This window comes from Onychostoma macrolepis, chromosome 02 (genome assembly GCF_012432095.1).
Source record: "Onychostoma macrolepis isolate SWU-2019 chromosome 02, ASM1243209v1, whole genome shotgun sequence".
Lineage (NCBI taxonomy): Eukaryota > Metazoa > Chordata > Actinopteri > Cypriniformes > Cyprinidae > Onychostoma > Onychostoma macrolepis.
This window is the reverse complement of record NC_081156.1, coordinates 2410965-2555143: the sequence shown is the minus strand read 5'-3', so window position 1 is coordinate 2555143 and position 144179 is coordinate 2410965. Positions and strand designations below refer to the sequence as shown.

Genomic DNA, 144179 nt, shown 5'->3' with positions numbered 1-144179 from the left:
GCTTAATATAACAATAAAAAGACAGTAGGTTTTTCATTGTAATCTGTTTTCTTATTTGGTAGACATATTTTACACAGAACAACTCACTGGAGGGTGTGAAATAAAATCTCAAGTAAATCGCACATAATTAGTTATAAATAAGCTCTCATGCCACATTAAAGAGTGGAATTTGATTGCTTGCAGAGCTCCTTTGTCAGTGCATTGTACAGTTTCCTGGCAAGTAAACTTTGGACAGATCTCCTAAATTACTGTCAAAGTTACATTTCTGATAATGCCTTCAGTACAGCCAAATTACACCACAATCTGTAAGCTTTTCAAATATTGACAAACCTCAGTTTTACTAAGAAATAGCCTTAAATCATTTTGTATACTTACAGAAAGTCACTTCTAATTGTGATTTTGATTTTATGTGTGTGATAAGATCTGTCCAAAGTTCACTTTCCAGGCAACTGTACAATACACTGGCAAAGGAGCTCTGCAAGCAATCAGATTCCACTCTTTAATGTGGCATAAACTTTTTTTAAATATAAATATGACTGTGGCCCTCATGATGCCTGGAACTGAAACTAAATCAAAATCAACAGATTTCCACCAATGTTTCACTTTTCCTGCTAGTTCTCCATTTCATTTCGAGGTGTTTTACTATTTGTATTGGGCTTTTTGTGTTGATACAGCGGGTGCAGTTGACCACTGAATCATTGTAGATGAGGGCAAGGCCAGAAGAATGGTGAATATTATGTTTTAGTCTTACTTGAAGCATGGGTGGGGAGAAAGAAGACTTGAGAGCAAAACATAGAGCATGTGGTCAGGACTGTAAGGAGATATACTGTAGGGTAGACCGTCTCATATGGCTGAACCATTTTAAAGCATCCAGCAAGACCGAAACATATCGGACTGTTCAAACAGCTTTATCTAGAAGGCCTATCAGGTACATAACTGAAATGCAAATGCTTATCCAATATGGCCTAGTACAAGCAGCTGAGCTCAGTGCAGATGTCAAGGGTAATTGTTTTGACATGGGTAGTGCTATTTCTTTATCAGATTGAAGTTTTAGTTGCCTTTACCAAAATGTGGCTTCAACTCTTTATATTCAACACTTAGAAAAAAATTATTGAGGTCCGTTTCTGCCTTGGGGGGAGGGGGGGGATAAATAAATAAATGGTGATTGTCACGTATTTCTGTTAATGACGACGTCATCTCAGTGTTGTTATTTTTAACTAAAACTAAAAAATTTAAATAAAAATGTTAATTGAAATAAAGATGAAATTAAAGAAAATATAAATATTGCCTTGAAATGTTGCCTTGGCCACTAACTGAATAAAATTGCTTTCGGGTTGAAGTACTAAAATTACTAAACCTCGATCTGAAATAAAAAATGAATTAAAGCTAAACAGAAATATTTTAAAAATTATAAAATTGAAATGACAAAAACTAAACATTTAAAATTAAAATCAAAACTGAAGAACTAAGAATAAGTTATCTCAAAATATTAATAGAAACCATAACAGTATGGAAATAATACTAATATAGCCCTTCATATCTCTCAAGAGTGACTTTATATCTTGCGATTGTGATTTTGTTTCTAGCATTATATCTTACAACTACATCTGTGTTTCTCTGCCTTTCTGTGCCTTTATATGCACAATTGTGACTTTACAGTATATCTTGCAAGTGCAACTTTATTACTTGTAGTTGCAAATTCATATCATGCAATCACAAGTTTATTTCTGATAATTGTAACTTTATATAATTATATATTTATATATATTTAATATATATTAAATATTATATAATTATAATTTATATTTCTCCACTCTCTGAGACAGAAGTCTCTAAACTCATCCTTTCCAGTCATCCTACTACTTGTTTGCTTGATCCTATTCCATCTCATCTCTTTCAAGCCATTTCTCCTGCAGTTGTACCTGCACTCACTCACATCGTTAACACATCCCTTCACACTGGAATTTTTCCCTCAGCATTTAAACAGGCTCATATAACCCCATTTCTTAAGAAACCCACTCTTAACCCAGCTCTTTCAGGGAACTATAGACCGGTTTCTCCTCTACCTTTCATTGCAAATACACTTGAACGAGTTGTGTTCAACCAAGTCTCTGCCTTTCTCACACAGAACAACCTCCTGGACAGTAACCAATCTGGCTTCAGAAGTGGACATTCGACCAAAACTGCCTTGCTCTCAGTTGTTGAAGCCTTAAGACTTGCAAGAGCGGCTTCCAAGTCTTCATTACTCATCTTGCTGGATCTGTCTGCTGCTTTTGATACGGTCAACCACCAGATCCTCCTGTCAACCCTATTGAGAAAGGGCATCTCAGGAACCGCACTCCAGTGGTTTGAGTCTTACCTCTCAGATAGGTCCTTCAAGGTATCTTGGAAAGGCGATGTTTCCAAGTTGCAACATCTAGCTACTGGGGTGCCTCAGGGCTCAGTTCTTGGACCACTTCTCTTTTCTGTCTACATGGCATCACTAGCTTCTGTCATTCAGAAACATGGATTTTCATATCACTGCTATACTAATGACACTCAACTCTACCTCTCATACCATCCTGATGATCTGAAGATAGCTGCTCGCATCTCAGCATGTCTAACAGACATTTCATGCTGGATGAAGGACCATCACCTTCAACTCAACCTAGCTAAGACAGAACTGCTTGTAGTTTCAGAAAACCCATCACTTCATCACAATTTCACCTTCCAGTTAGGCTCATCAACCATAACTCCTTCAAAAACAGCCAGAAACCTTGGAGTTGTGATTGATGATAAGCTGAATTTCTCAGATCACATTGCTAAAACTGCCCGGTCCTGCAGATTTGCATTATATAATATTAGGAAGATCAGGCCCTTTCTCTCTGAACATGCAACACAACTCCTTGTTCAAGCTCTTGTTCTGTCCAGACTTGACTATTGCAATGCTCTCTTAGCAGGTATTCCAGCCAATTCCATCAAACCTCTACAATTAATCCAAAATGCCGCTGCAAGATTAATCTTTAATGAGCCGAAAAGAACGCACGTCACACCTCTGTTCATCAATTTGCACTTGTTACCAATAGCTGCTCGCATTAAATTCAAAGCATCAATGTTTGCCTACAGAACCACCACTGGCTCTGCACCCCTTTGCCTAAATTCATTAATTCAGACTTATGTGCCCTCTAGACGCTTGCATTCTGCAAGTGAACAACGCATTATTGTAGGTTTCTTTTTTCTATATTCTATGTACTTGTTTTCTTAAAAAAAAAAAAAAACCTTTCTACATGTACTGCATTAGACTAACCAAGACTTGTCATAGCACTTTCATGTTGTTGCTCTTTTGTTGGTTTTGATTGCTTCTAATGTCCTCATTTGTAAGTCGCTTTGGATAAAAGCGTCTGCTAAATGACTAAATGTAAATGTAAATATAACACAGTGTGCTTATATATCCCATAATGTAACTGTATTTCTTATTTAAATTTCTTATCTCACTGTTACCCTATTTTCATTTTTATTTTTTACTTTGAGGGAACGAGAGGAGCAAATTTCATCAAAGCACAACTGTATTCTATTTAAAAAACTTTATTTAGCTCTCATCTGACTGAATTTTGCATGATAATCTTCACAGGCAATGGCCAAAATGAACTTAAAAGCTATCCAATAACAAACCAAAAGGTTTGTTCCAAAAAAGGGTTGCTTGCTTCACTCAGAGATAGAATATTAAAAAAAAAAAAAAGAAAAAGAAACTTCCTCTATATGCCATACTTAAACACAAAAATCCACATGTATATGCCATTGCCATAGGATGACAATAATCCTGTGTCAATTAAAAATAAAATTAATATAACTTAGAAAAACTGAATATATATATGAATATATTACATTTTAGCTACTGACAAAAATTGTATTTCAGAAATCATGACAGTCTAAATCAGAATGAGAATTTTTGTGCTTCTGTGTTTAGTTGTAGTGATCGTCCACACATGAAACTTTCTTTACTATGTCATTTTTCATCAGACAGTGGCAAAAAAATAAAAATAAAAATAAAATAGGCACGTTGGTCAGTCAACATGTATTTTCCTCCTAGAAAAGGCTGTTGTGGATCATTTTCAACAACATTATTGCATGTAGTACATACTCAAGTGTTCAGGTAGTCTTGGTCAATTATGACCTAGTACAGAACGCTGTCCAGTCTGTTAGCCACTAATGTCGGGGTTGTATGGGCACTTTGACAGTCTTAATCTCTGCTATATGGGAAGACTTCTGGATGATACAGCTGGTGGTGCCTGGCATTGAGCTCTCCTTCCCTTGGGCCAGGTTGGTCAGGGCCATGGCGGCATGGAGCTCTTTCCAGTAGGTCTCGTTATTTCCTCCTCCGCCACCTTTGCGAGCACCGCTGTTGCCAAAATGGAGAGGAAATGGTTAATGAGGAGTTTTTAGCAGTATTTAAAAACCTTATGATTCATTAGGCATTCTTACCTCTCGCTTTGGCGTGTGCCACAGTCCAACGTCACTGAAAATACAGTTTGGTGAAATGAGTTATAAACTGGATATTCAAACTGGATTTTAGAACAGCCACAAAAGCTACTTGGCCAAAAGCTGGCACATCATTTATGCTGCTAATGAAATATCCCTGAGCTACTCTCTCCTCATATCGATGGAACCGATGAGTAAACATGTTTTCACATGTGCATGTGTGTACATGGGTGAGTAAGTGGGTGTTTGTCGAGCTCAGGGAGATTTAAGAGGCTGTGCCTACAGCTACATTCATGTGCTCCAGCCAAAACAAATGCAATTATGCTTCCCCTGCGCTCTCGAGATGGAAAAAGCATATCTGCTCTGTGTCAGAAACAGACACGTTGTTCCACCACTCTGCAACTGATTTGCATTTTTAAAAATATTACACCTTTTCCTTTGGCTAATGACTGCTTAAATGGTCGTGATGTTGCGTTAAAGGAACAGTCCACCCAACATGACAACTTTATCATCATTTACTAACACTCATGTCGTTCCAATCCCATGTGACTTTCTTTCTTCTGTGGAATACAAAAGGAGACATTTTGTCCAATCTGTCACAGTAGATTTAAATTTTTAAGCTCCAAAAAGAATGTAAAAGCAGCATAAAAGTAGTTCATACAACTTGTGCAGTCACACTTTAGTTTGGGAACCAATTCTCACCAATGATTAACTATCAACTACTTATTTTCAGCTTATTAATAGTTAGTAAGGTAGTTGTTAAGTTAGGTACTGGGTAGGATTACGGGATCTAAAATATGGTCATGCAGAGTAAGGCATTATTATGTGCTTTATATGTAATAAGCATGCTAATAAACAAGTTAATAGTGAGAATTAGTCCTTATTCTATGTCTTCTGAAGGCATGTGATGTCTGATTTGTGAATGAATCAGTTTTGTGAACCAGATTAATTGGTTAATTAGAAAGATCTGTTTATGACTCATTATTCAGAAAGTGCTATTTCTCTCATGGGCTCTCAAAGCACCAAGGATGTCGAAATAAAGTTTGATTTGTTCCTCAGATAAAGACTTGGTTTAGAATACTTTTATCACAAAAACATTCTGAAGCTTGAAAGCTCCATTCCCTTTCTTTGCAATTGAAACAGGTACATTCTTAAAAATTTCTCCTTTTGTGAAACATGAAAAAAAAAAAAAAAGAGTGAGTAAATGAAGACAGAATATTGACTAAGCAACTAACCAGCATTAAACGTTTGTGAGGTTTTCTTTGCAGTTAAACTATATCATATAAGTCAATATGCTGTCTTCACAACCATTTGGAAGATGAACACGTTCACACTATTTGATATTGAAATGAATGACAGGAAACATCATGTTTGGTTAGATGAGGGAGGACAGCTCAAACAAACTGAGATCCATCCATTTGCATTAAACATTCATTGACATTATAAATTTATTTTCAAAGTCATCTTTTGGAATGGGTTTAAATAACGTGCTTTGTTCGGTATCTACATAAATCGGTTTATAATAGTAAAGCTGCCTCTCTTTTCTGCTGAAAGCATTGAGATCAGTAAAGAAAAATCTCTCTTATGGGAGCTATGAGGGGGAAAATTGGACGACAGGCATGAGCACACAAAATGCTATTTTCAATATTCTTTGCCTAAAACATCTCCAACTCAGATTTCTTAAACAGTATTTGTGCCAAGAACTACTATAAACCATTAATAAATCATTTGGCTCTGGTTCCTTTGTGCTACTGAATGTCTCTCATCTTTTTAACTTCACTTCTATTGTCCACAGATGCTTTGGATCAACTTAACCTCTAAAATACACCAGACCATACCAAAAAGAAAATACACCAGTTCCTCTGGCAGTACAGGACAGGAGGGCTCTATTAAGCAAAATCAAATTAGCTATAAACTGAGATCATATAAAACAAATCTAGAAAAAAGAGAGATAAAACTGGGCTGTTTTTTTTTTTTTTTTTTTAACAAATGGGTTTTAATTTAATTTTAACTGGAAAAAAACAATCTTCTCAAATTGCAAAATATTTAGGTTATGCGGCAAGGTAATCTACAACTATGTGCCACATGATGGTTTTATTCTGGAAAATTCAGCAAACTAACATTTAAAGTCACCACAAATAGCTGTTCGCAACTCATTTTACTTCTGTAATGTGATATATTTTCAAGTAAAACAGGATCTTCAATGAAAAGTCGATTGGATTAAATGCAAAAGCCTGAATGAATGCAGAATGAATGCCTGCCAGAGTCACTGTTTTGCTCTTAGGGTACGCTTACAAGACAACAATGTGCTGAAAATGGAAAAACTTTGTCCTTTGCGTATTTCGTGTTTCATTACATTTTAATGAAAGATTACAGAGTAAATACACCACAAACCATTCATAATAAGACCACGAACATGCATTAAGAAAGTAATGACAGTCAGTACGTGTTTCAATTTGACTTTAACATTTGAAACAAACTGCAACTCCAACTAAAATCTCTCACTGCAACTCTAGCTAAAAAGACAAAAACAAGCCCGATATTGCAAATTTTCACATGATAAAAAATGCAACATATTATACTGTTTTTTTTTTTTTGTCAAACCTCAATTCACTGCCTTGTGAGGATGCCCCTGTGTGACTCATAGTGGCCAAAAGACTTGAAAATGTTCCCTCGTCTCCTTTAAAATTCTATCACAAGCTTTTGAGCACCATTCTTACAGCTATCAGTAGCTGAGCATACGACCCATTCTGAACTGCAGAATGGAATTATTATGTGAAAATATGGACCTTTTTGTTTTATGATATTTTTGTAGAAAACAAGCGGTTTTTCATCTAAGGAAACTGCAAGGTGTGTCTCGAGGTCACAGGCACGCTTCAGTGAAACAATGACATTTCAGCATTGGCTGATTCGTTGTAACCACAACATGCAAAATCAATGAAGAAAGTATTTACAGCTAATCATCTTTTTGATGGCAATGACGACATCACAATGGAACAAGTCTACAAGCAACAAAAATTTAACAGCTGCCAGCTGTTTTCTTCATATCTTGACTGTCTCTCTTTTTACAATGGGTTTGAGTGAACAGTTTTGTTGTTACTTTATACATTTACTATGACAAGTTAGGAGCAAGCTAAGTTAAAATGAATAACTACCAAGACTCATTATTGATAACTACCAAATTACACAATTGTATTTTTCTTTTTAAAATACAAAAGGAAATGTCAGGCAGGACTGTCACACAGCATGTGAAAAAGGCTAAACATTTTTTTTTTTGTGAATAATAATGAATCATACATTTCAATTTTATAAATAATCAATCATCAATTTCCTCACGCAAAGCTTTCATATGGTAGAAGACTTATAAGAGTTGGAAGGGTTGTATGAATACTATTATGGTTCTTTATTCTTATATTTTAATTAATTTATTTTATTATTATTATAATTGTATTTATTTATTTCATATATTATTTATTTAAACCAGTGGTGGCCGCTGGTCAATGTATGGAAAAGCACAGCTTGTTCATTCTCCTTAATATCTCTTTTTAAGTTTCATGAAACATTCTTTAAATGTCTTTAAATGTGATGTTGCTCTTTGTATTTTACTGTCAATATTAATGTCCTTTTGCAAAAATCACAAATGGACAGAGAGGCAAAAAGAGCTAGTTCTTCTGAACAGGCCAAACTGAGTAAATTACAGGCCACATAAAACGTAAATTTAACATCTCAAATGTTGTAAAAATATGTGTTCCCTGTAGTAGCACATAACTGTGGATAAAATTGTTATAGATTGCATTGTTAGATTGCTTACTTTCATCACAAACACCTGCATGTTTTTATGGACTCATACTTCATAATAAATGAAAAAATAAAAAAAGCAGAGCGTTTCTTAATTTTCCCAAAACGAGACCATTCCAAAAGGGCACAGGAGCAAAATAAACAGAGAAGTAGAACATTTTGAAATGTTGAGGTGGAATTATGTTAATGATGAATTAGACTCAACTCCTTTGGCAACACTAAAGCATTTTCTTTCATTAGGCATCAGCAGGTGTTCGTATAACCTACGAGTCCAGGAACGTTCCACTCACTAATCAAACCATATGAAACCAAAGCTTTACATTCAATTTAATTATTAATTCTAATTTGATTCACAAAATCTTTCATTGTGTTTGTCTCCATTTTTTTTGTCCACTAGTTTGACAAGCTAGTCAGAACAAACTACGCTGTTCAAAACCTGTGTGATTTTGTTGTTTTCGCAGAACACAAAAAAGAAGTTTATCTGAATGATGATCACGGATTGTTATGCTCGAAAAAACACCATGTAAGTAAGTCATAAAATAGGAAACAGCCCTAAATATAGAGCATGAGATGTATCGCATAATTTTACGGTGCATAAAAAGAACAGAGTGAAAATGCTGCCAAAAATCTTCTTTTGAAAGTCATACAGGTCTGCAAAGATTAATTTAAAAATGACAATTCATTGGGTTTCATTTAATCTGATATTTTCTAAAAAAGCAACAATACTGTTTTGAAGACCTCTGATGAAATGCATCAAAATGTTTTAAGTTTTCCTGACAATATCCTCTTTAATTAATTACATTTTTGAATCTTGAAAGTTTGGGACAGCTCTTACCTGTACGGTAGGTGAAGTTTGCCTCAGCGTCTGATGACGGTGAGAGAAAATCATCCTCATACTCATTGGAGCTAAACGATCCAGAGTGGTTCCTCTTCCGAGAGTCCAGAACTTTTTCGGAGGCCATTACATGCCGAAGGGAATCATTTAGATAGCGGTTTAGCAAGCTGTTCTTGTATTTTGGTGGAGATACATAATCATCACAAACCAAGGGGTCTGTGCTTCGCCCCACCCCTTTGCCTCTGCTGTCCTGAATAACGCTCTTGTGCGTGGGTCTGTTATAGTCTGATTCGCTGGCCTGAATCTGTAAAGGATTCTCCCCATCTGTGGAACACAAAGAGATACAAAACGAGGGGTGAGAACCAGAAGAGCGTAAGTGACATTTTTGGTGAAATGGAGATATATATATATATATATATATATATATATATAAAATGAAAGCTCTTAAAGAGCTCTTTCTACTGGCAAAAGTACTGTCATCCATGAGTGTGCAATTTTTTATTATAAACAGCTGAAATCAGTACACAAAGTCAGATCAAACTATGGCAACATTTTTGTTTTGGCTCTCCTGTAAAGTTGGTGAAATGTCACTTACGCCTTTCTGGTTCTCACCCCTCGAAAATCATTTTCACATTTTTAGTGTTGGCACAATTAATGCATTTTGTCTTTGAAGGCCAGAATACATTAGAATGTCTATAGAGCAGGTAAATGCCCTAAATCCGTACCGTCTGATGTTGTGTCATCACTGCTAATGCTGAGTCTCTCAGCATTGCCTTGTACGTATTTGTTGTACAGCTTTATGCGAAGGGCCCAGCTCAAGTCAGGCTGTCGAACTGTGTTCTTGAGCCTACGCCTCGCATTCGCAAACCAGTTGGAGACCTAAAAAATACAAACACATAATTGTTAAATCAGGAACACGTTTTGGCTTATCTTGCTTGCACGGACATGTGTAATGTTTTAATGAACAGTTAAAAAAATGAGGCAGTACATAATCTATTTGTTTTCAGTCAAGCTAGCTGTCCCTGGAACTCCTCAGATTGATTGATTTTTGTCTGCAGTTTGAAGATTTGACATATTTAGATTTTTATTTTTTATTTATATAATATAATATTCACATACAAATACATACAATTTATATTCGATTACATATTCTGTCTGTGTTTTACGATGGAATATTTCTACCCTACCAATATGACTTCTGACATTAGATAGAAGGGGTCACAGACTTGTTACCCGTTACATCAATGATGCATTCACAGTAAATTAACAGATGTGTCTGCAGCAGAAATTACATGTAATACATAAATCAGCAAGGTGAGTTATATGCATTTTTTTGCACTTTTATATTATTCAAGCAACCCACCTGTCCTGCTTCCGTTGCAGAAATGTATTGCATCTAGTTACCCTGTAAATAGAATGTGTTTGGCAATGGTGACATTGACTTTTTTGTCAGGATTTAGCAGATTTTTCAGATGGTAAAAAGTAATCTTGCTATTAAATAATAATTAAATAAATGAAAGGAAATATAAACGTTTAAATCCTGAAATCTGTGTATCTGTCTTGATGTTGGTAAAAGGCTGATTTGGGGGTAGTTTTTTTATGTTTTGATATCGCTTGGTTATTGTAATGTTTTGTCACATAAACCTGTCTTCCCTGACCTGCTTCACAGTGCAATTCCTAAAAAAAAAAAAAGAGCAAGGATCATGTCAAAATGACCTGAACTTCTGCTTAAGTGGATTCTAAATGATATCAGATTTTCCATCTATGTCATGATATTAAATACAGACTTATTTAACAAATAACACATGCACCAGTTTGCAGCGCCATAAATTTATTGGACCAAAAATTTAAACATTTAAAATCATCAATGGAAAAAGTATGTGACCCTGAAGGATACTACAGTCAGATATTTCAATGCATTTAGATTGACCTGCTCTGCAGTATCAAAAACACATTAGTGCCCCACTCTTCATGAGAAGATTCTGTTTATGTGCAATATAACTCAATCATAAGAGATTTCAGTAGACCTCAGAAAGAGACCTGTTGAAGTTCATAAGACTGGAAGGGTTGCATAAGAATTTCCAGACTTTGCCCTCTGTCCATCTATAATCAGGACGATAGTTTACAAATTGAAGAAATTCAACATGATTGAGCTTGCTTCAGCAGACTACCAGTGTACTTGGTAGTTTACCATTAGAAAAACACTAAAGATGAGAGGAAACCACAAACCATCTCCAAAAAAAAAGTACGGTGCCTGATAAGATAAAGGTTTAATTTTTTATCTAGTTCTACACAGTTATATGACTAAACATTCCAACACCCAAAACTCATCCCAGTTGTGAAAAATGATGCTGGGAATATATTGTGGCGGCTGTTTTGATGCCTCTGGGCCTGGACAGTTTACAATCAGAAGGACTAATGAATTCCAAGTTGTACCAATAAATTATACAGCAGAGCTTCAGCACATCTGTCTGTTATCTAAAACTTGAAAGAGGATGGTTCATGCAACACAACGATGACCCAAAACACAGAAGCGAACAACAATAGGGAAGAATTTGGTATTTTTATATTAGCCAAGTCAGAGTCCTTGAAATCCAGTTAATATTCTGCGGAGCGATCTAAACAAATCCTTCAAGTAAATGAAACACCAGTATGGCCATGCCTGCTATAGATAATGCAAAGATATATTTTCCATCAGTGGCAATGTTGAAACCAGCTGGATTTGCATCAGAACCCAGATTTGCCTTTAAATATCTTAATGACCCATAACACCAGAATTGTAAAAAAAAATGAAGCACAGACATCCTTAAAATATATGAACTGGTTAGACCTACCGAAGTACACAATTATCAGAATGACATAGGTTTGAAACGAAAATGTTTTGCAAATGCAGTAATAACAACAGCAGAGCAATTCCAACCTGGCAAATGAGACAAACTAGTTAAGTATTTTATTAGTATTAGCAAGTGACATATGAATTTGAACAATTATACTTTTGTAGACGTTGACTGGGCATGTGGCTTTTATTGTCAAATATAAAATTATGGGAAATGTTTTATGATCTTTTTGAAAATTCTTTTACTATGATTATTATTATATTATACGTTTAGTTGCAATTAATTTTTTGCATTAGCATTGTTTTAAACCAGAACAGACTTGCTACCCATTTTTCGGTTGTGACCCACCAGTGGCTTAAATGCCATTTTACATTGCTGTGTAAGTTGTTTGTAAAACATGTAATTATAGGACTAATAAACTTTTTTTTCTCACTTCTGCATTCTGTAAATCCCTGTTTTTATGTCATAATATGTGCCAAATCCATCCCAGTACTCCCTCACAACCACCCCAGTTTGATCTGATCAAATATCAGTCTCATCCAGTGTCAGTGTTTGTTTTGACCTCACCTGAACCAGGGTCATGTGGGAGCCCAGAGCCAGCAGTATCTTCTCAGTCTTGGTGGGGTAAGGGTTGTCCCTGTGCTTATAGAGCCACTGCTTCAGTGGCCGAGCCATATCCTGCAGGGCCTGACGTTTGTGTCGCACCTTCCCTCCACTGATCAAGTAAAACAACACAGAGAGGCAAAGTTGTAATTTTATACTCCAGATTTACAGATGTCAATGTCTGTGTTGCATATAATTAATTATAAACTAAAACACAATTGTTAATTTCTTCAAAAAAACAACATTGTTATCTGTAGCCATCTGTCTGGATGATTTAATGGAATATATACGTCATCAGTCAGCTTTACTGCAAGATGTTGTCGCTTAACAAATCTGTTTTTCCCCTCAGTTACTTTGCTGATTTTATAATAATTCTTTGTAATCCTTCGTACAAAACTAGCTGACAAAAATGACTTTTAATGGCAGATACAGTTGCTTTTTCAAAGCTTTGACAAACCGTCAACAAAGCATCCTTACCACTCACCACACTATATTAACACAAATGATTACATTGTCAGTGTATAAACAAAACATTTTACATGAGTGGTAATAGAGATCAATGATGCTGTAAAGAAAGTGCAGACAAACAAAGTGCAAATTAATGAACCATTTAAAAGAAAAGAGTCGATGTCCAAGACGTGGATATCCAGTACCAAGACAATCAGCAGATGTCACTGTGGACCAAGTATGTGTAACATCCCTACTGTATCTTTACCTTACACATATGATGTATCTACTGGTCAACACAATTACTTTACTTATACTGTGTATGGGTTTGAGTTTCACATCTCTGTCTTTAGGCCCATAGTATCCAAATAAGAGTAAAAAATATCTCACATCCAGTGTTGATGTATTAGGCTACACTGTACTGCTTTCCTATAAATTAAAGGAGAAACAACCATGTACATCAAACCACCACTTGCTGCCAATATTCAATAATCTTCATCATTCTACTTCTCATTATCAGCCAGTTGAACAAAACTGGTTTGTTACCTTACACGTACAACAGAGATAACAGTGACATTTTTTAATACTTGCGATATAAAAAGTAGCCTATAAATCAACACTGTTCGCGAATATTTACTAATGTGGGGTGGTAGAATATGAAAAAAGCTGCGTTCTTTTTGGCTACATTAATAGTGAATCACATTCAGTCACAATTACAATATTTCACGCACCGTCATTTTGTCTGTCACATAGCCTACATACCCATTTCTCCTGTGTTTGAGAGCTTCAGTGCCACCCATCACTTTGTGGTTGGTCAGTAAATCTGAATGTTGTCCATCAATCACCTCTAAATAGCTTCTGCTGGTTCTCTCCACGTTCTGTCCGCTCTCTTCAAAGCGCAGCTGATCAAACTTACTGAAGACTGCCGTGTTCATCGCTGCTCGCGCTGCATTCATTAACTGCCATGTGCCAAATGACAATGTAGCTCCAAAGACTGTCCAGGAAACGTCCTTATACTGTTATAATGCCCCTGTGAACGAATGGGTTGTTATTTGAAATTATTCTCCTGATTTAAAAATTCATATAGCCTAGGCTATGTAGGCTACAGGATAATTACCATTTAATTCAACATAATTCACCGATAATGCGTTATACAGTGTATTCAGTAAATAATATATATATATATATATGTGTGTGTGTGTGTGTGTGTGCGTGTGTGTGTGTGACCAGTGGGCAAAGTATTTAAATATTATTTAAATACCGAGTTTAAAAAAGTAAACTTAAATAGCTATAGCAAAATTCACTAAAAATGTAAAAGTACTTACAAAGTTATCCTGTTAGTTGCTAAACTACAGGGACACTCTAATTTCAGTGTCTTCCATCCCATCTGCTCATATTCAACAGCACTGCGCTCAGCAACTGCGGCTCTCCGCTATATCAACCCAACACTAGAGGGTTTGACACCCCGGAACATGAATACGGCGCGAATCTCGTCTTTCCCAATGAGTCTGGCGGGCTCGTGTCCATTCAGCTACTGTGCGTCTGGCTGCAAGCGGGACTGGATCATCTCCAGTGGACTTCTCATATGTAACCTGCTTATTTCACGGATAACATTTTATAGGTGCGTTGGTCAGGCTCAGCTCAGCACCGGTAATTAACTAGGACTGTCTGATTTAAAGCAGAGAAGCACAAACAGGCGCTTTTTTTAATGCTTGTTAGAAAATACAGTGAAAAGTAGCTAGGCTATATAAAAATACTTTATGTAGCCTAGTGTCTTTACTAAAAATAACAACTTCAAGAAAACATAAATTCATGAAACTCACCTTAACTATTCCCCCTCTTGTAAAAACTGTGAAAAAAATAAAATAAATAATGGCATAATGTCAGCCTTATTTAGGTCAGGTCATAAATAAATCTGGAGATTTTCCGCTCATTTCGAGGTTACCAAATAAACAAATAAGCTCGGCTTGAGATATTGATTTGAGTTTAAATGTATTTATTTATTTACTCACTCACTCACTCACTCACAGGAAAGACAGGACAGGAACATTATAAGTTAGGAAATATTAATATGTTAATCATAAACAATTATTCCAGGGATCTAAATCTTACAAAATGTTTTTTTTTTTTTTTTGTAGATTAACAAACAAATAAATAAATAAAATAAAAATTTTTTATTGTTCTATATAAAATACTTGCTGAAAACTGAAGTAGCCCCAGGTTTTACTCCACTAGTTTAATTATGATGATTTGCACCGATTTGATACATTTAACACATTAGCCTTTAGTGGCACCTCAAATTGAGCTCAGAATAAAAATATTTTTTTATGACCAAATATATATTTTTAAATTACATATAATTATGGTTATTGAGAAATCTTTATTTCCCACTCAGACCCGAGCTCACGTAGGGGTGTTTTAGTTCAAGCTTTTGTAATCACAAAGAGCATCCCCATATGACACCTTAAAACAGACAGCACATTCCTCTCCAGTAGCCCAGGCATATAACACAACAACACACACCATAAATTCCTTTCCCTCAGAGATAGCCTCGCTACCACATTTGTTGATACTAGCTACACGCAGCCCCTTTCTTTCACCTAGGAAAACACAAAAAAGAAGGGACACGTTAAGGTCAAGTTGTTCGCTTAAGTTGCACAATACTGCAAATGTACAAAACTTTCCACATAAAAGACACAGGTTAATTCCCACTTGTTTTTCCACTCTTTTTTGGATAAAGGATGTTTCAGGAATTCTCTGACCTGATTTTCCAGGAAAATGTACTTTTATATGTGCACTTCCTGTTTCTTTGCTCTAATAAGTGTATTTGTTGACTTAATACTGAGTAATGTAATGAGAATATATGGTTATGAAGCTGTAAAATACATTACAAAAACAGCTGCAGTTTCTTCACAGGCCCCAATGAAAAAGCATTGGGCAACTTGAGATTACTGCAATATAGCACCAATTAGAGCAAAACCGAAACCACGAACACCACAGCCACAAATGCTCTGCAGCACACAATAAAACAAGCACAGCCCAGAGAGATGTACTGTAAATGACAAAATCGGTTTTATATTCCCATGGAATGATCTGAATAGAAACAGTGTCAGCGAATGTATCACATGTACCACACGCCTTTTGAGTCATTCAGTTAACAGTCGCAGCGCCCTCTTGATCTGTTGTTTTGAATCCTAGACTTTGGTCACAGATATAGGATTGCATGTAACTGGAAAAAAAATATGACGACTGCGGTACATGGCACTGTCCCATGAAATGTGTGCATAGTTGCTGTTAAAGGCCTGAGTTTATAATCCTAGAAGGAAAAAGCTTTGAAAGTGACAAGAAGAACAGCTATTATGTTTCCAGTTTGGTCTGGTACATCTAGCAGTTCTCGTATTAATTGCAACTAATGCTGTTTGATGGGCTTTGCTATTATAATGCACTGGTTTTTCTCATTGGTGCAACTGAAGCAATGGGACATTCCGTTCCTATGTGATTTGTGTTTGGCTCTTTTATAGCTTCTCGATATAATTGGCCATACGTTGCTTTAGCAATCACATCTATTTCTTTGATTGGGCAGCTGTTGTTCTAAGGCGGCAACGGTGGATCTGAAAGGTCACGGTATCCATGTGCAGTGGTTCTCGGCCAGAGCCGGCTATCACTGACAGTCTGTAGAGAAGAGCATTATTGCAGCGTTACTCTGTCTCAGACTCTATAACCAACTCCACATGTCTTATCTAAATAAGCACTATGCCAAGACAGATCACATTTCCGTCTGGAGCTAGCCAGACGTACGGATTACCTTGTCACTGGCTTCGCCATAAAAATCGGAATTAAATTGGTACTGGCACATGAAGCTGTGGTACCAGTCATGTTAAAGAAATACTGTACTTTGGTGTATTAAGTGATTCTTCACCCCTTTTTACCATTATTTATTGTACATTACTTTTTGCCGTACAGGAAGTCTCATCTGGGTACATTTACCGCACAAGAAATTGTGAAGTAATTGATATCCCTACAATATTAGACCTTTGCCATTCCACTAATATAAATCTTTTGAAGAATTCCCCCCACGACTTGGGCCAATTGAAATGTTAATTCATACCACAATCACAGGGTGAGCACAGTTAGTCAGACAAAAAGCAGCCCGAATGCCAAGGTACAGTCATGGCAATGGCTGGAAAAATTGAACAGAAGGCAGAATGTGGAACGTACTGTAAGATCATATTAGTAACAGGATCATTTTTGGTGGGTGAAGAGACTGGACGCTATTAAGAATGAAGCACTGGGTTTGCAGTCAATACGAAATCATAATTGACCCTTGACCCTGCACGTTATTCCAAAAGAAAACATTTACTATCTTCATAATCTTTCTGCAAAATGCACTAAAATAACTTGCTCTGCCTCTAAAATAACTTTCAGCTGATGTCTATAGGCCACATGGTCTACTTGTTAATGTTAACTGTAAAACCTCTGTAAAAATTACAGTTGCAAGTTATACAGCCTTGAAATATAGTCCTGTTGAGGCAGGTTTCCCAAATACAAAAATTCTGGGGGTTCATCTGTTGATGAAATGCTAATAATTAAATATATTGAATAGACAAATAATAAAAAAAAAAAAAAATGGGACTGTGTGATGATTGCAATGTAACTTGCAATGTAAGGCTGTGAATATTGTTTGATGCAATGTGTATTTCAGTGAAACGCAGTACTATGTTCGGTGCACATACAAGCTGCTTATGATCCAGTATTTTCAGTATCTCAGAGTGCATTTGGGAATGCAGAGTAAGCTAGGTTTGCTTTCGTTTCACATTCACATAATTTCCAACATTTTTTTCAGCACTTCTCCAGTATTTTTCCAAAATAAAATCTCAAGAGTTTGAATGTTTGAAAGTGAAGACATGAATATTAGTATTGGAACTCACATAAAATACTAATGTAAAATACTATTTTTATTATTATATATATATATATATATATATATATATATATATATATATATATATATATATATATATACAGGTGCTGGTCATATAATTAGAATAACATCAAAAAGTTGATTTATTTCACTACTTCCATTCAAAAAGTGAAACTTGTATATTATATTCATTCATTACACACAGACTGATATATTTCAAATGTTTATTTCTTTTAATTTTGAGGATTATAACTGACAACTAAGGAAAATCCCAAATTCAGTATCTCAGAAAATTAGAATATTACTTAAGACCAATACAAAGAAAGGATTTTTAGAAATCTTGGCCAACTGAAAAGTATGAAAATGAAAAGTATGAGCATGTACAGCACTCAATACTTAGTTGGGGCTCCTTTTGCCTGACCAGCACCTGTATATATGTCATTAAATTATTGAAATATTAACTTAGTAAGTATTTTACATCTAAGGAGTTCGGCTGACAAAACAAGTTTGGGAACCCCTGTGCTAAGGTAATAAATAGAAAATAATTATTTAACATGCTCTTTAGGATGAACTTCAGGTTTGACATCATTCTGGTTTGGAATGTTCACTTTTAAGATTTGAACAATAAAATTATTCCCACTCTTACAGAAGCAAAATGGGTTGCAAATGCCATTTCATCATGACTTTAAGACAAATAGAAACACTAGAACAAGAAGTCAGATTAGCTCCTTGAGGTGTATACACGTTTTGTTGGCAGGTAAAACATGTATTAATAGTGTGCTGCCTGAATAAAAGCTGTAATACCACTTTATTTAAACCAGACTGTAAAAAATGCATTGCTTTTTGCAGGCCGCCTGATGTAATTGCATTTCCATATGCGTCCAGCCACCTTAACATTGTCTGCTCATAATTCCTTAAACATTCTCTAATCAACATATCTCCGTGTCTAACAAAATGTTAAATCCCAGTAGAGTCTATTTGCGTCATGTGTTTTTCTTTGCTAATAAATCAACCAAGGTGGAATTATATCCACAGAGTACAGTAAATTGAGTATGATGACATACCAATGTTAGCGTCTTCTCATACTTGCTGTTTTGCCCATTAGCTAGCTGGGGAATGGCCCAATAGAAAGATGCACCAGGCAGTTTAATATTCTACAAGTCGATGAAAACTCTCTTTTGGTAATCCAATTTATTTGCATGTAGGAGGAGAGTATCGTTTTTCAGAAATCTATTGGTGTTTTTTTACAATGTTACACAGCCTTCACTTAATGCACCCAAGGTGATGCTAAATAGTGTATAACTCTGGATCTTCAAGATTCAAAAGGCTCAGAAGTGATAAATTTAGGGAATTCAGTTGCATGCAAAACTCCACGGGGTGCATCCTCTTGCAAAGAAGTTATGTCGAAAATTGTTCTTTTAACTCATTTGAGAGCACCTAAAATGTATTGAGGGCAAGGGCAATAACTGGGACAGGTATAATTGTGTCTGCTCTTCTGCAGGTGGCTCTCTTTAAGGGCTCACCCTATTTTAGCACCTTACATGACCACTAAGGTTTTGGACACTGCGCATAGAAAAAAAGGCTCTAACTTACAACCAAATGACAGCACACAAGATCTACAGAGCAATAGTTCTTATTAAAACACAATTAAACATGCTCTTATTAAAACATACAGTATAAACACTATGATCACTCCTCCTATGATCACAACTTTTTGTAACCTGAGCTTTTTAGTAACCTGAGATGTTTCTCCATTTTATTGTCTGAATTAAAATTTATTCTGATGTTTTTTAGGTGTATAAAGTCAGCAGTTGTTTAAGTACTACGTATATATTTGAAGAGTTTATTTGCAAAAACAGATAGCTCAGTTTTTTAAAATTTTCAAAAATCATGTTTTTTATTGTTGTTTTTTTTTATTTATTGTGTATTGTGTAAATTAGCTGTATTTATTTATTTTTTTAATCAAATAATCGAATCAAAATAACCCAACTGCAGTTTGAATGAGATTAATTGGAATGCACAATGAAAAAACATGATTTTTGAAAATTGTTTAAAAAGGAGTTATCCGTTTTTGCAAATGAACTCTTCATATATATAAACATTTGTCATGTGGTGCACATGCAAAAGAGAGAGAAACAATTATGTCATAGAGATTACATTCACAGATGCTCATGACTGTTTCTTAAATTATCAGACCTTTTTATAAAAAGTCAAAGTTTGTTCAGGTTGTAAAAATTCCATACAGTGCAACTCCTCAAACAATGTAATTGTCACAGTGCACACAGCAGGGAGGAACGAGGAGCACGGCGATGAGGATGAACTCAAAATACAGTCTAGTCTTTAATGAACTCAAACAGGGCAAGACAAGGCAGGGAAGACACATAGGAACACCTGGAATAACGAGTAGACCATACGAAAAGGAACTCAACAGGCCGGAACTAAATACACAACTGAACGAAAACATACAATCACACTTAACAAGGACAGGAACAGGAAAAACCATATAAGCATACAAGAGGGCGGGAAACACATGACAGAGGACTGACATAACTTCCCCCGTCCCGGAAGTAATAACAGTACCACCGGGGATGGGGGTTGGGCGCTCGGAACAGACAGATCGAGGACCATGGCGGAGCTGGGAGATCTGGCGGCCATGGCGGTGCTGGGAGCTCCGGAGGCCATGCCGGGTCGTCTTCGGGGCCGTGGCCTCGGCCCCCTCGGCCCGGCCCCTACAACCGAAACCCTTCTTTCAAACTTTCAAAATGAAAAACAAAACGGTGAAAAAGGGGGCGCCGCTTACTGTTTAGATCTGGTCTTCTGTCACGGTGCACACAGCAGGGAGGAACGAGGAACACAGAGACTAGGATGAACTCAAAATACAGTCTTTAATGAACTCAAACAGGGCAAGACAAGGCAAGGCAGGGCAGACACACAGGAACACCGGGAATAACGAGTAGACCAGACGAAAAGGAACTAAATACACTAAAAAGAAACTAAATACACATGATAACTAGACACACACAGCTGAAGGACAGGAACAGGAAAAACCAAACAAGGACACAAGAGGGCGGGAAACACACGACAGATGACTGACAGTAATGATATTTATGAATATAATAATTCGTGATATTTGTAAAATGCTCTTAAAATTAATATATATATATTTATCTAAGGGTAAGTTACTTGAGGGATACTCCACATGACATAAATGTAAACTTTTCTACATTTTTATGCTGGACACTCCTGTTTGCCATTGTACCCACTGTATTTTCAGTGCTACAGGAGTTAGTTTATTTTACTATTATTTTTTTATTTTTTATTTTTAGATAATTGTTGGTTTCTTCAGAAGATATTGAGCTCAACTTTCCAACTGTCATTTACTGACTGATTTCTGAAACAAGAGGGAGGAGTTGAGAATACAGGCTTTGATTGCATTTATTGTAGTACAAACATTGCACATCAAGTTTTGCAAAGCAGTGGAAGCTGCACTCCTGTTCGGTCTATCAAGTAATTACACATCCAGTTCCTCAGCCTTCTTTAGTAAAAATAAGCCCGACTGAAGAGGCAATGCCCAGCATGCCTTTCCCTTGATGAATTGCTTTGTGGATGTGTTGGTCTGTGCCACGCACACTCCCAGAAGTCCCTGGGTGTTTGAACACTGTAGTTACTATATCATATAATTATGACTTTGCCATCAATCACATTTTCATACTAATGCATCATTAACCCAACAAATAGCTCCCATATGTTCATCCGAACCCACTCCTCTGGTCCAAATACTGTGTGCCTGCCACATGATTTTCCACAGAGTTGTGAGTGTACCATGCGCCACATGGTTCTTTAACCTCATAGGCTACATCTTGTTTCACATCCCTAATGAGTCGGGTCATGTTTGCTAGTTAAGCAGTCATTGATAATTCGGTATGAATGTGCTCTTCTGAGAGCCATACAGATATGTCAAGACTTCCCTCCGTTCCTGGGCTTTTCAAACGTACCGCATTGCTTTTACAAACAAAGCTTCATACGTCTCTGTTACCAGGGTCTGCAATCTACTCTGACAGCCGCCGGCTCCCTACCCCTGTTCCAGGTTTTTTCTTGGACGCTGACAATTTTATGTTTTTCTGCTCGCTTGTAATTCCAGGTCTCAGCTTCAAGATGAAATCCCCTTGTAGCACATTAACCTCTTCTTACTTAGCATCATGCTGGTTTCCGTCGACAAGCAATGGGCAATTTTATGCCTTTCACAGCCAATTGACTATACGATCCAGTGGAGAGGTGAGCCTCTAAAAACTTTTGTTATTTCACGTTTCTCATTAGACTCATCATGGGTCAGTGTTGAACGTGGAGCTTTGCTAATGACACGGAGGAAACTGCACCTGCAATTACGGCTCTCATTATTGTAATCATCTTTATTTATGACTCCCTGTTTAGAGTATGGTTGAGCCCAAATGGAGCATAATGAGGTGTTGGGATGATAATGAGTTCATTGTGAAGATGATGAGGATGATGACGGCATAATTCTCCAATGCTATAGTGACTTACAGTGTCAGACTGCTTTTGGCCCATGTGTGAGGCAGCTGGCACCTCATTGCATGGTAGAGGGCCATGTGGTAAACATCATACTACAGGGGTGTATTAACAGTCTTTTTTTTTTTCTGTCGGTTAAATTATTGACATATTAGAAAGAAATTAGAGCTTGTTCAGTTATATTAATAGACCTACAGAAAATTTAACCCATTAATGCCCATATTTTCCCACAAAAATATTTTTTAGAATGCAAAACAACATTAGACTTTATATAGGAACTCCCATAGAAAGCTTTTTACAAACCGTAAAAAGTCTGGTAGAGCCTTTAGCAACTTCAATTGCCCATGGGCTTAAATGGGTTAAATATCATCTTCATTTTTCAGGTTTAGAAAGACTTAAGAACACTCCCGATATTCTAAAATGAACCAAGACAAACAACCCAATGCATAATCCTCCAAAAAGGCCATCCAAAAAGAAAGACCAGACACACAAATTAGGATATTTTGCAATGGAAAATGAATCTCCCATCACTGTAGAATAACATAAAATTTGGCTGCATGCGTAGGAATCTTGTAAGTTATTTTTCTAGTTGAAAGCACCAGCAATCCAACATATTCTTCCAAAATGCCACTCTTCCGGCTTTAGGTATATAATGGTCAAGTCTGATCAACTTTCCAAGTTTATATATATAACAGACTTTTAACTCAGAGTCTATAAATGGCTGAGCCAATAACATGATTAAATGCAGAATTTATGTTTGACTTTTTGCTTAGGCTGATATTCCCTAATATAACCAATTCTATTAACCATAGCTGCACCTATAAATAGTTTGAGACAGATGGTGTGAAATCTTCGATATGTTGTGCCACTTCCCTTGAGACACTTTCTGAAAGCATTCATAAAGAAGACGTACAAGGTGTAAAAAAGAAAGACGCAGATACATTCACCTCCACGTAAGTCTTCATTGGACAGATGACTTTGCCTCTCAGCCAGAACACTGGAACATGCATGGCTGAGCCTCTGATGCATGAGTTAAAGCCATAACATTTCGTTAACAGGGCAGATTGAATTAATACCCATCCGAGGACCACTCCAGATGGCTTCTGCTTCTCTCACAGCCTCTCATTGTGTAGGAAAATAAACATCCGTAAATCACCTCGATGGGAGTTCCTACAATCTACGGCGCTGAAGTCATGGTCCGAATCATACCTTCTCAGAGGACCTGCTGATTTTGTGTGGAATACTGTGCACTGTAAAAAGTAATCGCCTGACACAACATAACGTAGCTGTTTGTGACGGATGTGGTCTCATGTTCTTTTCTGAGCTGATGTTTTTGGCTACAAATGTTTGATTCTGCCAAGTCCACAAAGTAGCAACACCTCTGCTCGCAATACCTGCTTACAATGTCTATTTGTATCTTCAGGAACTATTACAGGCATGTTCTAACACTCCAGAGAGGAAGCGTCCTGCTTTTGGAGTCTTGTCTCCATTGGCCATCGTATAACAACAGCCACATAAAGGAGTGTTTTTATTGGAAAATAGGTGCTGCCCAATACCCTTTTATGCCAAACTAAATTCATATGAATAGATGACCTTAAGTAGGGGCTGGTTACAATTGCAGTAAATAGAGTTTTTTGTGGATATTTTACAAAAACATTCATTACATTCATGTTTCTGCCATGTCAAATACGGAGAAGTGACTCATGGGAGTATTTTGGTTGCACACATAATGGGAAAAAGATTAAAGGGGTCTTTTTGACTGATTTCTTTTAAAACATTAAACTTGTTAACAGAGAATTTTGCCCCAGAAATTCATATTCTCATTTATTTGGTCTTTTTCTTTTTCATTCTTTTTTCTTTCTTTCAAAATCTAGCTTAAATGTGTCAATTTCTTTGTACTCTTTACGTTCATGCTGGTTTCAAATTTTTCAAGAACTTTAAATTTAAATATTTTTATTCATGTGGTATAACCATCAAGTGAAATTAATAACATTCTTATACCTTGATATTTACAAATATCAGTATCAGTTTTTGGGAAGTCATACCACATGACATTTTACAACCTGATCGGACAAAGACTTATTGACCTTGACACACAGCCAGCGTCTGCAGGGATACTTGATATAATTTCCTGTTTTATGTTTTGTATTTGTTTTTTTGCATGTTGTAAGGTAATATCATTTTTGTAATCCCAGATCCAACCTGAATGGCCAAGTGAATGATTTGGTTAGAGGTAAACAGGAGGTTACTTTGGCTCTTCATGTGCTCTCTGGTCATAGTCCATTAAACCCACAGGCCCTCAGCTCTGTTCACATGCTACCCCAACGTTCTACACTAACAAGAAGTGATCGGACATCTCTGTAAATCACATCTTATGGAGCTTTGGTTTTCATATATTGCAGTAAAAGGAGTTTCAGTATTGTATTATGAAATAACAAGGAGGGTCAAGAGGTAAGTCCAGCCCTTCGTCTGAATATGTGTACATATGCATTCTCTGCTACACAGTGTGCAAGAAGCATTATGTATAATGAGAACAATGTCTGTACAGTAGGAGAACAATATCCAGATGGCCTACTGCATCTGATGGAAAGTGTAAACCCAGTGGACACTTTGCTATTCCTTGAGGGTAGTGAAGCTGAAAAGATGTAAAATTCAAAAAGATGAGAAAAACAAACTGAGGTATGAAGTTGCTCTTTGTAACAATACCTACATATTATACTTTGCGTTGTGACCTTTTGGTCAGTGCAAGTGCTACAGCGCCCAAATCATGCAAGTATTTGGACACAGCCTATAGGTGTTTTAAAGCCGCTCCAGCCTCCATTGTCTTCTCAACTGTCTGGAAAGGTGAGTAATTACATAAAGTGAAGATCCAAGGAGCATTCAATGTTTTCGAGTTCTGTTAAAGGCAAAGCTTTGTCTCTGGAAGATTTTGCATTGAATATGAGAGCTGTCAGTGAAACAGACAACCTTCCCAGTGGGAACATGTACTCTTGCTGGTTTCAGGGTCGCGTGCTCATGAAGGTGGAGTCCAACAATACAACCACAAGCTCTTTCATTTACTAGCAGGGGGCAAAATACGAAAATTAGCATTTGTGTTTTTAAATGAATGGACACAATGAATCACACATGATGGTGGTTTGACGGTTATGGTTGTGACCCAAGCACAGTTTGTCAGAGTTTGGTGATTCAAGTTTAAGTGAAGTTCTCATAAAATTGAAGCATGTGTGGCATATTTCCATCCCAAGGATATTTCGTTCTAAGAGGTGGTCTGTTTTATCCATATTGTCATAGAATTGCTTACCATGATGGTGAGGTCAGATTCACCCACTGTATGGTGGTTCATTAACTAATCAATCTCATGTGCTCCAGTCAGCTGTAAGAATGGCCCGTTCTGTCTAGATCTGTTGTGATTGGCTTTCAATATGTTTAGAATCCCTCTGCTTCTCCTGTGTGTGACTTGTATTCCTCAAGTCTCCATAAATAACGCTTAATTGAAACTGTCCAGCTGTCAGAATGATTACACGCTTTAGTTCGCCATTTGGCGGCAAGAGACAGAAGTCTATGCGTGCTAGGTTAAACAGTACAAGTTTGTGGGGAATTCTTCACTTTCCAAGCCAACATAATCATGCCACTGGAAAAAAGGGTGAGCAGCTTACTGAAAACCTAGACGTACACCTGTGTAGTGCACTAGAGCGATGTAAGCGGGTGTGCAGATGCTCTTATCAGCCTTGATAAACAAATATTGAAACATTTCTAAGGACAGGGAGGAGTGGTGGTTTTTAACTAATCCATACCTGGAAAGAGAGAATGGGCTGCTAAAAGACTGCTAGCTCTAGCATGCAAAATCGCAAAGCCTTTTTGCATTGAGCCAACACAGATGCCGGACAGTGGGACAACTTTATGAAAGACTAAATAAAACATTTTGCTAGTACAAAAGCAGCCTGTTTCTGGAGCCTTTCTTTGGAATTGGATCTGTGGACTGTTGAACTAAACAATTCCGCTTTCTATTATTTTATTGATTTATTGGTCCTATAAAAACATTCAAATTGTGTGCGTTTTGTCACAGAGCACAAGAACTTGCTGAACTTAAAATATTCAGCTTTTCATTTTTTCCCAAACCTAAAGAAGTTTCAATTTTGATTAATACTATTTAGATTTAGATGAAGCATCTTAGTCCTTTTTTGAAAAAAATAAAAGAAATGCAAGTATATTCCTAGAGTTAGAGTTTGGAAAAACATAAATAAATAAATACATTTGAAAAAAGCCAGAGATTTACCAGATTTACCAAAATTTGGGCTAACTAGCTGCAAGGATGTTGATTTTGCAGGGTGTTGGTGTTCCCAGCATGCACTTGGGTACTGATAAATAACATGGTTGCAGTGTTGGCCCATTTGCCAGTATTACTTTGACTGTTGTGTTTCATGTAAGTGTTGAGATCTGTGTAGTGCTGTGGTTTTCTCAACAAGGGAGCTGGGGTCAAGGCCCACTAGGGGGCAACACACTTCCAAGGGGGCCTTGAGAACAATTTAAAATAAGACTAAACAAGCAGGCTAAAAACCCCTAAAAATAAAGATTCACAAATAATAATAATAATAATAATAATAACAATAATAGTAATTTTTTTTTTAAAAAGTGTGTTTTTTAGACCTGGAAAAGTCATACAAATAAAAACAAAAACAAATCCATGCATTTTCATAATGATTTGTTACCCTGGACGACAAAACCAGTCTTAAGTGTCAATTTTTTTAAATTGAAAGCTGAATAAATAAGCTTTCCATTGATGTATGGTTTGTTAGGATCAGACAATATTTGGCCGAGATACAACTATTTGAAAATCTGGAATCTGAGGGTGCAAAAAAATAGAAATATTGAGAAAATCGCCTTTAAAGTTGTCCAAATGAAGTTCTTAGCAATGTATATTACTAATCAAAAATTATGTTTTGATACATTTATGGTAAGAAATTTACAAAATATCTTCATGGAACATGATTTTTACTTAATATCCTAATGATTTTTGGCATAAAATAAAAATCTACAATTTTGACCCATACAATGTATTTCTGGCTATTGCTACAAATATACCCCAGTGACTTAAGCCTGGTTTTGTGGTCCAGGGTCACTTTTTTTTTTGTTATGCCAACTTCCAAAATATTTTATGGTGGGTGGTGGTGGGGATTCTTAGGGTCATTAGTTCATTCAAAAAATGTAAATTCTGTCTTCATTTATTCATCCTCATGTCATAAGCCAGTAGTGGAACACAAAAGGTATTTTGAAAACGTCTATAAAGCTAAATGAATAGTTTACCCAAAAATTAGAAATGTATCTTTATTTACTCACAATGGTCCTTGGTGATTCACAGTTCACGGCTACCATAATTTGAGAATCAAAAAAATCATATACAGGCAACACACAATTAATGCCATGACTCTTGAAGATATACTGTTGTCTTATGAAGTGAATCGATTAGTCTGTGCAAGAAACTGAATATTAATTACAACATTATTATCTGCAATCCTCAGAATTGAACCAGCTCACCAAATTGAATTGAACCAAGCCAAAACAGACTGAAAGGGTACCGCCCCAGTGACAGCTTTTGTACCTTTTTTTCTCAAGATTTACATGAAACAGTCCTCATGAAACAGAGTTCTGGTAACTATGGCTCTAAGTATCTGAGGTTTGGCAGTAAGGTGTACAACCTCTGTGCCGCAGAGAAAGGTGTGGCCCTCTGGAGACTGTGTAGAGTGCACTTCTTTAGCCTTCTGTATTTTAGCTCCATCTTGAGTTAGTGTGCTAAAAATATGTTTGAAACAACCCCCATCAAATAAATTCATCCCTGCATGATTAGATTTTGTAAACATGGAGTAGTTGACTTGATTTCACTGCTGACCACAAATGGTCGTTCTGTTGCCGAGAGACAGGCCTGAATTTAATGATGGCCAATGCCTGGCTATCATTTTGGGAGAGTTTTGACATTGGGGATAAAGTGTGCTTTGTTTGATGCCGTTTCATTAACATTGTTCTTACATTGCTTTTGCTGCTGTATTTTGTGATAATCAGGAAAGCACAAAACTCTTGTTCACCATGAATTATGGTAGCATATTTAACTCAATCAGTTATTTTAAACCCTTGTCCGCAGCTCTATTGGGCTTGCCATATTTTTGTTGGCATTTTCATTGTGTGCATGTGCGCGCATGAAGTATCCTGGTCTTTTTAACACACTCGGGCCTCACTGTTCAGATAGCCCTTTAATAGCAATGACGTGAGCCCATGAAGGAACCTGACCTCTCGTAAAGCCACAAAGACTGGGCTGTCTACCCATCCAGCTCCTCCACACAAAACCAGACAAATACAGTATCCATCTCTTCATCCAGATTTCTCTTTCTATACTGGCCTCTTTCTAGTCATTATAAATCAGTTACATAAAAAAAGACTAAATTGATTGACATTTGGATGAGCCATGACTGACTAATAAACTAATTTCACATCCACCACAGATACATGGAAATTTTGAGTGGAAAATTACAGTACTCTCAGCTTTAAAGGCTGGATGTAATTTCATTATTACAAAAGAGGTCCTTGAATTTGATAGGTCAGCAGGTGGATTATTAAAAAAACAAAAGAAATAAAGATAGATAGATAGATATAGATTCTTTCTGTGTCCATCAGATGATCCAAATCAGCTATCACAGTACTAAGTCTTTCTTTCTTTCTTTTTATTCATTCATTCATTAATCACTAATGTTATGTTGTGCACTTGTGCTAACCAGTCCCATAGTACTGAAAGATATAGGCAACAAACAGAAAAAAATCAACAACAAAAAAGCAAACAAACCAATGTTGCCTAACACGTTGCCCGACAATAATGACAATATTTAGGATTAATATAATTTATCAAATTATGACAACCATCTCCAAGATCTTCTAAAAAAATATGTATATATAAAGCTACTGAAACAACAACATTATATATACCAAAACAGGTACTTCCCCTTCAATATACAGGAAACCTGCATATATATTCACCATATTACCCCCCCCAAAAAAAATAAATAAATAAAACAACAATTTAAAACCATTTTAAAAGACTGATGAGATTAAGAATAATAATGTATCATAAAAATGATCCTAATCATATATTAAAGACCGCTTGGTCAAATCCATATCCAAGTAAGCTTTACAGATGAAAAGGGTTTAAGTTTGTTCAATGAAGCATAAACAAATATCACATATATGCATGTGGAACAGTCCTTTATAGACACTGAAAGTTTAAGGCCAATTAAGGTCACAGTTACTTTATGACATTAAAGAGACCCTTGTTCTAATTCTGAAAGATGCCCAGGGACTCTGCTCACCTGCGTGAACATGCCAGTCCTGCTGCAGGGAGGCATGAGGACTGCAGATGCGGCCAGAGCAACAAACTGCAATGCATGCAATGCAAGAAACCTAACACATGTTCTACAGGGAGACAGGAAGGACAGCTGATCATCCTTCCAGTAGCAAACTACATGTAACCATGTGTCATTATTCCATTTCAGTTTGTCAAATGTCTGTGGGACTTTGCTGGGGGAAAAAAAATGGTTGGAGGATGCTTCTTTCCTGGCTTTTCTTTACACAACGTATGCATATGTTCATGCAGAGTTATGAAAGAGAGTGACTCTGCATTCTATAAGTGACTTGCCTGATATTTACAGGAATCAGAACCAAATTGTGAGAGCAAGTTTGGTTGATGTGTTCCATATGAACAGAACCACAATTGGTGGAAAGCAGCAGAGAAAGGCTAAAAGCAGCTAAAATCCATGAAATCCATAAAATGCTGAATAGTTTAGAATAAAGACACAACACAACATCCTGATATTTTTGATCACAATCTGTCACAAAACCCTGACATACTGCATCTAAATCTTCCTTTCATTCTGGCTTCAAAGACAGGTATGTGTGGAGTTCTGTCCCTCATGCTGACCAGGCAACCATCCAATGTAACCCCAGGAACTCTCCCGTTACTCTTTAATTCCACTTTAATATACCAAGTGCTGGTGAAAATAAACTCCACTTCCTCTTCTGGCTTCCGCAGTAACAACTAAGGTCACCTTGAGCAAGAATCTTCCTCTTAACTTCCACGTTAGCTCACCTTTCTAAATGTTTGGGAGGAATTGCCATGGGAATTGCTCTTTGTTAGTTTTAAACCTTAAAAAAACAGCTGAGGTGCTTTGGATTGATCCTTTTGAGATGTTGACTCATGGATCACCTTGCATACCTGCAAATGTTAATGTTATTCAAGAACGCTAAGGCATTTAAATCACTGTAAAGCCAGGAGTTCAATGTCAGGAACAAATCTAAACTTGGATTGGAACTGTTCAGTACATGGAGCTACCTGGATGTGTTTCAGAGGTCTAATCCAGAGTTCAATCTTGTAGTCACAATTTATGGAAAAAAAAACACAAAAAAAACTGTAGTGCTCCACCTCACTTAAACCAAATTGAGAACACATCTTTTCAATGGAAAATCCACGTCTGTAAGTAATTAATGTGAAAACATGAGCCACAACAGTGCACAAAGCAATATGTGTATAGAAATAATCTAGTAATACAGCATAATGCATATCATTATGTAGGAATTATGGGCAGATAAAAATTCTTTACAATTACTTGTTTCTCTACATAAACAAAACTATTTAAACTTCAGTGCAGTGTCATGAGTTTGGCGGTTATGAATGGAGTTGATTCATGACTGGCCAGTACACACTACTTATAAGCGTATAATTACAGTAATATGGTGTGCCTTTTTTATATGTAGAAAATCTCCAAAACATAGTCAAAAGTTATCATGTGTCTAAGTGGTTCAATGAACATGAATTGCTTTTTCAGACATGAGCCCATGTATTTGGGATCCAGTGAGTGTCTGTTTCTATCTTTGTGAGCTCGTTTCTCAGCTCAGTGAATGCCATGGCCAGGTCGTCATTGATGATCACTTTCTCAAACAAGTGGCCATATTTATTCTCCATGGCTTGGGCGCTGGTAATCATATCCTGAAAGTCCTCCTCCTGTAAAAATGAATAAAAGGGCAATGCATGAGAATAATATTACAGCAATGTTCAATATACAACAGTTAGTTCCATTCCCAAATTTGACTGGCTGAGCAACAAAAGTGCTGATATTTATGGTGCATTCACATCTTATTGGAATTACTGTAATTATGAGTTGAGAAATCAGAGCTTTTCAAACATTCCGACTTTACAAATTGTAAATTATGAGTTTTACGAGGTTGTGAATGTGTTTACAAGTTGGAATCTCATAGTGATTAGTGTACCATTAGTATAACAGCGCTGGAATGTTTTACTGTTTGTATCACTCCTCTTGTCTGAGTTGTAGAACAGAGTATTTGAGTGTTTCCCATGCACAGAAATGAATCAGATGGGATGGGAATCAAATGAATGAGATTTTAAAAATCATAATTTTAATGGTAAAATCGTAAAAATGCTATGCAAAAAAAAAAACTGTTCAACGGTTAATGGTAGTTTCCTTACTTTATGGTGAAAAACTGCAATGGATCTAATAGGACAGTTTTGTCCCAGTTTAGTAATCTTAAATTGACATTCCCAGAATTTTCTATGACACTTTGCATTTGATGGTTTTTCATTGAAATAACGGTTTCTTTGAATGTCAAGTTATTTACATTAGGGTTTTACGTACTTAATCTAATGTTTATTGCACCTGAGTTTTGGAGGTGGTTGTCTGTATATTATGAAGGTAAAAAAGTATTTTAGTACATTAATAATTTTTTTGTATAAAATTGTTAATGTAGTAAAATATTTGTAATTAAATGTTACTACAGTATTTTTTAGAGCAAAGATCTGGCAACCACAGCTGTCTTTCTTGTACTGTAAATGTAACTTTTATACTAACAGTGTATAACCCAATATACAATCAATGCGCTCTTGGCTGAATCAGAGGTTGTTTCCTGTTAGCATAGCCTACTGTACGGCATGTACACTGTGAAGGGATAAACAAGGCAAAATAATAATACAAAAATTATGCTTTTGGCTTTTTTCACCATGACTGATACTCACAGTCTGCATGCCAGAAGAAATAAGGTCCACTGCCTACAGTTGATTCATTTAGGTCATTTAGGGATACCATGCTTTGGAGTGTTTTCCTTGTTTTGGTCAGCTTAATAAAATAAATTGCTAAAGTTTAAGCTTTCATTTACATTCTTTACATATATACTCATCTTGAAATTTTTAGAAAAATATCCATATGCATGAATACAGTTAAGTGTATTTAAGAGTTCATATTAAATTCATTCAGGTCAACAGTCAAATGTTCTTCCTCCGCTATGATATTGTCCACTATTTTTAACAGTGAAAAGACATTTTACCCAAAGCTGCAGATGGTTTGAAATAATACATCTTGCCTATAAATGTCTTGCCTTACGTCAAAAGGTATTTCACTTTGCGGTTTATGAATTATAAAAAAATGATGTGACATTATACGTCAGACTGAACTGACTTGGATTGGAGGAAGAAAAGTAAAGAAGACCATAAAGATGAGTCAGTCCTCTAAATCATGAAAACAAGAGATGTCCAAGTGTGTCGTGTTAAGGTCAGTGCTCAGTGCAGTCATATAGGACTTGTCTTGGGTTAATATGGAAAGATGAGCAACACATTTGCACCCAAGAGCTTGGTAGTTTGTAAAACAACCTCCAGGTGTGAGAGAGATGACCTAAGTCTTTTATAAGACCCCAGGGCAGACTTAGGTGCTCAAGCTCACAGCATGACACAGATGTGTCTCAGTGGGGTTACCAGAAAACCTTCTACCCCAAGCCTGAACAACCCTCAGACATTTGGAAGTGTAAGAAGATGAACCTGTGTGTGCTCATGGGGCACACCTGCAGCCCACCCTGGAGGGATTTTTAAAAGGGACCCTCGGTGCATTAAAGGTGCACCAAATGCCAAAGAAGCTGAGAGTTGGGTCAAGATGACAGGTCAGGTCAGGCCTTTTCCACCTATGTACTGAACTGGTGAAACATCAGCATGGTCGTGAATTAAGAATGAGGGATTCTCCAATATATTTTTTTGGTCCCACATTATATAAAGCATTCTTAACCACTATGTACTTACAAAATAAGATTTTGATACACTGCACTTATTGTGTGCTTTTTGTGTTTTGCAAAAAAAAAAAAAAAAAAATTAATAATAAAAAAATAAATAAAATACGCAGTTGCTGGTTTTGTTGTAAGGTTAGGATAAGGGGTAGGTTTAGACTCAGGGGTTGGTCCACAGTGATTACCTTACACATTCACGCAAATTACACGCACTTAAAATGTAAGTACAATGTAACAACACGTTTTACACAATAAGTACATTGTTTCAAATGTATATTTTATCCCTGTAAAGCCTGACTTAAGAAAAATCTAATTCGAAATGGAACAGTTTATTGAAGCTTTATACAATCAAACAATAAATCAATATTATATTTGACACATCATGCTTTTATGGCTCATATATTATGATTTAGGAGAGGCCAAAACAGAGCAGAAAAAAGTCTCGAAATCCTGAAGGGTCATATTTGATACACACATTTTATCACATTTTATCCAAGTATATCCAAGCATCAGTATAATCAGTCCTTAGATGTAAAACTTTTTAATGAGTATCAACACCAGCCAATCAGACAGTAGAAAACGACAACAACCATAATGCACAAACAAACAGAGTTGGCAGGAAACTACAATCATTATATCTCTTACCGTAAATAATTTTGTAGGTGTTTGCTCATTCTGACTTGACAAAACTTTTGCTTTTCTTCGGCTCAGTCTCAAGCTCTCTATTGACGGAGGCTTCACAAATACAACATAGGGTTTAAACTCAGAGGTGTATAAGGCTGTTATGGCCTGTTAGAGAATGGAGAAAAAAATTGTGAAAGAATGACATACAGTGAGCAAAATGGCAATAATTTGTTCAGTCATTGCCTAGTATGAATCTCTCCATATTGTAACTGTTTCATTTCAAACCATTTTCTATGACATGAACACTAGACCATTTCCAAAATTTGCACCATTTGCACACGAGGCCTGCAGCATCAGCCATGCGTAAATTCAAATGTGGGGCCATAGTATGTTCGTTAATACAGTGAGAATGTGTCTATAAATGTTACAAGCTGATGAAAAAATAATCAGACCACAGGAAATGTACCAACTGGAGTGGAGCTGACAGAATCTCCCCGTCCAGAATGACATAATTCCTGCCCTTGAGTCTGTGTTCCAAAGTCAACAAATATGACATGTAATATAGGTCTCCCTGGCTCTCGCTCACTCTGTTTATCCCTGTTTCTCTCTTTCCTCTTTCACTCATGCTTCTGGAAAGAGGCACAAATTGTGGCATTTGTATCATATACTGCATGTGTGGTTCTTTGATAATATGAAAATAAATCCACTAAACAATATGTCCTGAAAGTGGAGGTTGTTGTTGAAGAGCCTCGTGCATGGATACCTGATCCAGTGCTTCTTGGCACTCATGAATGAAAGAAAGAATTCGTGAATGATCTTTTACTCACGTGTGGCTTCACATCCAGTAAGCACACCTTGCTCTCCGCTACAACCCTGCGAACTGAATCCAGACTCATACCATAGTAGTTCCCTTTATATTCACCAAACTCCAAAAATCTAGATGAAACATTTGAGAGAGCATGAAATATGGGTAATTATTTATCATTTTTATCATATTTTTTATGTATGTTACATGTTTGATCAAACATTTGAGAAATGGTCTGTAAAGAACAATCCAACATGAAAATGCAACGCATTGTGTCACATTTGCATATAACATAAGATAGCAAATCTTGGGCCTTATCTATCATAAGTCAAGTGCACAACTTATCCTAAATGGAAAGGAGAATTAATACTAAGAATGTGTTTTGTACATTTTTTATTTATTTATTTTAAATGCTGCTAGCTGGTTAACGCCTGAATCTAGTTATAATACAAATTCCCCATCTCGCAGGCCAGAGTGCTTGGTTGTAGAGAACACAGCAGACTACTACAATCTAGCATACTATCATTATAATAACATTTAATTTACCACCTGCTTTTCATGGGCGGTAATAGTGTAATGTTAATTGCAACAAGAACATACAGTAGTTTTCTGAATAATGTATAATGAAACTAATTTACATGAAGGCATGTTTATGCTGAATTCATTTAAATCTAATATTTAGTTAACCTGGGTTTTGGGTTATAGGGTTTTGTACTAAAATGCAACATGCAGAAGTAGAACTACTGTTTAGTGATTTCAAACCAGAACCTTTTATAATTTTTAAATCATTTGCCTAGTTGATGTTTTTTTTTTTTTTTCCTTACTAAAGTAGAGATAGGCTCCTGCTCAGTTCTGGTAGCAACTTCTTTAGCCTTTGGCTTCAAGGCTTTTGTATGGTAATCAAAGATGATGGTAAATCGGTGGAGTGATGCAAAAAGCAGTCCGCTTTTCCTTTCTAGTGCGTCTCTCTGGAAAGTTGGGCTGTCTGCTCTCCGTCATTCCTGTCTCACTTGCTTTTGACTTCTTTCCCTATGTCCAACTAACAAGACAAAAAGTCATTTCAAACCACAGAGGGCTCTTAAAATATCCCCCTAGTTTAATATAATGTGACACTGTTCACGGACACATGCTTTTGAGATTTCCTTTCGCTTTTGAGTGAAAATTGGAGAAAGAGAGTATTTCCTGTCAATGGATGTGATCTGCGTTTTCAGCATTAACAAGGATTAAATGTGTGATTTAAATTCCATGAGCATTTTTAAAGGAAGGAATAAAGCAGTTGGCTTCTTGTAAATCCACTATTTAAAGTCAAGATTTTGAATATTTTTTTTAGATAAAAACAAGGTTATCATTAAGTGGTAGATTATTAAATGTGTTGTTTGATTTTAAAATATGCATTTTTTAAATTTTTTATTTTAAATCTGTATTAACAAAGTTTTATCCATGAAACTTTCATAATTGCTCACTAAAGAGGTTTAGCAATGCAAAACAACTCAACTCAAAACTAGCCTCTAGAATAAGCTACAATATGGGCTGGGTATCATTTAGGGATGCTTAGCTTACTTGTGGTCAAGGATATCTTTTTCAAAAGTGTGTTTGGAGACAAAGTGGTACTCCACCCCTTCTCTCTCATGCTTTTTCCGCTCCCGAGTGGTATCTGTTGAAATTAAAGAAAAAAAAAAAAATTAAATTACAAATCAAATCCTTATTTTCTATTGAGGTTGACTTGCAGATCCCAGAGACCCCGATACGCTAAAAAATAATAGTAATTGTGAAGTTAATGTGATTTGTTTTTACAAAATCTTTTAATAGGTTTCTTTGACCTTAAAAGCTACTTGTCAGCTATTATTATTGATTTATCTGTTTACCAAAACATAAACAAATATGACTGGTATTACAGTGTATAGTAACAATTCTCTCTTTTTTTTTCATGTGATCCCAGAAAAATAATTTAATTATATTTCTCTGAGACCCCAAATAGAAAATGATGATCTTACTAATACTACAGTTCTGAATTTAAGAATTACAGTGCCTTTTAATAGCTTTTAATTAGGGCCACTACAAAAGAGAATTGAATTGTTCTAATAAACTCTAATTAAAGTAAAATATTAATTCAATAAAAGGCTAGGCTACTATGAAAGGGACCCTTGTGTTTGCTGTTGCCCCAGGGTCCTATGTATTCTTATCAAATGTACACTACAATAAATACAAGTGCACATTTGATACAACTAAGAACACTTCTTTTTCACAAGTGGAAGCAGAGCTGTCTCTGCAACATGTGTCCAAAACTGAGCAAGGGTTAGGTAGTAAGACCCTTATTTAACTAGACTGAGTCACACAGAAAGTATGCTCAGAGGTGAGCTTAACAAGGCCTGAGGAGCTCGCCACACACCCTAACTCTAATTGTCCACACGTTCTCTGCATATTCCAAAATAAACTATAAACTTTTACTGCCAATGTGATTTGTGTATGTGTGTGTGTGTGTGTGTCCTCTTCATCTAACCATTTGAATCACATGAAAATCTTCTGATTATGGAGCATGTATACTAAGTGAGATGGCTAATATTGCAAAAAATGATCTAAACCCATCAACAAAACACTGTTACCAGACATTAAACAGCAGATACAAGCCCATTTCAGTGTCGGCTTTGAAGTACAAGCTTTATATGGACATTTAAAGGCAGCAGGAGTCTGTTGCAAACACTTTATTCCACTGAACTGGAAACAGTGTGATCACAGCTGTTTATTAGTTGTGGTTGTCATTAGTTGTGGCGCTCATGTACGGCTACATGTCGATGCTAAATCACGGCCACCATCTTACTGATCGAGTTCAGCACTCACTACTCAAATGTCATAAATCAAATAAACGTATATGTCAGACAGAGTTAGACCCTAACCCTGTTTCGCTACAGTTCGGAAGCTTGGAACACAGTCAGAAATATGGAAAGCTGTTAGTTTGAGCTTCCAAAGGGGAGAAACAGGCAAGACAAACGCCAACCTAAAGCAGAAACATGGCCTTTTTCCAGAATAAAGAGAAAAAGTCACACCGCTCACTCCATCTCTGCATCGTCTGTCTAGCTGTTAGTGGCTGTGATTATCCTGTTCTTTCATCACTCTATCGCCCCCTGTCCACATCACTCTTGGACACTCAGAGTGGCAGTGAAAAGCTGGTTCTGTTCTCTTCTCCACTCTGGCAGTCCAACACAGCTTTAGGCCTCAATGTGGAAAGATTTGATGGTCTGCCTACAGATTATTCATGAACATTTACAAGAGTTTGGAGTCAAGGCAATAGTTTTACTTTTAAGAAATATGGCTGTTCTTGATTCTTGTTAGTCAGTTTGCTTGCTTGGAACAGAGTTAGAGAGCAAGTACCTAAAACTGTCGTTAGTACCATTCAGTGGTTCATAATGTACTGTTAGGAAGTCAAATTAATTTTTATGTAAATAAATGATTCACCCATCAAATAAACAATTTACAAATTCAAAGGATTACCTGTACTGGAAAAAAAAATTAAGATGTTTTCTAGTTGTACTGGTTTTTAGTGGTTAATTGGATTTTAGTGTACATTTATTTGTTTTATTTATTTATTTTTAATACAATAAAATTATGTATCATCTAGATTGTGTATCTGACATATAAAATACATTAAATACATTAAAAAAAACATTCTCTCTTAAATAGCTTCAAAGTAGTTCATTTTTTAAGTAGCTAGTAGGGATTGGGCATGAGTACACGAGTACTCGAGTGACAGTGATGATAGCAAAGACTGTCACATGACTTTGAGAAATATATTGTTTCTTGTTTTATGATTGGTTATGGTGACATTTTACTCTTTACTCAGCTTCAGATCACTCAGCTCAAATAGCAATGAAACATTTGCAATTGACTATGACTGGATTATTTGCAAGAAATGTTTTAAATGTTTTAAAAATGGATGTATTATTGCTAATAATAAGTTTTAATAAGCTATCTAGTATTCAAAAGAAACAAAAATGCCCATCCCTAGTAGCTTGTAGTCTATCTAGCTACTTTATTTAGCGGCCATCTTTGTAATACCAACAGAGCAGACAGCTATGTAGACATCTGACACTGACATCTCCAAAATTAATATATTTCCAATCAGCAATAAAATCAAGACAAGAATGATATCATAAATGTGCTTCTTTAGAACAAAAAAAGGAACAAGCTTGTCCAGCCAATGCACAAGCATGTTTAAAGGGGAAATCAGATTAAATTTTCACTTTTTTTACCTTTTTTTGCATTCAGTTCAGAAAACATGCAGCGAGTTTGTTATGGACTGTCTGAGTCTGAAAAATGTAATCCAGTGAGCTGTTTCTACAAAGACAGCTATATTTGAATAAGACCACCTTAGAGCCAAATATGGAGTCTAAAAGGCAGCAATTCAGGAGTGAGCAGTAGCTCATTATCATTTAAAGAGACATGTACCAAAACAGGTCGCTGTGAACAGAGCTGTTTTTGACAAGGTAAAAAGGGTGTTGTTTTACACAACCACTGGGGAATTTTAACCACGGTATGGTACAGACATTTCATGAAGACCCTAAACAGTGGCTATCCAATGTCCCAATAGAGGTGATGCTTGTCTGATCAAAAAGCAGACAGGTTTTCTTAGACCTTATGTAGCTCTACCCATTTTCATCATCCGATTTGTATTTCCACAGCATGAAGGTAAAATCTTATAGATTTATGAATGAACCGCTCATTTTAAAATCTTCCCGATCTACTGACATTTGTTTTGACATTTGCTTCAAACATTACAATGCTTATGATAACTTTTGTTAACTCTACAATAACTAAATCTACTTCACCAGCTAATTACTCTTCAACAGCGATGTCATAGACATATACAGAGCTGCTACTAAAATGGAAGTTCAAAGGCAAAATTCTAAAGATGGCTGCATACTTGTTTCTCTGGCGCATGAGGTCTATAGCCATTATTTTGTTTTTATTCCCACCATATTATTCCCATTCATTTAGCTATTGTGGTCTGTCTGATCCCTCTCATGATGTCCCTGTTGTCATTTAGTTTGGATGGTAACAGTTTTGAGGTAACAAGGTGTGAACTGAACTTTAAGCAGCTCTAAAGAGGTTTACTATTAGGTTGATTTATTGCACAAGTGTTGTATGAACTCACATGGCACAGATACACTGAAGTGTTCTGGGTCAGAGAGTAGAAGTCTTCTCTTTAACTCGGTCACACCAACCCCACTAGTCCCTGTACAAAACACAAACACAAACACACACACACATACACACACACACACACACACACACACACACACCAGCAGTTTATCACTCCTTAATCAACACTGACAAAGCAATAAAGCAGCAGTCAACATTCACTGAATAATTCATTCAATATAAATACAAGCTTATCTAAATCACCAGTACCAATATACATTTTCATCACACTTCAGTCAGTACACTCATGATCCCTGTCCAAACATTTTCTCTTTATCTTGCGCCCAATATAAAAGACTGCAGACTTGGCTGGTTAGTTGGTACATGAACAGATTCAGTCCTTGTTTGTAGGCGGACATGTACTGTATTTAAAGTCTTCATGGACTGTCTAGGCCATGAAGTGGCCCATTATTCCGGCAGGCATCTGCTGTTTCCATCACTGGGATTTAAGTATGAGGATGATGGGGTAATGCTGTATTGATTTCAGGCTGTGGCTCCCGCCACTCGCACCCCTTCCAAAACACAGATCCAGTCTCTGCTCTGGCCCAAGCACCCCCAGAAGGAAAAGCCATACTACTGTAGTGAAAATGAAGAATCTGTCTGGTGCCCATTCATGAGAGACTAAAAGCCTGTGTCTGCCAGCCACAAACAGATGGTATGGTCACTGTGGGTGCATCTCTTGAAATCAAAGTAAGTATGTTATCACTACACTGGCTGCAACTGGCCTCCTTGATGTGGAATGTGATTCTGGAGTGAAATTCCTGCCATTCTGATAATGCATGAAATGCTTTTGGCATCTCAGTTCACGTTTGGCACAGTATTGCTTTTCACAGCAAATGAGTTTTACAGAGTGAGAGGAAAGAACAAAATCGCATTGAGGTTGAATATAAAATATTAAATCATCTTGTTTGACCTCACGTGGGCTTTCTGCCTGCCCTCAATGTCATCATCCACCAGTGCTCATCTTGCAAACAAACCTGTGGGTTGATGGTCTTCGAAATATTTGCAAGCTGTGTCTGTGGTCAGTTGAACAAACACATTAAGGAAGATACAGTATATTTTCATTCCGGGATGCCTTTTAAGTTATAGTTCTATATGGCATACCTAGGCAAGCAGCGATCATAGAGTTAGTCAAATTAGACGTTAACGTTCTACACCCATGGCCAACAAAAACTCATGAGAATGACACACATTAGAAGTGAAACTAGTAATTTGTACAACAACCTGCTCATTAGGGATGAGCAGACTGCTTTGGTGGGCTTGAACTTTTGTGGACATTTTGTTTGTCTCGTATGCAAAATAACAAATGACATGTTAATGTGTTAATGAACAGGAAAATTCTTACAAGAACATATATAAATATCCCCCTTTTTTATTTATTTTTTTTTTTTTGTAGATTTGAAAAAATGTTTGTTTTGTTTTTTTGGGATATTTTAAGAGACTACTCACACTGACACAATGTCAGTGTCTGTATGTGTCCTCTCAATTATATAATTCTTTCCTTTACGTTTCTGCATGTTAGTTGCAGCATATGATTAGTTGGACCAAAGTTTTTATTTTTATTTGGGGGCAGCACAGTCTAGTGCCACATTTTTGTTCATTTTTCTCATATATCAACGGTAGACGACCCAGGTTCTGACCTTGCTGAGATGATTTAACGTTTTTGAAATAAATCCATGCAGTCCTTGAACATATTGGCTCTTTGTCCAGACTTGTCAAGGCTCACTTGAAGTCCTTCAGTACTGGGAGAGACTTCACTGTGCTCCTGTACATTTTTTGTTGTTTGTTTAGGAAAGAAGTCTTGCATTCACCTACACCTTGCCAACAGCTGTTCTCACCCCTGATATACCTAAGAATTAATGCTCTAAATTTACCACAGGGGCATATTTTTGATTCAGCAGTGGATAAAAAAAAGTGAAAAAGTTTATATGATCTCACACGCCTCATCAAATTTCTAAGTAGAATATCATGCATTCGTAATTATGCAAACACTAAAGCAATGATGGCATTTTAGGCAGACAGTTACTACTTTTACAACAACAGAAAATCTATCCGCCAAGATACCTGTTACGGGTTGTGGTAGTGGCGTGATGCAAAATGAATATAAATAAAAGACGGGAGAACGAAACGGCTCCAACGCACTTTTTCCCATTTATTAACTTAAGAACGGACAAACACAAAGGGAGAACTGAGGACTTTTAAAGGAAAGGGAACAAAAGAGAAAACAACTTAATTCAACTCAGGTGGGGACAATGACAGATGATTAACTAATCGGGACCGGAACGAAACCTAATAAGGACAACGGGGACTTCAGACAGGGCAGACACGTTACAATACCATTCAATTTTGAATATTTGTAGTTATACCCTCAGCAACAGAAAAGCTGAACTTCCATTTCATTAAACCTCTGAACAGATAGCTCTGGATTTCATACTTAATGGAATGTCAACTTTTGATTATGGTCATTTTCTAAACTCTTGCTACTGATGGACTGTGGCAACAGGGAATGTAAATGACATTAAAAAAAAATAGCAAGTGGCTCCAGCTGTATGGAGGGCTGCCTGGCATATTCAAGCACTACTTTCATGTTTAGATAATAAGCACGTATTCTTTTGGCTCCTTTGGAGTCTGACTTTAGAAATGACGTTGAGGCGAACATTTTGCAGACCCAGGTCTACGTCCAGGCAGTACAATGAAAACAGATACACAGTCTGCAGATGCATGTGTTAATTTAACTTTCTAGACTCTTTCTTTCTCTACAGTATCAATATTATTTCCCCTATACCAATAAATAATCACCTCATCATTCCAAACTTGCAAGCATTTTGTTCCCTTTGCCAAACACACACAAAAAGAGAATATATGAAGACTTTTTCATGCTCTTTTCCATGCAGTTACAATGAGAAGCAACTGAAGCTGTCAAGCTTCAAAAAGATACAAAAGAACCCCCCAAAAAAGTATTATAAAAGTGGAACGTGACTTTAATGCTTTATTCAAAGTCAGGGCCAAATGGTTAACAGCTCACTGGTAGGGAAGCTTACCAGTGATGAACAATGCAAAATTTGCTCTGTAATAGACCTGGGATATAGAACATGCGTTCTGACTTTTTCCCTCACAATTCTGAATTGTTTTCATGTGATTCAGAATTGCATGATATAAAATCATAATTGGTAGTTACAAAGTCAGAAATGCCACATATAATCTCAGAATTGTGACTCTATATTTTGCAATTTTGACTTTATAACATGCCATTGCGTGTTCTTTTATCAGAATTTTGAGATATAAACTCACAATTGTAAAAAGAAGGCATCCCAGAATCGGACTTTATAACTCTATAACAATTGTGAGTTTATATTTCAAAATTCTGAAAAAAGAAGTCAGAATTGTGAGATATAAACTTGCAGTTGTGAGAAAAAAAGTCATAATTGCAAGTTTATATCCTGCAATTCTGACTTTATAACAATTGTGAGCTTGCATTTTGCAGTTCTGACTTTTTTAACTTGCAATTGCAAGTTTATTTCTCACAATTCTGAGAAAAAGTCCAAATTAAAAGTTGCAATTATTTATTTATTTATGTTTTTTTTTTTTTTTTCAAGGGCAGAAATAGGCTTCCATAGCTTTTGCATTATTGTGCACTTTTCAACCCTAAAAGTTGAATAATGACAGAATTGTAAGTTCTTAGATGAGCAATTTTTTTTAAAACAAGAATCATTCTCACCAGTTAGAAGCACAAGGCGGTAAGGCTCATCAGGCTTTCTCTTGTAAGGCAGGACCTCCTGATATATTGGTAAATGGATACCAGCATGTCCTTTGCCCATCTTCTGTCTCACCTGTTGACTTGTGCTGTCCTTCCGGCTGAACCGGAAACTTTTCCTCAAACCAGCTGATGTGGGAAAGGAGAAAACTAAATCAATTAACTTAACATCACATGTAGTTAGTTTAAGAAGAATACTTGGACTCTTTTTATCGTTTTTTATTGATTTAAATTTACATAGGTATGTCATAATATATCAAGCTTGATTTCATCCCCCCCCCTTACACTGAGTAATGTGTTTAGAAATTATAACATAATTTGCTCAGTGTTCCTACCAAGTAGAGATGCCAAAAATATTTGGGCAGTTGTACTTACATCTGTTTTTCATTAGACAAGTGTGTTTGTCTGGATCATTAGTGTATGTTTTAGATAGCTGTCAATGTCTAGTTTTGCTTTGGAATTGGTTCTTGGAACCTGAAATAAGACATGAGGACCAAAGAAGGGTCAACAAAACTGAGAAATCAGTAGACTTGAATCAAGAGGTAGTCAAAACTATCCCTTACGGAAAGAAAATATATTTTATTATATATAAACGGTCAATGTATTAAAGAATTTTCAGCATATTGGTAATTATATAGAATAATACATTGTGGTAATATATTACAATATACTGAATAATAAATAAGGGATTGCCGCTTTCCATATATTGGGGAATATATGTCAACATATATGGTGCTCATATAGTCACATTTATATGGGAATATATTTTAGCAATATATAAACATAATTCAAGGTAAATATTTATTTTAATATATTTTCATATATGGAATTATATATTTGTAAATATATAAATATTGGCTACACATATAATTGAACATATATGCAGTATAATGTCACTTAATGTATTTTCACATGTAGCTACTAGGGGTGTGCCATACCGTCCACGATAATGCCGGTATAAATTTTTACATTATAAAAAACGTGTCATATCGCGATATCAATGATATAACGTTAGCGACTTGATGACGTGTTTACTAGGGATGCACCGATTGTTCGGCCGAAATAAGCAAAAAGACCGAATAAATTGTACTGAACAATGACATTTCACGATCAAATTGAGGCGCGCACTAAAGCAGCAAACATGAAGACAGTGTGGAAGCATTTAAAACTGTCCGAGAAAGACGCAAAAATCATTACAAGCACCGACAGCGAGAGACTGTTTAGCACTGCATCGCATGTCTTCCATTAAAAGAGGAAGGGGTGGTTGTTGCTGGTTACTGCATGATGATTAAAAGCCTGAAATGGCCTTAAAGAATTAAACACACTGCAGAATGTTATGCTTTCTAATACACGGATGAATAGCATTCAAACAGCGCTGCAGGAGCTAGCCAGGGTTCAAAGTCCAGACCGCGAGGGAAATCTGCGCTGAAACTGTGTTACTCGTCAGTAGCTCAGTAACACTTTAATGAATTTTTACAAGGCATGTGACAATGTGATACGTGCATCTTCCCAAATTAGTAACTTGCCCAACACTGGTCACTACTATTGCACTATAATGCTGCTTCTGCCACCTTATGACAATAGATTTACAAATCGAATTAGGTAGTCTGTCAGTGTCATCAATGACAGTAGTTCATTGGAAAAGGATGGAAAATGCCCTTCATCGTGTTTGCACTAATAAATGCTGCTGCCTGCAGCTGCAATCACCAGTAAAACGTTGCTCCATAATTTTTTTGTATATAGTCATAAATATCAATATCGCAAATATTCTTGAAATATTGTGATATAATTTTGAGGCTATATTGCCCACCCCTACTATACGTGGTCAGAATGGTTGGTACCCTTGGTAAATATGATCAAAGAAGGCTGTGAAAATAAATGTGCATTGTTAATCCTTTTGATCTTTTATTTTTTTTTAAATCACAAAAATCTAAGATTTCACATGTTGGACACAATTACTGGTACCCCTAGAAATTCTTATCAGTAAAATATATCTGAAATATATTCCTATTCATATTCACAATTTTGAGCAAACCAGCGTGATTATGAACATGAAATTATCCAGCCATGGCTGCCTGTTTCACAGAAATATAAATAGGGGGGAAAACAAAGGCCAAATTCCAAATTAATCACCCATCACAATGAGAAAAACCAAAGAATATATTTCTGATGTGCAGCAAAAGGTAATTAAGCTTCACAAATTAGAAAGTGGCTTTAAGAAAAGAGCTAGAGCAGTGAAAAATCTCATTTCCACCATCAGGGCAATAATTAAAAATTTCCAATCAACAGAACATGTTACGAAACTGCCTGGATATCGTCCTAATGCACGGTGAGAAGGAGAGTTTGAGTGGCTAAAGACTCTCCAAGGATCACAGCTGGAGAATTGAAGAAAAAGGCTGAGTTTCGGGGTCAGAAAACCTTTAAAAAAATTATTAAACAGCATCTACATCACCACATGTTGTTTGGAAGGGCTTCAAGAAAAAAAATCAAGAAAAGAAAATGCTTTCACCAAAAAATAATCTCCAGCATATTCAGTTGTCAGACATGACTGTAACTTCAAATGGGACTGGCTTCTATGTTCAGATGTACAGTAACCAAAAAAATAGCTCCTTAGCAGCAAACACTCAAGATGGGTTTGGTGAACACAGGGATAAAAAGTACCCCATGTGTACAATGAAATATACTGCTGTATTTTTGATGTTTTGGGCCTATATTTCTGCTGGAGGTCCTGGACATCTTGTTTAGACACACGGCATCATGGATTCTATCAGATACCAACAGATAACAAATCTAAAGTGACTGACTCTGTTAGAAATCTTATAATGGGCCAACCGTACAATAATCCAAACACAAACCTCAAAAACAACACAAAAATGGGTCACTGAGCACAAAACCAAGCTTCTGCTATGGCCATTCCAGTCCTCTGACCTGAACCCTATAGAAAATGAGTGGGTGAACTGAAGAGAAGAAGCACCAACATGGAGCTGGGAATCTAAAGGGTCTGGAGTGATTCTGGATGAAGGAATGGTCTCTGATCTCTTGTCAGGTGTTCTCTAACCTCATCAGGCATTATAGGAGAAAACTCCTATACTATTTTGGCAAATGGAGGTTTCAAAAGCGTTGAATAAAAGGGTACCTGCAATTGTGTCCAATGTGTATTAGAGAAAAACATTTATTTCATAATGATATTTCCCCCCATTTAAAATTCTTATTCTCCAATGAAAGGTTAGATTTTTGTGATTTTTAAAAATAATAGATCAAAAGGATTAACAATGCAGATTTATTTCCACAGCCTTCTTTGATCGTATTTACCAAGAGTACCAACAATTCTGACCACGTGTGTATATTAACATTTATATGGGAATATGTATGTTATATATATATGTAACCAAATCTGACAAATATATTTTGTAATATATATCCATATATGTATGTTTATATCCCGTAATGTATGACGTGTGTGTATTAACATATGTGACCCTGGACCACAAAACCAGTCTTAAGTGTCAATTTTTCATCTTCAAGCTTTCCATTGATGTATGGTTTGTTAGGATTGGACAATATTTGGCCGAGATACAATTATTTGAAAATCTGGAATCTGAGGGTGCAAAAAAATCTAAATATTGAGAAAATCGCCTTTAAAGTTGTCCAAATTAAGTTCTTAGCAATGCATATTACTAATCAAAAATGAAGTTTTTATATATTTACGGTAATAAATTTACAAAATATCTTTATGGAACATGATCTTTACTTAATATACTAATGATTTTTGGCATAAAATAAAAATGCATAATTTTGACCCATACAGTGTATTTTTGGCTATTGCTACAAATATACCCCAGCGACTTAAGACTGGTTTTGTGGTCCAGGGTCACATATAGTAAATATAATATCTACTAAATGTATGTGAAAATACATTTGTACTAGATACACACACACACATATATATATATATATATATATATATATATATACATACTTGCTACATATGTTAGGCTAACCGAGACTTGTCACAGCACATATATTTTATATGTATCAATATACGGCTATACATGGTTCATGCATATATTGGAGAATATTGAAAAATTTAAAAACTTTGGGTGCCATATATCAAAATATATTATTTCATATATCACATTATATCTTCCAATATATTCACATATATTTTTGTTTTGTAAGGGATAGTCCTGGCAAGACCTGCTGTTTGGTAAATCTGCAATGCAAGCATTAGTGACCTTAACAGGGACCAAACAGAATCAGTAATGTGGCTGTCAGAAGAAAACTTTAACCATGAAGAAACCCCCATCAAGCAACTGAATAGCAGTATTCACCAGGTTGCAAGCGATTTCTTAAAGACTATCCATGTGAATGTAATGGAAATTTAAGTAGCACATTACAGTGCTTGGAGAGTGGTTCCCAATCCTGTTCCTGGAAGCCCCCCAACTGTACACATATGGATGTCTTCCTTATCTGACACACCCATTTGAAGTTTTGGAGTTTCTATAAACAAGATGATAAGTTATATCAGGTGTGTGTGTGTTTGATTAGGGAGACATCCAAAACGTGTAAGGTTGGCAAACACTGCTCTGGGATATCAAGCAGAACTGATTATTGCAGACCATGATTAAGTGCAGGACAGGATGGACACAATGACTCGCACAAACCTTACTTGGAGAGTCTACCTTACAAGACCGTTTGCTTCACAGGAGCAAGGTAGAGGTGCAGTATTCCTCATCATTGTTCTCAACACTCTTGAAAAACCCCTAAAAACAGCATATGCTGTTTAGGTGTGTTAAAGCATGGCAGATGGTTTGAGCTGGTCCTTTGATGGTCATGAGCTGGTCCTGAGCAGGAGCTAGTTGCTTTGGACCAGCACATGACCAGCTTAAACCAGCTCATAACCAGGGCTGCATTTCCCAAAGGCATCATAAGCTTAAGTTGATTGTAGAACCATTGTCACGAATGGAGCCATGATCAACTTGGGCTTACAATTCTTTTGGGGAAACGCAGCCCAGATAAGGACCAACTAAGGACCAGCTTAAACTAGCTACCATGCTTCAAAACATACCTAACCAGCATATGTTTTTTTTTGGTTTTTTTTCAAAAGGGAATGCTTTGTCATGCTGATGCTTTGTGAACTGCTGATAGGTTATTGTGGCCAACAAAGTGATGTTCTTTAAAAACAAATAAAGGTTTGAAAACTCTTGGAAGCGCTGAATCCTCTTTACTGATGACAATTTGGGTCTTGCTCTGATCTATTTCCATGCAATCAAGATATAAGAAAACTTAAAAAAGACATTGTGGAAATGTATAGCACATTGTTTCATACTTGGACAAAGTAACTTCCTTTAATAGCTTTGTGCCCAAAATATTTTGAAAAGATAAGCATGTCGTCAAGGTACTATGTCAAGCATAATACATAAAATACATAATTGATGAAATTCTGAAAGCCTGTAGTGACTTGAAAGACTGGGAGACTGACCAAATGAAGCCACATTACCTGCCCTGTAGGCATTATGAAGATGCTCTTCTACTCTTTCCCCTTCTGGGTGAGGAGCAGGGTGTAGACCCTGCATAGACCCAACTTTTTGAAGATGATGGTACTTTTTTGCAACTCATAAGCAGTGGCTATCAACTTAAGACAATATTAATTGTTTGATTTTTTTTTTTTTTTAAACCAACATTGGTTATTATATATTCTTCATCCCAACAAGAAAAGCCTTGGTGGATTAATAAAGGCCATTCAAAGCAAATCGATGCATTTATATAAGAAAAATATCCATATTTAAAACTAAAAAACGTAATCTCTAGCTTCCGCAATCTGTCAATGTGTTCATGAGAAAGCGGCGTCCAGTGGATGACACAAGATGTCAGCTTATAAAGTTTTAAATATGGATATTTTTCTTAAACAAAAGCATTGATTCACTTCAGAAGGCTTTATTAACCCCCCAAAGCCATGTGGAGTACTTTTTATGATGGATGGATGCACTTTATTGGACTTAAAAATCTCAACACCCATTCACTGCTATTATAAAGCTTGGAAGAGCCAGGACATTTATTATTTTTAAAAAAAAATATAATTCCGATTCTATTCATCTAAAAGAATAAAGTCATATACACGTAGGATGGGGCTTGAGGGTGAGTAAATCATGGGTAATTTTCATTTTTGGGAGAACTATCCCTTTAATATCAGAAGAAATATATGACCCGTTCTGGCGAAATGAGTCGGAAGTCGCAAAGTTCCATTTTAAAGGGGTCATATAATGCCATTTTTGTACAAGCTAATATGATTCTTTAGGGTCTAAATTGAAAGTTTGTAATATACTTTAATTAAAAATTCTCATTAGTATTGTAAGAAAACACTCATTTTACCTGCTCAAAAACAGCTCTGTTTTCAGCACACCGTTTTAGTGCGTGTGTTTTTAAATGCTAATGAGCTTTGCTCGCCCCGCCCCTCTGTTCTGTGGGGCGTTTTTGACACAACACACGTGGAGTGTTGCCTTGACAACAGTTGAGGGTATATTTTGAAGAATGGCAGCGGGAGTCTCTGAGGATACTGTGCAACCGTATCAATTCGAACCGAGTCGGACCGGAACAGGATGACGGCCCAAGAAGTTCGACAATTAAGGCTCGAACGGGACGTTTCTGAATGGTTGGTTAACGTAATGTCACTTTTATCTATTTTTGTGTGTACTGTCAGGTAGAGTAGTGAGATACTAACGCTATGTGTTTACTGATACGTTAGTTCATTGACAGATTGATGTTACAGCTAATGGTCATGAAAAATAAATTCGGTAAATGTAGGCTTGTCAGTGATGCGTAACGTTATCTACATACATCGTGAAGCGTGCTAGCGATTTGCAAAGATTAATATAAAGATTAATATAAAGGTTAATTAAACGTTACACTCACTTCTTCTGGAGGTTCAGCAGGAACACGAATAGTTGGTACCGATTCTTTTTTCAGGAGCAGCTTCTTAGCAAAACCAGCTTTATACTGACCTTCATTTATAAAGCAGTCTGGTGAAAAATGATTTGCGCAAACATGAAAACATTGACGTTGCTGGTGGGGAATATTCCCTTCAAAAGCGAAACTCAGCCACTGTGTCTTCAGCGGTTCGGACTTAGGAACATCAAAATGACTGCTGTGTTCATTATTGCACCCGAGAACAGAACACCACAATCGCTTAGACGCCATTCTGCTCATAGACAGCTCCAGCGTATATCAACAATGACGCGCGGACTATGATTGACAGCTCGCTCACGAGCAAGGGCGGGTCTGTGTTGAAACACTGCTGTCAATCAACCATCGTGGGAGGGGCGTCCGACCGTGTGGTGTCACACGGTCGAACGGCTTGATTTGAGACAGGGTAAAACAAATAAGGAGATTAAAAAAAAAACACTGGATGGATTTTTATCATTTTATGATGGTTGTGTACAGGCACTGCTAACACACATTTCAGTACAATCAACTTGTAAAAGTGCATGTACCATTATATGACCCCTTTAAGATAATGTGGAAAAACAATAAAAAAAAAAAAAGATTTTTCTTTTCTTAGCTAATTTCAAAGAACAGACATTCAAAAATAATCTCCCAAAGTTTCATAGTCCAGATAATTGAGTAAAGGTGTTTAAATGACTATTAAAGTTGACTTAAAGTTTTACTAAATTTGCTGGAAATGAACATTGCTTTTCTCAACTCCTCTCACTTCTGAGCATTTCCCTATATTCCGAGTATCCCCTGAAACGTCACTATCTCTGTTCTCCAAATATGGTGTTAAACGTTGTATAAAACCAATCAAAAAGCTTAGAAATGTACACAAACAGTGACATAAACACTGATCATTTGTCAATGGGAAGCCCCGTTTCGACTGACCGGCACGCGATTGGTCCAGCCATCATCCTGTCAGACTAGCAGTGCTCTGTGTAAACAAGCTAGCAGATCTCCTCAGAAAGATAGTTCAATACTGTGTAGTATACTGTGTGTAGTTCTGTTTATTAATTTGAGAAATGTTGCTGTCAAAAGAGAGCAAGGTTGCCAAAGCGTTAAACTCACTCACTCACTCATTCACTCTCTCACTCAACCACTCTCTTACACGCTTTCTCTCTGTGACTGCGAATACATGTGCATGTACGCGTGAGGTGACAGTCAAGGATGCAGACACACACACACACACACACACACACACACTGACACCCTCTCTCTCAAGCAAAAATGTAGCACCTCTGTTCAATCTTTCTGATTTTATAAAATTTTTGTAAAAGTGCCTTTTAAAATATTTATTCAAATAAATACTTTAAAATAATCTGAGCTTCAGCCTGGTTTAATTGCGTTTATATATATATATATACAAATATCTTTGGTCAAATTAAGCTGTAAAATAAATAGTTTATCCCTTTGAATGCAATGGATTTTGAAAGATATCAACAAAAAACGGGCAAAAGAATTTCTCAGGTTTTCAATTAGAAAAAGAGGGCAGACGACCATAATTCAAATGGGTATATCTTTAAAACCATTCAAGGTATGACTTTGACTAGGATATCATTTTAAAGCTTATGGTCTCATCTTTCATTGACACCACAATCTCAGTTTTGAAATTTGGGTCACTGTGACTCATTTGGCTGGATCAGGTCACATATGTTTCTTCTCTATCAATGCAATAGTATAATAGAAAACCCAGCTACCACTATATAAACATAACTTTTAGCAGGCATACAGCATATAGAATCCCAAAGGCCCATATCTCATAAACTATCCAACTCAGCAGCACAAACTAAACAGGCATCAGAAACGTTATTTCCAACATATAATTGTGCAATAAATAAACACAAGTTCTGAGTTTGAAGGATTTTTGTGGAAAAGATACATACATCAAACTCTGTTTTCAAGTAATGTTCAACACAATTTGACACAATTTATAAACAGATTTGTAAAAAAGTTGGGTAATCACTGTCTAAAACGTTTGCTGCCATGCCGAGAAACAAACTGGAGGTCATATTATAATTGTCCAATTCATTTGGTAGCTACCAATGATACCGGTATCATAAACACATTACAGGGCACATTACAGGCTCTGGGAATTATGTAGCGGAGGGCCTGAATATAGGAACATAACGATCTTGGTGAACAGATGTAAGGCATATCTCACATTGTCTGCTGCAGTATCCTCTGTACTGGTGATTGGTCCCACCAATATTAATCTTGCTGAATCCTTTAAATTCTTCCAGACGTTTAGTGTACCACATAGACAGCAAAATCGGGGGCCTGAAGGCCAAACAGCTTCTGGATAAATAAATCAAAAAGAAGCTAGGAAGATTTGACAAGGATAATCAAACCAAGGCCTGAAGATGAATTTTATCTGGCCCACTGGACTTCCACTAGATAGAGACCTCTAGACAGTAGTTTTTCTTTCTTAGATTCTTTCAACCTTTTTTTTTGTTTGTTTGTTTGTTTTAATTTATGCAGTTCAGGATATCTAAGTAGACTTAAGTTAAGAAAAAGCAAAAAACAAAAAAAGCAACAACAACACACTAAACATACAATAGTAAAAAAACTATACTCTACACTGTAAAAATATTTTGTTATGTAACCCAAAACTTGCTCCATGTGGTACATAACTAACAAAATAAATAAACTTTTTATAAATCAAGAATTAAAAGAAATACTTAAGATCTGGATGACTAATTCAACCTCATTACACTGATGGAATACAAGAATACAAATGAAAGCTGTTTTCTGTCATTGAAAGATACAATAAGGGGAAAAAAAATACAGGACAGGAAAAAAAGAACAATTTATGAAACATAAGCTATTATGAGGTTATAGGAAAGATGTTTTTCTGAACACAACAATGCTGCTATAGATATACTAAAGAGAATCTTTTAGTCTGTGACACTATAATTCCATCAGCCTTCACGCTCATCTCTGTTCACAGATGACCTTGGTTACAACTAATGAACATTACTGTTTGTTTCCATCCTGTTCAAGGAAAGCTGAGCGGCTGGCAGTAAATAACCTGGATCAGTCCCGATCCTTAATGCAGCCGATGACTGGTGATGGTGGTGCTGACAGAGGCAGACTTTATCTAGAGATTAGAAACTTGGAACCTGCAGCATTTTTTTGTGTCGGAAAACTGACAGAAACATAGCCACATGACCAGTTTCAGAAAATAACACCGTGCAGGAGTCACCATTCCAGAAGGTTAATGGTTCTTAATTCATGGGCTACACCAAAGCAGGGCTTTCACCACATGCATGCGGTCTCGCGGAAGCCATGTTGTGGGCACAGCGAGGCTCTGACTTACTGCAAATGATATGGGCATCTCCTAGCTCTGACATCTGTGAAATTACACTCAGTGGGTAGAACAGCCTCTGTCTTATTATAAGTTACAGAGATGTTTGAGTTTTTGGAAGCAGTTTTGTTAGGATTGACTTGGGATCATGGTAATCCTGGTGGTCATGTTGTTTTCCAGAGTCTGTAACATGGAAGATCACTGTAGACAGGGAGCAATGGATCTCAGCCAAAAAATTAAAAAAAATAAAAACCGTATAAAAAACAAGATACCCATTTAGTCAAATCAACACTAATAAAATCAGCTCAGATAGTTAAGCGCATCATCAAATCAAAATGTTTTGGGCCTTTTAGTCCATGTGTATTAGCTTTGAAGTCATGTAGATAGATATAGATATAGATAGATAGATAGATATATAGATAGATAGATAGATAGATGCCAATGCATACGGTGATACAGTGCTGTATTTAAGACATGCTGCTTCACAAATAGCATATAAAATAACCCGTAGCAGATCTATACAGGTGGAGCTGAGGAAGATGGAGGTTTTTCAGAGGAACAAATGCTTAAGTGGATGATAACCAGCCATTTAAATGTAAAGCAGCAAGTGCATTGGCAGCGTATGCAACATGAACCAGCTTGTGAATCAGCTTGTACCAAGTCGTTTAACGCTGTGAATGGCATCAGTTACGTTAAGACCCATCAGCCTGTGCCATCTAGTTTCATGAAAGAACGTCTTGGTTACGTATGTAACCCTTGTTCCCTGAAGGAGGGGACAGAGACGTCACGTTGGTGAACGACGAATTGGGATCTCACTCAGAGAGACCAATCCACTTCGAGTGTACCTAAACGAGCCAATGCACATTGGCATGCGATGATTGCATCCAGCTGCCGCTGATCACAGCATGAGTATAAGTAGGCAGCAGGTGCAGCGCATATTCAGCTTTTCGCTGAAGAGCCGAGCCAGTAACCCGGCCACTCAGCGGTGGTACAGAAGCCGTGGCGACGTGACATGATGTCTCCATTCCCTCCTTCAGGGAACGAGGGTTACATACGTAACCGAGACATTCCCTTTCAGTCGGTCACTACGAATCACGTCGGTGACCAACGAATTGGGATCCCTACCAAAGTGCCACGGATACTGCCCCTTCCAGTGTCCTGTGGAAATCTCCTGCGCCCTTTCTTTTTGGCGTAGGCCTGGGCTTACCACAAGAAGACCAGTTACTGTTGATATGGCACTACCCACTAGACAGTTTCAGTGGGACCGCCGTCCTACTCTTGAACATATTCAAGCAGTTCAATACCGACTGAGGCCTGTGTGAGGCGTGCTGTCTGTTCAACCGACTTGTTCAACACCATACTGAGAAAAGAGATCCTCTGCATCGGGGAGAGTTTGCTCTTTTCCCAATTGACCCAAAGGCCCAACTGGCTGAGGTGCGAGAGCACCAAGTCCCTGTGTTCGCACAACTGATCCTGAGACTGAGCTAGTATGAGCCAGTCGTTGAGGTAGTTGAGAATGCGAATTCTCTCAGGGGAACAAGGGCCGCCTCCGCAACTTTCGTGAAGACACGAGGTGACAGGGACAGCCCAAAGCACCTTGTACTGATATGGTCGTCCTTCGAATGTGAACCGCAGGAAATGGCCTGTGGTGCAGAAGGATCGAAACATGAAAGTATGCATCCTTCAGGTCGATCGCTGCAAACCAATCTCGGGGACGGATGCACCCAAAGATGTGCTACTGCATGAGCATCTTGAACGGTAGCTTGTGACAGGTTCAAGACACACAGATCAAGATTGGTCGTGACCCACCACCTTTTTTGGGCACAATGAAGTAAGGGGCTGTAAAACCCTGTCTTCATATTGACTGGAGGGACCGGCTCGATCACGTCCTTCGCCAGTAGGACTGCGATCTCCCCACACAAGACGAGCATCAGCTGCCTTCACTGATGTGAGGTGGATGCCCCTGAACTCGGGAGGACGCCGGGTGAAGTGAATCGCATAGCCGAGTCAGATGGTCCACAGGAGCCAGCGAGATGGGCTGGGTAGCACTACCAGGCACCCAGAATCCGTTGAAGCGGGACCAGCGGGACCACCGACGTACCCGTGGTGGGGCAGCGACGTGGAATGCAGGGACTCGGCCCGTGGGCAGACTGAAGAGGGTCTGAGTCTGCAGTGCAATGCTTACCTGGTTCCATGGTTTGGCAGAGGGTGCGTGAGTAGGGCCTTTGATGACGCTCTCGAACAGCCCGCTGCTGCCTACTGGCGAGAGAGGAGGATGAGTGTTGGTCCGTCCGCGACTCTCCATGCCCTCCTGGGACTCAGAGACAGAGAAAACTGCTCTTTGTGGAGAGTTTTGTAAACAAAAGATTCTCCATCCGGCTATATAAATAATGTACCTGTTATTTACCTGACCAGTTAATTGCATTACATGAGTTGCTTTGTAGCATAAGATAATATAGATATTAAAAAAAAATCATGATTTAAATTCTGGAAGATACAACCATAAAAACTTTTTTTTCTTTTTTTTTTTGGCAGTACAAATGAGTCTTTGTACATGACAACATATAGATGCATTTATATTTTAGGTAGTGACTCTATTGCAAAGGAATCATCATATTAGGGGCCTGTTGCATTTGAATACCTAAGCTTAAAAGCTGACAAAATTACATTTTTAGCAGATGTACTGTATACATTTAAAATGTCTCCTTAAACTGGACAAATATATTGATCACTCATCTTGTAAAATATTCATTCATATTTCTTTCTTTCTTTCCTATAATTTTTGTTTTGCTTTGAAATGACATAACTTGATTTTCAAATAAAATGACAGATTCTATCTGTCGACTTATGCTGGACTTCTCTAATCATTTAGCCTGCTTAAACCCTGCCCTTCCATAATTGACTGCAAACTCGCTACAAATCCCTGCCCTTCATTTTTCTTTTTCTTTTTTATAATCTGTTACACTCAGATGTGCATCACAATACAGAAGAGACATTTTTGGGTGCACTATCCCTTTTAGAAAGAGTGAGAGGTACTCCAAAACATACTGGATACCCTCTATACCCCCAGACTGCTGCCCTCACGTTCCTGGAGCGATGCATGAAGCCACCCTATGAGCCATTAAATCATCGGTAGCTATTTAACGTGCGAGCACTGAGCCAACACAGACACCATATATCCCAATGCAGTGGAATCTTGACAGACAATCCGCTAATATGACAGGGAGCGCTTTGTTATGCCTCTTCAGAAACCTCATCAAGTGCACAGTCCACATTATCTGCCACAAATGGTACATAAAATGTATGACATATAGGGTACAACAGGGCTAAAGGCGCCCCATTGTAAAAGGCGCCTTTGATATTATTTTCATCTAAACCACCAGATGGCACAAAAACATGGCTTAGCACTTTCCAAAACATTCCCTTTTCAAGATGCACGTGCAGATTTGTCTGATCTTTGACGCGATCGCATGCAGCAGCGCAAAGTTGATTCTGTGCTTACTTGATCTAATATTTTATGTTTTTTAAAATGTTGTAGATTTAAGTAGCAAATGAGAATCGCTAAAATTAATGCATATATTTTGAGACAAATATCTTCTTTATGATTTTCAGTTTTGTTTAAGATAATTAAAGCAACAGTTTTTAAATAACGAAAGAATATGTAAAAGTATAGCATTTGGGGTAAAAAGCGCCTCTGCTGTTGGGGCTAAAGGCGCACAGTAATTAACATGATAATTAATAGATGGCTGACTTTTCCATTTGTTGACATGACATGGTTGGATTCAGACTGTAAATATCATATATTATGTTGGGTGTCCATATTAGACATAATGTTTAGAATGAAACTATCATATTTAAAAACATTTTTATTATTAATCATATTAATCATATCATATAATAAAATATCATTTGTTGTTACTGTAGATATATTTTCAATTAATGGATCTCCTTCAATACTTTCAGAATCTTTATTTATTAAAATGATTTTGTTTCTGTATTTTAAAATATATTTTTTATATTAACATTTTAATGACAGTATATTTATTGAACAAAAATTAATTGTTTTATTTTTCAAAATAAGCAGAAAATAGTACAACGTTTGCTAAAGTGATTGTTTTGAACAAGTATTAACTTAGACATTATTTTAAAAAACATTATTTTAGCTGAAGTATTTGTATCAATTCCGTGTGCCTTTTACCCCGTGTGTGGGGTAAAACGCCCCCCCCTTGCCACCTCATACATTTATAAGGTTTTTAAACAAAATTGTTTTTGTTTATCTATCTATCTATCTATCTATCTAAAACTTGAATGATTTATTTTCACACAAAATCTGTTGCTCCATTAATGTTCAATACAACGTATTTATTTTTTTTCTGCAATTATACATTTTAGGTGCGGTGAATAGCACATTTTTTTCTTAAGGTGGGCCTTTAGCCCCGTTGTACCCTATCATATGCAGTTGGTTACACCAGACTGCATGCTAAAACCATTATCTGTTTGACGAAGACTTTCGGTTGCCATATTACCGAAGTCTGCTAATGCACATGAGCTGCGGCTACCTGACACCGAAAACATTCAAAAGATCTGGAGAAGTAAGCAAGCTTTCTGGAGTTTCAAGCATACATTAACTATTGGCTCTTTGTAGCATGTGGGACTGCATACTGATTAAATAATCTGGTTTGTAAATAGAGCCTGTTTTTAATGTGTCTCTGTTTTTCCATGTCTGGATCTTATTGGGATTTGCTGATACCTTTTCCAGGTTTCCCCAGTTTAATATCCCACTACACCTCTCCCTCATGACCCTTTTCATATCCCACAATACCCTGGGCCTTGTATCTCCACGTGGTTACTCTGAACAGCACCTCTAAATTTTAGCAAGGGCTTTGCAGAATAGATTTATAGAAGAATGTTGACAATTGCTCAAAAAGCATCCAGTGCTACCAGAGCTCTCCATCTGTGGCAAAGGCATCCAATTTTCCATCACATACTTGCTGCGCTGCTGCTGTGATAAATCTGAAATTTTGGAGCTGGCAAAATAAGCCCAGTATGGCTTGGTCCTATTGTAATGTCTTAAGCATGTTTTCTTGAGGGACCGCAGGAGCCCTGATGCTAGTTTGGCCATTGTGTGTCCTTGAGATTAGCTGTGGACATGCTGGCTTTTGAAGTGGGGTCAAGGTTGCCAAAGAGCTGAAAATGAGGCGCGTCTCTGCTAGACTCATCCGGTAGCCAAGCTGCTAAATGAGCGCAGTGCATGTTTAGCTCTCAGGTGGCCTTTATCACTAATGGACCAGCACAAAGCACCCAGTCTGTAGCCATCAAAGCCTCTCCCATTAGCATGAATGCTCAAACCAGATCAGACTAAATCTAAAACTAATGATCCTCACCTTGAATAAACATCATCCTCATAATGGTGTGGGAACATAATGCAAAAGTACAAACGAAACAGGATGAGATGGACATCTTTAACAACGGTCTCATTCATCAGCACTGTGGCTAACAGACCAAGTTACATATCCTCCTGAACCCCCAGTATTTTTTCATGTCATTACATTGTTTAGACCATAAGATAAAAATTGAAAAATAACATTTTTTAAAAATTCTACTTCTATTCATATTTTATTCTATATTATGAGGACACTAGGACTCAGTATTTCTAAAAATAAAATGTCATGAATAGACATAAAAAAGGCAAAAACAATGGGATTTAAAAATAAAAACACCAATCAATTTTTAGGTTTCAGGATTTTTTTATACTAAACTTTGTTTAAGGATGATTCTCAACTATGTTATAAAATATAGCAGTATGTGTGTAAAATATACACACATATATAAAATATACACATATGTAAAATATACATAAGCAATATGTGTGTAAAAATTTCCATAAACTGGTTTTTCCATTAAACACAGTGTATCTATACACTGTATCCAATTTGCATATTAATGTGTTGCTGTTGGGACAGCATGTTGAAAATAGAATTGCCATAATGGGAGTAATAAATGGCCAGATTTTCACAATAATATCTAATATTTCATAAGACAATTTATAAATAATTAATTTTCCTATTCAATTGTTATGTCTCCCAAAATGCATAATAAACATGCAGTCCTGGTGTCCTCTACAGTGGACATGAATGAAATTATGTCCTGTTTAATAACAGGAAATCATATTTGAATTTGAAAACCCATAACATTTTCATGAGATGTTTCATGATTTAAATGACAATTACAAAATATAATCATATTTCCATAAGGATTTTCACTAAATGAAATTTAGCTATCTTTAAAGACCTAGGAGAGGGTGTGGTCATGGTGAAACTACCAAACATTTAGTATCTCTATAAAGCCCTGAATGTGCTCTGTACAGGACATCCAGACTTACAACTGTGACATGTGTGGTCTCAGAGAAATTCATGAAAATAGAATGTCCACTACAGAGGCAAAAAACTCCATAGCTGGGTCTCAGGAGGATATACTGTTTAAAAGGAGTGCAACTGGTTGCATTTGAGTTAGTGGTGGGGTCAAACAGAAATGCATATTTGTATTTATGCATCTTTATATACAGATTATTTTTTTAAAACAATTTTGATTCCGTATAAACATTTTATGTTTTTTTTTTCTGGGAATTACTTGTATTGCAGTGGACCACAAGTGAGTGAGACAAGTAATGTGTGTGTGTGTGTGTGTGTGTTTGGAACTTTAAGACTCAATGGCTATGTGCTTACAGTGTTTAAAGTATAAATACCAGGCTAGGGGGTTACAAATAAAATTCAGACAAATAAATCCTCACCTATATGTATGCCACTTATTGCTCCATAGTCCACATCCTCTGGTTATTGAGTGAAAGCAGGTTAGAGAGAAAATAGAAAAAAGTGCACTCTAATCAAATAATGATAAATGTGAGATGGAGTCTGGGCAACCCTTAATCAAGAAGTGGTGAAAGAAAGGGGTAATTTGCAATGTTACTGTTTTTTTGTTTTTTTACACTTGATGTAAACAAAGACAAAAATACTGGCAAATTAGAGCTGGGTTACTGTTATGTGACCATGCTGAAAAGGATGAAAAATTACCTTTCATGTTGTCTTTTCAGTGCGAATGAAAGGGTAAGAGAGAGAGAAAGAGAGAGAGAGAGAGAGAGATCAGACGTTGCACTCACAACAACAACAATAATAATAATTTAAAAAAAACATTCTGACATTTTGTAGAGGTTTCTAATACTCAGGAACAAGGGCATAGTTTTGGTTTGAACATGGGGGCTTTGAAGTAAGTGAAATTTGTCTGTTTGCTTAAATGTTTATTTTTGTAAAATGGTCTTTTGTGCTATCCACCACACATGCAAAGTTGGTTGATTGCGTAACTGCAATAAAGTTATAGGCTAGTTAACAATTACTTGTTTACATAGGATATATAATGTATTTTATATTATTTAGACACTTAGGCTATAGTTTGACAGAATGTTCTAATTCAACACGCCATGGGAAGTCAATCTAACTTAACATTTTCTTATTGATATTGTTTATTCCTTAACAGTTCATCAGGCTCTTAATGATTTAATCTATGCCATCATTGGAATATCTGAAGGCCAGGTTTTTCCATCACTCATCATTAGAACCCATTGGCTCTCGATTCTGACTTGTACTTGCTCTTATGAAAAAGTACCATAGTTATTATAGCATTTGTTATAATAAGGCTAGCCTATTAATCATTACTGGGCCAATAATGACTTTTTTATTAATCTATATTGCATTTGTTATGAGAAACAACAGCCTTTAGAAACAATAGCAACATGCCACAGTTGTAATATAAATCTTTAGGAAAAAATCTATTCCCTTAACAGATTATCTATTGTAAATTCTACAAGTTAGACTAAATTTACCACAATAAATAAATCTACAGTAAAACGTGATCAATTATATTAAAGGTGGTCATGAGTAGTTTAAACATATTTTAATATTAGGCTATGTTAGTGCTGGTGCAAGATTATGTTTTCTCCTCTTTTCATCGTTCTTTTTAGTTTACCCCCAAACTACGCCCCTGCTCAGGAACTACATTCTCATTCAGAGGTTACACAGGCATCATTGCTATCTGTTAAAGAAAGAAGCTGCATTTAGATGCAGCAAAAGGCCTAGCACTTCATCAATCAATCTTACTGTATAATCAGTGAACATGTGATGTCCTTTTACTGCCTAAATTTGGACCATCACAGAGTTAGACTGCACCCTCACAGTTAGTTCACTGACCGCTTATGCATAATACTCACAGGACCTGAGAGTAAGTTCTCTATCTGGCAAGCTCTAAGCTGATTGGCTGACTAGATGCAACTTTCAGGAGCAGGGGCAAGGGACTGTTTGACTGATGATTCTATTTTAGATAAACCTGCCCTTTGCTTTAGGATTCACTTTTTAGAATAGATAAACCTTTGCTCATCTCTAATCTTTCATTTGGTGGCTTTAGGATGTAAACATTGAGATGACAAGGTTTTTTTTTTTTTTTTAGCCTACCGTACATCTAGAAATTAAAGGAAAATGTAATAATTTTGGAAGAGATCAAACATGCGTTTACTCCTCAAACGAGACGAGGCGAGTAATGCAAATCCAAAGCTTACAACATGTGTGTGGTCTTGTCTTTAGAAGCCACAATGCAATGGCAGCCAAGGGGCAAGACATGGACGTTCAGTCCAATTGTCCATCATGCTGTGGCCAGGGTGAATTTTTGGAATAGTAATTGCAATTTTCTGTGACCAAGCTCAACTTGTCCTAACCATGTCCTCACCTGCGGTTCATTGGGCAATGATGTGTTTCAGGCTTTTACAGAGCCAGTAAAAATGCTGGTGCCGTCTTGAGTTTAACATGTGGCATTTTGGTAACCTTCAGCTTCAACCCAAGCTCTGTGTTTGAGTGTGCTATAGGGGAGGCCGTAAAGTGACCTCGTCGATCATCGCCGTGTGAGTACTCGGAGTCGCAGAGCAGCTGTCACTCTCCTCGCATCCAACCCACAGATGGAGGTTTTATAGGGAAAGCTGTTGCTTTGAACAGACCTACAATGGCTTTTCAAGACGAGATCAAACTATTCCAGATCCATCTATTGGCTTCTCCTTCCCCAATTTAATTCCCTCGACAATTTATACTGCAGCAAAATAAAACTTAGGACAAAGGCAACTATCAGATGATGTTTTTTTCCAACAAAGAATCGTCTTTAAAATAACTTTAATCACTTTATTAAATTAACTTTATTGAACATTATTGTAAAATAATATTCAATGTAATATTACAATAAAACAGAAAGAACACATTTGCATTTCTGTGGTAATTAATTTTACAGTTGTTTTTTAATATGTTTCTGGAGGACTGCTTTCATCCTGAGGTCACACATTGCTGTCTTTGCTTAGTCTATGCTGAAGTCTTTAGCAAAAATGACTGTTCTGAAAAGTGCGACTGCAACCTTTCCAATGGCTTAGTATGAATGTGTTCACACGTAGTAAAACATTTTTTAATATGTCCGGCAGAGCCACTGTGATTTACAGCACTTCCTCAGACTTTATCAGGTCATTTATTCGGCTCACGTCTCCAGAGAGCAGCTCCAGGAAGATGCCTGGCACCCTTAGACACACTCTCATCTCTGACTATCACTAACAGTTTTTGTAGTGATGTTAAGCATGACATCACTCCATTTCCACAATCACTTCCACATCACTCTTTGACACAGCTGAGTATATTCTTTGTTTATATATTTCTAAATTTACAACACATGCTTATCTGTATTTGTTTAAAATTACCCTGAAAAGTGTTCTGTTAATTTGATGTCTTATAGGCTAGTTGTTTTGTTTTATGCCTTCATATAGCATATATACTATTTGGTATGTTAAATGCAGTGTAGATGTTGGTGCAGAGATCTTTTTTTTTTTTTTTTTTTTTAAACTGACTCATTTAAATGAACTAATAAAAATTAATTGGACTTCCAGTTTTCATATGAGACAGACTCTGTCCCAAATGATGGCCTAAACTCTTGCAGTCTTCCTTTGAGTGAGATATCTGAGTAAGACATAAGGCTCGGAAAAAGTGCACAGCGAGGGCTGCATGCATCCAAAGCAGCTAAAATGACAAAAGGGACACCCTACTGCCATGTTGGGCTCAGGTATGTATGCATAGCAGCAATCACAGGTTTGCTAGTGCACATCAAGTGTGCCATTTGGGACAGGGCCAGAGAGAGTGAATATATTATTCTTATTTGCATGTTGTTTCAATAATGCTTGGATTTCTGAGCTTACCACCGAATATCATCGACTCTCTCAGTGGGTGGAACAGAACTGCAGGTCTTTGTAAAGTCACTCTCCTGTAGGGAAACATAGGAACCATGCTGAAAATATTAACATCTCAGTTAGCTCAGGGAAATTCCTCATAAATATTGTAAAGCTGTCTCTTCAAAGTCAAAAGAGGTTTAGTCTCTCATAGTCAAAACATTTGACAAAACATTAGTAGGTCTGGTTGACACTGAAGCCTATTTTGGCTGAAATTCACTATAGTTCAAAAGTTTGGCATCATCAGTAAGAATTGTAATTGCAGTAATAACCATAATAGTGCAATATATTGAATATATTTTAAAATGTGATTTATTTGTGCGATGGCAAAACTGAATTTTCCGCAGCCATTACTTATAGTCTTCAGTGTCATATAATCCTTCAGAAATCATTCTTATTTGCTAAATTGGTACTCAAGTTATAACCAGTTATGCTGCCTAACATTTGTGGAAACTGAGATATTTTTCATCATTCTTTAATGAATAGAAAATTCAATTTCATTTATTTTTTGTAACAATGTAACAACGTCTTTACACTTCTGACACTTCTGCTCAATTTAATGCCCCCTTGCTTGATAAAAATGTAACAAGAAAAATCTTACTGACTCCAAACTTTTTAACAGTAGTGCATGTTATATCACAAAACAATAGCATATAATGTAAATAGAATCTGTTATCTTCTATAAGCCTATAATAAGTAATAAAAAGACCAATTCACAAACAATACATATTCTACATTCTACATATCTCACCCTCAGATGTACTTGTTTGATCGACTACTAGACTGTTCTATCTGGGGAAAAAAACAAAACAAAAAAAAAAACGTATTCCCGAAAGTTTCATAAAGCCAGCATGCCAGTTTAAGAACAAACTTAACAGTTTGTGGGAACTGGCCTCAGACGGTCAGTGAACGGACTGTGGTGAACATGTCATCTTATGTTGAGACTACATCTAGTTATTTTGTAAATCTTTCAATAATGTCACTTTCATGTCATTAACTCAAAAAAAAACTATGCAGGCTGATATATTCTTATCACTTGGTGTCATTTATAGGCACCAACTATCCAGACAAAAGACCAATTTTGATGACACTGATTGTTTTTCTTTTTATGAGTGAAAGTTTGACTAAGGGAGTGTCAGATTGTGTTGCCCTAGACGGTGTCTAATTCAACATTGGGAATATGATGACAGGATCTGAGTCTGACTGACAAAGTCTGTGTATGACTCTGACAACAGAGGCATTTAGTTTCTCAGTCTAGACTTGGAGTGAGACTTTTTTCTTCTTTCTTACCTTTCCTGAAGCTGTCTTGAGGGAATCAGTCCAGCCCTGTGGTTGGCGTCACCGTGCCGTCTGGCCTGCCACCAGGTGTCATCTTCTTGGCTTACAATCTGTAACACATCTCCTTTCCAGAATTTCAACCCGGCATCTTTGCATGGAATAGCAGGATCTGCTTGGGGATTATAGTCAAAAAGTGCCCTTACAAAGATCTGCAAAAATCCACAAATATATTTTGATGTCACCAAGTTTGGTTTTAATTATCTGGAGTGTAAATCAATTAAGAAAACAGCTCTGCACACTTTATTTTAATAATGAGACCTTGTTATCTATGGTTTCTGGCTCTTCTTTGGTGCCTGGGATGACTCTGAAGGTCACTGCTCCTTCTGACTTGGCCTGGAGGATGCGATAATAACATACAGGCCCAAAACAAGCTTACAACATTCAGATTCAATAACACTTATGAATAAAGACAGCATGCAGATTTTTTATCCTCCAGAAAACCCTCAGCAACAAATGCACAAACATACCAAATTCTTAAAAAACATTTACACACACAGTGTAGACTAACATCAGTTTCTATTTTGGATGTTGCTGGTTTCTGGTGTAGACAACATAGTCATGTTAACCAAGAGAGGTTTGCTGGTTAAGCTACAGGGACGTGCAGAGAGTTCCTCAGGGGCAGGGGGCTCAAATGTAAGAAAGTTATAAAAATTATAGGTCAAAAGATTGGATACATTACTATTTTATATTTTTGCAAGAAGTCACTTATAATCAAGCCTGCATTTATTTGATCAAAATTTTAATATACTTTATTAATTTACTTTACTTACTTAATTTTATGCAATGCTGATTTATTAGCAATGTTGAAAACCTGTTATACTGTTTTTCAGGATTCTTTGATGAATAAAACGTTAAATAAGAACAGCATTTATTTAAAACATAACTTTTGTAACAATATACACTACCGTTCAAAAGCTTGAGTTCAGTACTTTATTTATTTTTTTATTTTTTATTCAGTATTGATACATTGATAGAAACAGTGATAGTAAAGATTGATATTGTTAGAAAACATCTCTATTTTGAATAAATGCTGTTCTTTTTTTTTGGGGGGTCATTGAACCCCAAAAAAGTATCAGTTTCCAATGAAAAAAAAGAAGAAAAAAGCAGTACAACTGTTTTCAACATTGATAATAAATTAGCATATTAGAATTATCCTCGTATGTGTAAACATACCTGGCAATAAAGATCATTCTGATGTTCTGATGATGCTGAAAATTCAGTTTTGAATCACAGAAATAAATGATATTTTATTAAAATAGTATAAATGTATATTAAAATAGAAAAACATATTGTAATAATATTTCACAATATTAGGCTACAGTTTTTTTCTGTATTTTTGATCAAATAAATGCAGGCTTGATGAGCACATGACACTTTCATATTGCTGCATAATTATCAAAAATGGTAATATAATAAAGTCCTTTCATGTCACCATTTCCCCAGCCTACACTTCACAGAATAGGCCTGTAGGTGGCACTTGGGCTTAAATAACTATGATAATTTCATCAAATAGTAAACAGTGTATATCATACATAAATATTCTAAGTGAATTGAATAGCCTACTTATTACCATTATTGCGACTTTTTGCGCTGCATGGTTTTGTGCAGTGCTTTTGTAGTCATTTAGCATACATTCTCCCAGCGATGTAATTTGATTTAGAAAATGCAGGGCTGGCGCTAGCTATAGGCAGAGCAGGCGATTGCCTAGGGCCTCGGGCTTTGAGGAGGGGCAACCGTAACATCCCCTATACGCCAGTCCACCAGTCAAGACCGGCAGAAATACTAGTCTCATTGTTCACTGGATACAGTTGAATTGTCACTCATCTGCAATTAAACCAATTAATGTTGGAGTTTCAAAGCGGGTACCGCCTTCTGAATGTTTGCGTAATGAGCACATTTTTCAGGTGCTGCTAACTATGCAAAAGGCTAAATAGGCACTCAAAGAAGTAGCTCCTAATGCAGGTGTGTGAGTTGTTGTCATCTATCTTGCAATATATTTTAAATATAAACTTCGGTCAGCGTAATTTTTTGGAAAGATCATTGACCGCTTTATTTCCAGTTTAAAAGAGTGCGAGCGCCGTTGACACGCCCAGACGCGACGCTTTGAATTCGCGTGAACAATAAATGACAACGCGCTGGGAGCTGACTAGTTCATTCTTTTTTTCATGTTAACTAATGTAATTAACTAATGTTAACTAATGAATTGCGGAATATTTACAGCTGGTCTATTCGCATGGGATTAGTATTTGATTGACATTCGGACGGGACTAAAATCACTGAGAAACTCTGGTAAAAATTACTTTACCCCACCTCTCCATGTAAAACTAATCCCGTCCGAATTATGACTAATAAAATAATCACAATTTACTCTGTATAACTGAACATGGCTTTCCTCGGAGTAGCTGCGTGCGCTGCATCTTCTTCTTGTTTGACAGGTGTCAGGGTTAGGCAATACTGCCACCTGGAGGTCAACCAGGCACTGGCGCTGGAGTATTTACATGTGGTGTTATCATAAGAGTCCTGTTCATTTTAAATATTGCGGTTATCGCCAATACCGGAATATCGTCACACACTAAATTAACACGATATCTATAAATGTTGTTGCTTTGAATATCATGGTTATCTCAAAACCGGTATATCGCGACACCTCTAATTCAAGGCAAATTCAAAGCTAGAACATTTTTTTATTTTTATTTTTAATTTGTTCAAATAAAGGATCTCAGGTGTATCTTCTAAATTCGGTTGATGATTAGGATTACTGCTCTAACATAACATTTACAATTTCAGTTTCAACTAAATAACTTTTTTTTCTGCTTAGCGATGGTGTCTTTCTGTTCCACTTGATTTGTGTATATGTCATATTTAGGGTAACAATGCAATACTATTAATATATTATAATATAATATTAAAATATAATATTATTGATATTAATAATATGATCATATCTGTAGTCAATGTTGATTAAATGGGAGGGGGAAATCCTGCCCATGCTAGGAAAAAAAATTATAAAAGCACTTACTGAAATGGTATTCTGGAGCTGTGATTAAATTAAATAAAACAGCAAAATAATCAATGTTGGGTAAGTTACTAAAAAAGTAATCCACTACAAATTAATAATTACTTCTTTAAAATTGTAATTTGATTACGTTACTGATTACTGCATTTAAAAAGTAATCAGATTACTAATTACTTTACTTTCAAGTTACTTTCAAGTTTACTTTACTTTTCAAGTTATCAAACCTAAAAAATACACTAAGAGAAACTCATAGTTATTTCATTAATTTCATATTGACTGAAGTACGTAAGTAACGTAATTTTATTGACATAAGTAACTAATCAAATTACATGAATTTAAAATGTAACTCATTACTTTACTGCCTTACCAGGAAAAGTAATTAGATTACAGTAAGGTAATAACATCTTCATCAAACAAAAAAGAGATTACCTTAGATAAAGTTTGATGAATATGTACATACAGTACCGGTCAAAAGTTTGGACCCATTACTATTTTTAATGTTTTTGAAAGAAATTTCTTATGCTCATCAAGCCTGCATTTATTTGATCGAAAATACAGAGACAAAAACAAAACTGTAATATTCAGTAAGGATGTGTTAAATAGATCAAAAGTGATAGTAAAGACTTATATTGTTATGAAATATTTGTATTTTTATTTTTAAACATCAAAAATCCTGAAAAGTGTCACAGGTTATAAAATAAACATTAAGCACTGTTTCTAACATTGAGTCAGCATATTAGAATGATTTATGACACTGAAGACTGGAGTAATGGCTGATGAAAAATCAGTATTGCGTCACAGAAATATATTTGAAAGTAAATTGTAATAATATTTCACAATATTATTGTTTTTTTTTCTGTATTTTTGATCAAATAGGCTAAATCCAGGCTTGATGAGTATACGAGACTTCTTTCAAAAACATTTAAAATAGTAATTTTCCGAATTTTTGTACTGTACAAGTATAAATAGACAAAATTTAAAGTTAAATGTTAAATGTTGTGCCAGATCATGATTGGTTGGTGTATTATAGCTACATGACTAATGGGCATTGATGAATTATGTAATATTCTAATATATATAATATATGGATTTTTTATTAAATCGAAACACTAGCTTTGATTATTGATGAAAAATGTTTAAAATAGTGTTTGGTTTATTTTTTCCTTCCGTCGACCCATAGGCAATCACTGAAAGAACCATATATGGCTCGAGAGCCTCGGTTTCCGAACAGACTGTGGAATATCAGTCAGGCCCTGTCCCAAATGGAACGCTTCACGTGCACTTTTGGTCTTGCGGACTTACAATGGCCGCTGCGTGCTCGTGTCTGTTAAGTCCACAATAGCGTAGGGTAGGGTGTCCCATTCGTCATTTTAGTGCTCAAAAAGGATGCTCGCGAGCGCCCCCCTTTGCAGCTGCTATGCGCCCTCGATACGCACTTCTGCCAAGCCCACACTGGGGCGAGCTCCGCAGCAGACTTCTACCAGACAGTCAAAGCAGCATTACGTCACAAAAGTGCGGACTCAGAGGAAGACCGCGAGGGTTTAGGGTGTCATTTGAGACAGGGCCTCAGTCGAACAAAACACACGCAACCCATAGCTACGCCTCAGATTGACAGATATGTAAAAATAAACATTTTCAGACTTTTGAGCAATTAGTTACTGTTTTGTACAAATTGTCATGTTAATTAGAATTAAAATGCATTCATTGCTATATCTCCGAGAGGGGCACTTGTGAATAATTTTGAAAAAGGGAAGGGTCTCGAGCCCCCAAACCCCCCCCACCACCCCCAATGCAAAATGCAACACATGCTGGTAATCTGCAATGCATACTAGTATGGGAATGATCTCCTCTGGGTTCTTGTTCTCCATTGGAACACCATTGACTTCCTTGAGCTTGTCCCCTTCATGAATTAGACCTGTGGTATAACCAATGAACGAATGAGAAGAAAGTTTTTGCAGAACCAATTATGTTAAAGTGTCCCTATTATGGATTTTTGAAAATTACCTTTCATGCAATGTAACACAGCTCTAAGTGAATGAAAACATCCTGCAAAGTTTTAAATCTGAAAGTGCACCGTGTATAAAGTTATTTGGCCTCATTTATCAATCTATGGCCCAAACGAGCTTACTAACGTAGAAACTTACTCCAAAAACACCTGTTAACCTTGTAATTGCAAACAATTAGGCTACATTAATTTATGTAAGTTTATTATATTATTATATTATATTTTATCATTTTAAAATACTAGTAAATATTATATCCTATTTAGTTCCCCTCACTCTATTACAAATATTTTAAATTTAACGGTATTTAGAACAGAACAAGAATGAAAAGTAAGTAGTTATAAAATTATATATTAAACTATAAAATAAAACATAAAATAGGCTATAGTGGCATTCATTACACAGCATACAAGCAAAACTGAAACGGCATTGGGTTCATGAGCCTGTCTCATTCCACAAGATTCCAAATGTTTCCATTTTTGCCACATTTGTAACATTTGTTGCAGTTTTTTCCCTTTTGTTTATGTTAATTAAATTAGGCATATACTCTATTATATATTTCGTGTAGTCCTATTTATTTTATTCCTTTTATAGACTTAATTTCTGTTTTTCTCCTTTCACAGAAGCATTGCAGGTGCGTGATGCGACGATGTGTGAATCCTCATGGTCTGTGGTTTACACTGCTATTCCCGCATATAAAGCTAAAGCCCTGAATAAAACAAAAAACAAGACATTCTAATCTTACTGGTCAATGATGACTGTATCATCATTGTTGGTCAGGAAAATAACCTAAATTAACAAAATGGTGTCATTCTACAATTCTCCACGATATGTATATGCTGCGTGCAAGTTCAGGCTAAAAAAAACTTGCGTACACGAGCTGAGACCAGACTGAGATTTGAACGTAGCCACCGCTCACTTCCATACTGATAAATTCCACGTTTTGCGTTGAAACGACTGTGCGCTTCGTACGACTTCGTTTCGTAAATGAGGCCCATTGTCTCTCAAAAGAAAGAGTCGACTCTGAATCATTGAAACAAGTAGTTTTTAAAACGAATCCCAAACTGTTTCATGTTGAAGTCAACACGAAACATTAGCATATTGCCCGCCCACTTGTTGTTTTTTTCGCGTTTGTCTGAATGAAAATGCAAATTCATTCTTTGCCACTAGATGCGCTTTTGGAGCTGTAAAAATAGCGGTTTCCCCAGTAACACTGTATACAAAGCAACACTGCTCTCACAAACGCTGCTTTATCAGGCATTACAGGCAAGATGGAATGAAAATTAGACCAATCGGACCAATCACCTCAGATTAGCATCACGCAAAGGAGGAGTTTGGAAAAATCAATCGTTTGGGAGCCGTTGAGCAAATAAGGTAAAAGTAAATGCATATTATAAGACAATGAAAGTGTTTTTTGACCTTGCATTGCATGTCAACCAAAACTGAACCTTTCATTACCCATAACAGGGGCACTTTAAACATTATGGAGTGAATTTAACCAAGAGCTTAACCAGGAACTATAAGCATATAGCACTGTGCCATGCATATTTAAAGCAAGACTTTTGAGTAGCGACAGATATTTTATTTCATATTGTGAGGTAACTTACGTCCAACAAAAATGGAAAAAAATATCAGATGGCGGCAGATCTGAATGTAAGCTAAGTGGACTAAATGACTGGAAAGTCATGACAATTATGACATTTTGATTAAAAATTATGAGCTATGAGTAAAAATGAAACATATGTATGGCTGAATCATTCACAATAAGATCAATAAGATAGTGAATTTCCATTTCGTGTCAACTTTAAGTGTTCTCCGATGTCTATATACTGATTTCGGCTCTAATTAGATTTTAATATTAATACATTTAAAATGCTTCTCACCACTTCGATCAGCAGCTCCTCCTCTCATGACCCGAGCCACAACTATAGCTCCAGTGGACTCATCTTTCTTGATGGTGGCTCCCTGGAACATAGAAATGTCTACTGAGGTTCTGCTATCGTTCAGAAATTCGAATATTAAAGTTCCAAAAAGCAAATTGACTGTAAAGCTCAAGTTCATATATCTGGAGGGACCAATTGCAAGCACACATTCCCAGTTTGCCTTATAAATCAATATGTGAGTGTCAGGTTAAGTCCAACTAGAAATCGGTACAGAAATATCTTTAGAGAAGGCGAAACAGGTGTGAATATCACAATAGGAATCTTAAGCATGTTATGCAGTGAGAGCTGAGCATGAAATGTTGCTTGAAACCATGGCAAAAAAGTCAAACTTAATGAGGGAAACCATATTCATGAAAGCTCAGCTTTTGTTTAAATCACACAGATTGTTGACATTATATGTCAAACATCTGATCCGTTTTCTTTTAGTGTGTGAAGGAAAATTCAGCAGCCAATGAAATTAATCTTTCAGGTTCATTGGATCTAAACACATCACATTTGACCTTGATGAATTAGACATATGTCTGTGCTTTGCTACAATTCCATAACCATTAGCACCATCTCACATCACTTGAATAGAAAAGTCATTTCTGTTTTATTCATGTACCAAAATTTTCATTTCATACACATCATCTCCCAAGACAATCAGTATACTGACCGTGGCCACAATACCGCATGTCGCGGTCCTACTCGCCCTGCTCCGAGTTGGTTACGAACTGCGGTCTCTGGTGTGGGAGGCGGGCGCTCTAACAAGGAAGCTAAAGGCCACGGCCTCTAGTGTCAGTCGCTAGAGCGCCACTTGAGATCGGGGAGTGAGCTTTTACCTGCACAGCACTTACCCGCTGGCCTCTGCTACACACAGCTATAATAAAACTGTTTAGGTTAAACACTCCAAAACATATTAACAACTTTCAGAGGTCCTAAAATAAATTCTAGTCCTTAAAAGGCCTTTCAGATAACTGGTTTCAGGAGGCCAAGCTTTAACAAGCCTGTACAGCAGCAGACAATGAGGCACATGATGCTACAAGGGACATTGATATAGGAGTTAGGGGGCCCTGCATAGTTCCTCAACCATGGGAGAAGCCAAAATGGCCCGTAGTCCTTAATCGCTGGTCTAAGGCCCCCTATATATTTTGTCTTACAAAAAGATCTCCTCATATTGTGGAGAACTTTTTAGTTCCTTCTCATGCTTCTTAAATAGAAATTGGAAAAGACATGGCCCAATGTTTATAACTCTCTACTCATGGTGTGGGGGAAAAAACAGATGCGTTCTGGTCTGTGCCTCTTTAAAATAGCTTGCTCAAAAAGAGAACTGTCAGATTTAAGGTTAATGTAGCCCCATGGCAACATCACTGATCATCATTTGTAAGGTAACCCCCATCTGCCAGGTCTGACTTCCACTACATAAGTCCCTATAAACCACAAATATTTTTGCTGGAGCTTCAAGCACAGACCAACCCTGATGACAGGAAATGCAGGCACTTTTGTTTGTACAGTATCAGAGCATTCTACTGTGTTGATGGCGGAGCACTGTTTTCAGATGTCATGTAGACTAGTGTTTCCCAACCACTGTGCCGCGGCACACTAGCTTTCCATATTTTAAAAAATAATTCATTCCTGTGATGCAAAGCTAATATTTTGGCAGCCGTTACTCCAGTTTTTAGTGTCACATGATCCAGATATTATTCAAAAATGCTGATTTTGATTGATAAATATTTCTTTATCAATTCTTATTATTTATTTTGAAAAAAGTTGTCCTGCTTAATATTTTTGTGCAAACCATGAACAGCATTTATTTACAATAGATTTAAAAAATATATATTATTTCCTTTTTTTTGTGGCGATATAAATGTTGTTTACTTTCACTTTTAATCAACTGTATGTGCTAACTTTAAAAAAATTACAATAAATCTAAAATAAAACAGTATAGTTTATTTAGTGACACACTGCATCTTACATCTCTGATTCATCATAGAGTATTCCATTGCAATCACAATCATGACAGACAACAGATGGAAAAAAAAAAATTAGTTTAGCGAGCGGATGGCATGGAATGACTCTTCGTCACATTCATGTCAAAAAATTATGATGCTCTTTCCATTCATTCTCTGGAATTCATAAAGCTTCATTCAAATGGCTGCCTTCCTCAGTATCATTCACCAGATGTTATAGACGAAAAGACTCATAATAGGGAAACTCTGCATTTTACAAGTTATGCATTATGAATGGGAAGACAGCCACACTGTGCGTCAGAACGAGAAGGATAAACCACAATAAAAAGATAGACATTGTTTGAGAGGGTTCGAGCTGAAGTCATGCATTTTATTTGCAGAGCGCTGTACAGCGTTTCCTATTTGTATTCAAAGTATCCCATCTAAGTAACACAAATGTAAGTGCAGATGGTTTTGCTCAGAGATGGAAAATATGATTCTGGAGGTAGAGTTGAGGGCAAAACTGATCCAGGTTGCACTTTGATACTCTTTAGTATTATAATCCAAATCTTACCCCTAAACATGCGTGCCTTATTAGTGTTATGCTGATTATAATCAAAAACAATTCAGTGAAGTAATCAGTTTCAGTTGATTTGGTTGATTTCAATTGATTCCTAATCAATTTCAGTACCCTGACCTTAATATAAACATGAAGTATAACTCACAGTTTAATTTATGGAAAAAGTTAATCTATGAATGATCTTTTCAAGCAATAGTCTTCAGAAATGAGTTTGTAAATGTATCTGACAGTTTGATGTTGTAAGGCAGACCAATGCACGTTACATTTAAAGATGAAGCAGATCTCTCTCCTGGATTATTGATATGATGACAGTCCATAATGACTTAACTGCTGTGATCCTACTGCAAACCTGTTTTAACCAACATGGACTATTTTCCTATGTTTTTACTCATGTTATTCAGAGGGACCCACCAGTGGTTCCTGGTTTTTAACCAAGCAAACAATCTTGATTGAATCTTCCTCTTTCTCGATGTAATCAGGCATTGGGGGCAGAGGTGGCAACTGAGGGTCAAACTCTTTCTGAGACACCATGTCATGCACTGAGAGAAGAGCCTAAAGAGGATAATGAAAACATAGAGGAATTAGGAATTCAGTTAGCCGCATTTGTAAGGAATAATGTGTGACGGAATGCTACAAAACACTGTTTTTTGAACAATAATATGTGTAATGAATATGAGTGGCGGGCCGTGCATTTCACACCTAGGCCTTCAGTGGCGTCCTACATGAATTAATCCACCTCTCAAACCGCCTTTCCACCATCTCTGACGAACGACAAGTGACAGACCGGAAGTCATTCATTTCCAATGGAGAGTAGCGCGGGAGCTGTGTGGAGTTTCAATCATATGTGTATGTGGAAATTTCGGATCCGATTTGAGCTGCGGATGCGTTCAAATATTTGAACTTCTGCAGCTAGACCATAAGCGACCGCCCGACCGCGTAATTTTTTTCACACTGTACAACAATAATTACTATTTTTTCATTCTTGTAAGGGGTAGGTTTAGGCTTGGGGTAGGTGCAGGCCTTAATAAAACACAATCTAATAGGTAGAAATTTAATTTCATTGTTTGTTTCTGGTGGGAGCTGTATCCCTTCTAGCCACAACACACGACTGTCACATTTCTCCCAGTGGTAGTCGCGCAGAACTTTCAAACTGGTCGCGCAGCAACCTCAGGCATATTCACCATGGTAAAATTAATGATTTGAATGAATAGGATTAATCTACGAATGTATCGTCACAAAACAAATTACCCCCAAAATAAAAACATAGTAGGTTTTATGTGGCTAATCAACGTAAATAATGATTCAAATATTTTAACGCATCCACAGCTCAAATCGGATCCGAAATTTCCGCTTCCGCATATGATCGGAACTCCACGTATGTCCCGCACTACTCTCCATTGGAAATGAATGACTTCTGGTCTGTCGATTGTCGTTCGTCGGAGATAGTGGAAAGGCGGCTTTAATACCATCATGCCACGCCATGGCTATAGAAACCATAAATATGACACAGAAATGCTGTATAACAGGGCATTGCATCACAAACAGGTATCTCATGTAGCGATAATTAATGCTATAACTAAAGCTAGAAACCCAATTAACACAATTCAACAAGTGTCCCCACCTGCACTACGCACATCATCTCTGGCTGAAGCATTAACCTGACAAAATGACACAAATATAGTCCACCCGATGTTCTTACAGACATTTATTCACTCAAGCGTATTTATACCTTACAGATAACATTGGTATAAAGCAAATAAGGTGATTACATGTGTTTTAAAGTTGACCTAACATTTTAACGAACTCTTGCTTTTCGCCTTCATGAGTCTCCCCGCTGGTCTGCTAGCGCGCTGCGCGAGGTAAATACTAGTTAGCACAACTTTACTGGGAAAGTGAGCAATTAACATTAAAATAACTCATACTAGACGATGAAGAAAAGTGTATACATGTGTTTTAACATAGGCTACCCCGAGGACTCTCATCTTCACACCGAGTCTCCGGTCTGCCTCTGCCAGCGACGCTGCGGCAGGAGGAAAAGACCAGTTAATAAAACTCGACGCGGAAACTGAGATATTCTTACGGAAACTTAAACCTGGCTTTTTATCTTGCACATAACATCAGAATACAATGCATAAAGCGATTTTTTAAAAAAAAGGTCAAAAATGAAATTTAACCTACCATTTTTTTTTTCATCTTCAGGAGTCTTTTGCAGAGGAGGTGTGTGGTTGTTTTTCACGGTCATTTAGTACTTCAGTATTTAGATTTACAGAAGGCGAATATTTTTAAGAACGCACTAAAAATCTACAATAATGCACTGTACACAGCATATACGGCAAGAAACCCCAGAAACAGTAACAATACTGTGAAAACAAAAATGATTTACAGTGATGCTGTTTGCAAGCTTTGACTAGTAAGCTCTCTGACCATCCAATCAAAAGCCGGGTAAATTGCTGACGTTATCATAAGCCTGCTAAATTGCCCTGGTGCTGCCAGCTCGAAATTTGATTGGTTAAAACAACGGTTTCATTGCCATTGATTTTAAGCTAGACGCCTGCACTGTTGATTCTGAAGGCCTTAGGCAGATTTCTATGATCCTGGCCGATTGCCGAAATATAATTGGATAAAAGCTCTAATGAAAATATACACTACTGGAAGCAGTGCAACCGAGAGAAAAGATATGAAATAAAGAGAATAGACTATTGGAAATAATTTAATACACATTCATGGAAAAATATATTAAAACTAAATCAGTGATTCTGATAGTGTTTAGGCCAGCAGAGAAGGCTTTGCTGGCCCTGACGGCCCACCACAAGTGAAGCATCTTTTTGAATGAAAAATAAATGTAAAATGGCTTATAAAATAAGTGCAGCCTTTATCAGTGACTTTCAAAAACATTAATCAATTTTACAGACCACAATCTTTTGAACAGTAGCATTTAAATAAAAAGTACAAATATTTTCAGCAAATCAAAAGGTAAATCAACAATCAACACTGCTGACTGGTCTTTACACTTGGCTTGATAAAGAATTTTTCCACATTGAATATCACCTTACTGAGGCAACCCAGTGTTGCTTTATAAAAAGTGAGAGCCAAACAAACGATCCAAGAAGCAATATCATTAGACCAATCACAAATAAAGCTGTCAAAGCCCTCATGAGTGAAACTCCTGAACTCTATAAACTTAATGTGTGGGTCTGGATTTTTACAGGCCTAAAGATGATATTTTTTCTTTTCATATCCAGTTCATGATTGGAGTCAAAGAGTAATGTATATTTTCCATATTTTATCAACCATATATTGTGTCTATCATGAAATTTTCACCAAATACTATTTATGTACTTTGTCTATTGACACCAGACCATCATAAAAGCAGAGATTCTTTTATTTGCTTCTGTTTTCAGTCAAGCCTTTATGTCATGCCTTTTTTGTGATTATCACCAAATCTTGACCTAAATGTACATTCTCTTCTCACCTGTACATGAGGTTTAGAGAGCAGGTATAACAACTCTGTTGTCTCTGGGCTGGCGACAACACAGTGCAGCTCTTCTGCCAACTGGAATGAAAAATAAGAAGCATTTAAACATTTAATAATGTCGATATGGTATAACAGGCAAATGTCTCTGACCAGCCCATTTGGCTTAGTTTATGCTCCAGGTATCATGAACTGATCTGGTGCCAGTTTGCTTTGGCAATGCTCAGGGGTCTGGTTCAATCTATCCCAACCCACTTGACAATATTATGCGAATGTTTGCATAGCAGGTCAAAAAGCCACAGTACCAGGAGCCCTGGAGAAATAGCTGTTTCTGTTGTGGTTCAGCCAAGCAACAACCAACTTGACTGAATGCGGTTCTGAGTGACACTGGACCTGACATTAAACATTCATTAAATCCCCAAAACTGAAATTTTACACTGAGCTGCGACGTAAGGAAAATGCTTTTAACGGCTTAATGCTCCAAAATGTCCTCCTCGTTTTCAGTCCTAGAGAAGATGGAAAGTGATATCACTTTAAAACTACGCTTTGCCTTAATGAAATACAGCATGCACAGTCAAGAGTCTCTTAAGAGTCCTTTAAGAGTCTCTGCAGAATTGAGTTGATAAAGACAGAGCTGATTGTTTTTGCAAGGTGTGCAAGGAAGAGGAAAAATTTTAGTTTTATAATAGAAATGTGAATACTGTTGAAGGGAGATAACTGTAATGATGAAAGATAGAGGTTGAAGTGTAATCCAACTGTTTTTGTGATGAAAATACTTCACAAAAAGCAAAACACCAATTAACAATTTTTTAGTCAGTAGTACTGCTTACCAAAATTATAATTAAATATATTTTAAAATGTCATTTATTCTTGTGTCATCTCATTACATCAGTCTTCAGTGCCACATGATCCTTCAGAAATCCTTCTAATATTTCCATTTGGTATTCAAGAAACATTCATTAGCACTAAACAGTTTTCTTAAAAGTATTTACTGTAAATTTTGATTTATTATAAATAAACAAACAAACAAACAAACAAACAAACAAACAAATAAATAAATAAATAAATAGATAGATTCTTACCCAAAACTTGTGAAAGGTATATTGTTTCACATTTTTGGAGGGGGATGGGGAGGGGAGGGGAGGGTGATTAAGCAGCAAAAACTCTATTATAATAACATATTATTTATAATAAGAAATTTTTTTTCTTCTTGAGCACCAAATCCGGATATTAGGACACCATTACACCAACAGTGACTTTCTAAATAATTAGGAACCTTGTGATGATTATGAACCTTGCTTTGTACATTGGGGCTGTAGCATTTGGACCAATCAGAAACACAATTTTTCATTAGATTTAACAAAACAATTAGTCATTAGATTAACAAATAACCACAGACCCCTCACCTAATATACATACTGGGTGCCAGTATGTCTGTGAATGACTCCAGGCCCCCGGTTACCATAATAACCAGAATACCTCATCCAGACCAGATAAACTTTACGACCTAATGGCATGTTGAGAGTTCTCCCTCTCATCATCTTTGAACCTTAGGAAAGACATTATGCCACAAAATTGACTTTTCTCTAATTAATTAATAGAAAAACCTTTCTTTGAATGAACACACATATCCTTCAGGTCATTGTGTATATTATTACTGTTCTTGTATATGTTCTTTTGTGTTGTATACTGTTTTATGCATGCTTATGGTAGATCACTAGTTAATATCACCTCACTTATGCCATGTTTGGTCTCTATCAGTTCGTCTTTGGATGATCTGATCTAGAGTGAATTTTACAGGTTGACACCTATATTAGTGACCTAAAAATCTTTAGTAGTTTTTGCATTAACCCCCGGGCAAATTACATATGCAAATTACCATGTTCAGAGACAAAGAGTCGTAAACTTTCCCTCCAAAAGTGAAAGTCACCATTGGCTCTTTGACTCCCTAGAGGTGTGACCTCTATATCAGATATAGACTTTCCTTGACTTTCCATTCAACCAAAGATCCTTGGATCTCCGCAGATCTCTTTCTCAGCTCTTTTTTACTTTCTACCTGGGAAGAAACTCCCAATCACCATCGAGTCAGGACATCTTTTGAATTCATCACTCTTCAACCCGGAAGAACGTGATCACGAGTCCAAAACCTTGAAACCATCAAGACTTTCATCCGAGACTGCATCCGGACACTTGTCAGCGACAAAGGCAATGCAAGTATTGTACATTTAACTAAACAAAACAGAGGTTTAGTATAAGCTATAGACCCGATTATAAACGGTGCTGATGGTTTTACTCAGGTGGTTAACTGACTCTTTCCATAACTGCATTCTCTGGTTTCTCTATTGGCTTCATTCATCCACTTTAGCTCCCCTTTTGTATGTACGCATGAGTGTATGTATGTTTGTTAGACTAGTTGGTGTTAGTGTTTAGTTAACAAAACTTGGTTTCACTTTATTTTGATGGTCCCTTTAATACATTCTATTGATTATAAGTAATGTTGCACCTACATTTCTACTGACTCCCATTAGAGTGTTAGTAGTGTATTAGTTGACTGGTAGGGTTAGGGTTAGATTAAGTTGACACGTTCTTGCAAAGTTACTTATAGTCAGTAGAATATCTGTTGGGAGACCAACACAATAAGGAGTTGGTAGATATGAAGCAGACAGTCAACTAATACTCTTATGAGAGTTTGTTGACATGTAGTTGCAACATTACTTAGTGTCAACAGAATGTTCAAAAGGGACCATCAAAATAAAGTGTTACCCAAAACTTTTGTTTCTGATTCTGCTTATAGATAATGTGCCTTTACGATTTTGATCCTTACTACATGCTCTAATGCATTCATGCTTAGGAAAGTATTTTCTGTGGCCACGAAAATATCTGAACTGTTGATATGAACTTACACTAAATGTTCGCTGGACAAACAGATTAGTTGATGGAAATTTAATTCTACTACAGTTGTTACTGGCAGCTGATATAAATAATTGTACATTTCGCATTCTGTTGGAATTAAAAAGCGCTAACTTCTCCCCACCACCTCTTAGGAAATATAAAATAAAAATCGATTCTGAGGTAAACCAATCGATTTTTAAATAGTTTTTAAAAGAATCACGATAGTTAGGTGAATCAATTTTTTTTCCTCCCACCCCTAGTGACAATGGTCAGTCTTGTTCCGGGAATATACAATGAATGTCATTGATGTAAACCAGGACAAAAAGATGGAGGTACTCCTGGATCACCATACTCATGGACCCTTGGAATACAGAGGGGGCACTGACCAGGCCACTACTGAGGCATGACGCAGTAGAGTAGGGGCCACAAAAGCTGTTTTCCATTCAAATTTATTATCCGAATTAAGTTGTATATGCTTCAAAGGTCGAGCTTCATGAAGATGATAGCTTCACACAACAATTCCAAAGTAGCCAGGATGAGTGGAAGAAGGTACCTGTATTTCATAGTAAGCTTGTTAAGAGACTGGTGATTGATACGGATACTCTGTACTTTTTCACCACAAATAAGAAACTAGAAGCAGCAGGGTATGTTGGTGGATGAATGTAGCCCTAGGGTAGTGCTTCTTCCAAGTACTCTTCCATGGACTTCTGTTCAGGAATGACAGTTAATAAATCTTTTCTGTAGGCACTGGTTCAACGGGCAGTAGATCAACAGTGCAGCCCCATTGTCAGTGAGGTGGTAATTTGGAGGCTTACTTGGGGCAGAAGACTTCCTTGAAGTGAGAAGTACAGGAAGGATCTTTGACAGACTTTTGTTCGATTGGGCTCTCAATAGGGATGGAATTTACTTCAAGCACAGACAACTTGGATGGAGGAACTGATGGAAAGCAATAAATGATATACTGAGGACCCCACTTCAGGATATGTCCAGTAGACCAGGATACTATAGGTGAATCCTTAACGAGCCATGGGTGCTCCAAGATGATGATCACTGTTGACTTTTCCAGAACCAGGAAAGTGATGTCTTCTACTTGCAAGCAGCCCAACAGCAGCCTTATTGGACCCACACAGTGACAGTGTCACGGAATTCTCCAAAACAAGCAGATCCAAAAGCAGCATTTATTGTAAAAAAAAATTCCCAAAACAAAGAATTATCCAAATCAGCGCAAAACAGAGCATCAGAAAACACATAACAGAAAATAATAAACCAGCAACCAAAGACACAGAGAACTGGGCTTATATGAGGATAACTTAACAAGGAAATGAGACACAGCTGAATAAAATTAGACTTAATTGTCAAAGCAAAGGGTTATGGGAACTTAAGTCCAGAGAAACAAACACAATAAAGAAACGTGCCCTCTAGTGGCCTTAAATGGGCACAACGACCGGACATTGTGACATTACTTCCCCTTTAAGGAGTGGATATCAGACGGCAGCTCAGCAATGGTCTCCTTGACCGTAAAAGGGCAGACTAAAAGTTCAGGAGTGAACTCATAAACTTGAGTGGGCTCTGGAGCGGACTCATAGACTGGTGCAGGCTCGGGAGTGAACTCATAAACTGGAGCAGGCTCATAGACTGAAGAGAACTCTGGAATGAACTCGTAGACTTGATTGGGCTCTGGAGCGGACTCATAGACTGGTGCAGGCTCGGGAGTGAGCTCTGGAGTGGACTCTGAGGGCTCCCGGACTGGAGCAGAATCTGAGGGCTCCCGGACTGGAGCAGAATCTGAGGGCTCCCGGACTGGAGCAGACTCTGGAGGATCCCGGACTGGAGCGGGTTCATGAGTGGACTCTGAGGGCTCCTGGGCAAGAGCGGGCTCTGGAGTGGACTCTGAGGGCTCCCAGACTGGAGCAGACTCTGGAGTGGACTGTGAGGGCTCTCGGACTGGAGCGGGCTCATGAGTGGACTCTGAATGCACCCAAGCATGCAGGACAGTGCAGAGGCCAAAGGCAAAGACGGCCTTTTTGATAATGGCAGCAGCAGTGAAATTGGGCCATTCTGTGGCGAGTTCTGAGACCACCAGAGTCAGGTCCTCCAGGACCACCAGATTCGGGACCACTGGAGTCAGATCCTCCAGGACCACCAAACTCAGGACCACTGAAATCGGGTCCTCCAGGACCACCGGACTCGATATCACCGGAGTCAGGTCCTCCAGGACTACCAGACTCAGAACCACCGGGGTAATCATTGCTGCCATCTTCCTCCTTGACCTTCGCTTGCGAGACAGAGACTGTGAAGATTCACTATCAGCTGGAGCAGACTCGGGTATCTCCGGGGGCACTGTAATCGGCTCAGATCAACATGATGCTACTAAATTGCGGTAACAGAGATAATCAATAAAACTCCAAAAGTCAGGAGTTTTAAGCCTCTCCATCTCCCAAGGAGGCAAGGGATTGTCTAGGCAACCATTAAAAATCTTGCTGAGCTCAGAATGCCAAAGTTCCAATCCTACCACCAATGTCCAAAAAGTCTGTGCCAGTCCATCCACTTGCATCCCCTGTTGCCGAAGATCCGCCAACATCCTAAGCTGAGCTTTCCGCACTTTCTTAGAAACAGGAGGAAGAATTCGAATGCCCATGGTCCACAAGTCGATAGCTCAGTCTAGCTGCTGGATCTGTAAATGGCTGGATCTGTAAATGGCTGGTTTATTCTGTCACGGAATACTCCAAAACAAGCAGATCCAAAAGCAGCATTTATTGTAAAAATCCAAAAACAAAGAATGCGCTGATTTGGATTATTCTTTGTTTTTGGATTTTTACAATAAATGCTATAATAATAAACCAGCAACCAAAGACACAGAGAACTGGGCTTATATGAGGTTAAGTTAACAAGGAAATGAGACACAGCTGAATAAAATGAGACTTAATTGTCATTGCAAAGGGTGATGGGAACTGAAGTCCAGAGAAACAAACACAATAAAGAAACGTGCCCTCTAGTGGTCTTACATGGGCACACCAACCAGACATTGTGACAGACAGATTGTGCCATGACAGAGGTTTTCCTATTATTGAGAAGATCTTGTATGGAGATTCACAGGGATTATTCAGAGCGTTCCAGATATTAAGTTGCCGACTGACCCTGAATCTATAAAAGCAGAAACAGATAGAGAGGCATTGGAGACAGTAAGAGTTACAATGGTGGCTAAAGGCTTGGCATGGAGATTACAATAAGTGATGAAACTCACTAAAGGTTGTGGGGGCTTGATGGGACATGTAGATACCACATGTCTAACTGTTCTGTAATATAGATAGAGATGAAGGGTATGCCAGCATTGACCCTCTGCCGAGGGCAAGTGTCAATCTGCATCGGTTTGTGGCCTGGTTCTGGAGACTCAAACGAAGCTGGCTGGGAATGAAGATAGGAGGTGCAGGTGAGATGTATCATTGAAGCAATTCTTCATCCAGTGAGCCACGCGATGGACAGCTGAATGAATCATGCAAGCCCACTGGAGTTGTTGTAAGCAGTGTGTTGCAGCCGTAACACTAGTTCCAGTCCTTTTTGGTATGTTGCCAACAATGTTGGCTCATTCCAGTCACTGGCAAGTGTGAGGGTCAAAAACTTTAAAGCATAATCTATAATTGAGGTTTTCCTTGACGTAACTGATAGAGTTGTTCACTGACTGAAGTATCACCAAAAGGACGTTCAAAAACCTCATAGTAATGGGATATGAAGTTCTGACTTGACTGAGTGGCAGGACCAGCTTGATTCCATATCGTTTCTGCCCATTGGAGAGCTCTTCATTAAAATGGATCAAGGGAGCGGTGTCTGCAAGGTTCATGATGAGTTGTGGTCTGGCCATCTGTCACAGAACACCAAACACAGTAGACAAAATGTTAGGAACCCAATCGAAGGTATTTATTGCACAGTTGTAGAATAATGACAGCTAAGTAAATGAGCAGAGATAGAGATATTGCAGATATAGAGCAGCAATACTAATAATGATGTCTTTCGTAGGATATCAGAGCAGCATACTACAAAGGGGAGCAGAAGAGACAAATACATACACAGGAGAGTACTTATGGAGATGTAGGAGATCGCTGGAGATAACGCTGGAGATTGCTGGAGTTAACGTTGGAAATCACTGGAGACAACACAGGAGATATTGTTGTCTGGCTACTAGTTTCTCTCTGTAGCAGTCCAAACTCAATATTTGAGCAAAGTAAACAGAAATTATTATTGTTCACATTCACAATAGTACATGTAGCATTTGGACCAATCAGACACACAATTTTTCATTAGATTTAACAAAATCAATTAGTCATTAGATTAACAAATAGTTACAGACCCCTCACCCAATACACATACTGGGTGCTAGCATGTCTGTGAATGACTCCAGGCCCCCGGTTACCATGGCAACCAATCTGATAACACTAGTTTTATTGCTCAAAGGAATGCGGGCAGAGCAACACTCATTTTATTTCCCCTTAGGAAAGAAGCATAATGCCCATAAAATGGACTCTTCTCTAATTAATTCATAGGAAAACCTTTCTTTGAATGAACACACATATCCTTCAGGCCATTGTGTATATTGTTACTGTTCTTGTATGTGTTCTTGTGTATTGTATCCTGTTTTATGCATGCTTATGATAGATCACTAGTTAATATCACCTTACTTATACCATGTTTGGTCTCTATCAATTTGTCTCCGGATGATCTAATTGAGAGTGTATATTATATGTTGATACCTACGTAACATATTAGTATTCTAAGAATCTTTAATAGTTTGTATATCAACTTCCAATCCAGTTCATATGCAAATTATCATGCTCTCAGACAAAGGGTCATAAAACCCCCCAGTATTTCCAAACTCCCGCTTGGAAATTCAGCCTTTCTCATTGGTCAAGCCCATCCTGAAAGACGTGACTCTTCTCAGAGCTTAAAGGGCTCACGCACAGTTCCGCTGGTCTCTTCTGCTAAAGCTCTTCTGCTAAATCTCCTGACTGCTGCCCGTGTGGAGAGCCTAAGCCGGTGTGGGCGTACCCGGTGGGCTCCAACATATTCCAGTCTGCTGTTCTGTTAGATCCTAAGAGGATGAGAAGGATGTGAGCTCCTCAGCGACCCTTAAGTTTTGCACCAGGCCTTCGGCCTTGACTTTCCATTCAGCCAAGATCCTCGGATCTCAGCAGATCTCTTTCTTAGCTCTTTTTTCACTTTCTACCTGGGAAGAAACTCCCAATCACCATCGAGTCAGGACATCTTTGGAATTCATCACTCTTCAACCCGGAAGAACGTGATCGCGAGTCCAAAACCTTCAACCAAAACCATCAAAACTTTCATCCGAGACTGCATCCGGACACTTGTCAACGACAAAGGCAATGCAAGTATCGTACATTTAACTAAACAAAACAGAGGTTTAGTATAAGCTATAGACCCGATTATAAACGGTGCTGATGGTTTTACTCAGGTGGTTATCTGACTCTTTCCATAACTGCATTCTCTGGTTTCTCTATTGGCTTCATTCATCCACTTTAGCTCCCCTTTTGTATGTACGCGTGAGTGTATGTATGTATGTTTGTTTGTTTGTTTAGATTAGTTATGTGTGTTAGCGTCTAGTTAATAAAAGTTGTGTGCACAAATTACATGAGTTTCTGGTTCTGCCTTGCAAATTAATGTCTTAATTTCGATTTTGACCCTCGCTTCATGCTCTAATGCATTAATAGGAAAGTATTTTCAGTGGCCACGGAAATATCCTTTCTTAGAGTTGATATGAACATACACTGAATGTTCGCTGGATCATAGATCATAATTAATTGTAATTAATTGTAATTATTTACATACATTTCCCTTTTGAGCTAATTTGCTACATGCACATTTAATGCCATATAATAATATAAATTATATTTAACAAATAATCTGTATTAAAACCTGAGCTTTTTATCAAATCTTTCCTTACTTCCTGAAACAAGTCACTGACGTAGCAATATTGGCTCAACCAGTGATGTGAATTTAGGACAGGACTATTTATTTCTTTGACCAATGCAGATGATAGGGTTTTTCGGAAAACTTGTTTGAAACAATAATTATTTTTTAACTAATTTCCAGTTTGTCATGCTGGTGGTGCAGAAATTATACACTGCAGTTTTAAAGAGCTAAGGGAAAATTGGGTCATGCTGGGCATTGACACACAAAAATGGCATTTTGGCCTTGAATATAAATAGGTACGGCCAAATTAAAAAAAATAATAATAAAAAATGCAATAAATAAATGAGTGTCTGTGAAGCTACACATGTATTTATGTGACACTGGGGTGTTCACAAGTAATCCCTTCCAGTACATTTCAAACCGACAACACTAAACAGACTAAAGGTCTTGCAACTGAATCCCGTCCCAGCTCTGCTGGATTGTCTGATCACTCTGGTCTGGAGACAAAAACCACTAGATGCCCCAGAGGAGAACTTACGTCCCGAGCCAGGCCCTGTGCACTTTCCAACAGTGGAGCAGGCCGCTGGGCTCTGTACTTCTGCAGCCTGTCATAGACCTGTGAGGAGAAGAGAAGTGGCATTAGACTGCCGTCTGATTCCCAGAGGGTTACTGTTCACCCTGTTGACCCTCACCCCTGAAATTCATCTAGTAGCAAAATGTTTCTCTGCATTATGTGAGTGATATATCACACAGTCTGATAAGCAGAAGTATTCGAAGGGTAATATATCAGTCAAATCTATAAAAAAAACAAAAACAAAAAAAACCCCAAGGAATTTTGTTTGTTTATTGTTTATCTGTCTGTCTATCCATTGGCTGGACTGTATGGTGTAGGCAATGCTAAAGCTATTAGAATATCAGCCAAGAAAGATGTAATCATATTTATGGCCCTCACACAGCTAACAGAGCTCATAAAGACGAACATGTTTCATAACAGATGTATTAAGTAAAACAATTTTACATTTTTTAAAAGATGATGTCACACACTAAAACCAGATACATTTTGGCTTGTAGGTTTGGGGCCACATTCTTTGTTAACACAAAACTGCACGTAAAGCACCTTAACACACTTGCTATAGATGTTTCTTGCTGTTTCTTAATGCAAATCAATGTGTCAAATATCACACCTTAAATATAGGAAGCAAATAATCTAAATACATATGTTTAAATGGTAACACTTTACAATAAAGTTCATTATTTAAACATTAGTTAATGTATTAACTAACATGAACTAACCATGAGCAATACATTTGTTACTGTATTTACTAATCTTCGCTAACGTTAGTTAATAAAAATACAGATGTTCATTGTTAGTTCATGTTAGTTCACAGTGCATTACCTAATGTTAACAAGATTTTAATAATGTATTATTAAATGTTGAAATTAACATTAACAAAGATTAATAAACGCTGTATAAGTGCAGTTCATTATTAGTTCATGTTAACTAATGTAGTTAACTAATGAACCTTATTGTAAAGTGTTACCGTTTAAATAAATATATTAAATATTTATTTCCACAATAAGGGAATTGCCATTTTGTGAACCCAATGATATATTGCACAAAAACAAACTGTTATGATGATGTATATTCTGACTCAGACTGCATATTTATTTCAGATTCTTTTGGTACATTTATTGTAAAGTTTCTTATTGTTTGTAATGGCAATATAATTGCTTATTTTCCAACACAAAAAAGCTCTGATTTCCTGTACAGTCATATGGCAAAAAAGCAAAAACTTTCTCTTTGTGCATTCTTAGTATAATCCTTTAGTTGCATGTTTGTGTTCGCTGCTGAGATGGACTCTGACATTAGTTGTTGTGTGGTGAGAATTGGTATATCAATTTAAGACATTTCAGACTCATGCTGAAATGTCTTGCACATAAAGTAAATTCATAGCTTGCCTCTGGAGATATGCTTGTCGATGTAACAAACACTTTTCTTTTTAATGGCCCCTCAACAGGTGTGTGTGGGGAAAGTTTCAAGCAGCAGTTTACTGCGGTTTCACATGCTATAATTAATCTAAAACTATTTTAGAATTATTCTATAATCATTGCATGTAGGTTTCTTTCGACCTCATTTTAATTTAAAACTACGTGAAATGTTTGTATTTTAAAAATTGCTCTCATTTTTCATAAAATGAACTATATGATTAAATTACAGTACAGAAAACATACTTTCCTATATACATACTGTACATACACAAGCATTCAAAAGTCTGGTTCTAGCAAAATGTTTTAATGTTTTTGAAAGAATATCTTATGTTCACCAAGGCTGCATTTATTTGACCAAAAATAAAATAAAACCAGAATGTGAAACTTTATTATAATTTAAGATTAATACAGAGTTGTCATGATTTTATATATCTTCCTTTTAACAAATCGATATCAATTCTTAAATCCCAAGATCTACCTTTTAATCTTTTTTTTTTTTCAGTTAATGCATGAATAAAACCTCACTAGACATTATAGTTCTCCTGCTGTGCAATAATAAGCTTTGCGTTTTGTTATTTTCGATAAGAATCAAAATGTCATCTTTCAAAATTTCCATTTTATCAGGAAATTCAAACAATAAATGTCATTTTGACACTCTTTGATGTGATGTCATACATAGCTATACAGGTGACTCATTTCAAACCACAGCATGGAGCTTGAGTGAACGCGATCATCTCTTCCTCTTTACTACTAGTTAGAGTACAAAATAAACATGACTGTATATATATCCGTATATTTTACCTGTTACTAGGGGTGTAACGATTCACTCATTTTCTTGATGCATCGATTAGAAACCCTGACGATGCATATGCATCGTTTATGAATTGTTGTCGTGAATCATTGATTTCAGCCATTAATCGATTTAAAATGCTACGAATCTAATGATTCGTGATTTCTATAGAGATTCACTGCTTCAAAATTGATACACATTAAATTACTACAAGCACAAATTAATGGAGACATTGAATAGCGTAGTTCGTGCACTCACATCTCTCGTTCACGCTGATGCGTTTGCGCTCTGTACACCGAAACATTTTCTGACCAGCCAAATTGAGCCCATGTGTGATATCTCCTTAGTACTCGTGGCCAGTATTGCTAAAGTAAAATAGTTTTACTTAGTAAAGTAGTTTTACTTTTATGTAGTTTTTCAATGGCTCCCGGTCATACCATTGAAATTACATGAGCAATTGAAGGCTGCACATTTGGACAGAGCAAAAACAATGTAAGTGTCTAAAACAGGGATAGGCAACATCGGTCCTGGAGTGCCGATGTCCTGAAGAGTTTAGCTCCAACCCTAAAAAAGACTCACCTGTAGCCCTAGTAATCCTGAAGAACTTGATTAGCTTGTCCAGGTGTGTTTTATTAGGGTTGGAGCTAAACTCTGCAGGACATCAGCACTCCAGGACCAACGTTGTATATCCCTGGTCTAAAAGCATACGTACAGTTCCACTGAATGATAAATAACAATAAATCATTCAAATTACAAGTACACTTACATATTTAAGTGCTTAATAAAAATACCCTGCAATTGCCAAACTGGTAAACTTAAAGTCTGCTAAATTGGAACAACTAATTTTTTACTTAATGCACTTTAATTGTGAGGAAGTAGTGCTGAAGAACAACTAAAGATATAATGAAGTACATTTGATTGTGCTAAAAGTGAAACTATTGTAAGCATACTTCAGGTACGCTATCACAATATTTTGCATTTAAAGACCGATATTATTCAAAGATCATACAATCCTCATCAACAGTGACATTAAAACACGTTTTAAGCTTAATATGAAGAAATGTGCATTTAGGGGAATTTAGGGGAAGCATTTTAATAATCCTGTGATTGCACTTAAAGAATGCAGAATCGAATCATTAATCAAATTATCACATCGAATTTAACTGTGAATTGGATCGAATCGAATCATTCTGAATTTGCAAAAATCGTTCTTGAATCGAATTGTTTAATTGAATCATTTAATTGAATCAATTCGCTGTTTATCCAAAGATTCACAGCCCTACCTGTTATGTCTTAAATATTTAATGTTTCTTTAAATAAATCTGTCATGAAAAGTTATAACAACCACTGTGTAAATGAATAGACCTAGCCTTTAAATCAACAACGAATCAGAGTAGAAACATAAGAATTTTATAATTAGATGTATAGGGTAATTTAAAAACTACCTTAAGTACAATTTACATGTTTGCATACATTTTTATTTGAGTGTTGATAAAAAATATTGAATTGAATTTGGACTAGTTTGGAATAATTGTTAATTTTAACCTTTAATATTATAGCCATGTGCAAGTAGTAGGGCTTCCTTTATACATCATTAGCTGAGTATTAGCTAAAATTATTTAAAGACAGAGCCACAATTCTCCCTGCTGTACTATTTGTGATGATGTAAAGGTTTGTACTGTCTCTTGTCACTGATCACTTAAATGCATCCTTGCTAAATAAAATATTAAAGTATAATAAAAATAAAAATTCTTCATGGATATTTTGTCCTCATGAACCTCATGGATGTGTTTCATTTTATCTGCACATGTTTGCATGTGCATTGTGTTTTACAATATATCATGAGGTAAAAGCCATAAATGCTACTGGTATTTAATGTACTGTAGGTATTCATTATTATGTTATATAATATTGTTTCTGGCATGCATTTGAAGTATTTTTGTACCAATGATAGGAATAACTATTTTTGAGCGGTTATGCTGTTTCTCTAAGGAAAGCGAAAAGTCAGATTGATTGGAAAATATGATCCTTCCTTAGCATTCAAAGAGCAACATCCAGAAGGAGCACTGAACACTTCACAGATCCACGTGACTCATGGAACAGAGCACCCAACAGTCCAGCTGAGCTGTATTTGGGCTTTTATCACAGTCTCCCCTTCCCCTTCGACCTCTCCTGCCTTTCTCCTCGCCTCCCCCTTTCTCCGTGTCGCAGACAGCATGTGCTGGATTCATTAGACCCGTCTGCCAGCAAATGATGATGCTGGGTGTGCACTTGCTGCAGTGTTTGGAGAATTCAGCTTTCAAAAGATTTCATTCTAAAGTGTGCCTGGTGCCCGTAACTAAAACAGAGTGAGTCAATGAGTGAATGATTAACCCTCTGGTGGTCTCTGGTCATTTTAGACCGAAAAACTGTATGTTCGGATGTAGCCTCTGAATGGTATGAAACTTGGTGACTTTTGTGGCACCTATGATATCTAAGAAAAACTGCTAAATGGTCTTTAAAAAAGAAGTCACACTTGTAATCTTCATAGTTAAAACAAACAAACAAACAAACAAACAAAAAAAACAGACCTTTTTTGTTGTTGTTGGTGTACAATGCACAAATCACCCACAGTTAAAAAATAATAATAATAATAAAAATAAAAGACAATCTTTAATGTCTAGATATACAGTATATCCAAATGCAAAACCTAATAAAATTCATTAATATGTTTGAAAATACTCTCAGAAGCAACTAGGGAATACACAGCCCCATGAAGTGAATGACTGGACAAATATGTGATTGAAATGAGTGATTGAAGTGAGTAATTCACTCAATGAATGAAGGAAGGAACTGAAATATGAAATTGTTTCCCAGTCACCAAAAAACAAACAAGAAGAACAACAAAACATTAAAGCTTTCCCATGACTTTGTCGCTTTTTCCTTTTAACATTGTGAAGGGCTCACTCTGCTTTGGGCCTTCATAAACATACAGTAAATCTTTTTAAACTACTGAAGACACACTTTGTATCTCTAAACTATGTGTGTATTTTGACTTAGATGCTGTTACATCCCACAACCTCATCATCTGCAGAAAGAAATTGCCACTCAAAATAAACACATTAAAGGCATTATAGAATGGAACTTGACCGGATATTACTGGAACTTGATTGCATCATTTTCATTGCTAATTTTCATTTTGCCATTTTATTTTTTTTTTTTTAGCAAAATCCTAATGGGGGCTACAATATATTATAAGAACAAGCAGATATAGGGTTAAAAACAATATTATTCAATTATAATTATTTATAATAAATTAAAATACTTATTTATAACACTTTTAAGGTCCTCTATAGCACTCTCAAAGCATGATTCTTCATCAAACCTTATAAAAAGGGTTCACCAAAAAGTGTTCTGTTACAAGCCAAAGAACCCTAATCTGGTACCATTCAGAACCATTTCTTTTAAGAGTGATGACTCGATGGAATTCCAGTCTGAAGCTAAACAATCATATTTTGTGTCCATCATGCTCTACACAGTTTTCCATGAAATCTGTCAACTCTAACTGCTCATAATCTGCAGACTGACTTTCTGCAGCTAGTGTTGACTCATCCAAGGTGCAAACCAGGGCAAAAATATGTTCAAAATCATGTAGTGTATTCCAGCCTGAAGTCAGTGAATGCAAAAATTAGTGATTGGGTGAATTAAATGAATGAACGGGTAAGTGAATGACTGATCAAGACAGTGAGTGTATGAATGAGTCAGTGAGTCACAGAATCAGTGAATGAATGAATGAAGAGTGGTTGTGTAAATATGCAGGTGAACCTTCTTATGGTCAAGCCAGCAACTTAATCTAAATAATTTCACCCAATTCAAGTTGTAGCCCTGGTAAGCAGTCAATAAAGTGGGCTAACAACACTCATATACTGATTGCTGCTAAAATAAAAAGTCTGACCTTAATAAGCAGATGCAGAGTATTGCCCATGAGCATGTCCTGTAGAAAAGTGCTGTCCTCTGAGCTGTCCATATGAGACTCCAGCCCATAAAGCAAAGAGGCCAGTAACCTACACACACCTAAAGATGAGAGGAATATGATAAACAGTCTGAATTATTCATTTCTATTCTTATGCTGTACATTTTCTTTAATTTAATTGGCATGTAAATGTAGGACATCAGTGATTTGTCTCATTCACATATTGCCCTCTACTGGCAATAAATTAAGGTTTGCAACTCTCACCCTCTATGGTGAAACTAAAATGGAATGCTTAAATGCAGATCCAGATATAACTGCTTTTTACATACCTTATTATTAACCTAAACTTAAGGGGTAAGGAGAGGTGCACCAGCCTCGAAACTGAGAGGTTTCAAATGAGACACAAAATTCGATCTGACACCACAAACCTTTCATAAAACCTCTGAAATAATGCCATAGAGTAACCACATCCCACAGACTCAAGCCTGCAGCCAAAGTATACACAAGCACCAATTCATGACCCTTAACTATCCTGCTCACCTCCTGGTCCAGATGATGGGTTTATCATGATGATACAGAAAGACAACAAATAAAGGCCCTGCTTATGAAAAAAAAAAAGAAAAAAAAGAAAGAAGAACAAAAAAGGGATTAATGAATTAATATTTAATGTAAAATATTTTGGTATTATTTCATTGTCATACACTACCATTTGGGGTCAAATTGTTGATCAAAAGTAACGGTAAAGACATGTTACAAAGAAAATAAAATCTATTTCAAATAATCACTGTTCTTTTGAACTTTCTCTTCATCACAGAATTATGAAATAAAGAAATAAAGAAAAAAATCCAGAAAGATACTAAGTAGCACAGCATTGATAAATAACAATAAGACATGTTTTTGAGCACCAAATAAGCATATTAAAATATTATCTGAAGGATCATGTTGCACTGAAGACTAGAGTAATGGCTGCTGAAAATTCAGCTTTGCCATCATATAGGAATAAATTACTTATTAAAATATACTCATAAAGAAGATTTTTTTTTTCACATTATATTTCACTATTTTGTTTTGCAGTATTTTTGATCAAATAAATGCAGCCTTGGTGAGCATAAGAGACTTATTTAAAAAACTTATGAACAATAAACTATTATATTATTATAATTGGAAGATTACATGTTGTTCCATTGCTGTAAATATAATTTTTTAATTAAAAATAACAAATTATTTTGTATTTCCAGTCTCAAAAAATTTGTAATGTCATGTTATTATTTACTTCTGCTCACACAAAAAATCATTCATATATACCAAATTAATATCACTAACTGTCAATATGGTCAAACTGCAATAGCACACTGTTCTTTTTGCTGAATCAATAAAAATTGGTTCACTTGGTACTGGATTAAGAATGTCAGTGTTTGACCCAATTTATATGCTTACACTTAACTAGTACGTGGTTTGCATAGTAGGTACATATCATTATTCAAACATCTCTCACAAGACCCAATAAACATTAAAAAAGGGGGGGCTATGACTGGCACAAAACTCTTATTTGTATCATAAATCAAACTTTGCTATTCTACAGCTTACCTGGCCTGCAGAATGAGGTTCCAGTAATGGTCTTGTCTAGTAGTTCACTTCTAAACTCTGCATGAAGTGTGACAGAGGCTCACTCACAAACTATCAGGCAGATTGATCATCATCAATAATGACCTAAATGGAACAGACAAGCAGACACATTCAATAAAGCAGCACAGCATTTGACCTCTTTAGCTCCAATATAGCACAAATAAACCACAGCCTTCTGCAACAGCAAAACAGACACAAATTTGAAAAAAAAAATTCTGTAGTTTAAACAATGTTTGAACTACATTTATTTTCTGACCTGACTGACTACTGACTATTTTATGTAAATAGTTGATAAAATGGCCTTGTCGCACCTTACAGTCCAGTTATAGAAAAAAATCAAAGAACACCAGAGATGTTGCTCTTGTGCTGGACTGGTTTACAACCAATGCAATTTAACAAATAAACTAAAAACAATATTAATTTTTTTAAATTTATTTATATATATATATATATATATATATATATATATATTTTTTTTTTTTTTTTTTTTTTTTTGTGTGTTAGTACAACCTGAATTCTGGAAATGTTGGAACGTTTTTAAAATTTGAATAAAATGAAAACTAAAAGACTTTCAAATCACATGAGCCAACATTTTATTCACAATAGAACATAGATAACATAACAAATGTTTAAACGGATAAATTTGACACTTTTACCCACTAAATGAGCTCATTTAAAATTTGATGCCTGCTACAGGTCTCAAAAAAGTTGGCAACAAAGGGCGAAGACCTTTGTTGGATGCCTGTGGTCTTCGGGCCCTCGGACGACACTGCATCACTCATCGGCATGATTTTGTCATTGACATTACTAAATGGGCCCAGGAATACTTCCAGAAACCACTGTCAGTAAACATAATCCACCGTGCCATCTGCAGATTCCAATTAAACCTCTATCATGCAAAAAGGTAACCATATGTGAACATGGTCCAGAAGCGCTGTTGTGCCCTGTGGGCCAAGGCTCATTTAAAATGGACTAGTTTAAAATGGACTAGTGCAGGCAGTACCACTAAAGAGAGCTGTAGTGCAGCAGAAAGTGGAAAAGTGTTCCATGGTCAGACGAGTCCAAATTTGACATTCTTGTTGGAAATCATGGACTGAACAAATTGTAAAAATTTCTCAGTTTAAACATTTGTTATGTTCTCTATATTCTATTCTATTGTGAATAAAATATTGGCTCATATGATTTGAAAATCTTTTAGTGTTCATTTTATTCAAATTTAAAAAACGTCCCAACATTTCCGGAATTCGGGTTGTATAAGTCTTAGCTTACCAATAATTATGTTTTGTTTAACAACATATAAATGTATGTAAATGTGGTGAGGGAGGGGTCTTATTTCAAGATAAAACAGTAGATACAATAATAGATAAAATAGTATTGATAAATGGCTAAAATACTATATTTAGTAAAAATTTTCTTATTTCAATAATTGTTTAAAACAATCACTCCAGCAAAGTTTGTAACATTTTCTGTTTATATAATACAGAGATAATATATTTTGATAGATAAAATAATATAAAAATAAAATAAAATAATAAATACATTTTATAATGAAAAATTAAAATTAATAATAATAATAAACTTCTTACACTGCTTGAAGGTGATCTCATAATAATTTATATACCAACAATAAATATGATTTATTTTTTGTAACATCATATGATAAATGTAATATTTTAAAATGAATTCGAAATATTGTGATTATCTCCAATTGTGGACACCCAACATAATAAATGATACTGACTATTTGATTCTGAACATTTACTGTCAACAAACGGAATAGTCAGCCACGTTATTTTTTTATCACGCCAATTATTGGTTCATTTAGCAATAATAGGTGTGCTTTTTACTCCAGATACCTGTTATTATATTTTTCAGAGTATTTCAATTTTCTTCAGTTCTTCAGTTAAGTGGAAACAGGGGGTCCAAACATACTATCATGATCATATTTTAAAAATGTTAATGCCTTTATAAAAAAAAAAAAAAGACTATTTCAAAGAAGACGTAAAATGATCAAATTCAACAATAAACAAGATAAACAATGGATGAATTTAAACATTTTTGTTTATGTAAACAAAAGTTTGCCAGCAATATAAATAAATTAACAATTTATTAATCCTTTGTTAATTTTGTTTTCATAATATGCTTTAATGTAAAAAGTAGTTCATCTTTACTAAATTAAAAACAAATTCTGCTAATTCCATACAAAAGTTTTGGACAATTTTACATTCAAAAAACAAATGAGTCAACAACCCTCTTTTACAAAAGAAACACAAATTTTTGTATTTTTTTTGTCATTGGACTTTACCATTATTGTAGAGTAAACATGACTTTTAACAAGCTGAACAAGGTTAAGAGGCTTTCATAACAGAATTCAGTTCCTTAAATTGGACAGGAATAATGTGGAAAAAGGAAAATGATCAAACATATTCATAAGGTGATTAATATCCCAGTTAAACCAATTCCTTAAAAATAAAGATTTATTTGTAATTATATTTGTAGGCTATTCCAAACGAAAGAAGTGTGAGGAGATAAATTGTGTGAGTAGAAAATTATCCAAGCTAATAGAGCTTGCTGGTGGAATTTGGACAATTTAGGAGGGAGTTTAGAAATATAAAAGTTAACAGAAATTCTGAGCCACCGAACTCAAATGCACAATCAACATTGCGCCGATGTCAAGGACCGCACAACCTGATATTGCCAAGTGCAATGTGTTCCTGGGTCAACATATTTTGTTGACCCTGGAACAACATTTTAATCCAAAAATATAATCTTAACCATATTCCTACACCTAAACCTAACCTTACCCATGAGTAATCCCTAAAATCAGAGGATGTACAAGCACTGATTGTAATCCTAAACTTCACAAAAATTATAAACTGGTTCTTGAAATCTGATTGGTTAATCACAATGTTGTTCCAGGGTCAACAAAGATGTTGACCCAGGAACACATTGCACTTGGCAATATCAGGTTTGGCGTCAAGGACCAGTCAGCCACAGATATTTGGGAAAGAGTTGAGGTGGGTTTGGTGCCATCTAATGGTTTAGAGAAAAATAATTTCAAACGCGCCTTCACCCCTATGCTCCTTTTTAGCCTTGTTGTATCAGAAGAAAGTACCCAGCCAAATTTGCTTTCATCATGAAGTCCTAAACTACATTACGTATACACTGTATAAACATTATGCATATATAGGCCTACTCTTTTCTTACACTATTGAACCTTCTAGCCTATCTAGGCTATGGAGAAACTGAAATACACAACATATTTGCTGAACTCTACTTTGTTTAATAGGATTTTTACTTCTATAAATTAATTTAATATCTTGTAGCTTTAGTTAAACAAGATTAGCACATTTAAACCTCAATTGCTACTGGGTAGCAAAGGAAAAAGCAGCAGAAAAAAAGTGCATGAGCGCAGGTTGCAGTCGTCTGCTCGTGCACGTCGCGTGCTGATCGCGAGCAGTACTCTCTTCTCGTGCACTCGCGGGGCGCAGTCGCGAGCAAAACGAAGCGATGGACCGTCAGCTCTTTCCCGAATAGCGAAGCAGCACTGCAGCAGAGCTACTTTTGCAGATATTGTTGTGTGTGTTTGCAGGCAGTACCACTAAAGAGAGCTGTAGTGCAGCAGAACTGCTTCAGTAGTAACACTTCACTTCCACATCATTGCAGCATTAATGGTAATGCATGCAACGAATCCATCCAGACTCAATGATGGGTAATCACACATTTACCTCCAGTTTACACCCTTCGGCTAATCGTTTAAAGCCTAAACTAAGTGCACATTATGTTAGAAGAAATTGTTTCAAAGTAGTTTTTTCCTCTAATAGCTAGTTGTTTTCATTTCTCTACGTTAGCATTGTAGCTGGCTAGCAGAGAGCGCGTTTCTGACTATATTAACTTTTTTGTCTTTCACAGGTGCAATGATCGAAGAGATCCTCAAGCCTACCAGGTACACAGAGAAGTATTTTAACGTTGAAAGTAGATACATATTTGGGAGAGAAGCCGAAATAGTGTCAAAATTGGATTAGCCGGCTTTAGCATAACACTAGTGCTCTCAGGCCTAACGTTAGTTCCTGCTTGCTAACTGAAATTCATTACGCGTCAAACTTTGTTGCTAATAGAGGTCAGTTATTTGTTTTTGGCTAATTGTTCTACATTTAAACTAAAATACTAACTCATACAGAGATAACGTTAATGGTGTGACTAGAGAGCTCACGTCTCAGCGTGCTAGCTTGTTTTGTAGTTAGCTATCCTAATTACTGGATTCACAACAAATAGAGACTGTAATAGCACATCGTTCACACTTACTGTTAGGTCTTATCACATCTAGTATTACATTTTATAGCAAAGTGACTTGATGAGCTTAACAAACACCGACAAGAGTGCAGATCAACTAGCTCCCTGTCCTGTTTTAATAAACAACCTATTTGAGTTTTTTCAAAAGCACCAGGTGTTCTTTCATATCATTTGTAGTACAGTAACTTAGAAAATTACATTTAGTGATTTAATAATAATAAATTGATCTGAGCCTGCTTTTCTCTGCAAGAATAAATATTCAAGCTCAGTGGTCTTTGCAGTTCTTCTCTCATGCATTGTATTTTGCAGTCTGTCAAATATCAGTCAAAGAGTCACTCGTCAAATGACCATCGCCATGACAAGATGCGAGATTCGTCAGACGCCACACCACCAACTAAAATGCTGCGGCGATCAGACAGTCCAGACAACAAGCACAGTGATGGAACAGGGCACAGCCAAACGAAAGCACTCCACGTTCACCGGACCCGTGAGAGGGACAGCGGTAAGAACATGAGTGAGGAGAAGTTCCACATGCATATGGTTAATGTTTTATGGTTGGATGATGTCCCTAATTCCTCAGACCCCAAAATCCTTTTTTTAAGTGGGTTATATGGGGAAACGTCATTCACAGTGGTAAATAATTATATATGATAATATATAAATATATTTATTTGTGGTTAAGCAGGGCATTAGTATTAAGAGTCCACTGACCAGTTTATTTTTTTTTTTGAGGCATCAGTAACTGATATTGTGAGACTGTAATCAGCACACACTGGCAGAAACATTTCACAACTTGGCACTTATATATTTTATACTACTTTTTTAAAACTATATTTTGTTTAGGCATTTTTAGTAACTCCAATTAGGTGGTAATAAATAATGTGAAAAGTCATCTCAGCACCGTTATTACAGTATAACTGTTATTAATTGTATTGCAATGAAACTGCATTGCTGATGAATGCTAAAATTAGATTTGTCACAATCTAGAACTGTAACAAGTGATTCTGAGTTTTATGGAACTGTTTGTATTTATGCTTTATGCGTTTTTATATGTTTAGCTGGTATAGTTTGGTTTACAGGTCTGTTTTAATATTGGTTTATTTCATTTATTAGTAGGGTTACATCAATATTAAAATAGCAACATTCTGCCTGATTCCTATTGTCCAGTAATTTGTGTCATGTTTTTATTGATATTAATATTATTATAATGTTAATTATATTCTAAGGTGTTTTGTCGAAATGAAAAATAGTGAAAACTAAAATTTAACATTTTAAATACAACACAAGTCAATTTAGGTTTTTTATTAGTAGTATTATCTAAATTATGTGAAATGGATATTAATTTTGAGATTTGCTACATTTGCATAACCATGTTAACGTGTAATACATGATATAATTAAATCAGCCGATAACTGATATAATACATTTTCATGAATTTCTAGTTTGCTGTCTTGCATTTTAGAATTCTGTGTAATTAATGTAATTATTCTTGAAAATCGACGTGTTATAAACCAAAACAACACCATTTGGAAGTTGTAGGATTATACAATAAGGCTAAAATACGTCTATAATAAAATTGACTGATATTGTTAATAGTCTTTACATGTTTTTATGGAACGGATTTAATTGCTAGATTTTAGTAAATCAAGCAGCATTAAAACACAGGATACTCTCTTGTGCTTCCTTCATGCTGTCTTACTTCCTGTTATTACCACAGCCATGAAGCTGCAGCAGGTGCACATTATTATTTATCTTTTCATTTCAACTCGTCAGAGGCCTCTTAGCATTGGTCTCTTCTCTGGTAGGTTGTGTTGCACATGTTTAGACCTTACTTTTAATTCCATTATTTTCAGTATTGGTGAAGACTGGAATTTTTATTTGGCATAAAAATATTCTAGTAAAAATTAACTTTTTTTTCTCAACTGGACAAAAATTTAAAAAACACAAGCCTAAAAAGTTGTATGTAGGGTCACACAATTTGGACGTCAGTGGAAACTGCTGCTCATCCTGTCATGAGGCCATGTTTCCACCGCCCAGCCACAAGACTGTCAGCTCAACCCTATAAACTAGCTGTCCAGCGTGTTAAATGGAAGCCCAGAATATTGTCTTGTTTCAGTGAATTATGTTCTGCAAAAGTCTTCAGGCTTTCACGTGCTTGGTGGTTTGTTTCTGATCTTCTTAATTATGTTTCAGGTGTCAGTTCTTCTCCACAAGAAAACTCCCATCATGCATCAAGTTCTCACCCTCATCCAAACAGAACTTCAGAGATGGTAAGTTGATTAGTCAGTGGGTTGTCTGAAGAACTAGCATGTTTTAAGGAAGCCTGTGCAATTAGATAGATATTTGTAACATTTGTAGGTGTGTTATTCCCCGATAACAACCGTTGTGATTAGCAACGTGGAATAACATACCACTCTTCCAGGTATTGCAGACTCGTCTCTCAAATGATAGTTTTATTGTAAAAAATATTTGAGACTATGGAGTATATCTGACAGTGTAGTTTCTTTGCATGACACATTCACATTACAGTACAGAATGGCTCTTTCAGCATGATCCTGAACATTGTATAGGCATTTGTTATATGTGTCATGGAACGGAAGAGAGGCTCTTGGGTGCACACATGAATGTCACATCCTTTTGCTTTTCCCGGAAAAATGTCCTGAGCCCTTAACTTAAAAAATGAGTCTACAGACTTTCATAGATAACCTAGGAAGTCAGGGAAGGTTTTGTTTTTTGTTTCGTTATAAGCTGCTCACACATTGGTAATAAAATTACATATAGCCCCCTTTAACATTTTAGAATTAATTTAGAAATTAGTTAGAATTGTTGCACTCCTGTTTTTTTGCGCTCTGTTAGTTTGACATGCGTATGCAAGTCTCGCTTTCTGTCAGGACAAACCTTTATACAAAGATGGAAATACTTTTGAACATTTACATATGAAGAGTTCAGATGCAAAAGCCTCTAAGTGCCATCTGAAATTTTCTTCTAAAATTAGCATTTTTCTCAGGCTCTTATGTGTAGGCTCAGGAATTTCACTTTACTGGCAATGAGCAGGTTCTTTTCATTGCCATTAAAATGAAATAACTGAACAGAAAAAATGCTCATTTTAGAAGAAAATTTCAGATGGCACTTAGAGGCTTTTGCATCTGAACTCTTCATATGTAAATGTTCAAAAGTGCATCTGAACTCTTTTTATATAGTTATAACCATAACAATTAAGTTATCCGTTGAGGATAACATGTATTAAAGGGGTCATATTATGCTTTTTAACATTTTTAATTACCTTCAGTCTGTAATGTTGCTGAAAAGATATGCAATGTTATGTACGGTATAGTACCTGTGGGATATTTTGAGCTGAAACTTCAGACAAATTGTGGGGACACCTGACATTGGTATTACATCTTGCAAAAAGGGGTATAATAGAACCCCTTTAAATTCTTTAAATGGCAAATGTATCAAAGCACCTGACAGGGAAAGCCAAGTTAAACTGTTGGTGGTGGGTATGAGTTTATTTGAAGTGCTTAATAATATAAAGCATTCTCATATTTAGGATAACTTAGGTTGTACACGTTTCCTTCCGCAGCTTGCTCTGTGTCCTCAGCCATATTTCAGATTAGTTTTATTTTTTGGAAACATGTTATTTATTACCGTAAAGTGATGCGACTAGGGTTGGGTTTTGTTTGAATTTTATCAATTCCAATTCTAATTCTACTTATCGATTCCGATTCGTTTTGATTCCAATGTGATTAAATAATATCATCAAACATTCATTGTGTCTCTTTTTTGCAAACCATTTATTGGAGTTGAATACCATGAATAAAAATCAACAGGCTACAAACTAGACTCTTTATGAGCTGTTTGTGTGCAAAATAGAACTGCATGATTCTGGATAAATTGGGTTTATTTTTATTTAACTTTTTTCCCCAATGGAGTTGTGGTTCTCTCATGATTCTGAAGAAAAAACATTAGACAACTAAACAATCACATGTAATTTATGAATGAATGATTCAATGACTCACTCAAGATGTACTTGTTTCATTACTGGATGAATCAGCGTTCTTGAAGGAATCTCTTGTATGATTCAAAGACAAATACATTTTAACAGCCCCTTTTCGCCACCTACTGGCGTAAAAATATAATCGATAAATTTTAATTTGAAGTCTCAAATTACTTTAAAAAGGTGATTTACTAAATTATAATCGCTACCGTACACATCAGAGTTTACATCTGAACTATGAACTTTTATCCCAGTACTTCTGTGATCTGAATGTTTGTAACACAGAAATAATGATACTGTGTGGTTGAAAAGACTGTGAAGCTGTTTATTCATGACAGATGACAGCTCTCTTTAGGTCAGTGGCAGCACGAACGCAAATTTTAATGTTCAAATCACACTGGTGTGATTGTACGCTGCACGGACGAACCAACTGATCACAACGTTTATCGCACACATCAAAGGTTGAGGAATGAAACAGATGAATCATTGTAATTTAGGAATAGAATCACATTGGTGTTTGAATCGTGTTCGCAATCTTTAATTTAATAGATCGTTAAAGTGCTTTGTCATGTTGGTGGTGACACCTCTCTTGCAACATGTTTAGCTATCACAGATATTATACTTAGCTTTTTTGGCTTCTGATCGCAATGTAGCCAAACTTTGGAGCACTTAGATTAGCGAGCAAGGTCCTGGCAGATTGCTGGGTCGGGTCCTCACAGACGAAGAAAAAAAAAGCGCATAGAAATCGAAATTAAGTATCTGATTCCTGACCTTAAGTATCCGATTCTGGAATCAGAATCGATTTTCGATTCCCAACCCTAGATGCGACTGGCAGATGTTTTCTGTGAATAGCGTGTGTTGATAACTTTTATTATCGATTAATACCGCTTTTATCGATTAACTTTTGCAGCCCTACTTTTGTTGGAAAAACGATGTGCTTCCAAATGAGGTTTCGTGAGATACCATCTCCTCTGATTTCAAATTGGGTAATAAAATGTTGCTGTGGTATATATTTTAGTTTCTTTTGAGAATTGCATCAATATATTTATTCACGGCAGAGTTCTGTAAATAAAATAAGGGGTATTCCAAAAAATTACAAACAAATATTTCTCAAAACTTGGTAAACAGCGAGATCCAACTGTAAGGTTGAATTGACTACTGGGATATTTAAGGACCATTATAAGGACTGTTGCTAAAAAAGAAAAAACACACTAATAAATCATCCTGACTCATGCCTATCCCTAATGTTCTCTCGTATGACACATTTCCTTGCTCTTTCTTTCTTGATGTGCCTGCATATTTCCTGTTTCTAACAGCCCCGCGAGCCAGCAGATGATTGGTCCGAGCATATCAGTTCGTCCGGCAAGAAGTACTACTATAACTGTAGGACAGAGGTCTCTCAGTGGGAGAAACCTAAAGAATGGTTGGAGAGGTGAGTTGCTTTAGATCCCCTGTAACTGCCTCTCTTCTTCAAACCATGCACTGACACCAGACTTCCTGTTTGAACAGAGAACAAAGGCAGAGAGAAGGTGCCAAGACTATGGTTAACAGCTTTCCCAAAGACAGAGACTACAGACAAGAGGCGATGCAGGCCAGTGCCACAAGTGCCCTCAGTAGTACAAGTAAGTATCAGTGCTATTACGTTGGAAGAAGTTCACTTTGCTGATGGTTTCAGTGGTTCATAACACATTTGTCTTGTGTTTTTCCACAATACCTTTCATTCTCTCAGAATCTACTTTAGTGGAGAAGTCATTATCAGACTCTGGTTATTCTCAACCTTTGTCCATAAACCCCTCCAGTACGTCCAGCTCCTCCTCGTCCTCCACAGTGCCTGTGTCTCCTGCCCTGCAAGCTTCAACCTCCACTCTGCTTCAGGACCCAGCACTCCTCCGACAGCTGCTGCCTGCACTCCAGGCCACCCTGCAGATGAACCACGGCAATGTAGACATGAGCAAAATTAATGAAGGTAATGGCTGTGCAGTGTTTCCCAAAGGATTTTTGTGAGACTACGGGGGTAGACCGTGTAGTCGGTACATTTAAAAGTTAAATGCATTCCGAATTAAGAGATCCAAACCATTTTCAGTGTCCAAATTGAATAAATCAAGGAAATTGCATTAAATTGTGCCTGGACTTTAAAGTGGACTAAAACCTTTCTTTTAGTTGTAATTGTGGTCAAACAATTAGAATATATAGATTATAAGTCACTTACAATGTACATTTGGCAATACAATATGTACTTTTTATTTATTATTGTTATTTTCTATGCAGATGCACTCTCCTACAAAATCACCCTAATCATTCTTGTCATCTTGCTCCTCTTAAAAATAACTTTTCTTTGTGCATTTCTTTAAAGTCAAGAGATCAGATCTTGTTAGTTTTTCTCCAGTCTTGTAACTTTTCATGCTGCTTACACTGTCATTTTTCTGTTTAATTTCCTATTGATCACATGTAATTCAAGCATAAATTATACAGAGGTAGGGCTGGGTACAGATTTTTTCAAATGCAGTTCTTATTTACTAGGTCCCGGTTCCATTTAATTCATGTTTCAATTCAGTTTGGTCTTTTACAATTTGGGTATATTAATGTGTGTATGGTAAAAGATCAATCTTGGGATTTTGAGAATCAGTATTTGCTCAAATGAAGACTGCAATTTTAAAGGAAAATCAGTATCACTCTACCCTATTAAGTAGACAGCTGACAAACTGTTGTTCTAGGGAGGAAGAGTAGAGTATGGTCTGCTCTTGATCAAAGATGCTCCCTAGATTAGTGTTCATCCAGTATTGTTTCTTTCCCCTTTAAATTGCAGTTATGTTAGAGACCAGGGTGGCCGATATTAAGCAGGTACACACATCATGCTATTTAATTTAACGATATTAAAAACACATGCATAATAATTGATTAAATGATTTTTTTCCCCCGTATTTACAAAATTATTAATAAATAATTTGAAAATGAATTATATTTCATTAAAAATTCTGTAAAATCATCAGAATTATACTTTAGAAAAAAACCCTTCTTGATTCTGTAATTCTATACAGTAAATAGGGATACATAAATGCACCACTTCAGACACATCGGCCAAACAGAAAAACCATTGGCCTATGCTCATAATAAATAAATATATATAACAAAAAATCCAAATTTCCATCTATATATTGTGTTAGAATTAGTGGTGGGCCGTTATCGGCGTTAACGTCACAGCCATATCACCCTGCAGCCCAAGACCGGTTGCCCATGGAAGCTAAGCAGGGCTGAGCCTGGTCAGTACCTGGATGGGAGACCTCCTGGGAAAACTAGGTTGCTGTTGGAAGAGGTGTTAGTGAGGCCAGCAGGGGGTGCTCACCCTGCAGTCTGTGTGGGTCCTAATGCCCCAGTATAGTGACGGGGACACTATACTGTAAAAAAGCACCGTCTTTTGGATGAGACGTTAAACCGAGGTCCTGACTCTCTGTGGTCATTAAAAATCCCATGACACTCATCGTAAAGAGTAGGGGTGTAACCCCAGTGTCCTGGCCAAATTCCCTCCACTGGCCCTTGTCTATCATGGCTTCCCAATAATCCCCATCCACTTGATTGGCTCTATGACACTCTCCTCTCCACCTGTAGCTGGTGTGTGGTGAGCGCACTGGCGCCGTTGTCCTGTGGCTGCCGTCGCATCATCCAAGTGGATGCTGCACACTGGTGGTGGTTGAGGAGAGACCCCCCACATGATTGTAAAGCTCTTTGGGTGTATTGCAATACACATTAAAAGCGCTATATAAATGCCTCATTCATTCATTCATTCATTCATTCATTCAACGTGCTGCGTTAACATGAGACTCTTATTGGGCGATAAAATAAATATCGCCGTTAATCTATTCTCAAAGTTGGGTTGGGAGCTGGGTCTATACTACGCAAACTATGATGACTTTCACCTTGATATTTTAGCGGATGTATACCTAGCGAATAGCACTGTAGGGGCGAGAACGAGTCTTGAACCTGTGTGTATGCGTGCTAACATGGATGCAGCTATGAAGCCGCCGGGTTTGCTTCAGGGAAAATTTATTTTTAAGAAGCCTCCCAATGGAAATCGGCAAGTCATTTCTGTCTCTACGTTACATGGTCGCGCTCTCCAGCGGAGTTCCGCCCCGGTTCGCACACACACACACACACACACACACACACACACACACACACAAACGTAAGCGCACACACAAGTGAGCACACTGCCACTCCTATTTGTAAATATTAAGCCGCAAAACGTCTATTTAAATATTACTTCTGTGTGTCTCTGTGTTAATGTATGGCGCAGACGCACGGGTTTGTTCACTACTCATACAGAAGACCGCGTGACGCTTGCGGCGATATTAACGTCTGCCGTCTCACTAAATGAGGACATAAATACATGAACAACATCTCCAGAACTGCTCTGAGAGTCACTTCATGAGCATTCGAGCGTTTCATTTGAGAAAAACTATCCTCACGGCAACCCGTCAAAATAAAAGTTTGGTTTCACTTGAAGACATTGGGCAGAACGTAATAGGCTACTACTACTAAAACTATTAAAACCTTATCTTTAAGGAATAATCATACAATGTCTTCAATGTTATTATCAATATTAAATTCTTGATGACTGCTAGTTGTTTACTTATCTACTTGGCAGAATTCAAATGAGCCATTTTAATCCAGATTAATCTAGATTAATTCCAAGATTACAGTGAGATTAATCTAGATTAAAAAAATTAATCTATGCCCACCACTAGTTAGAATGCATTCCAATATGCCATCAACCTGTGACATGAGTTTTTATGTTCTTTTGAAAGCAAATAATAAAAATCTATACAAATGCATCTACCTGTAGCAACAAATACAATTAGGCCTCCATCCAGGTAGCTAAAATGTGCTCTAGCTGTTTTGCCACTTTGACAACTGTTTTTTGCAAAATATGTGGCATCTTCTCTCCACATGGTGAAAATAACGTAAGCCGACAAGGCTTGATGTTCACCAATAGAGCCTTTCTCAGATTGCTTTCAGTGTGTAGGACTGCTTTGACTGTATGTGTGTCTTTTTCTGTCTTTGTATTCCTCCAAGTCCTCACAGCCGCTGTCACACAAGCTTCCTTACAGTCTATGCTTCATAAGCTTCTCACTGCCGGACCGTCCGCTTTCAACGTCACTACTCTGCTTTCCCAAGCTGCTCAGCTTTCCACACAAGGTACGGCTGCAGTCCCAGTCACTTCACACCTCTCCTAACGGATGTTGTGCTGCAGAGCAACTAATCCACATTTTGTAAAGGAACTATGTGACCATATATTACAATACTTTGTTAGACTTGTTTACTGTTCATACACACCTAAGACTATGGACACAAACATCTTGACTAATTCTTAATAGGTTAAGCCACAACTTTACAGGTAAACTGAGACTTCGTGAAGAATTAGATTTTTTTAATTTTATTTTATTTTTTTAAAATAATGATAATTTAGTAATAATTTAAGTAGGATTTTTGATATATTGTTATAAATAAATGTATTTACCAGATTCCATGTCATTTCTATAACTCTTTTTATAAACAGCTCAACAGTCCGGTCAGTCACCCATGTCATTAGCATCAGATGCCTCTTCACCGAGGTCATACGTGTCTCCCAGAGTCAGCACACCTCAGACCAATGCTGTCTCTAAACCCCTGCTCAGCTCTACATCTCTTTCTTCGCAACCAAAGGTCAGTAGCAACTAGTGGTTTGTCATTTCCTAAACTTCTCTGTTATGGTGGCCTCAAAGTGTTTGGACATGTCATTGCATTAGATGATAAAATATCAATCCATGTGACATATGTAAACAGATGATGAGCTTGAACTGACTTGTTTTCTTAGTCATGTTTTGTAGTTACTTTCAACCAGCTGATCCCAAAGTAATTTGGTAAAAAAAGTTTGTTGTTGTTTAGTAAAAATCTGTTCACATCAAGGCTAGAATCACTATATGAACAAATTTCAAAACTAAGCATCAACTTTTATAAAAGGTTACAACAAGCACAACAAAGTGACATGCGCATTGTACCTTGGAGACACATAACCAAATAAAAATAAATATTCTATTTGATGGAATTATAGTCTGAAGCTAATTTGTAAACGACTATGTCGACTGGCTCTGACTTTCAATAAGTAGACTCGACTCGTAGTGCAAACTGAATTGAAATAATTCCTGGGTTTTTATAATGGATTTGTGTAGTTTAAGATTGAAATTTTGGTCTTTAGAAAAAGGGCTCAAAAGTTCAAGAAACACCTATGTACAGTATATATGTCATGTTGGTTTGATATTTAGTTGCAATAATATTCACACATTTAAGTACTTTTTGGGACCACTGTGTAGGTTTTTCGTCCCAACACATTTTAGAAAGTTCTACTTCTCACCATTTCTGGTCATATTCAAGCTGTTCTTCTTCAATTTCAGGTTAGTGCATCAATTCAAAGACAAGGATCAACTTCCCAGCAGTCTGTCAGCTCTGACAAACCTCTGGAATTCAGTGATCCCCGTCTTCACAGGCAAATGTACGGATCTCTCAAACCTTACTTATCTTTTGCCTTTTGGTAAGGTTGAAGCAGCCTATCACATGTTGTCCTACAGCACCATCTGCCTGTTCAGTGTTGAAATGCAACCAAACACATACATTTTCGAGAATGCTGATAATCAATTTTGGTTTCCTTTGACTTGGATTATAATTTTTTTTTTATGAATGAGGGTGAGTATATGGTGACAGAAATTGCACTGTTGGGTAGACTTTCGCTTTAATACATGTTTATTATTATAAGCGTACACTTGTTGTTAGTATTATTATTAGTAGTAGTATACAAAATGTATCTGTTTAAATGGTTCTAATTGTAAAATTCTATTTATTTATCTATTTGATTTTATTTTTTAATGATTAATGGGTATTTCTTTCTTTCTTTTTTAAATGTTTTTAATAGCAGTCAAGAGGGCTTGTCGGGCTCTAATGGCAGTGCGGGCATCAGCGTTCCCGCCTCAGGCAGCACCTCTCGAACCCAAAGCACTTTCACTCCTTCTCTAGCATTGCACTTTGATGAAAATCTCATCAAGCATGTTCAAGGCTGGCCTGCAGAACATGTGGAGAAGCAGGTATGAGCATGCCTTTGTCTCTCAGCTGTACATTGATCTTCTAGGGCCAGTTGTTCAAAAGTAATCTGATCGGATTTCGACTATCGGATTGGATCAAATCTTGAAGATGTGTTGTTTAAAAGAAAAAAAAAGGATTAGATCACAAAATCCAATCTTGGTTTTGATCTTGATCAAATCATCAGTTTCTGTTGTTCAAAACTTTTTAGTGAGATTGGGATACCTTTGATCCAAAAAATCAGGAAATCAGGATCCCAACAGAAAGGTGGATTTCAGGAACAAAAATGTAATGAAATATAAAACTTTAAAACTGGCCCAAAAATACAACAGTTGTAATATGTAATATATCCCCCAAATCCCCAAACAGCTGTGAATATCAAACAAAAATATTTATAATTTAAAGTGTTTTTTTGTTTGTTTTTTTATCACTGTTTGTAAACTACATTGGCACAATCATCAAATATGAACCAGTCAGAAGTAGTTATTTGTGTAAATGAAATGCCTATGTAGAGCACTAGTAATCCAGATTTGGGAATCTGAAAAAGTGTGCATCTGGATCATTGTGTTCAATCCAATTTTGCTTTTAAAATCCAGCAGAAAATTAAGATGGATTACCTGATCCTGGATAGCAAAACATGGGATTTCCAAATCCAGATCATTCTGATCCAGATTAAGTTTTTTGAACAACTGGCCCCTAAAGATCAAACATCAGTTCTCCAGCTATTGACTACTATTAACTATTTCTCTTCATCTTAAATTCCTGTCACCCAGGTGTCACGGTTACGTGAGGATATCCACAACATGGGAACCCTCTACATGTCAGAGATCTGCACCGAACTTAAGAACCTTCGCTCTTTAGTGCGAGTATGTGAAATCCAGGCCACTTTGAGAGAGCAAAGGTCTGTAACCCCGATTTTAATAGAATGATCAAATATACGTAATGAAATAACTTTTTATGAATCTTTTTTTTTTCTTCTTCTTCACACAGGGTTCTGTTTCTGAGACAGCAGATCAAAGAACTTGACAAACTGAAAAATCAGAATTCCTTCATGGTTTGAGAGATGGCTGTGGAGCTCATGGCAGTCTCTCTCCAAACATGTCCAGCCCCTGGTTGTTTGGACCCCTGCTCTCAGCCCGAGCTCTCAGATTCGCAGTCGAACTATAGGCTGCAATGCCTGAAATGGGACAGAGAGAAAGGAAGCTTCCAAAAGTGCTTATCAAGGCAACACAAGGCCCTGAGATCGTAGATTAATTTCACAGTCCTTTGACCAACATTGCTTCTCTATTCTCAGATCCACAGGTCATTAGAGAGAGAGATTCAGAGAGCGCTCTCAGACTAACCTTTGAGTAATCTTGCAGTGGATTTGGCGATTCATGTGCTGGTTTCTCAGGGTTATGCCTGTGTTAACGGATCATAAAGTTCACTGTCACACTGGAGACCCAATATCCCCTTATCCTCCAGTGACTGACAGTGATTATGAATGATGTCAGAAGGGCTATCTGTGCACAAGGTTGCTTCCAAGCTGCACTGGCATTTATCAAAGTGACCAACTAAAATAAACCCAATATACTTCTGAGTGCTCATTCTCAAAAGTTAGGCATGACTGGCTGATTCTCTGCCCCTCAGAAGGATTACATATGACGCAAAAGTGATCTTCCTTAATTCACTGCAGAAAAACAAATGGGTGCTAAAGATTTCTGAATTGGTGACGTGGCACTTAAAAGCTTTTGCTGAAGCGGTAGACGCACATTTTCTGAGTTTCTGACCCTGATGTAAGGGTTGTCACTATCTGCCTTTGATGTTCCTTGTTCTTTGCAGTGCTGTTACACATCTAACAGAGATTACTTTTCATGCTGCACCCCAGCACTGTTTGACACTTTTTTTTTTTTCTTTCTTTTGTATTAATGTTGTTTTGATTCGTTTGTATTTGTTCAGTTGTTCTTTACTCATAGAATTGAGTTTAGTCATTCCCATATTGCCCGAATTAGGAGGATGCAATGAGAGATCTCCTTATTTTATACAGCTGTGGTTGCACATCATAAATGCATCCTTCATGGACAAAAGAGGACCACGAGGACTGTCCAAGCCGACCTACTGGGGGAAGAGTATGGAGACGTACAGGATCAGATCAAGTTTTTCATCTTTTACCTAAAATATCAACCAGTCTATAGGAAAAAAAAAACTGTAAGCATTTAGTCAACTTGTCAATTTGTATTTGACAAGGATGTGAAAAAGGCAAAACTGGTGATTCCTCTTTGATGTTTGCAATGTCATTCATAGTTTTGCTCCATTGTTCTTTCTGTCTTCACTGCCCTCTGATGCAGGGTTTGAACTTAGACCAATTTTAACGCGATAGGCTGTAAATGGAGTACACTTTCAGAATAGAGATGGGTATGTTGCTTTGTATATGGTTTCTAAAAGCTACAGAAAATAAACAATTACCACATTATGTTTTGGTACGTTTGCTTTTGTTTATCGGTTGGTTTAAGACAGTTGCATGCAATCATGAACTAAAAGAACTCAAAAACATGCTTAAATGTTTTTCCATGTTAGCTGACCATTTCAGAAGGATTATTAATAACCTACTTATCTGTTTAGTAAGTAGTAACCAGTTATGTTAGATGTACTATATACATACAGTTGTGGCCATAAATTTACATAGTTGCAGAATCTGCAAAATGTTAATTGTTACAAGAAGGTTAAAAAATTGCATTTTATTACTGCACTGAATAAGCTGTTTCACTCAACAGATGCTTGCAGATAGTCCACAAGACAAAATTAAAGCTGAATTTGAAATAAAAAAAAATTATTAAAGTTACATTCAACATATTGTGTAAGCTTGATTTCTTAATGTGTTGGTCTTGCTTTATGTTTGGTGATGGATTATTCATGGGTCTCTTGTTTGTCCTGAGCAGTTAAACTGCTCACTGGTCTCGAGAACAATCCTCCAGGTCCTGGGTTTACAACATCATCTGCATATTCGAACCCTTACAACAGCGACTTAATGATTTTGAGATCCAACTTTTTATTCTGAAGACAGTTGAAGAAGTAATTTTGAAGGAGCCTAATTCTTTAATAGGTTAAAGTTTCGCTGTATCAACTGGTTTCCATTAGATAAAGAGCACATAAGAAAATATTAAGCCATTGGCAATTGGTATTTTTACACACGGGTCACTTAAAGTTACAAGCCAAGCCATGCTTTTTCTGCAGAACGAGGGTTAAACTGTATTAGCTGTGCATGGGCACATGGGGAGGCAACAGTCACAACTCACGCCTGTGAATGAACAGTCCCAGCGGCTCGATGACTCTTATAGGAGGAGCTGCTCTCATTCTCAAGTCTTCAGCATTTAAGAGCACTCAAGCGGAGTAGGCTATATACAGGAGTTGCTCTGAACTCTGAGAATGTCGCGTTCGAATTAGAGCAAAAATGGATTATGTCTAACATGGGTTTTTAAATTTTATTCAAACAACTCCACGTCGGCTTTTCTGCGCACAGATGATTTTATCTGGAAGTCTTGAAGAGCACCGAGGATTAAACCACGATGTGATCATTTCTATCCAAAAATGTTACGAAAAGTTAACGAAGCAAGTTGGAACACATTGTGGACACTAATACAGTGTTTTTCGCTATAAATTCCGTATCGATGCGAATCTGAAAGGCAAAGAAAGTGTCTTTGTCCAATGCAGCGGAACAGCAGTCTCGTTTCCATTTGGCTTCAGCTCGAGCTGTGCGCGATGGCTGTTCTCCTCACTAAAGGTGAGTGAATACAGTTTATATGGTCAGAAGAATCTCCAGATTGATATATTAACGATTCAGTGGAACTACAATTAATTGCATTTGTAATAAAACCAACGAAGCGTACAGCTACAATAAATAGGTGTATTAATAGTTACATATTATTACGCAGTAATAACAATGTAACATGAACGCTAATGCATAGTGTGACCAATTTTTTTTTTTTATCACTTATCACTTTTGTTTTGCATTGCTGGGTGTGTATAAGCATAAATATCAATACTAAATGTTGTATTGTTCTGTCAGAGCAATTACCCAGAGCAGCATCTACAAGAACCAAAAGTCCTAAAGCCAAATTCCAACATGGCATCATATGACCTTTTTTCTTCTTCTTTTTATTTTTTTTTAAATCCATTTCGGAACTAGGTTTTAAACAGGTTTTAAGTTAGAAAATGAATATCTGTTTTTAAGTTTTCATTTGGAATGAAGTTTATTCTTTTTAAATATGATTCATTTCTCTTTTATTGGAACAGGAGAAATACGGTGTTACTGCGATGCCCCCCACTGTGTGGCCACCGGTTACATGTGCAAATCAGAGCTGAATGCCTGCTTCACCCGCACCTTAGACCCTCAAAGCGCCAAGTCTCCTTTATCTCATGGATGTTACGACCCTCTGTTGAACTCGGGAAAAACTTGCCATCCAGAGTCAACCTATGACAGCATTCATGGATCTGCCACACTTCAGTGCTGCCATGAGGATATGTGCAATTACAGAGGCCTGCAAGATGTCACATACAGAGGAAGTGAAATTCATGGTACGAGAAGGAGTATTCTTTAGTTATTACTAGTGATAGACAGATAAATCAGACAACTTTTAATTTCAGTCATTAACTGTGCCCACTTGGCCACTTAATAGAAGTACCTATTGAATTCTACCAGTCTACCAATTTATCAATTTGTCATTATCTACTAACAGTCTTGCCAATGAGTAATTCAAATATTTTCAAATATTTTGGGAAATTTTGACATATATGTACATTGTTTGCCTGCACATGATGTGAAAGGAAACGTTGTTTAAGAAATTTGAGAAGTTAATTTTCAGAATATCAGTTGCATTTCAGTTGGTGTTTTAGTTTATCTGCCATGCTGGTCTCTAATAATTTGCATGGGCACTTGGGGAGGCAAGATCTGAAATGGAGCTTAATCGTCAACTTTACAATATTTAGAAAGAACTTCCCAACTGTGTTTGGTCGATGGTTGTGAAACAGAGTACATTTCATTTAAACGAGTAGTTGTTACAAATCTGTATGACTATTTTAGAAAAATCATTTTTGTCCAATGTTTTAGACCCCACTGACTTTTATTGAATTGACAAAAAACAGTTAAACATTCTTAAAAATATCTTCCTTTGTTTACCACAGAATATCATACAGTATGTCAATGTTTTTCTTCAATTGCTTCATAAAAACATGGCCCTAAACATTGTCTGTTCTTATTCAGACAAACGGCGACATCAAACCGAAGGCAGCCGTCACGTGATTGCACGACTACAGGAAATTCCTTCATCCAAGGAGGTATGGTTCCGTGCTGCAGTCATTACTGTACCCATTGCCGGCGGCCTCATCTTGGTCCTTCTCATCATGCTGGCCCTGCGTATGCTTCGCAGTGAAAACCGCAGACTCCGACAACAACGGAGAGAAATGCTGTCTCGCCTTCATTACAGCTTTCATGGCCAACACCTCACCAAGGGTCATGTGGCCAAACTGGACTTAGAGTGTATGGTTCCAGTAGGAGGCCATGAGAACTGCTGCCTGACCTGCGACAAGATTCAGCAGTCCGACCTTACCAGCCAAAGACTTCTTTCATTGGTCAGCTGGGGAAAGTACAGTGGCCGAGGCAAGCTGGAGTTTGTCTGATGGCTTAACAATTTGCTTTCCTCCGTGGGTCTTGTTTGGCCAAAACTTGCATTTTATTTCAACCCTTCTAAAGGAGGTACTGCAAACAAGAACTCAAAAGAGAACACTTGAAAGCTCTAACCATATGGTTGTTGCTCTAGAGCACTTTACTTGAATTAGAGACTTGAGGAGAAGACTGCTTGTATTATAGGCTGCGACGGGGATCGTCTTCGTGCTGGTATTCTTTATCACCGAAGGATTCCAAAAAAAAAATGTATTTTGCTTTTATCATTTGCACTTTTTGTATAAAGAATCTATGGTTGATTTGCTTTAATAGTGGAGTAAAACCAGTGTGTCAACATTTGTAAAAAAAAATGGAAGGGTACAACATCTTGTCACTGGGGCAGTACCCTTAAAGAAGACATCTTTGTACCTTGTTTAACTCTAACAGTTTCATAAAGGTACCTTAAGGGTGCATGTTATTATTCTAAGGTATTAATATACAATTTTTAGGGGTAGATAAGGTCTTGGTGACATGCTGTTGTGTCAGTAAGGTACAGTTTTTGCAATTTTTTTTTCACAGTGAATGATGACCGCTGCTGTGTGAATGTGTGACTCTCACTGTTAAAGGGATTGTTCACCCAAAAATGAAATTTCTGTCATTATTTACTCACTCTCAAACTCAAACATATGGGTTTTCAGCTGTTTTTGTTCATGCAGTGAAGTAAATGCGGTTCAAAACTTTCAAGCTCTAAAATGGAAATAAAGGTAGTGTAAAAATGTAATCCAAGCATATAAGTTATCCATATCCATAACTCCAGTCATTTAATTTATTTTCTGAAGCAATATGTTCACTTAGAACAATGAACTAGCCAAAAATGTAAAGGGTTTTCATTTACAAATCAAATCAAATCATTGATAAACTTGTGTATACAAAGCCCAAATGCCAAAAACATCAAACCTTATTGGTGCATGAGTCATGACGTAAAGGAGGTTAAAAGTTTTGGACTTTCATTGTATGGACAAAAACTTACAACTGAAACATTCTTCAAACACATTCATTTGTGTTCTGCAGAAGAAGAAAAAAATAGATTGAAATGTTATGAGGGTGAGTAAACCAAATTTGTAGCTTTTTGATGAACAATCCCTTTAAAATTCACCAGTCACCTCTGACCTGCTTGTAGATTGTGCTCACTGTAAAGATGTTTCACTGTAAATATTACATGTTCAACATGGAATCTGTTTGGTATTTCGTATCTTTATTGTTTCTTGTTCGATGAGATAGCATTGGGTGTGCGAAGCTGAACAGCACTAAAAGTACTCAGTGTTGTGTATGATATTGACAAGCTCATTATACCCGGAGGGAGAAGTCTTGGCTAATGCTTCAGTATGTCAACACGTGCACAGTTGCAACCGCTCGACTGAGGCATTGGAATCATTAGCAGCAGCATAAGGGCATGGCAATGTAGTGTGGTAGCTATTACAATCATGTCTTGTTTTACAGTAGCACTACACGTCTGACTGACTCAATTCCCAGGCCACAATCACTTAGACTCAAACTCTTTCACTCTGCTTCTTTGGAAAGAATTTAGATCCTCTGTGTAAACTTACCCTCTCACACTACTTATTGTTAATTCCACTGGAGCGAAGGTGCACTTGACACTGGTTTCCAGTGTAAATTTGATTTTATGTTAGTCTCTTTAGCTCCTTTATTTTGCATTGTGAATAGGGTAGTGCAGTGGGTCATAAAATCCTTTTACAAATAATCCCTCATGACAGCACAGCATGTCTCTTTACTCATTTTTTTTATTATTATTATTTTTGCAGGAAATGCAGTCAATGCACTTAACATTTACTGTCATTTTGAATTTTAGTCCATTCTGAGATGCCAAGTTTTAACAGTGTCTTTCATATGCTTCCTCAAAAATGTGTCCCTGTTCACTTTCCAAGTCATCATGGCACTGCACACACAGCCTCTGGCTCATTGCACAAAAAGTTAGCAGTTATTGTTGGCCCTAGAGGAGAACACAAGCTTTATTGCAGTAAATGGGATAAAAGGCATTTTCCTCTGACAGTAATAACAGGGAACTTATTCCGTGGTCCACATATATTTTAAAACATAAACTCAAATTCTTTAATGTGCATTTTTGCAGAGGTTAACATTAGGGTCGGAGAACAGAACCACCCTTTCTTTTGCCTTCTAGGGGTTTTGATGGTGCCACTTTTTGCTGCAATCTGTGATTATTTCACAGTGACATATATTTGTGAATTGATAACCATTAGTGGGTCCTATGTTGGTCTTATTACTATCAGGTTTCTATTTGTGTAAATTAATTGTATGATATTTTAGATATACTAATAATCCTCTTCCTTAGTACTGTAAATCTTTATCACCTGTTAACAAAAGCCCTCAACATGTCACACTTGCAGTACATTCTCATCTGATAAAGTGCTATTACAATGCCTGCTCAAACATGTCAGATAATATCAAAGTGTTTAAGTCCTAGAAATTGGAGGGAGCCCAGTGTTCCTGCAGACAAATAAAAAGTGTTAAAGAAATTAAAAAAGCAAGACAGATTAACTTTGCTTTCTCAAAACAGGTCTGACCTTTACCTTTTTATGCCTATTGAGTGAGAAGTAATGTTTGGTTTCTGTGTCTAGAATGAGGAGGTGTCAGATTTTGTGGGGTGGTGGTGGGGGGGTTCAGTAATGCCTTGTGCCTTCAACCTTTCAAGACTCCCTCAAATCCCTGGCCTGTTCAGAACATGATCAGCAGAGCAAGTGTGCACTTTGAACTTGTAGTGTGAGGAATGTGGATTAATGCATGAGCGCATAGCAAGTCCTCTTTTCAAGGGCACACAGGCCATTCTCTCACATACAACAGCTGAAATACAGAGGCACATGCCCAGAATGAGCTATATTAGTTATGTGTTTATCAGTTAGACATGAAATGGTAAGATTAAGTCCTGAGAACCTCGTAAGAGTTCTAAATTTGTGTGTTTGGATAAAAACATCAGCAGGCAAACCACAGTAAAAATAATTTAGCTTTTGAATCATCTTTTTTTGTATACTGAGTAAGTGAGAAAGACTCTGAGTGTGATATGCATTATTTGCATATTTGAGTGCGATATGTATTATTTTTGTGTTTAATAGCGTATTGTGTTATTAGTTTAGCAACATCCGCTTTTGGAAAACTACTTGAATCAACTATAAGTGTTGGAGTCTTACTTGTGGTTCTTGTGAAGATCACAAATGATCGTTAAACAAGTTCCTGGCATGTAAAGCATTCCAAATTAGTCACTTATGCAGTTCCATTTCAGTTTGAATGCTTTATTGAAAGGTAGCTTCCTTTGTAGACAGTTGGGCATGCAGCTTGCTAGGTTTAAGAACATAGCCAAAGAGTTGTCAGAGCTTTAATGACAGATTGCCGAAAAAAACATTTCAAAATGTGTAACTGAAAAAAGACGTTTATGAAAAAGCTAGAAGAGAAGCTCAGCCAGAGCAAAACCTTTGCCAGGTATGGTTCATAAAGAGCTGGACCAGCTTCTAAATCTGCAGTATGTTTGGTGACGTCCTTTTTTTCTTCAACCTTCACTCACTCCAACTCTGCTAACAGACAGGAAGTACTTAGTCACTTGCTGTTTACCTCAGAAGTTGCAGATATTCTATACCTACGGGGTCTCACACTTGTAACTTTTTGATGTTCAACTTTGATTTTTCGACTTGTCGTAGTCAGGAAAGTAAAAGGAAAAATATTGTTTTAAGTTCAGCCTCTTTTGATCCCCAACTCAAAGGACGTTCAACAAATATTACATCACCAAGCAGAGGGGAAACTCGTTTAAAGTTTGTTAGCACTGTAATATTTCAACTTTAACTGGCTAGCTGCTAACATTTATTTTGGTGATTCAAGCATAAAAAATTGAAGTGATTTGAAAGAAACAAGCAATTTTTATTACAAATATGAGTCAAACTGGAGCATATTCATTACTTTTTAATTGTTTTGAAGGGGGGAAATTATATTCTTATAGAAAGAATTAAGAATTATGTTGACAAAGCAGGGATTGAAGAACAACAATCTGAAAACGCCACATAAATTATGATTAAAAACATCAAATTTAGGGGGGTGTAGCACAACCAGCACTCCCTGGATCTGGGCCCTGTTGTTCAAGAGGGGTGTGGAGTTCGGATTTGAACATTCCTTTTGTAACTAAATGGGGGAAAACAGGATTAAGAAGAGAGAAAAGGAGATGAGTGAGTTATCAGAAAACAGTGAATATAGAGCTTAAATGAGATTAAAGCTTCATATGTGTCGAGCTTCATTTAACTCACACAATGTTTTTCAACTGTTCATCATTCATGAAGCGGCAACACTCACTAAAATGTCAGACTCCTAACATTAAATAAATTGTTATCATATCTTATATGATTGCAACACAAAATAAACAAGATACAGCAATATCTGTTTTCTATTATGTGTAGCTGATAAAAAAACCAGAGACATTGGAGCCACGTTGAAAAACCAAAATTTATTCAGACTACTTATTTTCTGCCCCCTGTTTAAGTGAGGGAGTGATTTTCACAACTGTAATTTTCAGAATGATGATTAAAGTTAGGAAGTTTGGAAATGAAAGGTCTTACAAAGCCCCACCACGCAGCCCCACAGAAACTACTATGTTCTTGTTTATCAAAGCCTCATGCTAACTGCTGAAAACAATATTCACAAAGGCAGTCTTGAACCGACAGTGACGGGAGATCGAAATTGACTCTATGTTGGCTCTTTCAGAGAAGCCTTATATTTGAGCAAGTATTTGAGTAAGCCTTATATTTGTCTGTAAACACTGTCCTTGCCCCCCAAACAGCATTTCTCTTCTATTTTCTCGTGGCCTTGTTAAGTACTGTCTAGTTGGTATACATAAGGTTTGTGCTGAGGGCAGGAGGATTTATTGTGCAGTGGCACATATATTCACCTTTTGCCAGACGAACATGGTCAATAGTCCAGGCTGCATCACAAAAAGTCAAATTATGGATTGATATATTTCAGAATATTTCATCCAGTTCATTCCCTCTGAAGATCTGGACACATTACGCCAGCATTTGGTGGGAAGACTTGAAGCTGCTAGCTGGTAGCGTGGATGCCCCACCACTGAATGCTATGGGAAGTCTTCCCAGTTCTGGTTGACCTAATTTATGCAGCATTTATTATGCAGCATTATGTTTAGATTTATACCTGTCCGCTCTTTTATGTCATTGACCCATAAGTGTCTGTGCTGATGTGTGCTGATTTTGGGTCAGTTCCTCTTTGTGTTTCTAATATTCTTTGGAACACAAGAGCCAGGAACGTCTTTTAGATGGAACTTTTGTTACGACAGATGGGGAAGTCTATTTGATGTATTGTTTATTATAAATTTATTATAAATCTGTCATCTTTTGATGAGCTGAAAACAAAACCAGGATGCACTGTATCTGTAGTAGTCAGGCATTTTTTTGGTCTAAATGTAATGTTTTGTTGTATTTTGGGTGACTGTCTGTCAATTGCTGTTATGTTGACTTCTGGGAGGTGTAGTATAGAGTGATAGTAGATGATCAAAGGAACACACTACTCCACAGAGGCTTACTGAAGCCGACACCAGATCTTCCCCTATCATGTCCTGTCATGCTAGTAATTACACAAAGCTGTCTACTTCTGAGTCAAGCCCTTAGACTCCACGTTATCATGTCTCTCTCCAAGGTACACGCTGAGAAGATAAACACACATATCTTTGACGTTAAACTTAAGTTCCTAGTCACATGAGATGGAGGGCATTCCAGTGGCTGAGGACTTAATAACAGGCCAGGATGTTTGTTCCTGCATGTAGGATGTCACTTTGCCTTATGGCAGTCTAAAGGCTACCAGTGACCAACCCCAAACAGATGTCTGCTGTACCACGTCAGCAGATCCTCAATGTCCACCATGATAACACAGATTACACAGTCAAGTACATTGCCAGGTACATATTAAATGTTTGTTTTAATAATCATATGTACAGTACACAATTATAATTTTAACTGTAGTGTGATATTTGATATTACATTTGAAGATACTGTAATTTATTTTAAATGTACTCAATTGCAACCTAATCATTACAAATGTGTAATTACAAATATTTTCAAATAAATGTCATACAAGTTTCAGTTGAAATGACATTAAAGTACATTTTAGTTTACTACAAATGCTTGTCAGAACATTCTGTAGTACACTTTAACAATAGTTCAAAGACAATAGATGTAATTATGAAATTGTATAGTTTAAGTATATAGTATATAGTATACTCTCAAGTTCAACTAAACACATTTAATATAAAGTTATATTAAAACATAATATAAAACATAGTTGCATTGTAAATAAGCAACAAAGTTTCATTAAACATTACATTCAGTTTACACTAATTTTTGTACAATGTTTTCTTTTTATTCTTTTAAAGTGTATTAATTCTATTAGAGATGCTTCTCTCTGTGTATGTGTGTGTGTATATATTAGTGCTGTCAAATGATTAATCGCGATTAATCACATCCAAAATAAAAGTCTTTGTTTACATAATATATGCGTGTTACGGAAGTACACCCGGACACAAGAGGAAGGTCGAGGGTAATTTATTCAAACTCTTCAAATATTCAGGCGATAGCAGGCGAGTACTTGAGTCAATGAATCCTGGAAGGTATATCTAAAGAGAGTGATACTTGGGATTTTGCTTTGCAGGAGATGGAGGAGAGTCAGCACCGGAGATCCAGGACTTGGAGGACCAGGAAATGGGAGAGGACGCAGACGAGGAGAACACTTCTAGGGAGGAACACAGGAGGTAAGTAAAAGGGTCGATGATATTCAGAAGATTGCAAAGTACAGGTAGGAGTCCTATATGCGTTAACGAGACTGGACACTGAAGTGAGGTGCTGAGGGTGCTTAAGTATTGCGTGTGGTGATTGAGTAAATGGATTGCAGGTGTGTACTCAGTAATCAGATGATGAAGTGCGCTGGTATTGGCTGGGATGTGGTTCTGGTTGTTCTGTGTCAGTACCCCCTTCACGGCCCACTCTTGGGGGCAGAGGACCCCGACTTTGTGGTGGTCGGCCTCGTCCTCGGGGTGCGGGGCGTCCAGGATGTAATGCATGGAAGGTATCTAATAGTCTGGGATCAAGGATATGATTTCTGGGTACCCAAGAACGTTCTTCAGGGCCATAACCCTCCCAGTCCACCAAGTATTCTAGGATACCACCACGACGTCGGGAGTCCAATATGTCCTTGACCTTGTAGGCCGTTCCATCTTCCAGGATCAGTGGAAGGGGGGGTTCCTCAGCCTGGTCTGTATCTGTGGAGACAGGGATGGAAGGGTAGTGAGGTTTAAGGAGTGACACATGAAAGGTGGGGTGAATCCTATAGTGAGGAGGTAGTTCCAGTTGGTAAGTGACCGGGTTGATCTGCTTCGTGATGGTAAAGGGGCCAATGTATCTGGGACTAAGCTTTTTACAGGGCGTGCGCATTCGGATGTCCCTTGTTGACCAGGTTGGTAGGGAGGAGCGGTGGATCTTCTACGGTCAGCTGTCAACTTGCGTTGCCGCAACGCTCTCTGTAGCTGATGGTGGGATGCGTCCCAGACCCTCTTGCTCTCCCGGAACCAGTAATCGACTGATGGTACGTCGGATTGGTTCGCCAGACCATGGGAATAGAGGGGGCTGGTAGCCGAGTACGCACTGAAAAGGGGTGAATCCAGTAGATGGTTGACGAAGGGAATTTTGGGCGTACTCGGCCCAGCCCAGGAACTGGTTCCAGGAGTTCTGGTGGCCATGACAGACGGTTCTCAAGAAGCGACCAATTTCCTGGATCTTTCTCTCCGTCTGCCCGTTTGACTGTGGGTGGTATCCTGAGCAGAGACTGACTGACACACCTAGGAGGGTGAAGAATGCTTTCCACACTCGAGAGATAAATTGAGGTACTCGGTCCAAGACAATGTCCTCTGGGATACCGTAATGTCTGAATACTTGGTTGAATTAGTGTTCTGCTGTTTCCATAGCTGTGGGAAGTCTTTTGAGGGGAATGAGACGACAGGATTTAGAAAATCGGTCCACTATGACCAGAATGCATGGGTTATTGTTAGAGGGTGGAAGATCGGTGATGAAGTCCACTCCTAGGTGTGACCAGGGGAGATTAGGAACGGGCAGCGGGAAGAGCTTACCAGATGGTGGATGGCGTGGGCTCTTAAAAATGCCGCAATCTGTACATCCCTGGACAAACCTTCATACGTCTCGGGCCATGTTGGGCCACCAGAAGCGGTCTTTTAATAGCGAGAGGGTTGCATTGGCCCCTGGGTGGCCAGTGCCCAATGATGTGTGGACTGAAAGAATAAGGGGAGTACGTTGTGTTCTGGTGACATACTGCAGACCTGGGGGACAAGCCGGGCGGATTGTTGTTGGAGACATTGGAGGAGGGTATGGAGTCAGGTGACCATTGGATGAGACTTACAATCATCGTCTGAGGTAGAATCGTTTCTGGTTGATCATTATTTTCTTCTGGGGCGTGGATACGTGATAGGGCATCTGCTTTGACATTCTTGGATCCTGGACGGTATGTGATGGAGAAGTGGAAGCGGGTGAAGAACAGAGCCCACCTGGCTTGGCGTGGGTTAAGTCTCTTTGCTTCTCGAAGGTACTCTAGGTTCTTATGGTCGGTAAGAACAGTGAAAGGGTGTTGGGCACCCTCCAACCAGTGTCTCCACTCCTCCAAGGCTAGTTTTATGGCCAAAAGTTCTCGGTTACCTATATCATAATTTTGTTCTGCCGGGCTGAGTTTATGGGAGAAGGCACATGGATGGAGTCGGGCGGGTGTCCCCTGCTGCTGAGACAATATGGCTCCGACTCCTGTGGTAGAGGCGTCAACTTCGACAATGAAAGGTTTTGTGGGGTCAGGATGGACACATGGACGCTGATGAAGGCATTCTTGAGTTTTTGAAACGCTTCAGTGGCCGACGGTGACCAGGATAATGATTTGGGTTTGTCTTTCAAGAGGTTTGTGAGGGGGCTAGTTATGGTGCTGTACCCACAGATGAATCTTCTGTAGAAATTGGCAAACCCTAAGAAGCGTTGGAGTTCCTTGATAGTGGTAGGAATGGGCTAGTCCTTGATGGCGGTGACCTTCCCCTCGTCCATTTGTATGCCATTCTGGTCGATGTTATAACCAAGGAACTGCACTGAGGTTTGATGGAAAGAGCATTTTTTAGCTTTGAGGAAGAGGTGGTATTCTCTCTGGCGTTTCCGGACATCCGCAACGTGGTGGCGGTGTTCGGCCATGCTCCGGGAGTACACGAGGATGTCATCGATGTAGACCAACACAAACTTGTGAAGAAACTCCCGGAGAACCTCATGCATAAAATCTTGGAATACGGAGGGGGCGTTGACTAATCCATACGCAGTATTCATAGTGGCCAGTAGGTGTCACAAAAGCAGTCTTCCACTCGTCCCCCTCACGTATTCGGATGAGGTTGTAGGTGCTGTGGAGGTCCAACTTGGTGAAGACTTTGGCTCCGCAGAGATGTTCTATTGCCGCTGGGACGAGGGGAAGAGGATAGCGGAACTTGACTGTTATCTTGTTTAATGCCCGGTAATCAATACAAGGCCTCAGGCCACCGTCTTTCTTGGCCACGAAGAAGAAACTCGAAGCAGCAGGGGACGTAGAAGGACGGATATAGCCTTGTTGGAGAGCCTCTTCGATATACTCCTCCATGGCCTTCTGCTCAGGGATTGAGAGTGGGTAGATTTTTCCGTGGGGCACCGACTCACCCGGAAGCAGATCAATGGCGCAGTCCCATGGCTGGTGTGGAGGTAGCTTGGAGGCTCTTTTCGGGCAGAACACGTTACTGAAGGGGGCGTAACAGGAGGGGATGTTGATGGACTGTTTCTCGATGGGACTTTCAATACAGGTGGTGCACAATGGTAGGTGTTTTGGGGTCTTGCTTGGAGGATGAGGTTTGTGAGGAAAACAGTCTGGGAAACAACTCTCGCCCTACTTCAGGACTTCGCCAGAGCTCCACGAAAGGATGGGATTGTGTTGAGCTAACCACGGGCGCCCTAAGATGATGTCTGCCGTAGAGTCCTCCAGAACCAATAAATGGATGTTTTCCTCATGCAGATGACCCACCCGAAGTTTGATGGGTCCCACACATAGCCGGACGTTCTTACGGCTGAGCGGTTTTCCAGTGATGGAGGTTACTTGGTTGGAGGTTTTGGAAACCGTAGTTTTGAGGTTGAATTGGCGAGTAAGGGTGCTGGAGATAAAGTTCCCTGATGAGCCGGAATCGAGAAGGGCAATGACTGGAAGAGATACATCACAGGTAGTGATTAAGGCATTGGTGGTGAGTGATTTAATATTGGTGGGTGAAGGATGGATGGAACTCACCGAAACTCGTGGAGGACGGACAGGGCAGGCGGAGATCATATGTCCCAGGGCCCCACAGTAGAGACAGTGGCTGAAGGCCACTGTCAAAGAAACCTGGGCTTCCATACCGCCTCAGCAGTGCCACAAACTGGTCGCCTCCATGCCACGCCAAATTGAGGCAGTAATTAAAGCAAAAGGAGCCCCTACCAAGTATTGAGTACATATACAGTAAATGAACATACTTTCCAGAAGGCCAACAATTCACTAAAAATGTTTTTTTTTTTTATTGGTCTTATGAAGTATTCTAATTTTTTGAGATAGTGAATTGGTGGGTTTTTGTTAAATGTGAGCCAAAATCATCACAATTAAAAGAACCAAAGACTTAAACTACTTCAGTCTGTGTGCATTGAATTTATTTAATACACGAGTTTCACAATTTGAGTTGAATTACTGAAATAAATTATCTTTTCCACGACATTCTAATTTATTGAGATGCACCTGTATAGATACAGCCACATACAGCATATATTTTGGAAATATTTACATGCATATACATTTATATTTTTATATTTTATATTATATATTTAATACATAAACATAAAATTTTTCTTAAATATATACATACATGCATGTTTGTATTTATATATACATAATAAATATACACAACACACACACATATATTATGTAAACAAAAAACTTTTATTTTGGATGTGATTAATCGCGATTATGAAAAGAAGAGGAGATGCTACACCGTGGTAAACATGCCCCCGTCCCAACTTTTTTGAGACCTGTAGCCGGCAATCAAATTTGAAAAGAGCTCATTTAGTGGATAAAAGTGTAAAATTTTCCGATTAAACATTTGTTATGTTCTCTATGTTCTATTGTTAATAAAATATTGGCTCATGTGATTTGAAAGTCTTTTAGTTTTAATTTTATTCCAATTTTAAAAACGTCCCAACATTTACGGAATTCAGGTTGTGTGTATATACGTAGTCACAGAGTCAAAGATAGTGGCTAGACTTCATGACATTGTGCTTGAGAAACAGGAAGATATTGAATCGGGACGCTGATGAGATTCAGGGACTTTGAAACTAAGGCAGATTTTGTTCTAGATTTATGAGTGTGTGTGCCTCAAAGACTTGAGTACAAATCAAAATGATCTGGACAAGAAGCATAATGGGATGATGCAGCAAAACTAAAATAAAATGTAATTTTGGTTTTGAAATACATCCTGACTAGCCTTTACCCTCTGCTGCATTGCATTACACTAGCTTTGAAGCCACCACAATTTGACGAGCATTCTCTCTCTCCCCTCTTGCTCTCTTTCTCTAGTAAAGCAAAGTCAAGCCAGCACCCGGTGCTTCTAATTATGGGGCCGGAAGATTGTAGGGTTTGAAGTCATCTCCACAGGCCAGCCAAGATTACAGTGCTGCATCTGTGCCTGTGCTGGAGAAAGAACGAGGGGAAACAGACTCTCTGCTGAGTGCTGTATTTAGATGTGCTCGAACTGCAAGACAGCCATTCTTCTTTTTTCTTTTTTTTTTTCTGTAAGAGAAACTCTTTTTGTAAGAGTTACAGCACAAATGCCTAAATTCAACAGAATAATGCCATATAAAGGTTGCTTGACTGAAACATTATAGCAGTGTGTTAAACTTTAAAATTGCGTGAAATGTTCCATTAGATCTATGACAGTTTTTCACCATATAGAGTAAGAGTTTAGTGGTTCAATGCTGTTGTGTATTTGCGAACTGCATTGCAAAGTTGTCTGGTTGGAATTACAGCTCTCAACCTGAGTTTAGAAGCATTGTTTCTTGTTAGTATAACATGTGGAGATAATTTTCTAGAGCAAAATAAGCAAGCTAACATGCAATACAATCTATATATTTCACTCCGTATACAGTACATTTTTGAAAATTGTGCATATACAGTATGTTTATTACCCCAGAGGTATTAATCTGACATGAAAGGGATACTTCACCCAAAAAATAAAATTACCCTATGATTTACTCACCCTCAAGCCATCCTAGGTGTACATTCTTCTTTTAGACAAATATAAATATTTATTATAGTTATATAAAAAATGTCCTGGCTCTTCCAAGCTCTATAATGGCAGTAGGTAGTGGTCCAGATTTTGAAGCAAAATAAAGCAAAATAAATCCGCGAACTGTTGTCCGCGTATACTTGAGAGAGTGGCGTTCCAGCGGATGACGTAGGACATAGGCGAATGCAGTGACGAACACAGAAGTGACACAGGGAAGCGCAGAAGAGAGAGTAAAACAAAACACCGGTCACAAATTAGAAGTACAAAACAAGAATTTGTAAAGAAAAATGTCTGATGATTTATACTGTATATAAGACAAGAGGACACTAATTTTACTTTTGCTGTAAACAAAACTTGGTTCTCTCAAGACTAGCATATTCTCACCGGAGCTTAAAGTGGAAATGAAGCAATCAGTCAAGTTTACATTATTTAGGAAAATAACTTCCATTTTAATAATAATAATAATAAAAAATATATATATATATATATAACAAACATGATTAATGTAACCATTTTAAAGAAAAAAAGGTTGTTTTGTTATAGCTTTTGGAGGAAGGGCGCCACCATCTTGCAGTACTACTGCGTGTGACGTCACAGGGTTGGTTCGCTCTGATGGCCAGTATTAGTCCAGGTGATGTGTGCAAAATTTGAGGTGATATGTTCACTTTTTCATAAAAGCATGAAAGTTGGTACAGTTGTACAGGTGGGGGCCCTGAATATTTTCAGAAATGAAGCCATCGCAAAAACACCTCGTGGTTGCCATGGCGAGCATTTTACTTTTCGCCATAACCAAATTATGTATTTTGTGTCATATCTCCTGAACCAAACATGATAACACAGAAAAGATGATGTCTACCCCTATGTTTTGATGGCAAAGGATTACAATGATACCATATTCAGAAACATAAACTGTTCAGGTGAAGAGTTAATGGTAAAATTAGCAATCTGAAAAGGAAATAACATATCTGAGCATCACAGTATCACAGCATTTACAAAAGTCCATATTATGGCTATTAAATTTTTTCTTTCTTTGGTAATTAAGTAATATTTCATTCAATAGTACAATAAAAGATTGTTTTAATTAATTAATAATTAATTTGTTGCATTTATATAGCACTTTTCTGGGTACTCAAAGTGCTTTACATGAAAGAGGGAATCTCCTCAACCACCACTAATGTGCAGCATCCACTTGAATGATGCGACAGCAGTCATATTGCGCCAGTATGCCCACCACACACCAGTTTAACTAATATTTTATTCAGTAGTACAATAAAAGATTGTTTTCAAGAATACTCAGTCTACTCTTAGTATCTTGGGCTTGACTGAGACCTGGATTCGTCCAGAAGACTCCACAACCCCTGCTGTTCTCTCTAAAAACTTCCCTTTCTCTCACACCCAGAGTCAGGTTGGAAGGGTACTGGTCTTGTCATTTCTAATAATTGGAAATACTCAACCCACTCTTCCCTATGCAATAAAAATTTGTTTGAGTTACATGCTATTATGGTAACAGTTCCTGTTCAACTCCATATTGTAATGATTTATCGCCTTCCTGGTCAACTGGGCACCTTTATAGAGGAGCTGTATGGGCTGCTGTCCTCATTCTCTGTGGATGGCAGTCTACTTGTAGTCTTTGGTGACTTCGAAATCCATCTGGAGAAGCCTTACACTGCAGACTTCCACTTCCACTCCTAGCTTCATTCGATCTCAAATGGTTTACCACCACAAGCACTAACAAATCAGGCAACCAGCTTGACTTAATTTACACATGCAATTGTATCACAGACAACATTTGGTAAAACCTCTAGACATCTCTGCTCATTTCTTTATTACATTTAACCTACATATTACTACCTGTCTGCCACCAATTCCTTTACCAGTTACTTTTAGGAGAAATCTACGCTCCCTTTCACCATTCCATCTTTCCTTTGTAGTGTTATGCTCTCTTCCCTCACCCACCCATTTCTCATCTCTGGATGTAAATACAGAAACTGACACTCACTTTATGATCCACTTTAACCTTTTGTCAAGACAATATCTGTCTAGACAGGCCAGTGCATACTACCCCTTCTAACCTAAAAAGTTGCCCTATGTATCATCATATTTACTGTATTTTGCTGAGCAGTCTTTTGGGTGGCTCACCAATGTACTAGATTTCTCTAATACAAAAAAATAAGTAGGCTTAAATACATTTTTGTGGGGAGAAGAATTGATTGAAGATGGTAGTGTAGCAGTTCTTCAACAGCAAAGTTAGCATGTATTCCTTCAAACAATCTTAACCCTTGTATGAATCCTAGCGTCTCCCAAAGTTCTGTCTGTGGGATATAATTTTATAATTATTAGAAGACAAAAGGAAACAATACTGTTAGACCTTCCCGCTCAAGATCCTGCAATCTACAAAACATTCCTGAAGAATGCTGTTCCTTTGTTATTACAATAGAATGGACCATTTGGTTCACACCTTTATAGACGCAGTTACATTATTTCTTTCACAGAATGACCAACTGAAATTTAACCAGTCAGGTTTCAGCAGCGGCCATTCAAATGAGAAAGCTGATTCCAAAACATCAGTTCTTATTCTGCCACTTTTGACTCTGTGAATCATCAAATTATCCTGTCTACCATCATCGGATCTGCACTCCACTGGTTTGAATCTTATCTCACAGGTAGGTCTTTTAGGGTTTCCTGGGGAAGAGAAGTATCCAAAGAACATCATCTGGTCACAGGGTTTCCTCAGGGATCAATTCTTGGACCCATCCTCTTCACCATGCTCAATTGTGCTTCTTCTTGCAAAAAAATGATCTCTATGAAGAATTTCAGTCAGGTTTCAGGCCTCACCATAGCACAGAAACTGCACTTGTTAAAATTACAAATGACTTGCTTCTTGCGTCAGACCAAGGCTGCACCTCGTTGCTAGTTTTACTTGATCTTAGTGCTGCGTTCGACACTATAGACCATGACATACTCATAGATCAATTACAAAACTATACGAGTATTCAAGGGCAGGATTTAAGATGGTTTAGATCCTACCTATCCGATCGCTACAACTTTGTTTTTTTAAACGGGGAGTCATCTCAATTATCACCAGTAAAGTGTGGAGTACCACAAGGATCTGTCTATTTTCAATATACATGTTGCCCCTTGGTGATATTATTAGAAAATACGGGATTAGTTTTCATTGTTATGCTGATGATACTCAACTATATATCTCAACAAGACCAGATGAAACTTCTAAACTATCTAAGCTAATAGATTGTGTTAAAAATGTAAAAGATTGGATGACCAATAATTTCCTCCTATTAAATTTGGATAAGACAGAGATATTACTTATTGGACCAAAAAACAGTACTCAGAATCTCTTGGATTACAATTTGCAACTAGACGGATGTACTGTTACGTCCTCTAAAGTCAAAAATCTAGGTGTTATATTAGACAGCAACTTGTCCTTTGAAAATCATATTTCCCATGTTACAAAAACAGCATTCTTCCATCTTAGAAACATTGCCAAGCTTCAAACATGCTACCTGTTTCAGATGCAGAAAAGCTAGTTCATGCATTCATGACCTCTAGACTGGACTATTGTAATGCACTGTTAGGTGGTTGTCCTGCATCTTCAATAAACAAGCTACAGATAGTCCAAAATGCAGTGGCTAGAGTCCTTACCAGGTCAAGAAAATATGATCATATTACCCCAATTTTACAGTCTCTGCACTGGCTACCCACTAAGTTCCGGATCAGTTACAAAATATTATTACTTGCCTATAAGGCCCTAAATGGTTTATCTCCTGCATACCTAACTAGTCTTTTACCACGCTACAATCCAAACCGCTCCCTAAGGTCGCAAAACTCTGGACTTTTGGTAGTACCTAGGATAGCAAAGTCCACTAAAGGAGGTAGAGCTTTTTCACATTTGGCTCCCAAACTCTGGAATAGCCTTCCTGATAACGTTCGGGGGTTTAGACACAGTCTCTCTGTTTAAATCTAGATTAAAGACACATCTCTTTAGCCAAGCATTCACATAATGCATCTTACAATCTTGTACTGCATTTATATCTGATCAAATGTGCATTATAATTCTTTAGCTTGGGTTGAACAAATCATTTTTGCTTGACTAGAACAGCTAATTATGTCTCTATTTGTTTCTCTGATTCTGCTAGGTAACTAGGAATTACTGAAGCGTCAGTCTGGATCCAACCCTTAAAAAGATCTGAGATGACCAAACACCTGAAAAAAGATGATGGCAACCCCTCAGAGGACCACGGAGGATGCCAACCCTCAGACAACATACAGAATTACCAAGTTAAGTCTGTCATAACTTAAATATATTGGTTAAATATATTAGTTTCTGCTGTATGTATGTATATATATGTGTATGTGTGCGTATGTGTATATATATGTATATGTGTGTATATATATATATATATATATATATATACAGTGAGGAAAATAAGTATTTGAACACCCTGCTATTTTGCAAGTTCTCCCACTTAGAAATCATGGAGGGGTCTGAAATTGTCATCGTAGCTGCATGTCCACTGTGAGAGACATAATCTAAAAAAAAAAATCCAGAAATCACAATGTATGATTTTTTAACTATTTATTTGTATGATACAGCTGCAAATAAGTATTTGAACACCTGTCTATCAGCTAGAATTCTGACCCTCAAAGACCTGTTAGTCTGCCTTTAAAATGTCCACCTCCACTCCATTTATTATCCTAAATTAGATGCACCTGTTTGAGGTCGTTAGCTGCATAAAGACACCTGTCCACCCCATACAATCAGTAAGAATCCAACTACTAACATGGCCAAGACCAAAGAGCTGTCCAAAGACACTAGAGACAAAATTGTACACCTCCACAAGGCTGGAAAGGGCTACGGGAAATTGCCAAGCAGCTTGGTGAAAAAGGTCCACTGTTGGAGCAATCATTAGAAAATGGAAGAAGCTAAACATGACTGTCAATCTCCCTCGGACTGGGGCTCCATGCAAGATCTCACCGTGGGGTCTCAATGATCCTAAGAAAGGTGAGAAATCGGTCCAGAACTACATGGGAGGAGCTGGTCAATGACCTGAAAAGAGCTGGGACCACCGTTTCCAAGGTTACTGTTGGTAATACACTAAGACGTCATGGTTTGAAATCATGCATGGCACGGAAGGTTCCCCTGCTTAAACCAGCACATGTCCAGGCCGACTTAAGTTTGCCAATGACCATTTGGATGATCCAGAGGAGTCATGGGAGAAAGTCATGTGGTCAGATGAGACCAAAATATAACTTTTGGTCATAATTCCACTAAACGTGTTTGGAGGAAGAAGAATGATGAGTACCATCCCAAGAACACCATCCCTACTGTGAAGCATGGGGTGGTAGCATCATGCTTTGGGGTGTTTTTCTGCACATGGGACAGGGCGACTGCACTGTATTAAGGAGAGGATGACCGGGGCCATGTATTGCGAGATTTTGGGGAACAACCTCCTTCCCTCAGTTAGAGCATTGAAGATGGGTCGAGGCTGGGTCTTCCAACATGACAATGATCCGAAGCACACAGCCAGGATAACCAAGGAGTGGCTCTGTAAGAAGCATATCAAGGTTCTGGCGTGGCCTAGCCAGTCTCCAGACCTAAACCCAATAGAGAATCTTTGGAGGGAGCTCAAACTCCGTGTTTCTCAGCGACAGGCCAGAAACCTGACTGATCTAGAGAAGATCCGTGTGGAGGAGTGGGCCAAAATCCCTCCTGCAGTGTGTGCAAACCTGGTGAAAAACTACAGGAAACATTTGACCTCTGTAATTGCAAACAAAGGCTACTGTACCAAATATTAACATTGATTTTCTCAGGTATTCAAATACTTATTTGCAGCTGTATCATACAAATAAATAGTTAAAAAATCATACATTGTGATTTCTGGATTTGTTTTTTTAGATTATATCTCTCACAGTGGACATGCACCTACGATGACAATTTCAGACCCCTCCATGATTTCTAAGTGGGAGAACTTGCAAAATAGCAGGGTGTTCAAATACTTATTTTCCTCACTGTATATATTAGAAACTTAATTTCCTGTAAAGCTGCTTTGCAACGATTGTATCGTAAAAAGCGCTATACAAATAAACTTGAATTGAATTGAATTGAATATACACTCCATCACAGGGATCCATTATACAAGCATATGGTTTCTCATAACATTGCTATTCTGATGACACAGAGCTCTATCATTCATTTCAACCAGACAATCGAATAGTAGCTGCATGGATCTCAGACTGCTTGGTAAACATCTCGGCATGGATGAAGGAACATCACCTGCAGCTCAACCTGGCAAAGACTGAGCTTCTCATTTTCCCTGCCACTCCGACTCTACAGCATGATTTCATCATCCTGCTAGGTTAATCAAAAAATATTCTTTGGTGACCAGCTGACCTTCAAGGACCATATTGTAAAGACAGCTCGATCTTGCAGGTTTGCATTGCACAACATCAGGAGAATCGGGCCCTTCCAAACAGAGCATGCTGCACAACTTCTTTCCCAGGCCCTTGTCATTTCTAGGCTGGACTATTGCAATGCTCCTCTAGCTGGACTTCCATCATGCGCAATCAAACCTCGACAAATGTTTCAGAATGCATCGGCACGACTGGTCTTCCATGAGCCCAAAAGGGCCCATTGACATTGATGTTTGCGTACAGAACAGCCATAGGCTCAGCACCCTCCTACTTCCTCCTCACTCGAATCTACATCCCCTCCAGAAACTTGAGATCTGTAAGTAAGAGATGCCTCGATGTAACATCACAGAGAGGCATTTTCATTTATCTTTCCTTGCTGGTGAAATGATCTCCCACAATCGCAGTAATTAACAGAACACCCGACACATTAGCTGACAGCAACACTCTAATCTAATCCCATACCTGACCCATTTGACATAAACACTGGGACCCGAATCGCACCTGCATTAAATCTCCTACATGAGGTAGATAAAACTAATTTTTTTTAAACTTTTATTCAAATTGTGAATAGATTAAATACAGAAAGCACGCAAAGAGTGCTCCCTTTAATATAATCAGTACAGCTGTCAATCAGTGGCAGCGCGCTTGGCATGTTTTTTCTCAAATACACATTGGACACAATTATTGGCACCCCTAGAAATTCTTATGAGTAAAATATCTCTGAAGTATATTCCCATTCATATTCACAATTTTGAGCACTACAGGGTGATTATGAACATGAAATTATCCAGCCATGGCTTCCTGTTTCACAGAAATATAAAACTATACAAAGCCCAAAATCCCTTAATGAATGAATGAATGAATGAATGAGGCATTTATATAGCGCTTTAATGTGTATTGCAATACACCCAAAGCGCTTTACAATCATGTGGGGGGTCTCTCCTCAACCACCACCAGTGTGCAGCATCCACTTGGATGATGTGACGGCAGCCACAGGACAACGGCGCCAGTGCGCTCACCACACACCAGCTACAGGTGGAGAGGAGAGAGTGTCATAGAGCCAATCAAGTGGATGGGGATTATTGGGAAGCCATGATAGACAAGGGCCAGTGGAGGGAATTTGGCCAGGACACCTATCATCTATCATCTATCTATTAATCATCTATCACAATGAGAAAAACCAAATAATATATTTCTGATGTGCAGCAAAAGATAACTGAGCTTCACAGATTAGTGAAGTGGCTTTAAGAAAAGAGCTAGAGCAGTGGAAATTCCCATTTCCACCATCAGGGTAATAATTAAGAATTTCCAATCAACATAAAATGTTATGAAACTGCCTGGAAGAGAACGTGTGTCTATATCGTCCTAATGCACGGTGAGAAGGAGAGTTTGAGTGGCTAAAGACTCTCCAAGGACCACAGCTGGAGAATTGCAGAAAATAGTTGAGTGTCGGGGGCAGAAAACCTTTAAAAAAAAATTTGTCAAACAGCACCTACATCACATGTTGTTTGGGAGGGTTTCAAGAAAAATTCTCCTAGCTCATCCAAAAACAAACTCCAGTATATTCAGTTATCAGACACGACTGTAACTTCAAATGGGACTGGCTTCTATGGTCAGATGAAACTAAAAAATGAGCTTTTTAGCAGAAAACACTCAAAAGATGGGTTTGGTGAACACAGGGATAAAAAGTACCCCATGTGTACAATGAAATATACTGCTGTATTTTTGATGTTGTGGGCCTATATTTCTGCTGGAGGTCCTGGACATCTTGTTTAGACACACGGCATCATGGATTCTATCAAATACCAACAGATAAAAAAGCAATAAGTTACTGACTCTGTTAGAAATCTTATAATGGGCCATGTTTGGATCTTCCAACCGTACAATAATCCAAACACAAACCTCAAAAACAACACAAAAATGGGTCACTGAGCACAAAACCAAGCTTCTGCTATGGCCATTCCAGTCCTCTGACCTGAACCCTATAGAAAATGAGCGGGGTGAACTGAAGAAGCATCAACATGGAGCTGGGAATCTAAAGGGTCTGGAGTGATTCTGGATGAAGGAATGGTCTCTGATCTCTTGTCAGGTATTCTCTAACCTCATCAGGCATTATAGGAGAAAACCTCCATGGCTCCATTCATCTTGCAGAGTCTGACAGTCTATTGTCAGAAGCTGTTTAGATGGAGCCATACACACATTTTCAGAAAAAGAGAGTGACAGCTACCTGCTTTAAGTGACATTTCGCCTTACATAACCCCCGTGGACTGGGATTTTTTTCTTGTTTTGACACATTGTACAAAAGCATCTCCAATACTTGTTTAGAGAAATATATATATATATGTTTCTCTACATTGGAGATGCTTATACACACACATACTCACGCACGCATGCACACACAAGCACACACACACACAAACTTTGGAGTGATTGATGTTGCTGAAATACATGGGGTAAGCTGCACCACTTTTTATTTAGGCAAGGATAAAGTAAAAGGATAATAAACAGAAACAAAAAATAATACACCTAATTAAAATGAATGTTTGCTTTTTTTGGAAGCAAGTATTTGTAACATATGTCATAGAAATATGATTTCTTAAAATAAACGTTTAAATTGTGAAAAAATAAATAAATAAACAAACAATTTTAAAATATATTATGCTGCACTTTAATCACATTTTCATAAAAAGCCAAGACAAAATAGTTACAATATTAGAACTGACATTTTATATTAGGTGTCTTTAATTAAATGCTTACCTCTAAATAAATAAATACATGAATGAATGACTGACTGACTGAATGAATGAATGACTGTTAGGTACAGTGTACCTATCGTGTTCATGTTGAATTGCAAGTGTAATTATAGATGTAACTGCATAAATAATTAATGTAATTAAAGGAAGATTTAAAAAAATATAGAAATATGATGTAATAACATGTACAATAAGTCCATTGTATCAATTTATTGATTTTAATGTAAGTACACAGTAGTTAAAGACACTTCATATAAAGTGAACTTACATCTACATGTATTTAAAATATTTACAATAATAAAACCCCACAAAAAAATAATTAATTAAATAAATAAATAATTGGTAAATCTTTAAGCAAAGCATTTTCTTGATTTTATACTTTTATACTTTGTAAATGCACCAACACATATTTTTAGACCTTTTAAACTTTAAAAAGTTGAACAAATAAAACATAAAACTCATTTTCCCTGCCATATAGGAAATTTAGTTTGACAGGAAATGTTAAGTTTTATTATTATTATTATTATTATAATTAAAAAAAAAAAAAAATGTTTTAACATTTTCTGTGTCAGTCACAGATAGCTGTATAGGATGGGTCTTTTCTAAAATAAAAAAAAAAGAAAGAAAAAAACTGTACAGTTTTCTAAAATAGTGCACAGTTTACCCCAATCTCCCCAACTGTGTTTTAAACACATATATGCTTAATGACTTGTTTGCTTTCAGCTTGTTCCTTGTGTAGGTGGTTTCTTTGAGCTGTGTGTAGAAGGGCGTCTTGCCGGGTCCTGCCCTATGATTGTTGAGCTCGTCTCTGCGTTTAAACGTGCTCTACTCTGTAATTATATGTGTGCCAGGCTGTCTGGTGAAAAACAGGCTGAGAGAGAGAGAGAGAGAGAAAGAGAGAGAGAGAGAGAGCCTCGGGCCTGGGCTGAGAGAAGGGAGGAGACGCTCTCAAAGCCCCATCCTTGTTATTTAATAGTCTGACAGACAGCCATGGCTCCACACTACCTTTTTGTTCTACGTCGTCTGGGTGTTTAGTTTGTAATGTTCTATGACGAGGCGGCTGATTTATACCTGAATGAACCTGAATTAAAACCTGAATGCTGAAAATGCAAAGCCGTTTATACATTTTAAACCACTTTTAAAATAATTTCTGCATCATTAATGTCACCAGACTGAATTAGGATTTGATATTTTGAGGTTTGTCACTGGTTTTGTCATCAAAACATAAACAAACATACAGTGTAAGATTGTACAACACTTGATGATAATTTCCAACAAGTTTCCCAAACACTGTTCCCACTTCGGTTCCCACAGCCATCATCTCCGGTCAGACCTGCAGGCAAAAGTACAGTTGCTTCTGTCTTAGCTTTTATATGTGGCTCTTCCATAAGTCATGTCCCACAGGCTTTTAGCATTTACACCAACCCATATGGCTATTTTTAGAAAAGCATGTTAACACACTGCTCTGCAATATATGCATCGTCTATGTACATGCAAAAGTACATAATATACACATAATATACAACAACTGCATTTTACAGAATGTGCAGTAAACAACAGAGCACACACACTGTGTGGAATACTGTATCCCACAATGCTCTCGGCCTGACCACAAAGTTCTCAACTTGACCTTTCATTTCCAGTGTGATGGATTAACAGTATGAAAATGAATATCAAATCAATCAAAATTCAATCCAGACAGCAATGCTCTGATGTTCAAGTAATTTGTCTCATGTTCTTTTTAATAGTAGGCATTATACAGTGCATACAGCACAGTATCAAGCTAGTAAATTATTATTTCATTCCAAACGTTACCTCTCATCTCCACCCTCTATCCATTTTGTGTGTGGTTGTGTGTAGTAGCTTTGAACAAGCCAAAACGGTGTTCTCAGCGTTCCTCTTTGTCATTTAGTTATTTAGGTGTGTGAAAAATTGCTCTATTTGTTTATGCATGTTGCACAATGACGCAATGCAATAGTCATATTATTATCATTACAGTGAATTCTACACCCATTGTTAGGCCCATTGAAAGGCAAGACCCGTGAGACAGGAGACAAATGTCAGATCTACATACTAGCTTGATTCAATACGACTATTTTACTAAATGGTTATAAATAACTAAATGTGTAGTAAATGTGTGCAGCGCACATTCATTTTAAGTTTTTAAAGCATGGAAATGTGATTCGAATGAGGTTTGAATTTATATAGATGTTTGTTTTTAAATACAGAGTTTGTTTATTTATTTATTTTAAATCACATTTAGCTTATTTGCAGGTTACTTCACATGTGAAAATCATGCACACTTTAGCAACATAGTCCATGTACCATGTATTCTCTAATAAAACTATAAGTATAATAATTATTCAAGCTTTTGAAAAAAAATTTCAATTAATAAATAGCATGTCACCCTGCTGTCACTGCTTGAAATTGTCATGTCAACTTCCTTAATACTTACGAGTACCAAATGTACCAATATGACCAAATGTGTGCTGATGTATCTTGTACCACAAAGAAAATACCGTTCGTGGAAAGGTAGAGATACCTCTGACCAGTCCAAAAAAAAAAAAAAAGTTATTTCTGCCAGTAGTCTGTTTGTATTAATAGCCTCATCAAACGTCAAAGTGGCATCGGGAAACATTTGCGGTTACCCCACAAATGAGTATTACCTTCCTTCTGAAACAATTCCCTAGAGGGCTCAGGATATAAAAACAAATGGGAACATCAGTAAATTGACATCTGTTTGTGGTTTGTCTGGACTCCAGAGCAGAACTGGAGTTGATCTGGCTTTAGTGCTTTAAAGTTTAAACTATTAGACAGTTTAAGAAAAGACCTTGATCTCCTAAAAAACAATCACACCAGTCCTCTGTAATTATTCCTGTTAGCTATTTATAATCACTTTGGCTAAAGTATTAAAAATAGACCCTGTTCCACCAGTTAAATTTGAAATGTGAGTGGCTCAGATGCACTCCAGGCCTAAATGATTTTGTGTTTAGCATTTATATTGTTTAGTCTTGCATATTTATTATGACCTGGGGAATTACATCGGACAAAACTACACAGTTCTGAGTGCTCCGGGTCTGAAAGAGGTAGAAATAAAAGGAAAGAGGATGAGGAAAACCATTCCCTGTGCTCTCCATAAAAAACAGTTCTGAAATCTGGGTGACTGTGCTCTCCATAAAGTCACTCTGAGAGGGCCCCTTTTTATTTGGTTCGAACAGGAGGTTTGTGTTAACGCCATCACCAACTGTACACAAGAGAGTCCCTGGTTCTTTTTACAGAGGGGTCTGGAGTTCATTAAGCCCTTTGGTGGGAGGAGAGAGAAAAAGAGCCCTGGAGCATGGTCTTTACACAGAAGGACACGAGCTGTCCTGCTTCTGGGTATGGAGGCTAACACCTGTGCTGACTGGATATTTGGTATGAAGTGCTATTGTAGTAGTGGAAAACAGAATTGTTTTATTGCAATTTTTAGAGGAAACTGAGTTTCGTTTTATATTTCCGAGTGTACTGATCCAGTCATTTCCTAATCATGTAACTGCTTCTGTGTTGGATGTTGAGGGTTTCATGTTTATTAATGCCTGTGCTTTCTGAGAGCTTTATTTCAAAAAGTGGCAACTTGTAGCTGTTACATTAAAGAGCTATTTCTACCTAATCTGGTGTAACCTAATAATTTAGGTTGATTCTAGAAGTTAAATACAATTTTTATTTGAATATAATCAGTTAATTTCGATGTTTCGAAGCACATTTTTTTTAGGTTACCATTTTTTTTCAGTGTATGTACAGTGAGTAAAAGTCTGTTGCCTCAATGATAAGAGATATTTAAAAAAAAAAGAGATATAGATGTAGAATATGTGGTACATTTAATAAGTCTGCACATTTTTATTTGGCAAGTGCATTCCACAGTGAGGTTTTCATGAGGCAATGTATATGTATAAATGCAGATTAAAAATTCAAAGAGACAAGATAGTCTATATATGACCTGACATTTCCATGACAATCTGTGTCAGGGGTTGTAGTTCACCATGCACGACACAGAATAATTTATAAACACTTCACTTAGCTAGGAGAATACAGAGAAGGAGAATCAACACAGTAAACTACACAAAATCATAGACAACACAGAACAATGAACAGAAAGAACTGAGGTTTCAAATACATAGAGGGAATAATCAATGGAACAGAGAACAGTTGTGAAACCAAGGAAACAAATGAGTGGTGGGAAAATGGGAAAAAAGGAACACTAAAACAAAAGCAAAACAGAACATACTGGTGACAATCAGCCACTCACGTGCCACATCCAGGCTCATAGGCAGTGTTGTAACTTGCAACAACAGTGGTTTGCTTTTACAATTTTGACCCTAAATACTAATAGAAGTAGTGATAAATAATAAAATGACTGACATACACTACTGTCATAACTTTAAAGGGTTACTCCATCCCGAAATGAAAATTTTGTCATTAATTACTCACCCTCATGCCGTTCTAGACCCGTAAGACCTCCGTTCATCTTCGGAACACAAATTAAGATATTTTTGATGCATTCTGAGAGCTGCCTGACCCTCCTATAGACAGCAATGGAATTAACATGATCAACATCCAGAAACGTAGCAAGGAGATCGCTAAAATAATCCATGTGACATCAGGGGTTCAACCATAATTTTACGAAGCTACAAGAATACTTTTTGTACGCAAAGAAAACAAAAGTAAGGACTTTATTCAACAATTTGTCATTATTCAACGCTCAGTGGATACTCTCCAAAATGGCGCTACGGTGATGCGGAGGAGATGGATTGATGAATAAAGTCGTTATTTTTGTTTTCTTTGCGTACAAAAAGTATTCTCGTAGCTTCGTAAAATTACGGTTGAACCCCTGATGTCACATGGATTATTTTAGCGATCTCTTATTTTAGCTCTCAGAATGCATCCACAATATCTTCATTTGTGTTCCAAAGATGAACGGAGGTCTTACGGGTTTGGAACGACATGAGGGTGAGTAATTAATGACAACATTTTAATTTTAGGGTGGAGTAACCCTTTAAAAGTGTGCAGCAGTTTAGCTAAGTACTGTACTTATTGTAAACCATGAGGAAACCCTAATATTTTTACACCATATAATTCAATTTAAAAAAAAATTAAAAAGCATAGAGCTGAAACAAAATAGTATCATGGATATGCAGCATTAAAATGATTTCAAGTTAAGAACTGCTAGGCATTTATGTTTTGACCCAAGTCTAAATGAATAGGTTTCCCTTTCATGCTTTAACTTTTGTTTTCTGTATTGTCAATATTACTGTCATATTATAATCAGTGTTGGGGAAAGTTACTTTTAAAAGTAATACATTACAATATTGCGTTACTCCCTAAAAAAGTAACTAATTACATTAGTTACTTTTTATGGAAAGTAATGCGTTACGTTACTTTTGTGCTATTTTTTAAATACGAGCAGGGCTTGATTGTTTGTTTTTAATATAAAAAGTTTTATTTATAGAAAATGTAAAAGCCCTTTCACACCAAAAAGTGTAATGAATAAACCTCAGGCTGAAGGAAAAGTAAATTAACGTCTGTACAGTAGAACGCAGGAG

At 37.1% G+C, this 144179-nt stretch overlaps 4 protein-coding genes across 8 annotated transcripts; 2 read left to right on the top strand and 2 right to left on the bottom strand.

Moving 5' to 3' along the window:
- Positions 1-3578: 3578 nt before the first annotated feature.
- On the bottom strand, positions 3579-14426 carry mkxb (mohawk homeobox b). Of its 2 annotated transcripts, XM_058755397.1 has the most exons (7): positions 14304-14426; positions 13741-14008; positions 12496-12643; positions 9817-9970; positions 9092-9415; positions 4462-4495; positions 3579-4378 (listed from the first exon to the last, which is right to left on the bottom strand). In XM_058755397.1, the coding sequence occupies exons 2-7, from the start codon at positions 13932-13934 to the stop codon at positions 4186-4188; spliced, it is 1047 nt and encodes a 348-aa protein (XP_058611380.1). In that variant the 5' UTR covers positions 13935-14008; positions 14304-14426; the 3' UTR covers positions 3579-4185. The 2 variants fall into 2 exon arrangements, with proteins under 2 accessions (XP_058611380.1, XP_058611385.1); XM_058755402.1 differs by lacking the exons at positions 3579-4378; positions 4462-4495 and adding an exon at positions 8306-8907.
- Positions 14427-29284: 14858 nt separating this feature from the next.
- mpp7b (MAGUK p55 scaffold protein 7b) lies at positions 29285-94908 on the bottom strand. The gene is made up of 16 exons (XM_058793765.1): positions 94859-94908; positions 94301-94419; positions 88126-88203; positions 78774-78854; positions 75713-75853; positions 72734-72815; positions 70677-70762; positions 66090-66164; positions 65784-65980; positions 64464-64528; positions 43870-44034; positions 40105-40185; positions 36516-36609; positions 34978-35086; positions 34172-34315; positions 29285-31466 (listed from the first exon to the last, which is right to left on the bottom strand). The coding sequence occupies exons 1-16, from the start codon at positions 94884-94886 to the stop codon at positions 31287-31289; spliced, it is 1725 nt and encodes a 574-aa protein (XP_058649748.1). The 5' UTR covers positions 94887-94908; the 3' UTR covers positions 29285-31286.
- A 4460-nt stretch (positions 94909-99368) lies between these two features.
- On the top strand, positions 99369-113793 carry wacb (WW domain containing adaptor with coiled-coil b). 4 transcript variants are annotated; one of them, XM_058756804.1, is made up of 13 exons: positions 99370-99656; positions 99857-99890; positions 100547-100739; positions 102431-102507; positions 105551-105666; positions 105744-105856; positions 105964-106200; positions 109305-109427; positions 109789-109934; positions 110663-110760; positions 111181-111346; positions 112115-112242; positions 112332-113793. In XM_058756804.1, the coding sequence occupies exons 1-13, from the start codon at positions 99616-99618 to the stop codon at positions 112399-112401; spliced, it is 1542 nt and encodes a 513-aa protein (XP_058612787.1). In that variant the 5' UTR covers positions 99370-99615; the 3' UTR covers positions 112402-113793. The 4 variants fall into 4 exon arrangements, with proteins under 4 accessions (XP_058612793.1, XP_058612787.1, XP_058612784.1 ...); XM_058756801.1 differs by having other exon boundaries at positions 99371-99656; positions 111178-111346; XM_058756816.1 differs by having other exon boundaries at positions 99372-99618; positions 111178-111346.
- Positions 113794-114706: 913 nt separating this feature from the next.
- bambib (BMP and activin membrane-bound inhibitor homolog (Xenopus laevis) b) lies at positions 114707-118213 on the top strand. Its single transcript, XM_058754455.1, has 3 exons — positions 114707-115101; positions 115614-115895; positions 116581-118213. The coding sequence occupies exons 1-3, from the start codon at positions 115026-115028 to the stop codon at positions 116994-116996; spliced, it is 774 nt and encodes a 257-aa protein (XP_058610438.1). The 5' UTR covers positions 114707-115025; the 3' UTR covers positions 116997-118213.
- The last annotated feature ends 25966 nt before the right edge of the window (positions 118214-144179 follow it).

Bases quoted from the DNA above. Each gene is read 5' to 3' on its own strand.
- mkxb (XM_058755397.1), bottom strand. From the start codon at position 13,934: ATGAATGCAGCGCGAGCAGCGATGAACACGGCAGTCTTCAGTAAGTTT. The intron at 12,644-13,740 runs GTATGTAGGCTA...TTACTTGATCAG, and splicing joins CTCAAACACAGGAGAAATGG to TGGAGGGAAGGTGCGACACA. The intron at 4,496-9,091 runs GTAAGAGCTGTC...CTGTATTTTCAG, and splicing joins AAACTTCACCTACCGTACAG to TGACGTTGGACTGTGGCACA.
- mpp7b (XM_058793765.1), bottom strand. From the start codon at position 94,886: ATGATAAACCCATCATCTGGACCAGGAG. The intron at 88,204-94,300 runs GTCAGACTTTTT...TTCTCCTCACAG, and splicing joins CTCTGCATCTGCTTATTAAG to GTCTATGACAGGCTGCAGAA. The intron at 65,981-66,089 runs GTCTCATTATTA...GGATTTTTGCAG, and splicing joins CAGAAACCATAGATAACAAG to ATCTTTGTAAGGGCACTTTT.
- wacb (XM_058756801.1), top strand. From the start codon at position 99,616: ATGGTAATGCATGCAACGAATCCATCCAGACTCAATGATGG. The intron at 105,667-105,743 runs GTGAGTTGCTTT...CTGTTTGAACAG, and splicing joins CCTAAAGAATGGTTGGAGAG to AGAACAAAGGCAGAGAGAAG. The intron at 112,243-112,331 runs GTCTGTAACCCC...TTCTTCACACAG, and splicing joins GCCACTTTGAGAGAGCAAAG to GGTTCTGTTTCTGAGACAGC.
- bambib (XM_058754455.1), top strand. From the start codon at position 115,026: ATGCAGCGGAACAGCAGTCTCGTTTCCATTTGGCTTCAGCTCGAGCTG. The intron at 115,102-115,613 runs GTGAGTGAATAC...TTATTGGAACAG, and splicing joins GGCTGTTCTCCTCACTAAAG to GAGAAATACGGTGTTACTGC. The intron at 115,896-116,580 runs GTACGAGAAGGA...GTTCTTATTCAG, and splicing joins CAGAGGAAGTGAAATTCATG to ACAAACGGCGACATCAAACC.